The sequence below is a fragment of the Xyrauchen texanus genome, chromosome 1 (genome assembly GCF_025860055.1).
Source record: "Xyrauchen texanus isolate HMW12.3.18 chromosome 1, RBS_HiC_50CHRs, whole genome shotgun sequence".
Classification (NCBI taxonomy): Eukaryota; Metazoa; Chordata; class Actinopteri; order Cypriniformes; family Catostomidae; genus Xyrauchen; species Xyrauchen texanus.
In genome coordinates, this window is record NC_068276.1 from 26842311 (window position 1) to 26964206 (window position 121896).

General features: G+C 40.8%; 3 protein-coding genes and 1 long non-coding RNA gene across 7 annotated transcripts; 2 read left to right on the forward strand and 2 right to left on the reverse strand.

The window, feature by feature from the left end:
• Positions 1-9241: 9241 nt before the first annotated feature.
• LOC127644804 (uncharacterized) lies at positions 9242-13699 on the forward strand. 3 transcript variants are annotated; one of them, XR_007970730.1, is made up of 6 exons: positions 9242-9422; positions 9834-9924; positions 12152-12241; positions 12331-12437; positions 13040-13173; positions 13492-13699. It is a non-coding gene; the product is annotated as an uncharacterized LOC127644804 (long non-coding RNA). The 3 variants fall into 3 exon arrangements; XR_007970723.1 differs by lacking the exon at positions 9242-9422 and adding an exon at positions 9454-9680; XR_007970738.1 differs by lacking the exon at positions 9242-9422 and adding an exon at positions 9455-9680 and having other exon boundaries at positions 13040-13117.
• Positions 13700-61166: 47467 nt separating this feature from the next.
• Positions 61167-91768, forward strand: LOC127644406 (proline-serine-threonine phosphatase-interacting protein 1-like). 2 transcript variants are annotated; one of them, XM_052127664.1, is made up of 15 exons: positions 61167-61249; positions 66728-66828; positions 66895-66969; positions 67222-67256; positions 67359-67465; positions 68013-68075; positions 69896-70000; positions 78894-78939; positions 79032-79111; positions 89279-89377; positions 89502-89598; positions 89738-89807; positions 89939-89976; positions 90150-90256; positions 90921-91768. In XM_052127664.1, the coding sequence occupies exons 2-15, from the start codon at positions 66794-66796 to the stop codon at positions 91116-91118; spliced, it is 1155 nt and encodes a 384-aa protein (XP_051983624.1). In that variant the 5' UTR covers positions 61167-61249; positions 66728-66793; the 3' UTR covers positions 91119-91768. The 2 variants fall into 2 exon arrangements, with proteins under 2 accessions (XP_051983624.1, XP_051983556.1); XM_052127596.1 differs by lacking the exon at positions 61167-61249 and adding an exon at positions 63127-63304.
• A 13386-nt stretch (positions 91769-105154) lies between these two features.
• On the reverse strand, positions 105155-106812 carry LOC127645246 (C-type mannose receptor 2-like). Its single transcript, XM_052128805.1, has one exon. It carries the CDS (start codon positions 106810-106812, stop codon positions 106084-106086), a length of 729 nt encoding a protein of 242 aa, XP_051984765.1. The 3' UTR covers positions 105155-106083.
• Positions 106813-115839: 9027 nt separating this feature from the next.
• On the reverse strand, positions 115840-120056 carry tspan3b (tetraspanin 3b). The gene is made up of 7 exons (XM_052127983.1): positions 119916-120056; positions 119232-119423; positions 119061-119135; positions 118865-118966; positions 118589-118741; positions 118423-118506; positions 115840-117315 (listed from the first exon to the last, which is right to left on the reverse strand). The coding sequence occupies exons 1-7, from the start codon at positions 119976-119978 to the stop codon at positions 117223-117225; spliced, it is 762 nt and encodes a 253-aa protein (XP_051983943.1). The 5' UTR covers positions 119979-120056; the 3' UTR covers positions 115840-117222.
• Positions 120057-121896: the final 1840 nt, after the last annotated feature.

The following is a 121896-nucleotide window of genomic DNA, read 5'->3' on the forward strand; positions in this document are numbered from 1 at the left end:
CTGTCACTTAACTTCTGCTGCTTGAGTAAGGATAATTATGAAATTTATATTAGCCACAGAAGAGGTGCAGATTTTGCAATCAATACTGGCCCAAAGACTATAGGAAGAGACAAATACATCCATCCACACATGAAAATTGGACAACTATTCTCGAACCTTGCAGGTAGTCTACGCCAGTCTTTACTGGGTGTTTTTATGGTATATTTGTATTTATTCACATGCGATTGCAGTGTTTCCCATGGGATTTTGTGAGACTATGGTGGGTGGACCTCCGACCCTATAGGGGGGTTTCGGGGGCATGCTCCACAAGAAAATGTTGTACATTTTAAAGCTAAATACTCCCATCTTGACTCGGTACAGGTTTTATCCAATGATTGCCAGACCTACTTACCTGCTACTAAAATGTAATGTCCCTGACTATGTACGTTAAAAGTGAACGGCATCATATCGAAATGCTTTGCTACTTAAAAGTAATGTAGTTGGGCTGACTCATGCGCTTTGAAATTTGGAACATTGATAAAGCCCCAAGTGCTTGAAGATCCCCATAGATTGAAATGTGTTCTGAACAAAGATGAGTGAATGATTTATGAAGACATACCATACAAGTTTCTGCACTTTAATGATCCCTGAATGAGTAATAAAATGTAAATATGCTGGGAAATAAGAATTACTCCCTGTATGACCTTATCATATGGCGATATGCATTACGCTGGTAATTAAATTATCTGATAAATGAGGGGATGTGGTGCGGAGCCTGCCGCTAAGTGTCAGAGGCGTGCCACACCAGTGGAAATAAATGTATTTCACCAAGGACCCTTGACCCTAGTGAGTAGGGCAAAGGGATGATAAACTGAATTGGAAAGCATCCACTACGTGATTAGAGCGAAAGGGTAAAAAGTACTATTTGTTTTCTTTGGAAATGTAATTAAGTAAAAGTACAAGTATTACATTTAAATTGCACTCGAGTTAAATACAAATCCCAAAAAATAATACTTAAGTATAATACTTAAGTATTTTTACTTTACACCCCTGATTAGCATTCAAGACCAATTTGTTAATAGCACACAGTTTTGTACAGTTCCTGAGATGAACTCTCCATGTGTTACGGTCCAGTCACCTTGTCAGGGTGAAGTTCTACCTGATGGGACTGTGGCAGTATCGGCCTGATTTTGTGTGTTGTGTTCCAGCTTTGTGTGAGCGCTTGGGTCCGGTTGTTTGGGACCGCCATACGCGTGTCTGCCGTGCACTCTCTGGTGATGTCATGGTTCTGTCAACTGGTCAGGTTGGGTTTTGTTTGATGAGGACTATGATATCATCATTCCCTGTCGGTCTTGTGTTTTGCGTTCATGTTTTGTGTGGGTGTATGGGTCTGGTGTAGGTTTATTGCTGTGCACGATATGCTGCTGTGCTATCACAGTGATATCACATTCATAACACCTGGCCAGGTTATATGTTCGCCTGTGGAGGACCATGGCATCATCATCCCTTGTCTGTTTTGTTAAAGCGTGTTTACATTTTGCCCTTATGTGTTTCAGGTGTCACTGGCATGCTGAATCAGTGTTTCCATGGGAACCCTGATTGTTTCCATGGGAACGCTGATCATTACAACCTTCAGCTGCGAGCGGCACCTGCGCCTTGTTTGTTCCTCTTATTTGTATACAGTGTGTGTCATGTCCGTGGTCGGATCATTGTGGTGCTACAGTCTAATGTCAAGGTATGGTTTGCTGTCTTTAGAGGTGAGGATTCCCTCTGGATAGCCTTCGCCTGTAATTGGGTGCCCAGTACAGTTAAGGACGATTCCTCGATATATGCCTGTGTCTCCAAGCAAGCAAAGCCCAGACGAATATCTTGAGTTTTTGAAAAGGAACTGTTTGAGTTGCTAATAAATTCAAATTGAACCTTCCCTCTGCTTTTGGGTCCTGTCTTCTCCGCACCGTGACACCATGTGGTTGACATAATGACAGGGATATGTTTTAGGTCCTCAGATTCATCTGGACATTTTTACCAAATTTACTCTTAGATTCAATGTAGCATCTGAAAGGTTAGAAGTCTACATTGAATTCAGAATATTCTGCCATCTCCCTTAATTGAATCACCATTCCCCATTTCGTTATGCAATTTAATATGCAAACCAGATGCAAATCAGTTTGCATGCACTAAACATATTGAATAAATGGACTATAGGGAAAGGTCTTGAATGTTACAAATAGAAGTGCATTTTCCTAATTAGGGAACATAGATTTTATTTGTAGCCGTCACCATCCTCTAAATTGCGGAGTCATGCCTGGTCCGATGAGAACATCCATTATATTGTAATGCATTTCCAAAAGACCAGGCAAGAAGACACATGCTACACATGCTTGAACACACAGGCCAGTGGCATACTGTAATTGGTAGTGCTAAAGTTGTGGAGCATGATCAGCAGTGTGGGTAAGGCACTCAAAAATGTAATCCATTACATATTATTAATTACTTCTCTTAAAATTGCTTTACTGATTAATAATATCAAGATTTCTTCCTTGTTCATTGTTGCACATACTATACTCAGCACCACACATTTCCCTTTCAATGACTGATTTGTCAAAGAAATGCAAATTTTCATATACTTTTATGAACATAATTAATGCTTCAAATGTTTTTACATAAATAATATAATTTTTGAAATATGTGCAACTCTAGTAATGTACTTTAATTAATGAAATTAATTGAATGTCAGTAATTATTATCTGATATAATTCATTTAAAAGGTAATGTGCTACACTACTTTTCTATACTAAAACATAATTAGGTTACAGTAACTCGTTACTTTGTAATCGGAATAAAGCCAACCCTGATGATCAGTGGTTGACAATGCATACACACACACGTGAAATTCTAAGGTAATTATTTTATATTCTGTATGTGTGGATGTTGTGCTGTACTACTGTGGCACAAGCATCTGTTTGACGTACTACGTCTAGTAATGATGCTACAGCAACTCAGTTCCCAATGTCTTCATAAATCAGGCACTAAAGTCCAAATGTTATGACAGAACATCTTGAATGACCAAACATACAAAAATGACCAGAATGTTCCATTTGCCTTTAAAAGATTCGTATTAGTGTTTAGTTCAGTGTCTGGCTATGCCTCCTTTAGCAAAACACTCTTCAGCCAGTGCAGTCTCATGACAAAGACTTCACCATAGCAAAGTTTTCATTTTTATTTGTATAATGCTTTTCACAACAGACATACAGTGGTTTCAAAGCAGATTTACCGAAAATCGTGCTGTAACAGAGAATGAAGCTGTAATATCTGTCATCATTGTGCAGTTTGATAAAAAATATAATTATAAATGATGTCTTAAAATAGATAGTTAGATAAATATGTAAATAACTTTAGCCAAGTGGAGACATTTCATGTAATTTAACTATAGTCATAAATTGGACATGGCCCCATTAAGAACTGGAGTTTTGCGAAACCTGCTTTACACTCTATCCTGTTAGAGATGTGAGAACCAGAATTGCACAAGAGAGCTCCCGGTTTTGTTCACTGGTTGACCTTGTACTCTCCCTCTTAAAGGGTGCAGCCTAAGAAGAGTTCAGATTACGGATGGGGAATTAAACAAAACTACCATGTGACCTCTTTGTGTACCTGAGAGAATCTTTTCGAGAAAAGCACTGAGTGTGTCTCAGTTATTAAAAACATTCTATAGCCATAACAATTGGAAGGGAGGATGTTCATACTTACTCTCATGCTTTGTCTCAAATTCTGAGTTCTATCCTAAATCAATCATCAAATGCAACATCAAATGTGAATTTGGCAATCCGAGATCAATTAATTTAGGGAATTAGGGACACAGGCTTTAGAAGGGAGCTAAACTTGTGAGAGACAAGCCACAGTCAACACTAATAAAAGTGCAAGATGAGCCCTTATATGGTCTCTAGAAGATCCCAAATCTTGTGTCACAAAATTATTCATCAACAGAAGTGTTGTGTCTGAGCTAGCAGAAGCCTGAGAAAAACAATGCTAGCTTTTGAAGAAGTTTAAAAAATTTAGCAGATCAAGGAATAGCTATAGGAGAGCTAACACAAGCTGTCAAGAAACTCACTTTGCAGTGCACTAAGTCAGATCCCATAGCTCATTGTAAACCCAAGATACAGCCAAGGTTTACAGATGATAGCCAGCCTATATATTTCTGGCATAATGGTGTAGGACATATAGCAAAGAGGTGGGTGAAGAAAAACAACTGTCACAGAGAATGCTAAATTGTCAGTGTGAGGGCAGTCCAATGGCTCAGCCAATATCAATACTTGTTGTGACCTGGGGCGTCGGACTGGGGGGGTAAAGGGTACCGAGTACCCAGGGCCAAGGCAGGGGGGGCCCCTTAGAAGTCAGTTTTCTATACATACATATGTGGTACGGGGGCCCAGCAAGATGGTTTGTACCCAGGGCCCAAAATTTGGTGCTACGCCCCTGGTTGTGACCGACTAAAGCGTGCTGTGGTAAAATGTCCTGTTGCTAATCTAAAGATTAGTGAAGGAATGGCCTCATGTTTAATTGATACAAGAAGCGAAGACAGTAATATTTCTGAGAGTTTCTTCATCTTTTGAGGATGAAGATATGCTGTCCACAGCAGGTTGGCTGAAGATAACAGCTGCCAGTGGTTTAGACATAACTTAGCTAGGTTATCTTCAGTTGTAAATTGAAACCATGGGTATAGCTTTTGTCACAAAACTCTTCTGCTGTACCAGCCCTCATTAGCATGAACATCACTAGCAGATGTAGACAACTGATTAATGCAGAGTTTGATACTACCTTAGATGGAGAGTTGTAGTCTGATTGGAGGGAGGCATTTCAGCAGATGCAGAGTTCCAGCAGTCTAGAGAAGTGAAGCATAGTCAGAGGAGCTGGAAAAGACATGGTAAACATACCTGCTTCTTTAATTACAATGGTAATGGTCAAGGGAGGAAAGAGTATGTTAAATGATGGTTCACAGGAATTCCTGTTAGAACCAGTGAACACACCCTTACCAGGCAGTCTGATTGTTGTTGCCTCTCTTGTGTCTTCAGAGAAACTGTTGTTTCCTGTACAGGCTGTGAACCTTTCTCCAGAAGATATCTGGTTACAGGCCAGAACCAGATTTGGTACTCTGTCTTGTGTCAAGTGTGTGAAGCCCAATGAGACGTGTGAGGTGAGATTTCAGAGAATTTCTGCTGATAAAAAACCAGTGTAAACACAAAAGACAGCCAGTTATTGGAGAAGAGCTCTAAAGAGTTTCTCAACAAGATACACATTGGTGGTACTCCTGAAGAGCAGGCAAAGCTGAGTGATTTATTGATGACGTACTCTGATGTTTTTGCTCTTGAGGATGAAGACCTTGATTTTACAGACAAAGTACAACATGAAATTCACGTGGTGGATGATGTACCGTCGGCCCAGCCTTATAGGCGTATCCCACATACTCATTATAAGGAAGTCAGAGAACATATCACCACACTCCTTAAGGAAGGAGTGATCCAAGAAAGCATTAGTGCTTATGCTTCACCTATCATGTTAGTGAGGAAAACTGATGGCAGTCTCAGGCTTTGTGTCGAATATCCTTGAGTAATCATGCTAAATTGCTAATTTGGTACTAGAAATCACTTGCCATTATATTAAATACTGCGGAAAGCTGCATTTGGTTCATTAAATTAAGCTTAACATTGTTTTGTGTTTGTTTTTGAGTTGCCACAGTATGCAATAGACTGGCATGTCTTCAGGTAAATATTTGGTAAAAAATGGCAAAAAAGAAACTGCTTTCTCTAAAAACTCGTTAGTCAAACATTGTTTTGAGGAATGAAGGCTATACAATGCTTGAAATTGCCAAAAAACTGAAGATTTCATACAAAGGTGTTCACTACAGTCTTCAAAGATAAAGCACAACTGGCTCTAACAAGGACAGAAAGAGATGTATAAGGCCAGATGTACAACTAAACAAGAGGATAAGTACATCAGAGTCTCTAGTTTGAGAAATAGACGCCTCACATGTCCTCAGCTGACAGCTTCATTGAATTCTACCCGCTCAACACCAGTTTCATGTACAACACTAAAGAGGAGACTCAGGGGTGCAGGCCTTATTGGAAGAATGATAAAGAAAAAGCCACTTTTGAAACAGAAAATCAAAAAGAAAAGGTTAGAGTGAGCAAAGAAACACAGACATTAGACAACAGATAATTGGAAAAGAGTGATCTTATGCCCATTGAGCTTTTGAGGGATCAGACTGTAAGGTGCATGAGAAGTGCCAGACAAGACAGCCACATCTAAGATAAGTGCTACAGGAAGTGTGGGGTGAAATGTCACCTGAGTATCTGGACAAACTGACAGCTAGAATGCCAAGGATCTGCAAAGCTGTCATTGCTGCACGTGGAGAATTTCTTTGAAGTAGTTTAAATTCTGAAAATATTTTTTCAAATTGTAATAGTAATTTTTAACATTATTATTGTCCTAACTATACATTGTGATCAGTTGAATGCCACAAAGTACCAATTTCTTTCCATAAGAGCAAAATCTGTACATTATTCCAAAAGGTTGTCCACCAATTTACATTTGCGTCACAGAACTTTGGGTAGCAACAAAATACAGGATTCATGGGATTCCATTGTGTACAGATTCACAGATGTGCAGGGTCCCACACATACTATTCAGCTCCTTGTGAGTGGACCTATAAAGAGAGTCCATAGAATTGACTTGTGCCCTTGTGTTAACTCTGTTCCTGAGCCAGAGGTTACTGAAACCTGTTCTCTCACAACACCACAGCACAGAATCTGTTTCTGAGCAGGTTGAGGTTGTGTATTCTGATCCTGATTTTGTTTTGTTAGAAGAGGTCACATATCCTTGTCTGCAAAAGACAGAGAATGTGAACCCTGAAAACCCTGTGTCAGCCATTGAAGCCCTTATAGGTGAACCTGTTCTGATTTCAGGGAACATTGAACAACAAGGTTCGGTACCAGAGAGAGCTGAGTCTAGCATGACACTGCTCCTAGAGTGTCTAGTCCAGAGAGAGTTGAGCCTGACACTGGCACAGCTCCTAGGGTATTTGAACCAGAGATGAAATAGCCTGTACCAGCACCAAGAAGTATTAAATGAGCCAAATCTGGGTATACACTCAAACCCATTTAATAAGCCAAAATCAGCATTATTAATGCTGAGTTTCACTCAGTCAAGAGGTCTTCTCTCAAGTGCTAACAAGCCTGGGTGCTGTGTTCTTTAGTGAAGCTGTTATAGAAGTGAATAATATGTATTAAGTCATTGGGGACAATGACATTTAGCAGGGGAGAATGTAGCCAAGTGGAGAAAGTTCATTTAATTTAACTCTAGTCATAAATTGGATGTGGCCCCTTTGTGAAAATTTAGTTTTTCGACATCTGCTTTCCAGCACTCTCTTGTCTTAGAGATGTGAGAACTTATATTGTGATTTTGTTTTTGCATCTGGTCCTCATTCAAAGCCATATAATGGCATTGGAAGGTCCGGAAAACAAAGCACAATTAGAGTGGATTATTTTTAACAATCATTTTCATGGTACTTTTCTCATTTTCTAAACTGCAAGTCATACATTTTGAAAACTCACTTTGTGTCCAACAGCAAACAAAACAATGAACTAAAAAGTAATATATAAATAATGCAACGAGTAAATGATAATATTCATTTCATTTAAAAATGTTGCCTAAAGTACTGAAATCTCCAAAATGGGTTGATAAGACTAGTGACACATAAAATACGAACAAAGGGGGACGTTTTGGTGACGCATGCAACAAGGATGACATTTTTTTTTTTGTGGCACAGTCAAATTCTGCTATCATTATATACGGACATATTGTTATGAGAGTGTGTTGTTCAAGCATGCTGTTGAGAAGCCATTCTGTTTAGCCTTTTTGAGTATCACAGGTCAAAAGAAAAGAAAAATTCTGCATTAGATGGAAGCATGCCTCTCTTTAAAGACATCGGTTAAATTAATATGTACTACATTCTCCCACTGCTGTTCTGCAGTCTATCACAGGAGAACAACAAGAATGCAGTCTCTTTACATCCTAAGTAGAAAACATATTTAGCATCTATATACCTCCATAATCTTAACCGTGGCCTCAAACAAAGAGCAGTTTGGATTTTTTTTTCTTCTTTTTTTTACGGAATCTCTCTCTCTGCTGCAGACTGCAGTACCTAAGATAAGAGACCATCTTGTTTTCAGATGAAAGCTAAACTCTCCTCCCAGAAACCAGATAATTAGCTCTAATAAACTCATTAAGTATTTAGTCTCTGCCATTAAAACCCTAAACCTGTCAATGTAGTTTTAGGCAGGCACTGATTAGAGAAGCCAGTCAAGATCATGGCCAATATGCAGTGCTTTAATACTAGTCTTTGATTTTAGTTGTGAGCAAGCTTCCACTGCTAATACCCACTTCCTCCTCTAAATGCCATAGGTATGTGTTACCTAGCCGAGTGCAGCATCCTGAGGAAAGGACCTAAGTGTTGATACTGTGACAAACGGGATGCTGGGAGAGCTTGCTGGTCACACTTCATGCTTTGCTGGGCTCGCTGAGACTGGTATTAGATAACGTGTCACTGCCAAGTACCCGTCGGTACTGCATGGCTAACTGAGGACAGAGTGCTCTTTATATAAAGATTACAAATGCTACACTGTAAAAAATTTCAGTGAAAACTACAGTAAAAACCTGTAAAATAGCAACAGTAACAGACTGTTTAAACCAAAATAATGTATCACCGTATTTCATACAATAAATTACTGTGATTTAAGAAATGGTACATGACTTTAATTTTTACTCTCCTAATATGTAAAAAACACGCATTCTTACTGTGAAAATAGATTTGTTTTTGTAAAATTAATGGGAAAATACCTTAAATTCACAAGCAAGTAATTACCCTAAAATCAAAGGTATTATTCTGCGTAAATTACACATTTTGTTGATGTGTCCTATAAAATTTACAATATATAACCTTTCAAAATTCAACAAACACATACCCTAAATTCTACAGTAATTAGAAGTTAAAAAAATGCTATGTGTTTGTTAAATAAGTCAATTTTAAGGTAAAACATGTTTAAATAGACTGTAATTTACTTTACTTTTGTGTAATGTTCTTTTGTGAAAAGATGTGCAACAACCAGGGGCGCCTGGCAACAGGCAAAAAATAAATAAAAGAAAAAAAGAAAGAAAAGAAAAGGCTTAGGCCTATCATGTATCTTGCACGTTAATTGCGAAATTTTGTGTGGTTAATTATTAATAAATAGTTTGCTAGTAGTAAGCGGCATTGAGACATTTGTCAAAAGCATGAAAAACCAAGAAGACCATCAACTGGCAAAGCGCCAAACACGCACACGGAGAGGAGTACCTTCCCGCTTTTGAGGTCACGTGAACTGCGCTGCTTCGGCTTGATCTGCATGCAAGTGGTGAGTGCAACACTAATAAATTTACTCTTCTTTATAAAATTTAGATACAGGGTAACTTTCAAATTGTGAGTGTGAGGAGAAAGAGATAATCGTTCACTTCTAACAGAGTGTACTGATGCCATTTTATCTTTATCCCATTTTAACTTGCATTTATCCTGTTTTTATGATTATTTTAAAATTTCTTAAGAGTATGCTACAAAATAATTAATGTAGAAGGTGCTGGAAAAGAGAAGCGATAACACTGCGTGCTAACGCGAGGTATAACGTTACGTATTTAATTTTTTTTCTATGCTTATTTTCAAAACATTACAGAATAACGGACACAGCAACTCGCTAATTTAGAAAGAGGGAGCAATAAGACTCGTGCACTGCTCAAGCAACGTTAACTGTCGATGTTGTTTTATATTTCAGTCAGCGCCATTTTAGCACGCATACAATCTGTGGGAATAACGTTACATGGTGGCACAACACGACTTCTGGGGACTCAACATTTATTTTTAAGGTAAGCCTGACAAAATGGATACAGACTGATTAAAAAAAAAAACGTTTAGCCCTACTCCTGTTGTAGTTATTTTACCAAGATTGGCTATGTTTAGTTGCAGTTTCTGTGGCAAGTCAGTCAAATCATTAAGGGGGTATGTACTTCATTGCAAACTTCATCGAAATGAACCACGTTGTTTATTTAAGTGCATTGCAGCCGACTGCAAACTAGGGCTGTCAAAATTGCTCAAAAATGACATTCGAATATTCCCTCTAAAAAAAACACATATATTCGAACTATTCGAATATCTGGTTGCGCATTTGGTCAATGACGCGCATTACGTCAATAACAGGACAAATTAATACAAAGAGACATAACTATTTGTATAGGTAGTTTATTTAAGTTTAAACATATTTGACAACGTATTACCTACACAAAAACAAGTAAATCAACTAATGGCCAAGACCTCACTCTCGCTCGCACGCGCAGGCACTCTTTCTCTCTCTCTCGCCCTCACGCTCTCTGCGCATAACGGTTTAAAAGAACAACAACAATAAACAAATGTTGAGTGCTGATCAAGAGTTTTGTGCAAGCAATATAAGGTCGCGACTCTTGTCCCAAATATAGCAGGCTTCATTCAGTGATTAAAACAAATTATTAACATTAATTGAAGTTTTACAGTATATAGAACCGACACTGAACGCTCCGAGCGAGCTGTGCTGTGGTAAACATGGAACTTTTCCTTGACATGAAACGGTAAATAATCAAACCAGTGGAAGTCTGCAGTGCATGAAACTGCTGTATCTAACCTACCTTATTCATGCAACATCTATTCAGTCAGTACAGTAGCCTTACATTTTAGTCATGTTTCTGTTTAACGTTAAATAAAATGAGGCACACAATTCCGAGAAATGTGACAACAAAGACCCCTCAGGCAGCACGCCCACTCGCAAAGCAGACAGCCGCACATCTGCTACCGCGGGCGCGTTTTTTTTTCCACATTCGAATATTAATTTTCACCTTCGAATTTCTGTTTTTTAAAACTATTCGAATATATATTCGAATTTAGAATATTCGTTGACAGCCCTACTGCAAACAGAGTTTCTGTACATATGCATCGTTCAAGGCTCATTTTTACCGAAAACATAATGTAAATGAGCCTGTTAACGTTACTGTCGGGACGGTTTTTACCGTTGTTAAATGTGCAGTGGCGTTGTGTGACCGTCAGTGCCAAGATGCTAAAGCTCTAATATCACATTTGAAAGACCATATTGTGGAAGGACGTGCCGTGAGTTGTCCAGTGAGGGGATGCACAGATGTTTTTAAGGTTAAATCTTCATTTACCTCCCACATGTCACGGAAACACAGAGATTTTACAGAAAGCAGTATCAGTGACTTGTATAGAGACTCGCCTCATGCATCATCTGCTCCAACTGAAATACATGACTCTGGCCCTGAATTTGTTGCAGCAGGTACAGATGAAGGTGGTATGGACACATCAGATGATTTCAATGATCTTTTTCTTCGAAATGTTTGTTTATTTTACTTAAAACTGCAGGGGCAGTTCTTACTACCTGCTTCGACCACACAGAATATTGTTGAGGAGATTCAAAATATCCATGAGTTGGGTCAGACATATACTTTAAGTAAACTTACTTCGCTGCTAAAAAATGAAACATCCTTATCAGATGATGACATCTCCAAAGTTTGTCAGTCTGTCAGGGAATCTGATCTGTTCTCTGCATGTCATACAGGGCCAATGAGGACTGTACACTCAAGAGCTCAGTGTTTCAAAAAAATGTTCAACTACGTGGAGCCTAAGAAAGTGTTTTTAGGAAGAGATGAGAACAGAATAGATAGGTCTGCCTATTATGTGCCTGTCAGAGAGACTTTAAAATGCTTTTTACAATCTGATATGTGGCAGAAATGTTTGTCAGAGGAGCACTCTGCAGAGCCTCCATCAGATGTTTTATCTGATATTAGTGATGGTCAGATTTTCAAATCCAATGACTTTTTTGTCCAAAATCCATCAGGTTTGAAGCTAGTACTATACCAGGATGCCTTTGAAGTCGTAAACCCTTTAGGCTCTGCAAAGACGAGACATAAAGTGTTAGCCGTTTATTTATCTGTTGCTAATTTTCACTTCATGTACGGTCTGACACAAACCACATGCCACTTGTTTTATTGTGCAGAGAGAAAGATTTCAAAGCATTTGGGCATGCTAAGTTGTTCTCTGATTTACTTGCAGACTTAAAGGAATTGGAGGAGAATGGGATTGCGGTATCAGATGAAACCGTAGTCAAAGGAACCTTGTATTGCATTGCTGGAGATAATCTAGGTTTGCATTGCATTGGTGGCTTCACTGAAAATTTCAGCCGCACAGAACATTTCTGTAGATACTGTCTAATAACCCGATCTGAATTTCAGGGTGACGATCCTAATCTATGTGGACCAGCCCGCACCATTGAGAGCTACAATTCAGCTGTAGATCGCATCCAGACTGAAGATACACAAGTGGAAGGAGTAAAATTCAAGTCAGTATTCAATTCCTTGAAATACTTTATTGTGTGTCAGCCAGGTTTGCCACCTTGTCTAGGACATGACATCTTTGAGGGTGTTTTGTCTTATGATGTTGCACTTTATATTAAGTATTAAGAACTGCCTTGCATCAATAATTGTCATATCATACGTGTTAAGTTTTGGTCACTTGCTCATCTATTTTAACTCTATTGTCATTGATATGGACAAAATTGCAGTACTACAATTTTCAGTCTTTCATTCACAATCTTTTCATAATCTTTCCTTGTAAAACATTTCCAAATGTCTCAAATTTCTTAAGACAGAGGTCCATATGCTTGATCTCAACTGTTTAATAGTTTAATGTTTATGTTAACAATCTTGGTGTACTTTCTGATCAGATTCTTAACTTTTAACATCATATTACTAAAGTTGTCTTGCACTTGGACGAATATCAGTTTGGCAATATTGCTAGACATACCGTCAACCTGCAGATCACCAATCATGTTAAAAATCATAGATGGCGCCGTGAATAATGCCTTTTAACAGCATATACAAACAAAAATCAAATTTTCTTCAATGCAAAATATATATATATCTTGTGTTTTTCTGCTTGCAGAGACGATCATGTCAAAACACAATGAACACAACAACACCTGCTAAACATTCTTCAAAAACTATGTCCCACCTCTCTTCAGTAAGTCTGGAGCCAATAATTCAGACACCAGTCTTAAGGATAATTGGGAAGTAATGGTATAGTTCAGTGAATTTTCACCACCTTTATGTATTTGGCTGGTAACTGGTCTCATTTGATGATTTGTAACAAATATGATGATTGTCGGATTGCTTAAGTGGATGCAACTGTGTATTTAGGCTGCAACCTGACAGATGTGAAACAAATGCTTGTGATATGTGCTGAGATTTCTTTCAAGCTTTTGCCCTGATACTCTTATTGATTATCAGAGTGGCGTTAATTGGAATTCAGTTCAGCAAAAGAAGACTTCTCTCTTTGTAGCCATAATGCTCATGGGCTGTATCTAACTAACTTCTATTTGTGTCTGTTTCCTGCAGAGAGATTATACCAGTCCACAGTGACTACGTGTGAGTCCTCAGGTAGTACCCGTGACGATGCAAGCTTTACGTTTCCAGTTTTTCGAACCGACACAGTCCCATATCTTCAGTCAAGCGTGGACTCATTACTATTGTTCAGCCAGAGCAAGTGTTGCTGATTGATGTTTATTCCACCATTGGTTATCCTTCATTTATTATGGACACATGCATTTTTCCAGGATCAACACATCTTTGTGAGTATACTGAACAAGTTGATCAGCTCTAACTATTATAACACAGTGCCTGTATGAAGAAGGAAAAAAAAACAGGTTCTTTAAAGTCTATTAATGATAGTCTGTGCCTTGATTTACAATGGGTAGTATGATTTACAATGGGTGGTATTTAATAGTTAATTTAGTAATTTACAATGTCCTCTGACTGTTGACTTTAAAATCTATGGCAACTAACTGTAATAACTTATGTGTTGTACTGTATTTTTTCGGTGAAATTCTGGTAACCACAGCTGCCGGTAAATTTCTGTAAAACTGACCTTTACAATAAAATACTATAATATGTCATACAGTTGTATTGTATTTATTACGGAGATAGACCGTACGTAGGTTTAAAGTATACTTGTTATTTGTTAAAGTAGTTTACCGTAAAACAAGTTTACATTTACAGCTGCTATTTTTAAAGTAAATTACTGTAAACAGGTTTACATTATATCTGTTTTATTTCAGAGTAATTTACCGTAAATAACAAACAATTCTCAACTGTAAAATTTACAGTTGCCAAAAAGCATTCCGTAAAGTGTTATGCATTGTCCCCATATATTTTACGGTGAAGTTCTGGCAACCACAGCTGCCGGTATTTTACCGTATTTTACACACATTTTTTTTTACAGTGTAGGTTTGCCTCCTGAAACATAAAGATTTTACTTTTAGCAAGGACCTCAGCTCAATACAATGGATCTAGCACTTACAGTGAGTGAAGCCCTTTTTTTTATTTAATTTTTTTAGCATTTTTTATTTTATTAAGCTGTGCCCAGTGGACGATGAAACATCTTTACAAGATAAAATCAAAGGAATAGTTCACCCAAAAATGAAAATTCACTCATAATTTACTCACTCATGCTATCTCAGATATGTATGACTTTCTTTCTTCTGCAGTACACAGACAAAGATTTTTAGAAGAATATATCTGTTCTGTAGGTCCATACAATACAAATAAATAGTTACCAAAATTGAAACAGTGAGTATTCATACGTTCATGGACTGGCCCCTTTAATTTAATTTGTAAGAGCCTTACTGTAATCACTTGTTGTTGTTTTTTTAATAATCTAGAGATGAGACAAAATAATTTTTTGTGGTAATAAACATTATATCATAAATGCTGCTGATTGAGCTTAACTGGTATTGAACCTGGAACATTCCTTTAAATAATTCTATTCATTGAAAGATTAAATAAATAAGGGAATTCTGGAATAATTACAGCCTCTATATTTAAAGACAGCTTGACAGTTCTAGAAAATAAAGCATGAAAAGTAATTTGGCAGATAAAAATGTCAACAAGAAGTTGAGTGTTCTCCTCATCGATGAAGGACAGGCAGCCACTAACATGCAGCTGAACTACATGACATCACTACTACAACATACAGCAGCTGCAGTCGATACACCCGGAAACCACTTAACACACTTGCAATACAACTAATGCTCCTCAAACTTGGAGGGATTGAAAATCTTTTATATAAACATCATGCAAAGTCTGCACACACCTTCCATGACACAGAAGGCAATTTGTACAATGACACTTCCTAAATACCTTCTGATCATTGTCACTTTATAAATTCACACTATATTTGAAATCTTAGATTCTTATGGCAAGAAGTGACCTCTGAAACCTTTACAGAGGAATCCATGGGAATTGTCACCACTATAGAGGAGTTGATATTTGATAGCTTTCCTTTCAGCATAAGCCAACTGCACTAGTGCATCATGGGAGCAACAGTTAATTTGTCTTTGAATGACAGGTCAAGGGATCTCGTTCTCTCTTTGACCACGTTGTAACAAATCACAGCTAATTGGGTTATTAGTGAGTCGGTGACTCTCCCAGGGTCAGGCAGCGATTGGCGGCAAGTCCCTTATCAAGCACAGGTACGCTGTATCTCAGAACATTCATTCACCGTCCTGCATTTACAGCTGAGAAAGAACAGAAAGGGAATAAAGTGCAGGAAAGCGAAAGAGGCTAATAGGAACAACCTCATTAGTTGTCAAAATTATTTATCACAAAACATTGATTGATGTCATACTACTGCTACTACTATTAGGTAACCAAGTGAGAACATGTCAGAAATGCCCTGGTCATATTTTATAATATGAAATTATACATTTCAGATAAAGAAAATGAACCCTAGATTTTGGTAACACTTTAAAACAAGGTTTGCATGGTTAACATTAATAAATGTGTGTAAGGGCGTTCCATGCAAGGAGGACACAGGGAACGAAGCTTTTAAACCCACAGGTAAGGTTTTAATGACTATTGCACTTGTAACAACAAAACTTTCCCCATATAAACTGTTAATGGTTTCTCGGAACACTGGGTTCCCATCTGCCAGTCTCTTTCCCTCCTACTGGAGTTTCCGTGGCTGCTTTAATGCCGCTCTTCCCATGCTCACTGAAATTAGAGACAGGTGTTAGACATAATTTAGCTCAGGTGCAAGCGCCCTTACCGCTTTCTCTCCCGGACAGGTGCTTGACCACGCCCCCGCTGCCACATACCCCCACGGCCCAACTCAGGCCGAGGCGCCATCCGGCCTGCCAACCACTCCCCCCCATTTCTGGAGAGGAAGTCAGCGACAGCCATCCGCACCCCCGGTCTGTGGACCACCTTGAACTTAAAGGACTGGAGGGCCAGATACCAACGGGTGATCTGGGCGTTAGTATCCTTTATGCGGTGGAGCCATTGAAGTGGGGCGTGATCCGAGCAGAGGGTGAAGGCCCGCCCCAGCAGGTAGTACCGGAGCATGAGGTCCGCCCACTTAATGGCCAGGCACTCCTTCTCCACGGTATTGTATTTTGTTTCCCTCAAGGAGAGGGAAACAAGAGTTCCTCCCCCTCTACCACAGCCCTCTGTCTGAAGCGTCCATCTGCAATAAGAAAGGGAGAGAGAAGTTAGATGCATGCAAAAGCAGCCCCCCACAGAGTGCAGCTTTAATCTGTGTAAACGCCTGTTGGCACTGCTCCGACCATTGGACTGGGTCTGGAGCCCCCTTTTTTAGTGAGGTCAGTCAGCGACTGGTGACATCTGAATAATTAGGCACAAACCTCCTATAATAGCCAGCCAGCCCCAGGAACTGCCTCACCCCCTTTTTGGTCTTAGGTCTTGGGCAAGTCGCAATCGCCACGGTCTTGTCAATTTTGGCCATGACCCAAGTGGAACCCCAGATACCGTACCTCCACACACCCAATCGCGCACTTCCTGGGGTTTGCCGTGAGCCCCGCCCACCGCAGCGACCTCAGGACGGCCCTCAGATGTTGCATGTGCCGCTGCCAATCATTACTATAAATAATGATATCGTCTAGATAGGCAGCGGTGTAAGCGGTGTGTGGTCTGTGGATCTGATCCATGAGGCGCTGAAACGTGGCTGGGGCCCCAAACAAACCGAATGGAAGTGTCACGAATTGGTGTAATCCAAACGGCGTAGAGAAAGCTGTTTTCTCACGGGAAATTGGTGTCAAGGGGATCTGCCAATAACCGATCTTGCTCGATCAGTTGCAGTACCCAACCGATCGAGCAACTCATCAACACGGGGCATTGGGTACGCATCAAATTTAGACACCGCATTGACTTTTCTATAACCCACACAGAACCAGACAGACCCATCACTCTTGGGAACAAGAACAACCGGGCTGGACCAATCACTGTGGGATTCCTCTATTACGCCCATATCAAGCATCGCATCCAATTCCTCCCGAACTATTTTCTTTTTGTGTTCGGGCAGGCGATAAGGGCGGCTACGTACCACCACTCCCGGCTCTGTCTCGATGTGGTGCTGGATGATTTTCGTACAATCCGGTAGAGGGGAAAACACATCTGCAAACTCCTTTTGCAATTCGGAAACCTCTGAGAGTTGACGCGGTGAGAGGTGATCTCCACAAACAACCGGGGTGTTAAGATTGTGGTTTTTGTTTACCTCCGTTAGCTCCACCCTCTCTGGAACTACCGTGGCCAACGTCACAGAGACCGCCTCCTCCCTCCACAGTTTTAGGAGGTTGAGGTGATATATCTGACGTGCGCCCCCTCTATCGGTTCGTTTAACCTCATAATCAAGATCCCCCACTCGTAGTGTGACCTCAAAGGGTCCTTGCCACTTGGCGAGTAATTTAGAGCTCGATGTTGGGAGCAATACAAGTACCTTATCTCCCGGTGCAAATTCATACAGCCATACAGCCGGTGTTGGCATTCTTGAGCCTGGAGCAAATTATGCTGTGTTAATTGCCCCAGTGTGTGGAGTTTTGCTCGAAAATCAAGAACTTACTGAATTTCATTTTTACTATTCAAAGGTCCCTCCTCCCAAGCTTCGCGGATGACGTCAAGCACTCCGCGCGGGTGCCGCCCATAGAGCAGCTCAAACGGGGAAAATCCCGTGGAGGCTTGCGGTACCTCTCGTACTGCGAATAACAGGAGGTCAAGCCATCTATCCCAATTCCTAGCGTCTTCGTGTATGAACATAAGAATCATACTTTTGAGCGTTTTATTAAGTCGTTCCACTAGGCCATCCGTCTGCGGATGGTACACGCTAGTGCGAATCGACTTAATGCCCAACAATTCGTAAAGTTTGCGAAGTGTCCGTGACATAAAAGTCATGCCTTGATCGGTGAGGATTTCTTTCGGAATCCCCACCCGGGAGATTATCTTGAAGAGTGCCCCTGCAACACTACGTGCTGAGATGTTGCTCAGAGGCACTGCTTCCGGATATTGCGTTGCATAATCCACCAGGACTAATACAAAGCAAAGTCTGCGTGCTGTCCGTTCTAATGGCCCGACGAGGTCCATCCAAATTCTTTCGAAGGGGACCTCGATCAGTGGAAGGGGGCGCAATGGCGCTTTTGGGTGGCCGGTGGGTTTACCAGCTGACATTCGCGGCACGCCGCACACAACCTGCGGACATCGCCACCAATGCCCGGCCAATAGAAATGGGCTATTAGACGGAGTAGTGTCTTCTTTTCTCCTAGGTGACCTGCCATGGGACTATAGTGAGCCGTGGAATCAACAACTGTGAAACATCCTCCTTTGTTTGAGCGTCCTGCGTCACTATGTATAACCGATCCCTTATAATGGCAAAATAAGGGTATGAAATGGTGATGCCCGGCCGGAGTTGTTGACCATCGATTACTCTCACTTGGTCAAAGGCGTGCTTAAGGGTTTCATCCCGTGGCTGCTCCAAAGGGAAGTCCCCCTCAGGGAATTCCCTGAGAGGACGGGCAGTAGCCTCGTCCCTTCCCTCGTCATTCCGATTTGAAGCAGCTGAGGAAGGCCCCGGCTCCGCCTCCCCTGCCAAAGCATCGCACATCTCCTCATTTTCATGCAGGACCCATCCGTGCAAATTCCCTCTAACACATTCCTAAAACCCGGCCAATCGGTTCCCAAAATCAGTGAGTGAGTGAGGTGGGAACTAACCGCTGCCTCCACACTATGTTTTCCCCCTCGGAATTTGATCACCAAGGTCACCATAGAATACTTCTGAACATCCCCATGCACACACCTCACCCTCACCAGTTTAGCTGTGCCCAAAGCCCTGGGTTGAACCAAGCATTGGTGGATGGTGGTCTGATTACACCCTGTATCCAGCAATGCTTGGTAAGTACCCCCCTTGATCCTTACTGGAATCCGGGGTGCTCCAGCCCGATCGGGGGCAGCAAGCAGAGACCCGCACCACCGTCCCCACCTCCATCAGCGGACACTGATCCCGGAAGTGGCCTGGGTCTCTGCATCTCCAACAGGCCGGCCCAGACACTACGCCCGTACCTGCGTCGGTGGGCGCCCCCACCTGAGGGGGAGAGTGGCTGAAGTACGGGGAAGGGGAATGTGTGTTCTCCCACGGCCGGGAAGCTGGTCTCTGGAATACTCCTCGCCTGCGCGGGGCAGGAACTGGCCCTGGGGAGAGAGTAGAACGAGAGAGCAAAGGGGAGGGGGAGGGAACAGGGGAAGACACAGGGGAAGGGAGAGAGAGAGAGAGAGAGGGCTCCTCCGCCCTCGGGATCACCACCATGTGCCTCCAGCGAAGCCGGGCAGTGGTACTGGACCCACTCTGCCGTTCTCCTAGGTAAGCGTTGGACGAACTGCTCCAGCACCACCTGGTCGATGAATCCCTCAATGTCGCAGTCCCCCACTAGCAGCCACCTCCGGCAGGCGTCCCGGAGCCGTTGGGCGAAGGCAAATGGCCGGTCGGACTTCTCCAGCCTCATGCTCCGGAAGAGCTGGCGGTTCTCCTCTGGGCTTCGACCAACCTGTCGCAGGATGGCTCTTTTCAGGTCTGCATGGGCCAGGAGGTTCGTTGCCGGCAATTGTTGAGCCACGAGCTGGGCTTCCCCGGACAAAAGAGGGACAAGGCGAGCTGCCCATTGATCGTGCGGCCAGCCCCAAATCTCTGCGGTACGCTCGAAGAGGTCCAGGAATGCTTCTGGAATGTCTGCCACTCCCATCTTCTGTAACGTGGGTGGGGGCAGCGAGGCGCGGGGGTCCGGGGTCGCGGCTGTGGCCGGAGCAGCCTCATGGCTCAAGAGACTCCGGATCGCATGCTGGTCTTCTGCTTGAGCCCGCATGATCTCGAAAAATCGGCGATCCTGCTCTTGCCGGAGCTCAAGCAGGGATTGTTGGTGGCTCTGATGCATTGTAGCGAGGGTTTGGAGGACCTCCGCCAACTGGGAGGACTCTACGGGGCGATGACCTTCCATCAAATATGAATCCCGGCTTTCGGCACCAGTGTAAGGGCGTTCCATGCAAGGAGGACACAGGGAATGAAGCTTTCAAACCCACAGGTAAGGTTTTAATGACTATTGCTCTTGTAACAACAAAACTTTCCACATATAAACTGTTAATGGTTTCTCGGAACACTGGGTTCCCATCTGCCAGTCTCTCTCCCTCATACTGAAGGTTCCGTGGCTGCTTTTATGCCGCTCTCCCCATGCTCACTGAAATTAAAGACAGGTGTTAGACATAACTTAGCTCAGGTGCAAGCGCCATTACCGCTTTCTCTCCCGGACAGGCGCTTCACCACGCCCCCGCTGCCACAACGTGTTACTGTAGGTATTTTGTTATAAAGGTTTATAAAGATTTATAAAGATGCAAATGTTAATTGTTAGTTCATGTTTCTAATGCATTTACTAATGTTAACATGTGCAACCTTTTCAAATGTATATATTCTGATCAGCCACAACATTAAAACCACTTGCCTAATATTGTGTAGGTCCCCCTTGTGCTGCCAAAACAGTGTCAACCCGCTTCTCTGAATAGCATACTGAGATTATATTCTTCTGAACACAATTGTACAGAGTGGATATCTGAGTTAACATAGACTTTGTCAGTTTGAACCAGTCTGGCCAATCTCTGTCAACCTCTATCATCAACAAATGTTTCCATCTGCAGAACTGATGCTTACTGGGTGTTTTTTGTTTTTGGCCCCATTTGGAGTAAAGAGTCTAAAGTCTAGAGACTGTTGTGTGTGAAATCCCAGGAGATCAGCAGTTACAGAAATACTCAAAGTAAGGAATAATTGACGACGGGCCGTTGAATTATTAGAAAAATAATGCACACCCGGGGTGGTAATGCGGTCACGACGCGAAGCGGAGTGGCCGTTACACCTCGGGTGTGAATTATTTTTCTAATAATTCAACGGCCCGGAGTCAATTATTCCGCTTATACTACAGTTACCACACCTCGAAACATTGTTCAGATGATGTGATTCTAGACGTTTGTCAAGTTTTTGTCATTAAAACGCTCTTGTATGTAGGACTAATTTCTTACGCATCTAATCCCATGCCTCCGTTGCTAATTCCAAAACGTCATTTTAGAGTTAGTAACAGAGGTTTGAGCCACTGACAGCAGACTAATGCAGTTATTAGTGTAGTTATTAGAGAGACAGAGGTTGCAATAATGAGACAAAAAATCATGTGCGTCATATTATTTAATTTATTTATTAATTCATTGTTATAATTCATTCGTTAATTCGAATGAATTTATTTATTAAAATTAAACTGCACGTTAAACACATTGACAGCCCAAGCTGTTGTTTTTTGGTGTTTTCTTCATGTTTTTCAGCCTCGAAGTCGGTCTAGCTGTTCTTCGCTGATGGTTTTATGTCTTTTGTTGTTGCCGGCTGCCTTTGATGTCCTCTTCCGCTTATTTGTTTTTTCATCTGAGCTATCCAATACTGCGGTCGCCCAGTTGTTAAAATGTTTATGTTCACCATAAATATTAAAATTTACTCCGGAAAATCAAAATAGTCTGTTATTTTTTTCCTCTTGAAGTTGAAGTGGATTTGTCGCTGTCACTTCTTGTTATGAATTGTATCCTATTTTCCGTTATTACAGTTGACTACGCGAAGTGATATGGAACTGTAATGCGGTCAAGACCTGCCTGGAACTACTTTAGCCGTGCGTTTCCCTGAAAATAATTGCACACCTTAGAACGTTCTCAACCAATCAGAATCAAGCATTCAACAGCCCTGTAGTATAATACTCAATAATCCATGCGATTATCTAATCAGCCAATCATGTGGCAACAGTGCAGTGCATAAAATCATGCAGATATGGGTCAGGAGCTTCAGTTAATTTTCACATTAACCATCAGAATGTGGGAAAATGGGCTGTCAGCGATTTGGACTGGGGGATGATTGTTGGTTACTTTATGCTGGTAACAATGGCGATCTGTAATCTATTTGCCTGCTAGCTAAGATATAATAGTTTCCATGGTTTGACTTTCTGATATGACAAGCAGTCATTATGTCTATTGTCATCATTGTGTTACTTTTGTTACTTTTTTTAAAAAACAATTGCTTTCAACAAGTCAAAACAACAGAGGAAGATACGCTTACCTGCTAATAAGACATATTATTTGAAAATCTTTTATGTCTTTTTCTTCCTTTCATTATTTATTTATTTAATTTTTTGAGGGGAGGGGTTTAGTTTTGTTGTTGTTATTCATATTTGCCCTGATAAGTTGATGATTACATTGGTACTCCTCAAACCATTCAGATTCATCCACTCAGAAGAGCAGAGCCAAAGCCCGAATGACGTAATTACCAAAACAGTGTTCCTCCGCAAGTGACTTGCAGTTCTATGCTTCAACCACTAGATGGCCAAAAATTACATAGTGTAACTTTAATTTCAGGACAAATGTGCAGTAAATATTATAGCAGACATTGATTAGTCTATCTATACATTTACTCACAGCTAGAGGGCGCCTGCGCCTCTGCATGTCATTAACCAGTTCATAGAAGAAGCCACAAAGATCAGTGAGATGAAGCGGCATCAATGTAAACAATGTAGGAGCATTTCTCTATAAATTAAAATTAATCTTGTCTGCACACTCTATAATAGTGTGTTAAAGTACAACATGAATCTCCTTGATTCATCCCAACCTAACATTATGTCAGTGATCACCAGGAAAGCACAAATGTACAGCTGACATCTCACCATCAACAGAGAAGCTGTAGCCTATGTTATGTTCTGTGTTTATTCAGCATGCTATTATATTACTTATAATAAGTCCAAATATCCGAAATATCCCACGATCCACAAGTTTTAATGAACTATATATATATATATATATATATATATATATATATATATATATATATATATATATATATATATATACACAAATTATAGCTATATCTTAAGTATCTTAACATTGAAGTTACTACTAACAGTATTCATTAACAGTAATTAAACAATTCCTAAATTCGAACTAAACATATATTTAAATACACTGAACTAAGAATATTTTAAGAGGAAAATACCAATACTTGCATTCCTTAAACCTACACTATTTAACTATTTTTTGTTAAAAAACAAAATGTTATAAATTAGATCCATCTTCCAAACCATGTCTTTACCCCAATACACTTAAAATAAACCTTTAATAATGGTTTATATTTTAGAGCTGTTGGGACATATTCCACACATAATTCGGCTGTGTGTGTTGACATCATATCCATACGCAGAGAAAATAAGCTCCGGCTACTGTAGCGCGTGTATGGTGTGGGAGTAGCGTGAAGCTGAAAGTATGTTGTTACAATGAATGACAACATTTGACCATGAATCATTCAAAACGGCAAACCTCCATGGATTGTAAAAGCAAAGAAAGCCCGAACAGAGCAGATTCTATAGGAAAAAAGGGCAAGGGACAGAGTCTGTAATAAAACTAGCACCGGCTTGAATTTTCAGTGGTGGTGACAACTCTGATATCTGAAAGGATTTAAAAGCTCAACAGGTAAGATATTTTATTGATCTGGTTTATGTAGAGTTGTGTAATCACACACACACAAACCCACACACGTCTGTGTGTATGTAGTGAAATACAATAATTATACTGTAATCGGTGCAGAACTTTTCACTTGCTAGCGCACGTGTGTGTAATTTTCAATATGCAAAATATAAATTACTTATTTGTTTATTTTTGTTTTGGAGTGAAATAGGAACAGAACGTTTTCTTATTACATCAGGAGAATCTTCCAAATATTGGTAGACACAAAGTATATATAAAACTCTTTGCAATAGATGCCATCTGCCACTCAGACACTGCAAACTAAGCACAACATTGCATAATATGGTACATTACTCCACAGTGTAATGGTGAACTCTTGGCACAGCTTACTTTTAAAGAGAGTTAAAGACAACAAAGTAAAAATGACACTGAAAAAATAGCCTTAAAATCAAACACAAAAACTCAATTAAAAACTTTTTCAAATCATTGAATTCCACCACAACATCTCCGATACACTAGTGAAGGTATCTGTTAAGCACATAGGTCATTAAAAAAAATGTGTACAGTACAGAGAACAAAGCTCTTACTAAGCTCTGACATTACAAGATAAAAACAACTTAAAAAATATGTTTGGCATTTCTCGTAGGTCTGAGGGTATAGATTCCATAAACATGAATATGGTGTAGACAGGGTTGAGTGACAAAATGGGAGTACAGGCTGATGATTGTAATGTGGCCAAACCCATCAAACACACAGCCTGTACCTCAACACTGTTTTTGGCCTGACATGTCAGAGCTTTGGGAAAGTGACAGGCCTCTCCTTCTCCTGTTACAGGTCAACTATGTGCAGTTGACTTGGTGCAGCTCCAAGACACGTGTACACACACACACACACACACACATGTTGTGTTTCCATGTTTTATGGGGACTTTCCATAGACATAATGGTTTTTATACTGTACAAACTTTATATTCTATCCCCTAAACCTAACCCTACCCCTAAACCTAACCCTCACAGAAAACTTTCTGCATTTTTACATTTTCAAAAAACACAATTTAGTATGATTTATAAGCTGTTTTCCTCATGGGGACCGACAAAATGTCCCCACAAGGTCAAAAATTTCGGGTTTTACTATCCTTATGGGGACATTTGGTCCCCACAAAGTGATAAATACACGCTCACACATACACACACACACACACACACACACACACACCTGAACAAAAAGACACATACACTCACACACTCTGCAACATTCCTTCAGGCTTGCTGTCAGAGTTCACATTTGATAGTGTTAGGCTCACTCAACTCTATCTTGGACTCTCTCTGTTCTGCACTGGGTGTAGTTCTTATGACTGGCTTACAACGACCATATTGTTCATCTTCCAGTAACTCTGCCTTATCTTGTAGTTGTGGGATTCAGTTTCAGAGTGGCTTCTTACTGAGAGGCTGGACACATTTGTGTGAAAAATACAGGCAGAGAGAGGAAGCCAGTGTATGAATGGATTTGTAAATGTATGAGATTAGTAAGAACTGCGAAATGTGAAGTGATAATTGGAAGCAATTATCATACAAGGTGCAACAACAGCCAATGAGGAAAATACACCCCTTTACCTATGCACATTGCACACATACAAGGAGGAACCTTTTCCTCACACAACAAATGTGACCCATTGAATACCATCATAAAAATGCTAATTCAGAGACATCATAACTAGGTGTAATAAAACTCAAATTAACAACTATGATTTTTATTACTTACAATAACATCTAGTCTACTTACACCTCTCCAGAAATCCCAAAGTTTCTTCACATTCAGATGTCCATTCAACATCTTGTTACATTACCAGCCACATTGTTTAATACCGGACCCTACACTATTTTGTTTTCATGATAAGGTTGTATAATTTGCATGTTAGATCCATTTGCATTTGTACATTTCTTTGTAATTTCTGTGCAAATAAGATCTATCTAAATTGCATTAAATATTAAAGTGGACCTGCTCTCTTACTATGACTGACACAAGAGTTTAAAGGAAGATACAAATGCAACACAGAGAAAGTCTCAAGTTAACATTTAGCAAACAAATTATTCTTAATGCTTGGAAAATGCATCTATGATCTTATCTCAGTTCAAACATTGTAATATTTTGTGATGACATGTTTTTGTTTCTGCTTCTTAGTGTGTGATTGTGCATGTGTGGAAGAAGGCGAGGAAGAGAGAGAGAGAGAGAGATGTAGATATAGACTGTATTGGCACCAATCCTCAATGTGTGTGTGTGTGTGTGTGTGTGTGTGTGTGTGTGTGTGTGTGTGTGTGTGTACAGGTTACACTATATTTGTTAGTGGCAAACCTTTTAAAATGTCCTTGCTAATATAGAGAAACTTGTTGAAAACCCATTAGTGAGGAAATTTTATGTGGTCCTCACTAGTAAAAAAGGCTCATATATCGTCCAAATCATGTTTAGCTTTAAATCTAGTGATGTGCACAGGTTTCTGTAAGGTTTAGGTTTAGGGGACGGGTTAGGGAATAGAAAATATAATTAGCCTGCAATGAAATCAATGGAAGTCTATAAGATGTCCTCACTTACAGTATATAGTGAAACAAACCTGCGTGTGTCTGTGTGTGTGTGTGTGTGTGTGGATGAGGGGTTACCTGTAGATGGTGTGCCCCCCTCAACCGAAAGTTAAGCTGACCTGCATTGTTCTGGGAGGGAAGAACAGGAGTTCCAGTCAAAAGCAGCCAAGCGGAGAAGGGGATCACATTGCCCCAACAGAGAGAAGAGATTTACCCCTGGAATCTCTCTTTCACTCATCACTGGCTTTCTAAGTCTTCCTCCTGCCATCTCTTACTCAGTGTTTTTTTACTTTGCAATACCTCATTCTCAGGGTTACAGTAAATAAAACCAAAAATTAAAAATGTGTTCACTTGTTATAAATATATGAGTGGTCCTACATTGACAATCAAAAATAGCATATAGAAAGAAAGATTTGCAAAACATATGTATTAATTTAACTGCCGGTCAGAGCATTTCTCATCAACATATGATAGAATGTTCATTAGCTGTCACACTTACACCAGAACAATCTTATATTAATATAATGCAAGGGGTCTGTCATGCAGTGAAGAAGGAATGAAAGAAAGAAAGAATGAAAAGCAAAGCTTGTTGACAGGCAGCATGATATAGGTTCCATACACTCTTTGTCATGGGCCAGTTGAACAAAATATTTCATCACAGATCGCTGATGGTCCAACTGTGAAGTACAAAGGAAGCATACTATAGCAACACTGACACATGAGGAGATGAATGGTGGTGCCAAAATATTAGAAGGTATTGAGTCAATAGGGAGTTGCTCATATCTCAAATATGCCTTTTGTTTGGTACTCCCTGTCTGTCTGTGTGTGTGCACTGATATCTGCCAAGACGAGAAGTTATGTCATTATTATCAGATGTGGACCACATTTTTTTGGGCTGATGCTGTGATGTATTATATAATTATGAATGAGAGCATGACATGGCTTTGATTAAAAAATACAGAAAACAGAGTGATAGAGCTGCATGGATGAGTTGTAAATGAGTATGTGTGTGTGTGTGCATGCATATGTGACATGTCCTTTACTTACTGTAATTTGACACAAAGTAGAGAGGAGATTCAACAGAAGGCATACAGCTAATCAATAACATACCAGAGTTTGTTAGTTTTGGTTTCTGTGTTCTATGGAAGTATTAGCAAGCCAATATGAGTTAAAACGATACAATAACAAGAAATTTGTTGCAATGAAGTTATGATCAGATAAAATCTTGTTGATTCGCTGCAAATATGCACTTTAATTTCACAGAATTAGCTAAACTGATTTTTCCCAGCTTCATCAATGTACAATGTTAATTATGTGAAAGCAAATTCCTGTAAACTTATGAAACAGATTTGTACCCTCGGCTCACAGTGCCGCTTCCACCTAGTGTAAACCAACGTTTTGTTAAAGCACTTTTTGGCAAGACTCCCTTGAGTCACGTGAAGCCATGCAAGGATCGGACGTGTGAACAGCGAGGTCTGCGCACTTTGTAAGTTTTAATACTTTTTATGACATAAACCGGTGAGATTCGATACACTCTGTTCCATAACTATAATAGGAGGACAATATCAAATAATTAAAAATCCTCGCGCTCTGGAGACATTAAAAGACACTTACATGCTCAAGCTGACACCCCACGAGCAGGCTGCAGGCCTGGGAGTCGATTTGGTCAGGGAGGTACGGGAAATGCAGAGGGAGATGCTGAACATGTCGGCAATGCTGACGAAGATCGTTGCTGACATAGAGAATCTTGCTGTGATAGTTTAATCGATCACTGCCATGGATTCAAAGTTCACTGATCTCGATTATCTGGAGTCATCGGAGAGGGAATTATCTGCTAATCCGCTAGCAACCAAGGTGGATTTGGAGCATGTCTGGGAGAAGTTGGAGGACTTGGAAAACAGTAGCCGGCGGAATAATGTCCGCATCGTCAGAGTCCCGGAGGGAGTAGAGGGACAGGATATGTTGAAATTCCTGGATGGGCTCTTTCCGAATCTGCTCGACATAGCAGGCCATAAGCTAGAAATCGAGCGAGCTCACAGGGTTCATGCTTGGTGATCAACAGAGGGAGACAGGTCCCGATCAATTCTAGCCAAATTTCTGAGATCATCTGATAAAGATCATGATACTTTGCAAACTCGACAAGAGAGAAACGTGATAGAGTCAAGAAATTTAAGAAGCTTTTGCACTGATATTCACGGCCAAATTGAGAATAGATGCAAAGGATGGCCATAAAACTTTCACATGCCCACAGCAAGCGATGTCCTTCATAAAGTTAATGGAGTGAGTGGGTCATCTTGTGGTTCTCACATTGTAGCCGAGTGGACTGGCTTGCTGAACATCCGCTTGACTGATTGGGGAATCTGCATGGTTTTTTTGTGCTGTTCCGCCTAGCGGCTAGAGTTTTTTTTGTAGAGTAACACACCTTCAGGACAGTTTTATGGATGAATTTACATGCTCTTTGTGCTGGTTCCACCTATCGGCTGGAGTTTATTTTGTAGAGTAACATACCTTCAAGACAGTTCAAGTCAAGTGGTTTTTATTGTCGTTCAACCATATACAGTTAGTACAGTACACAGTGAAATGAGAAAACGTTCCTCCAGGACCGTGGTGCTACATAAAACAAAATAGGACAAACACAGAACCACACAAGACTACACAGACTAAATAACATACTTATAAAAAGTGCATGTGCAAACGTGTGCAAAAAGTATGGGATTTAATCTATAAATTGCATAGGCCGATTGAAAAAGGTGGGCTAGGCCTACCCAAGGTTTAGTTTTATTATTATGCATTCAGTCTCAGACATTCGGTTCATTGATCACTTCCACCTGAGAGAGACCCTCCCTGGTTTTGTATTGAACAGGAAGTTCTTGCTCCTATATTGCCATTGCAAAGACTTTCTATCAAACTAACCGGAGAAGATAAGTTACACCAATAGCTGGGACAACAGTAGCTGGTAGTTGAATTTTGGAATACAATTCATTTTAATAACATTAACCTTCCCAATCATCGATAAATGTAACTCTAACTATATCACACAAATTTGCTGGGAATAAAATACCCAAATACTTAATGCCCTGCTTGGGCCACTGAAAAGACATTATCGTGCTATAAGCTGTCAGATGCAAAGCTTCAGATTTAGACCAATTAACTCCGAGAACTTAGAAAATGAATTAATAATTCTGTGGAGGCAAGGCATAGATCTAGTAGTGTCAGAGACGAAAAATGTAATATAATCTGCGTAAAGCAGAAGCTTATGTGCCACACCTCCTGCCATCACCCCTGGAAGATCATCCTCCTTTCTTATCGCAGCTGTTAATGCTTCCTGGACAAGACAGAATAATAATGGGTATAGATAGAGGATACTCCCCAATCCAGAGTAAAATAATAAAAAATTAACCCATTTGTTTGTACAGGTGTCTATATAGTAACTTAATACATCCAATAAAAGTATTCCCGAACCCATAGATTTCCAAAAGCTCCAAAATATAATCCATATCAAATGCCTTTTCGGCGTCAAGGGAGATGGCCGCGACCGGACTCTGATCATTCGCCACATAATATTGATGAAATGCCTAAAGTTATCAGAAGAGCTGCAGCCCTGAATAAACCCCACCTGATCTGTATAAGAGATGTCATAACTTTACTTAATCGGTTAGCCAGAATTTTTGACAATATTTTTACATCTAGCTGGATCAGGGAAATTGGACGGTAACTCTTACACTCACCTGGATCTTTGTCCTTTTTAAGAATCAGATTGATCCGGACTTGGGTCATGGTTGGCGGAAGAATTTTTTAATGATTCCGTATAAACTTCTAACAAAAGTGCTCCAGTTGCTATGCGGAACCAAAAAGAAAAAAAAAGGTGCCCAGCTTCCTCAGACAGTCAAGTGTATGTTTCGCGATTCAAGCTCACTTGGGGGCAACATGAGAAACACCAAATGGCTTACTCAACACATTGTCTCTATGAAATTTTGCTGTGATATTAGAGTTTCTTGCATTCCTTGAATCGGCACCTTGAATCGGGAATTGAATTTGCAAAGTCTGGGAACAAGAAAATGCTGTAGTTTTTCCAAGAGAGCTTTGCTTTACTCCTCGCCCCGCCTAACACAAGATCTTTATTGATCGGGGCCTGTCTCCCTATATGGATCTGCAAGCCGCGACTCTGTGAGCTCGCTCGATTTCCAGCTTATGGCCTGTTATGTCGAGCAGACTCGGGAAGAGCTTGTCTAGAAATTTCACTATATCTCGGCCTTCCTCATGCTCAGGAATTCCAACAATTCTGACATTGTTACGCCGATTACATTTCTCAAGATATTCCAGTTTTTTCCCAAATGCGTTGCAAGTCTGTCTTGGTCACTAGCAGGTTAGCATCCAATTCCCATTCCTATGACTTCAGAAAATCAATCCATTTCTCCATGTTCCCGATTCTTGTAATCAACCCAGAGATCTTCCAGTTCCGCTACAACTTTCGCGATCATTACAGAAATTTTCGCCAGTTGCCACTAAATTTCTCCTGCCGTACCCTGATCCCTGATCTGCGGCCCTGTCTGAGGTATCAGCTTGAGCACATAAGTGTCTTTTTGTATGGAAAAAGAAGTGTTCTGTTTTGAAAATAAAAAATTGTATCCCCTTTTCTCCCAATTTTGAGAGTTTACTTAGTAGGTCCTCATGGTGGTGCGGTTACTCGCCTCAATCCGGGTGGCAGAGGACAAGTCTCAGTTACCTCCGCTTCTGAGACCATCAATCCGTGCATCTTATCACGTTGCTCATTGTGCATGACACCACGGAGACTCCGCATGTGGAGGCTCATGCTACTCACTGCAATACAGGCACAACTTGCATCCTGCATCAGCAGTTCATGTAATACGGTTCATCTGTTGTGGCGTTTTTCTATAGGGACCCCTAGTGTTACTACATTGACACAACGTAGAGTGTGTGACAGAAGGGGAAAGTCATGGTTACTGTCGTAACCTCCATTCTCTGATGGAGGGAACAAGACGTTGTGTCCCTCTTGCCACAACATCATAGTCATAGTTCTCACATTTAGTGCCTTTTTGATGATTTTTGCTCAAAGCAAAATTGTTTTCCCCCAGAATAACCTTGTTTACATTTTTACACTACATTATTTTCTTTTTGAATGTGTATATGTGTGTATGCATGTGTAGTATATGATACCCTTCACCTCTGACCCTCTCCAACTGGATGACAGCTTGTGGTGCCTCAATATCCCCTTTTTTTTCTTCTCCTATTACATACATGTCCTTATGCTTGCGCTCTCTCATCTTTTTTCTTACTCCCCCATTTTAATTCTATTCCTGTGTTCCTAAATCACATGTGTGTTATCTTCACTCATTCGTACCTCTAATGCTCTGGCCACTTATTCTCTTCCCTCATCCCTGCATATCTCCAGTCTGCTTCCACATCTCTACAAATCTATCAGCACACCAAAGTTCTCTCGCACTTCCGCAGTGATTGATATGAATGCTTTCTATTAGGTCTGTTGATCTGTCTTATTTAATCTCAGATCAGTAAAATAGACAGTTTCCGCTCTCTTTATCTCATATTACTGCAGCCTAACGTGCTCTACTCCTCAGACGCTCTCTGACAGCCAGACCATAGCCCTATTACGAACAGCATCATCCAGAGCCAGAGCAGTGATTGATCAGTGTGTCTGCCTGTGTATGAAAGAAGGATAGAGAGAAAAGAAAGGAGATAGATGACTTGTCATCCACCCTCAGTGTCAGATTAAGGGGGACATAAGAGATAAGAGAGGAGGAAGGGTCAGCAGAGGTCAGGTGGGTTGTAGGAAAGGTCAAGCTGTGTTGGTCTGTTTATTTTACCCTGTCTCTGATTTCCTGCCTGCTAAGGATTCAGTTCATTCACATCTGTCCCCTAAGCAACCTGAAAATGGCCTTTGATATATCTGCCAAATACATCACAAGCTCATCACATATAAATACTGATCTATTTATACTTAGCACAACAGAGTTCCTGATAACCAAAAACTACTTTTGCATTCCTTTTTAAATCAACTTTACGCTTTTCTACTTTATTATACTGTTCTTTCCTACTGGTATGTGGGTTTCGCATGTGTTCCACACCCACTAAGACAAATCAGGCAAAACAACAACAACAACAAAAAAACAGAATTGTTTAAACTGTTCTTCGGACATTAATTTATATTGTTATATTCAGATGTGTTCTTTTGATCTGATCTAATGTGAAATAGATCTGCTTTTGGGGTACTGGCTGTAATGTAATATAATTTATATAAATAACTAAAAATAACAAACATACATGTACAGCAAAAACAATTTAGTACTTTTTTGTTTTATTTGCTGCCATAAAAGAATAGTTCACCCAAGAATGAACATTTTGTCATGAATTATTCCTCCTGATGTTGTTTGAAACCCATATTACTTTTTTATTAAAGTGTGATATGAATCGTTTTAAATGAAATCCTGGTACATCATTTCATTACAATGGCAATTGATACTTAAACTTAAAAAAGGACCCAAAAGTATCATAAAAGTAGTACATTTGGTTCGTACATCATAATCCAAGTATTCTTATGGTAAACAATGGGTTTTGCATATTCATGCGAGCACTTGCGTTATTCAGTCCTTATTTAAGCTGTAAAGTGAGACTCTATCAACTAAAAATATATGAATATTCTGAATATTCTTGAAAAAATGATCCGTTTTCTGTATTCTTTAAAAATGAACCACCAGAGGAATTAGACTAAACATATATATTAGAGGAAACACACCCTAATATTCCAAACAGTTCAACCGCACACTCACAGAGCCAAACAGCTGGGCTTCCTCAAGTCTCACTCACATATCAGCATTTCTCACACTGTCACAATGATGTGGGAGCAGATAGCATCTGTGTGTGTGTATATGTGCACGTGTTGAGTGTTTACAGAGCCTTGGCGCCAACATGGAGAACTGCTGCTCACATATAATAGCTTAGAGCATTCGATCACTCAAGCTGACAACAGTGGGCTAAATAAGAATAATAAAGCTGCTAAACAGTCTTTAAATCACTTATAGGGATAGATCACACAAAAATGAAAAATCTCTCATCATTTACTCACCCTCATGCCATCCCAGATGTGTATGACTTCCTTTTTTCTGTTGAGCACAAATAGAAAAATATCTTAGCTCTGTAGGTCCATACAATGCAAGTGAATGGGTGCCAAAGTTTTGAAGCTCGAGAAAGCACATAAAGGCAGCATGAAAGTAATCCATACGACTCCAGTGTTTTAAATAATAAGTGATATGATATTTATGGGATCAAAGTTTAAGTCATTTTTTGCTAGATATTATTCTCCCTGCCCAGTAGGGGGTGATATGCATGAAATTTTAATAAAATAAACTAACAAGGAGAATGTGAATGTGGAAGTTAAAGTGGAGGTTGACTGAGCAAGGAGGAGAATTTATAGTAAAAAATGACTTAAATATTGATCTTTATCTCACCCACACATATCATATAGCTTCAGAAGATATTATTTGAATCATTGGAGTCTTATAGATTACTTTTATGCTGTCTTATGTGATTTTTGGAGCTTCAAATTCAATTTTGACTCCCATTCACTTGCATTGTGTAGATGTGTCAGCTCAGGTATGGGGCTGCTGACACTGATGAATAGCTCTCTGCTCATAAGAGGCAGACAGATGTCAGGCGACACCACTGACTTGAGATCAGTCATTCAGTATCCTCCACCGATGATCACAGCTGAGACTGCATCACTGAAACATGACAGAGAGAGAGAGAGAAAGAGATTGAGTTTAGAAAATTAACAACCTACTTTGCATATGCATCTGATGTAGTAATATTTCTCTTCTGTACTCTTTTCAGGCATGCAGACAAAGAGAAGAGCCAGAGTACTTGCAAGTCCTGTCTGGGCTGCCCTAGAAAACTTGATGCTTGAGTGACTTTTTCAACAGTGAAATGGTGCAATGGTGATAGTCATAGAGTGTGATCCGTGTGTTGCAATTTTCTGATTTAAAGTATACCATGGCAAACCCACTAGGCATCCTGTCATAACAGAAAAAAAATATTAAAAGAAATTAAAATGATTGCAATATTTTAAGAATAAATAACGATTATATTTAATTTTTAAGAATCAATTATCCATGATAGTTCATTATCATGTCCTCTCCTGTCATATTTTGGTTGAGGCTATGGTTTCGGTGGGATGGTGACAACCAATTAGCTAATTATTATCAGAAAAGCTCTTGAAAGGTATGAGACAGATGGATTGATCGCAACCTTTCTGCTTCAATCACACAGAGTGGCTATGAATCAGACTCATCTGTAATTTTGTACAAATACACAACAACAATGCAATTTAACGTCTATAAGACGAATATATGTTCTGACACTAATGGCACAATACAATCCATTGATTTTTGAAGAGTCTTTTTTTCATTACAGTATGTGAAGAGATGATATAGACAGCTAAACTGAACATTGTTATATGGTGAAATAATCGCAATCATGGGGATACACAAACATGTTTTTTGTGGTTTTGCTCCCAAAACAAGGGGTTCTAAGTTCTAATTCGCCCTAAAAAACTCTTCAATAAACCAAGACAGCATCTGTACATTAGAGGATGCATATCATGAGAGGGGACACATATTATTGCCTTATGCTTTGTGATTTTAATGGACCAATAGAAAAGTGGATTAAGTAGTGGATTCAAGTAGTGGATACAAGTAATGGATCACTTGTATGAGAGAGCATTACCGCTGTCACTCGGTCCCACCCAGAGATGAGGCCTGTGATCTTAATAATTTTTCTCTCCCCTTCTCTCCCAATTTGTAATGTCCAATTCCCAATGCATTCTCGCCACAATCCGGGTGGCAGAGGACGAATCTCAGTTGCCTCCATGTCTGGGACCATCAATCTGCACATCTTATTATGTGGCTTGTTGATCGTGTTACTGCGGAGACATAGCGCGTGTGGAGGCCCATGCTATTCTCCGCGGCATCCACACACAACTCTCCATGAGCCCCACCAAGAGCGAGAAGCTCACATTATAGGAACACGGGGAGGTCTACCCTCCCTAGCAACCGGGACAATTTGGTTGCTTAGGAGACCTGGCTGGAGGCACACAGCACACCCTGGATTCGAACTCAAGACTCCAGTCAGCGTCAATACTTGCTGAGCTACCCAGGCCCCTATGATCTTAATCTTTGAAATGATTCAATTCATGCTAATAAATAAATTGCAGACACTTAGATATAGCCTGTGGTTTTCACATCCTCTACTTTTAAAAGATAAAGAGAGTTATCTTACAGTAAATGTAGACTATATGTGGGGTAACAAACATAACTCACCCCAAAGCCTCTGTCATTCACATCATCTGGTTTCCTGTACACAAATGAGCTGTTTCCCTTTTGTTTTATTTACATTTTTATTTTTATTTTAAGATTTTAGGGGCTCACAGGTCCAGAGGGGGCCCACAACAAATTCTAAACTTTATTTTTTTAATTGGAAAGTTGTCCTGAACAATATACAGTCAGGGGGGCCAGAATACTTTTCTACGGTCCTGCGTGTGACCATGGAATAATTTAGAAAATCAGAATCATCTGAAAATGGGCTCTTTTCTTTTTATTCACCCTTGATCCTATTTTGTAGATTTCATGATGACCTCTAAAGATGAGACCACTCAAGTACATGGCTATTGAACTCCAGACCGGCTTTGTGTGTGTGTGTGTGTGTGTGTGTGTGTGTGTGTGTGTGTGTGTGTGTGTGTGTGTGTGTGTGTGTGTTTAAAGGTTATGGTCATGAATACAAGCCAGTGACCCAATCAGATATATGCAGGGTGGGGGCAAGGCTTTTGAGCTGACTCTTGACCCCACTACCACTGCTTCTTAAGTATTCCCTTTCTCTGAGTTGAGCGTGTTACCATATAACAACAAATGATCCTGCCTGATGCTACTCTCTTTTAACCCAACTCAAATTAATTGTGGTACTCATCACACACACTAGTTATAAATTGGAAGTGGCGCCTTTAAGAACCAGAGTTTTGCGACACCTGCTTTTCGGCACTCTCACATGTTAGAAACATGAGAACATACATTGTGCAAGAGAGCTCCTGGTTTTATTCATCGGTTGAGAATTCTTTGGGTAAATATAACATTTTTCACAAAATGCTTATAAATTACATTAAATATGCGTTCAGAATAGTTTGTTAAAATTGAGCGTTTGTTATTGATAATTTTTTAAGGATGCATATGGATTGCATGTGTGGAGTTTGACCACGTTTTGGCACACATGTGAGGACTGGGTATGTCAATTTAGAATGAATCATATCTTATTTAATGATTTATAGCCCAGAGTGTTTTCCAGTTTAGTGAATACGTATAATATGTGCTATATTTGAAAATATGAGAATTGTATTGTTTTAAAGGGTTTTATGCATTTTTAATCAGGCTTTAAGGACATGCATGTCCTTAAAGCCTGGTTAAAAATGCATAAAAAGTTTTGAGCGATTTAAGCATGTGTTAAATCCATAAAATGCTGTGAATGTTTAAGCACGTATTAAGTATGTGTTGAAGCATATGGGTAGGTTATTTCCCTGTTTGTATTTTAATTTGACATTAGCTTTAGACTTTATTTTCTGTATATTTAATTGTACCATATTTTTTCTACTGAGTTTCATTGTGCTGAAATTAATTATTTTTGCTCTCATTTGGGACTCTTTTCTTTTTGAGTCACATATACAAATTGTCAGAACAACAGTTTATTTGTTTTTATTCCCTTTTTCAATATGGCCCCATAGACCGCTGTCCTTTTTATGAGACATATAACTGACTTTATGAGTCAGAATAGAACCCCAAAAGATATTTTTTTATCCTGTGTTGATTCTTTACAACCCACAGGCTACATTTTATACAGTTGATTTACATTAATTTAGACTAGGTATGGGTGAGAAACAGAGAAATATTTAAATCCTTTTTTACTATAAATTCTCCTCCCTGCCCAGTAGGTGGATAATGCATGAATAATGTGAATTGTGAAAATCAAAAGTAGAAGAATGTAAGAGTGAAAGAGAAAGTGTTTTACACAGTATTTATTGCTAAACTGGCAAGTTTAACTTTAGGTTAATGAGTTATACGAGTAATACAAGGGAAGAGGACAGCAAGTGCTTAATTTCATAAACCGTTGATTTTAATTTGTTTATGTGAAAAGGGTTAACATCAGAATAATAAAATTGTACCTTTCCCACTGTTCTTTGTTTTCCTTTAAAGAAAATGTACTTTCAATTGCATACTATGGATATCTAATCAGAATGTTAACACAAACTAGCCCTCAACCCCACTGACTCTTTCCGAAAAGGAGAATTTGAAGATAGTGTTTCCCCTAATTTGAGAAGCCCTGTGAGTCATGGTTGTTATTGAGATGGTCCTATAAACCAGTTACCCTGTTAGCTATGCCTACACTGCTAGACAGGGGTCAGACTTAGTGCCTGAATCACACTGATGGGAGTGCAGATGTACAGTAATTTACTTACATTCATAAAGAGAGTGTTCTTTATCAATCAATACATTTGTTGTTATTAAAGGAGGTGATTATGAGCCAACTGATCCCTGACTGCATCATAACAACCAAGACAGACCACAAGCATGACATGACTCATGTGTAAATGTAAAAAAAAAAATATCAGTAATTTTAACAGTAAAATACTGTCAAAATGCTACAGAAACAAAATGTTAATTGATTAACAAATATTAACTGTAAAATATACAGTAAAATGTTTTAATATATTTTAAAAGACAATACAGTAGTTTTTACAATAAAATTATTAATTATTATTATAAATGATTAATTATTATAATATTAAATGTAAAAAGTAAGATTTTCCTGTATAATTAATGGTAAAAAGAACAAGAGAGTATATGTACTTTTTTTACAGTAAAATATACAGGAAAATCTTACTTTATACATTTACGGATGTTGTGTCCTCCCGGCCACGTCGCTGAGCTGAGCCACTGTTGTAGCCGGACCATTTCCGGCTCCTCAGAAAAATCCTGAATGAAACAGACGCATTTCCCCGCCTTTATACCCATATGTCCGGGGGCAGGACATGCGAATTCTGTCTTTTTTCATAGATCAGAGGTATATTCGGCGCTCAAGAGAGACTCCTAGTGTCTCGTTCCCTCCATCAGGGAACTGAGGTTACATCCGCAACATAGACATTCGCCGTCTGTCACTCACTTCGACGTTGTGTCGAAGAAGCGACACTAGGGGTCCAATTTAAATCACGCCATGCGCTGAGCCGTGTACATGTACTGCTGACAAAGGAGCGGGCAGGTACTTGACGTGCCAAAACGACCAGCTGTATCAGACTGCACGTACCCTACCCCAATGCCCCATAAAGTCGTCGGAATCCTTATAGTTACCTAGACAGGGCCTCTTTTCTCTCTATGTTTCTCACATAGAGTCAACGGCTGGGGCCCTTCCGCACATCGGGGAAGGGGGTCTTACCCAGTTTCCTATTCTTTCAGGGGGAAAAGACCCTACGGAGACCACACCTGCCCAGAGAGGGGGAGGTAAGAGTGGTGACATACACCACATGGGCTTTTAGGTCACATGTGGGAAGTGGCACGGTGGTAGATCCCCCTCTTCGGAGGGAGGAGTTGCTACAGACACGGCGACCGGGGGACAGTGGGAACTGCCCAAAGGGGACCGTACCGCGGAAAATACACACAGGCTGCGTCGTCCTCAATCCCGAGAGCACTCTACCGCATCCAGGAACTACACAGGGGCGGAAAGGCATCTTTATAAAGATGCGTCCTGAAAAGGACGTTCAACGCCGGTATGTATTGCTCTTTTAGAGGAAAATACACTTTTAGAGAAAATCACTGTTTTAACAAAACACTCTTTTAGGTTTTGCGCTGTCGAAGCGCCCAGGGGCAAACTGAACTGCCGTGCAGAGAAGGCCACTGAAGTGCGCCGTAGATCCAACAGCAGTATCGCTCAGCGGTAGAGGAACAGGTGTGTTACTTGCAGCTCGCTGCATACACGACCATCGGCTCCGAAGAAAATATCTGAACGAAACAGACGCATTTCCCCGCCTTTATACCCGTATGTCCGGGGCGGGACATGCAAATTCTGTCTGCCAACTTCTCATTGGCCTTTTATCATAGATCAGAGGTATATTTGGAGCTCAAGAGAGACCCCTAGTGTCGCTTCTTCGACACAACATCGAAGTGAGCGACAGACGGGGAAAGTTATGTTTCATCATATTTTTTATATCAGTTACATACACTGGGGTGTTCTGTGCTATATTTGACGTCATTTAGTTAATGTTTACTGCATTATTTAAATCTCATATGTGTTACCATGATGGTGTTTAGTCATTTGTGTAAGTGACACTGAGCAGTGTCTCTATATGTTTATTGGTCATTGCTTCTAGTAGAGCCATTATTGGTGAACTTTATGTCATCATGTGCCCTTCTGTAGTTACTACAGTGATTAACAAATACCTTACAAAGTAAACAACAGATTTTTACAGATTCAGAAGCATGTTTATGAGTTTAACAGAATTGTATTCATTTTTAAACAGTGCCGGCGTGTAAATTACAACCATTTTAAACTAAAAGTACAGGTAGTTCTGTAAAATGTTTTACATTTTAACTGTATTTTTGACTAAATTAATCTGGCAACCACAGATGCCAGATTTGTTTTGTAAAAACAACCAGATTTTTTTTACAGTGATGGGGGTATGATGTCTAGACAGCAGAATTTGCTATGTACCAACCCCCCAACCCCCACCCCCCATGATTTTATTACATATTGAAAGAGATTAATCAACAGGACATTTCACAGGGAAATATGGTCAAAATGGGACACTTTCTTATCATCTGTTCTATTACTAAGATAACGTAATATTTTTGGCAAAAACTGTTCAGAGTCGTGACATACTGTAAGTGAGAAGGGAGGATGTGATATTGTTTTATATTTTTGTTATTTAAATGGGTTTGATTGGACTTTAATCAATTTCATATTTTGGTTCAAACCAGCTGTTCCCTGCTTATTTATGATCACTCGTGTGTGAACAAGATGGGTCACTACCTCTAAGTTATACTTAGGCAGGTACTGTAAATGGCCAGGATAAGTTTGCTTTTGTTGTTGTTGTAGTTTATCTGTCTATTCTGTAATTTGTTACTATTGTTTATTAATTTTACCAAAAGAGAAAATCAGCCAACAAGGGATATTCTGCTTCTTTGTTTAAATCAATACACCATTATGTACCCAAACTCTAATCAGTGAACTCCTAAGCAAAACTAGACTTTTTTATTTACAATTATTACATTTCCAAAAACATTGAACTCTACTGCATATAGAAAAATGTTCTGTATTGGTTTACACCAATTAAACTACAAATCTAATTTATACTGCATTTTGGTGTATTATTACCGTATTTTGCAGACTACAGAAGTGAAACTGGAAATGGAAAGAGAAAGAGAGTGGTCGGCAGTGCAAAAGAGGATAAAGGAGTAAGAGAACTGTCTCTCTAAGAGACGCCAGATTATCTGCTTCACTGCTTGAGTGAAACACATTAGCAAACTGGATTATTCAGCTCAGTGCTTCAGAGAACAAGTGCTGAGATGAAAGTATGTGTGTGTGTGTGTGTGTGTGTGTGTGTGTGTGTGTGTGTGTGTGTGTGTGAGCGTGTATTTATCACTTTGTGGGGACCAAATGTCCCCATAAGGATAGTAAAACCCGAAATTTTTGACCTTGTGGGGACATTTTGTCGGTCCCCATGAGGAAAACAGCTTATAAATCATACTAAATTATGTTTTTTGAAAATGTAAAAATGCAGAACGTTTTCTGTGAGGGTTAGGTTTAGGGGTAGGGTTAGGTTTAGGGGATAGAATATAAAGTTTGTACAGTATAAAAACCATTATGTCTATGGAAAGTCCCCATAAAACATGGAAACCAAACATGTGTGTGTGTGTGTGTGTGTGTGTGTGTGTGTGTGTGTGTGTGTGTGTGTGTGTGTGTGTGTGTGTGTGTGTGTGTGTGTGTGTGTGGTAGTCCTACTCGTAACTGCCTTTTATTTTTCTGAGATATCTAGACTTTGATCTCCTCTTGATCAACTCAAATGCAGTTGATGTAATTACTTTTAAAAAAAATTTGCTGCTGTTTTGCCAGAGGAACAAGTGTTAAACCCCCTCTATAACCTTATGTATTTCCCTTCCCCATTGACCAGATGCAGAGCCATACGTCACAGCAGTTTCAGGCCGGAGGTTAGGGCGGATCTAATGACAACACTACAATCATGGTGGAGAACACAGTGAGATGTTGTCTTTATAGGCGATTTTGAAAATCCTTCACATGTGAAACAGAAACAGCATGCCACTTCAGCCAAAATGCCACCAGTGCAACAGTGCATATGCCAGTGGTCAGAGACACACCATCAACCGCCAGTGCAACAGTGCCCATGCCAGTGGTCAGAGACACACCATCAACCACCAGTGAAAGAGTGCTCATGCCAGTGGTCAGAGACACACAATCAACCACCAGTGCAACAGTGCCCACGACAGCGGTCAGAGATACACAATCAACCACCAGTGCAAGAGAGCCCACGCCAGTGGTCAGAGACACACCATCAACCACCAGTGAAACAATGCTCATGCCAGTGGTCAGAGATATACAATCAACCACCAGTGCAAGAGAGCCCATGCCAGTGGTCAGAAACACACCATCAACCACCAGTGAAACAATGCTCATGCCAGTGGTCAGAGACACACAATCAACCACCAGTGCAACAGTGCCCACGACAGCGGTCAGAGATACACAATCAACCACCAGTGCAAGAGAGCCCATGCCAGTGGTCAGAAACACACCATCAACCACCAGTGAAACAATGCTCATGCCAGTGGTCAGAGACACACAATCAACCACCAGTGCAACAGTGCCCACGACAGCGGTCAGAGATACACAATCAACCACCAGTGCAAGAGAGCCCATGCCAGTGGTCAGAGACACACCATCAACCACCAGTGAAACAATGCTCATGCCAGTGGTCAGAGACACACAATTAACCACCAGTGCAACAGTGCCCACGACAGCGGTCAGAGATACATCAACCACCAGTGCAAGAGAGCCCACGCCAGCAGTCAGAGACACACCATCAACCACTAGTGCCAACGCCATCTGTCAGAGACACACAATCAACCACCGGTGCAATAGCTCTGTAGCTCAACTTGTAGAGAATGGATCATCATGTTTAACCTGGCATATATTATACTGTATAAACATATTTGCATAGTACTATTAATGCAATTTGAACTGTTCTTGAAATAGTTTTTTTATTGCTGTTTTTCTGTATGTTCTGCATATTGTCTTAGGTGCACCCTTTGAGTTTACCTCTGTAAGTATAATTTATTACCACTTCAAGTAATTACATTTGACTTCATGCTGTTGTTGCAGTTGATATTTAAAAATCATCTTTTTTTCTATGTTTAATTGTGACCTTCCCATTGTAAGGAAATGGAGTACTCTCCAGAATTAGCTCTGAAATGTATCTCCCTGTTTCCCTCCATACTACTCTAATCACCCCCTGAACAACAATTCTACATCAACCAAAATTGTATGTGACAGGACAGAAGCCTTTGTTCAGGAGTCACTTCCAAAAGGATAACAAGGCACTCCCAGCAGCAATGAGACATGTGTCAAATATAGCAATAGGCATATAGATATATATGATGTAGAGTTTAACACACACACACACACACACACACACACACACACACACACACACACACACACACACACACACACACACACACACACACACACACACACACACACACACACACACACACACACACACACACACACACACACACACAGAAATATACTGTATATGTATATATATATATATGTGGCTCAGTTGGTTGAGCAGGTCGGCCACTAATCGCAGGGTTGGTGGTTTGAATCCTGGCCCACACGACTCCACATGCCGAAATGTCCTTGGGCAAGACACTGAACCCCAAGTTGCTCCCAATGGCAGGCTAGCACCTTACATAGCAGCTCTGCTGCCATTGGTGTATGAACGTGTGTGTGAATGGGAGAATGAGACGCAGTGTAAAGCACTTTGAAAACTGTTAAGCCTTAAAAAGGCGCTATATACGTGCAGACCATTTACCTATATATATATATATATATATATATATATATATATATATATATATATATATATATATATATATATATTGCAAATATTAAAGTCAATTATTACATTATTCTTTACTCTTCTCTAATGAAGGTGTTATCAATAATTAAAAACCTCAAACCAGTTGTGAAATGGCATGGAATAGGAATAAACAGCTTTTCAGGGGCTCAGTTGAAGAGCCATGTTTCTTACAGTTGGAAGAAGAGGACAAGGATGGCCATCTTTCCAGAGAGACCTTCACATTTCATTTTTATTTCAGGGATGACATGGAGATTTGTTTCCTGGAATTACATGATAAAATGGGCATAAGAGTAAATTGTTCTTTTGATAAGTTTTAAGTTGTCTATTTATGTTGAATAAGTTGTATAAAGTTTGAGTGTTTCTTTTAAAATGTTGCTGTTGTTTACAAGTTGTTTAAATTATTATTTTTGTTCCATTTTATCAATATTAACATTTATTGGTTTACTAATTGTTAAATTTTTTTGCTTGAAATTGAATGTATATTTTTAATTTGATATGACATTAAATGCCCATGCTTTGTTCCTTTAAGTACTATTTGTAACATCATGAACATGAAGGAAATCAAATGATCACATAGAGAATAGTCAGATGGGAAACACTTTAAAATAAGTTTCCATTTGTTAACATGAATAACAATGAGCAATACATTTTCACCATTTGTTAATCTTGGAAAATGTTGTTTTTAACATTTACTAATATATTTTTAAAATGAAAAGTTGTATATGTTAACATTAGTTCATGCACTATGAACAAAAAAATAACTTGTGTTTTTATCCATTTACATTACCAAGATTAATAAATAATGGTTATAAATATTGTTCATTGTTCGTTCATGGTAACTACTATCTAATGGTAACAAATGGAACTTATTAAAAAAGTGTCACCATTAAATGTTTAAGTAAGTCATCAAATTAAAATCGATGTGAAAACAACACATTTTATATCGAATAAAGCAAACAGAAATAAGAAATTATGCTTAAAAACTGTAGGTGTTGCAAGCATTGGTCCGGAAACTGCTGTGGCTCCATTAGCTACGCCCTAACTTCCGGCCTGAGACTGCTGGCTTGGCGCTGCTGTTCTGAAACTCCTCTGATGTATGGCTCTGTGGCTCTGCAGATGGATATATCTCCCAGGTTCAGCTGGACAAAGGGATTGTTTCACTACAAACTAGGAGCGATTAGCTTGGTGAGGAATAAATGATGACAATGTGGTTTTGGGAGGTGAAATATGAATTCCTGAGGCAGGGAGGAAGCGAGACATATTGTAGACCACAGGCTGACATATCATTAAGTGCTTCCAGTCAGCAGCATATTACCACTGTTCAGAAGAATCATTGAGTCTGCCAGGGTTATGTGACCCGTCACACAGACTTAACATCATGAACAGGAACATGTCACAGACCCCACCACACATCTAGAAAGAGAGAGAAATAGCATGAATGAGAGAGGAAACAAAAAGTAAGGGGTGCTTGCCAAAACTCACCACCACAGTCAACAATAAGGATGGCCTGCTGGCACAGGGCCAGTATGAAAGCATTTTAAGGCCAATTGAAGAGACTGTAATTTGCCCAGTTGGGCCTGTACTCTGCTGTCACTTCATCTGTCATTGGTTAACCTTTTCTTGAGTAGGGCCTAAATTTCCCTGCAGTGCCCCCTGGAGTGAATTATTTTTGCATGTGACACTACACTATTTTAGATTTCTTATCATAAAAACAATCTGCTTTACTGTTTTTGTTTTATTTATTTAGTTTTTAAAGCTATAAAAAATAAATGGACAAATAATATCAGCAATCCTTTTTTTTTTTTTTTTTTTACAAACAGTTTGCCTATGCACTGTTTGGCATCTCAGACATTGTGTGTGTGTGTGTGTGCGTGCATATGTGTGTGTGTGTGACAAGTGCTAATGTAAAGAGACTTGGATGCATGTATCACATCATCGTGCTCGATCAGCATGTTTTCACTGTGAGTTTGTAAGTTTCACTGTGGTGCTTTTGTGATAGATTGGCTGTCTGTTTCAGAAAACAAATGCATTATATGCCTGAAAAGACTGTTTGAGTTGCTATTTGTGTGAATGAAAACCACACCTGCACCTAATAAGCAGACGTGGCTGTGTGCATGGGAAGATTATGTTTAGATATGATGGCTGTGCACTTACAAGCTGTGAACTGTTATCGTGGTACTTTGGTGACAATTAGGCAGTTTGTAACATAAAATAAACATATTATGTGCTTGAAAAATGTCAAATGTCCACCGCTACTAATGTAAACAAATGGCAGCATGCATCGGATTAAGATCTTGTTTGATTTATTGGCTGTATGTATAAGATCTGTAAACCTTTTATCATGGTACTTTGGTAACGAGTTGGATGTTGTATATAAAATAAACATATTCTGTGGTTTAAAAGACTATATGAGTAACTGTTTGAGCGAATATAAATAACAGATGCTGTGTTGGTGTGAAAGCAGATTTGAATCTGGCAGCTTGTAACTTAACTGGCTGTTGTAGAAACACATGTGTGATGTTACTCTATGGGGCCCAGTTATTAACCGTGTGACGGCACGTATGAAAGGGTTAATCTTGTTGCAGTGTTTTTATGTCTTGTTTTCTGTGATGAATGATGTATTTAATATTGTTGTAGCAAATTCTGCATAATTAAACTCATCACAAAAGTTATCTAGCTTGATAATGTCAGGTTTCGTGCAGAGATAGGTTGAGGGCCCAAGCGCAGAGTAACAAAAATGGACTGATAAAGATGAACAAAAAAAACTAAAACAACCAAGAAGTGGGGAAGAAGAAGAAAATCACAGTCCACGGCAATAGTCTAGATGACGTGAGTGTGACTCCTCAAAGGCTATTTGGCTCTGTGCCACACAACAGGAACAAACTGAAAAACAGGAACAGGCCGACGTATAAACAGACAACCTAAAAAGGGAATAATCCACAATGAACTGTAACAGGACAGAAAACACAGGGAGGTTAAATAGGGAAGGAAATTATGACAAGGGAAGGCAGAATAAGTAAATTAACTAATAAAAAGGAAACAGTGTGGCGGGAGTTTTGAAAAGAGACAGGAGAGCACATGGCAAACAAACCTGATAGAAGAATGACCAAGGAAACCATCACTGACCATGTGTTCAAACAAAACATAAAAGACAAGAAAGAAGTGTGTATGGCAAAGAACCGATCCTAAAGCCATGTGCTCACAAAGACAAGACATGGAGCACAAGTATAGCAGCGGCGAATTCTCAGGGCCAGCAAAGCCTTCTCTGCTTCTCTAATTCATCTACTAATGAAAAGCAAAAAGAAAAAGGTTTATCCAATCAGAATTTATTCCTTGATGGCCGAAGCAGCACGAGTCTGTGCTCCACCCTGTTAGGCCTTCGGAATTTCTACAAAATCCCTCAACAGTGCTGTAAATAGGCATATTTAAATATATAAATTGTCAGTTTGTCAGGTTTATCAGCCAGTTATATTGATTTGTTTGTTCTTGGTGGGTGTGGACTTTAGGATATGTCCCAGTTGAGGCAGCATCCGGCCTGCCCCCCATTTCTGGAGAGGAAGTCAGGCACAACCATATGCACCCCCGGTCTGTGGACCACCTTGAATTTAAATGGCTGGAGAGCCAGATACCAACGGTATCAATAGGATCCTTCATGCGGTGGAGCCACTGCAGAGGATCGTGATCGGAACAGAGGGTGAAGGCCTGCCCCAGCAGGTAGTAGCGGAGGGTCAGATCAGCACACTTAATCGCAAGACACTCCTTCTCGATGGTACTATATTTTGTCTCCCTGAAGGAGAGCTTGCGACTAATAAATAGCACTGTTCCTCCCATCCCACCTCCTGTGAGAACACTACACCCAGGCCCCTGTCAGATGCATCAGTCTGCAAAATAAAGAAATCAGGTGCATGTAAAAGTGGCCACCCCACACAGTGTGGATTTTACCTTAAGGAAGGACCGTTGACACGACTTTGTCCACTGGACTGGATCGGGAGCACCCTTTTTAGTAAGGTCAATCAGCTGGCTGGTGACATAAGAGTAGCTAGGCACAAACCTTTGGTAGTAGCCAGCCAGCCCCAATAAATGTCTTACCCCCTTTTTGTTCTTGGGCACCGGGTAGGCGGCGATCGCCGTGGCTTTGTCAACCTGTGGACGCACCTGCCCGTGCCCCAAGTGGAACCCAGACACCAAACTTCCACCTGCACTATTGCGCAATTCTTTGGGTTGGCCGTGAGTCCCGTCTGTCTCAGCACTCTCAGGACAGCCCTCAGATGTTGCATATGCCTCTGCCAATCACTGCTGTAAATTATGATATCATCTAGGTATGCAGCGGCATATGCTGTGTGTGGTCTGAGGACCTTGTCCATAAGGCACTAAAATGTGGCCGGGCTCCACAGGTGGTGTGCGGCATTCTGAAAATGTCAGATGGTCAACCCACTGGGGAAATAAAAATGGGCTATTAGACGGTTCAGTGTTTTTCTTTCTCCTAAGTGACCTGCCATGGGATTATAATGAGCCGTCTGGAACACCATTTCCCGATGGCTCCATGGTATCAAGAGCTGGGTTGAATTTTCTTTTGTTTGAGCATCCTGCATCACTCTATACAACCGCTCATTTATAATTGCAAAATAGCTGTATGAAAGGGCGGTATCCGGCTGGAGGTCGAAGGCGTGCTTGAGGGTTTCTTCTCGTGACTGCTCCAAAGGGAAATCCCCCTCAGGGAGTTCCCTGAGAAGGGGAGGGGCTGTCGTGGAGCTGTTACGGACGGCTCCGGCTCCGCCTACCCTACCCTACCAGAGCATTGTATATTTCACATCTCCCTAATTTAGTGCAGGACCCATCCGCGCAAATTCCTTCAATACATTTCGAAAATCAGGACAATCAGTCCCCAAAATCAGCGGATGGGTGAGGCGGGAATTAACAGAGGCACTCTATGCTTTTTTCCCTGGAATTTAATCACAAGAGTCACCACAGCATACTTGTGAATATCCCTGTGCACACACTTCACCCTCCCCGTTTTAGCTGTGCCCAAAGCCTCAAGTTGAACCAAGCGTTGGTGGATGGTGGTTTGATTGCAACCTGTGTCCACCAATGCTTGGTGAGTACCACCCTTAACGCTCTGGCCCAGTCGGCCTGCAGGATGTCGGAGACCCGTACCACCATCCCCAGCTCCATCAAAAGGCACTGATCCCAGAAGTGGCCCAGGTCTCCGCACCTCCAGCATGCTGGCCAAGGCGCTATGCGCGCACATGCTTCAGCGGGCCCCCCCACCTGAGGGGGAGCAAGGCAGGGCAGGGAAAGGTGTCGCCTCACACGCCTGGGGAACTGGTCTCGTGGCTGAAATCCTCCTCGCCTGCGTAGGGCAGGAACTGGCAGAATGAACTGGCGGTCCCACGCCAGCAGGCATCCCGGAGACTTTGGGTGAAGGCAAACGGCCGGTCGGACTTCTCCAACTTAAGCTCCGGAAGAGTTGATGATTCTCTTCCAGACTCTGACCAACCGTGTCAAGATGGCCCTCTTGATGTTGACATAAGCAGACTCCAGGAGGCAAAGCCACCAGAACCAATACAAAGCGATGGCTGCATGCAGTCCGCTCTAATGGTCTGAGAAGAGGGTCGAAGGGGATCTCGATCAATGGCAACGGGCACAATGACGCTTTTGGGGTGGCCGATGGATTCACTAACTGACATTCACTGCACGCTGCACACCACTTGCGAACGTCCCTGCAAATGCCCAGCCAAAAGAAATGGGCCATTATGCGGTTCAAAGTTTTTTCATTAGTGGAGGGAGATGGGGGGTAGGAGAGACAAACAAGGGGAAGGGTCCTCTGGACCGAGGGTGAGGTTTGGGTGGGCACAGGGGGTGGAGAGAGAGAGAGAGAGAGAGAGAGAGAGAGAGAGAGAGAGCGAAGTCTCCTGGGAACGCCACAATGTAGTCCTCTGCCAGCTGGACGACTTCCTCCAACGATGCCGGGCGGTGGCACTGGACCCACTCGGACATGCCTCTGGGAAGTTGGGAGACGAACTGCTCCAGCACCACCAGATCAACAACTTCCACAGCACATCGGGTTCCCCCTGCCAGTAACCATCTCCGGCAGGCGTCATGGAGCTACTGGGCAAGCGCAAATGGGCGGCTGTCCTTCCCGAAGCTCAACGAGTGGAAGAGCTGCCGACTCTGCTCCGGGGTCTGACCAACCCATTGCTGGATGGCCTTCCTCAGCTGCTTATAATCCAGGAGGCTGGCTGCGGGGAGTTGTTGTGCAGCCAATTGCGCCTCCCCGGAGAGCAGGGGCAACAGGCTGGCCGCCCACTTATCAGGAGGCTACCTTAAAACATCTGCGTTTTTTTCAAAGATGTCGAGGAAGGCCTCCGGATCATCATTCGGCCCAATTTTGTTAAGGGCAACTGGTGGGACAGGCTCAGAGGAGGTCGCAGCACCAGCCCCCTCTCCGGCGTTCAGGCTCCGGAGCGCCTGCCGGTCCTCCGCTTGTGCCTGGACTTGGAAACGTTGTCCCATCGTATCTCCATGAGGGCCTGATGTTGGGACTGCTGGATACTGGCAAGGGTCTTGAAGACTTCGCCCAGTGGTGAAGACTCCATAACAGCATACTTTAGAGCATATACACTCTCTCTCCCACTGATGATGTTGCGTGGCTCTTAAATCTCCCTCCGCCATCACTATAACGAGAGACAGGTGTTAAAGATCATTGTTAACTAGGTGACGATCCTTACCACACTTTCTCTCCTGCAGACGACACATGCCGCAGATATGAATCGAACTGAAGGCCTAGACTTAAAATGCACGGCCCGCCACTGGCTGTGACGTAATGCCTGATGTCTTATTAATTGTGAAACTGTGTTATCTTAATGACATGATTCGCACTGAAGGCCTAGACTTCAAATGAATGGGCCGCCACTGGAGTATAGTGATGCTTGATCAGCCACCACTCGGCGGCATTACGGTGAGAAAAGACCACTGGTAGAAAGGCTGTTGTGGCCATGAACACACACTCACACACATAGTACCCCCAGTGGAGTCATTTATCCACTGAGCCTTACATCATATGATGGGAAACTCAAGCTAGAAACCCTTGTCTCAGTCTGCTTTTCCAATTCCATTCAGAGATGTCCAACTGACATACGCAACAACGCCCAACTCTGAATGATAAAAAGCTAACATGAAGATACCTGTGACTGCCAGTGTTTTTGGCAAAGAATAGTCCTATAAAGTGCTGGGTTTCAAAAATATTTAGAGGCTGAATAAGCAAGAACTAATTTGCTCTCAAAGAATTAACAGAAAGGCAAACAAAGGAGGCAAAAAAAAAAAAAAAACTTGTTGAGAGGTGAGGTAATTGTATGCCTTCTAACAGAGCGATCAATGATCACACAGCCCTCTGGATATCACTCAAACTGATCCATCTATCATCAACTGAATTATTCATACACAACCTGACATTGTCCGCATGAGTGTGTTTTTGTGAGAGTACTGAACAAAATCTCGGCACACTGCTGCTCCCAAACAATGCTTGAGTTCATTTTCACCACAAACAGATAAGAGAATTTTTGAGTGTGCATTGTTAATAGGATGGTTTTTTTTTATGTTTTGCAGTTTCTTTCATTTGTTTACATTTGCCACACATTTGTACCCTGCCAAAATGATATCACTGTTATATCACAGCAAGTCCCTAATCATTTAAAATGAATTCAGAAAGCAGTCTTTCTACATAAAACACACTAAGCACACAACATTCAGATAAATGCACAAATCAAACAAGATCACACACAGATCACAGCTTGCAATCATAGATCAGTTGAGTATAAGGGTCATCCTGATCAATATCTACTATATACTTCCTGTGGGATAGGTTTTCATATATAAGGTTATCAGCAGAGAATGAATGTCAACAAAGACTGTGTTTATACAAATTAACTTTAGCATCAAAAATGGACATAGCCACACACATCTTTTACTGTAATATTATTTATATACACTCACCGAGCACTTTATTACGAACATCTGTACAGTACACCTACTTATTCATGCGATTATCTAATCAGCCAATCATGTGGCATCAGTTCAATGCATAAAATCATGCAGATATGGGTCAGGCACTTTAGTTAATGTTCATATCAACCATCAGAATGGGGAAACATTTTGATCTCAGAGATTTCAATCGTGGCAAGATTGTTGGTGCCAGATGGGCTTGTTTGAGCATTTCTACTGCTGATCCCCGGGGATTTTCAAGCACAACAGTCTCTAAAGTTAACTCAGAATGGGGCCAAAAACAAAAAGCATCCAGTGAGCGGCAGTTCTGAGGACAGAAATGCCTTGTTGATGAGAGAGGTCAACGGAGAATTGCCAGACTGGTTCAAGGTAACAGAAAGGCTTATGTAACTCAGATAACCGCACTGTACAATTATATATATATATATATATATCATACATAATGATTTTTATACTATAGATTCTATCCCCTAAACCTAACCCTCACAAAAAACTTTAATTTTCAATAAAACATTGTTTAGAATGTTTTGTTTTAAGATATTTAAATTATGGGGACACTAGAAATGGCCTCATAAACCACATTTATAGCATAATAACCTTGTAATTGCCAGTTTGTAACCTAAAATAAAATTCCTCATAAACTTAAACCTGCACACACACACAGACACACACACACACACACACACACACACACACACACACACACATACACTTCTTCTTCTTCTTCGTAGATAGTCCATTGTGACCGATGATGACTTCTTTTACTGTTTGTGGGTTCTTTGATGACTGTGTAGTCCAATGTGGGATGCACATTGTCGTTTGCAGACAAGGCATGTTAAAACCTGTCCTGGGTGTCTTGGGGGAGCAGGCGCAGACATGGTCAGCTTCCTTCTTCTGCATTTTAGCCAGGCGATGTTCGGTTCTCAGTCCTCAGCCATTTGCACTCCAATTTGCCAAGCCATCTTAGTTGGTGAAGCAGTTATTTTTTGCAGGATCTCAGTATGTGGCATGTGGTCTTGCCAGGTCACTTTTAAGATGCAACGTAGGCACTTAATATGGAAATATTCCAACATCTTTAGGTGGCGAGTGTTGATGTTCCAGGTTTCACAGCCGCAGAGGATGGTGGAGATGCAGATTGCCTGATAGACAGCACTCTTGCTGTGAAGATTGATGTTACTGTTGCTGAATACCTTTCTCCTTAATTTTTCAAAGGATGATGAGGCATGGATGATCCTGTCTTGAATGTCTTTATCCATGCTAAATTGTTGGATAGGTAACTGCTGAGGTATCTGATGTGTAGTAGAACACTGAGAGGGGAGTCTGCAATGAAGAACACTGGTGGTTCTTTTAGGGGACAGAGAGGACTTCTGTTTTCGTAATGTTCACAATTAGTCCCATCCTGCTATAAGCTGTGACAGCAGTTGTGAGTGTGGATTGTAGGGCTTCTGGTGTGTAGGATACTTGGGCACATTCATCTGCATACTGAAGTTCCAGCACACAGACTAACTGGAGCTTGGTCGCTGACTGGAACCTCCTGATGTTAAAGAGGTTCCCATCCAATCTGTAGGCCATGGTCACCCCAATTTCTTCATTCTCATCCTTGTGCAGCAGTGTTGTAATACATAGGAAGATGTTAAATAGGACAGGTGTGAGAACACAGTCCTGCCTCACATCTGTGCCTACTGTGAAGGGACAGACTCCAGTCCACCTAGTGTCACTTTGGCCATAATCCCATGAAACTGCTGCAAGATTGTAGTGAATATTGTGGGACATCCAAACTGCAGGAGCACTTTCCATAAGAGGTCACGAGTGTCAAATGCCTTGGAAAGGCAATGAACAGATTCTTGAATTGTTCACAACATTTCTCCTGCAGCTAGAGTGAGGTGAATATCATGTCAAATGTGCTTCGACCTGCTCTGAATCTACATTGGGATTAAGGTAATACGTTCTCAATAATAGGACATACAGGATGTCCTATTACTAATACTAAAATAATGTTTGTAGTATAGTAGATCACACACACACACACACACACACTTGTTGTGTTTCCATGTTTTATGGGGACTTTCCATAGACATAATGGTTTTTATACTGTACAAACTTTATATTCTATCCCCTAAACCTAACCCTACCCCTAAACCTAACCCTCACAGAAAACTTTCTGCATTTTTACATTTTCAAAAAACATAATTTAGTATGATTTATAAGCTGTTTTCCTCATGGGGACCGACAAAATGTCCCCACAAGGTCAAAAATTTCGGGTTTTACTATCCTTATGGGGACATTTGGTCCCCACAAAGTGATAAATACATGCTCACACATACACACACACACACACACACACACACATCTATTATTGACAGTGCGGAACACACTCATCTGTCTCATTCACAAGTTGGGAGCTATTCTGGTCCACTTCCTGATGTGATTGAGGCATAAGATTTCTCAGTCTGCAGCACGGCACAGGCACACTGGCAGCAAAGGTCATAGCAAACCACTGTTTATCTCAATCATTTAGTGGTACACAACAAGCATTGTGAACATACCTCAAAACACCCAGGGCTTATAAATGTACTAGGACAGAGTAGCATTGATAAGTACAGCATATAAATTACATTTAATGGAAAGCCTCACTTCTTTCTACAATACGTTTAGGAATTGCAGGGAGTTTTTGGCTAACTACTGTAGCCATTCCTGTCTCTCCATCTTCATTATGGAGGCTTTCAAGGACATATGGCTTAGGTTGGTTATGTTAGTTTACTATAATTATGTGCTAGTTATCTTATAGTCATTGTAAAAACAGACTGACAAGAATAAACCCCTGGATGACACATAAAGATGCAACAGATGCAGATGTACTTAGCAAATGTCACTGATGGGGTCATGTCACATAATTTTAAGAACTCATTACCATGCCTAATATAAGAACCAGCTTAACAGGCATGCCTGTTTGCTGGTTTAGTCTGTTTTAGACCAGCTAATGCTGGTTTGGTACTGGTCTAGCTGGTGGACCAGCAAAGCCATGGTCTTTCTGATGAAGCTGGTTAAGCTAGTTTAAATGACTGGCGGGTCACCACCACACAAGCATCTCATGCTGGGGGACCAGCTCCCCAAACACAACATAAGCTTGTGACCAGCAATGCTATATAATCAAATTGTAGTTAAACTTTGAATGACACCAGATGTAATACCACTTTCAAAACAGCATGTTGTGCCCTACATGGTTGAGCCTGGCAAACTGCACAGCTGATATGAATATCAGACTGAAGGTTGTGTTCCTACTCTTTCTTATTGAACCATATGGCAAATAACAATACACCAAAGAAAGAGTAGTAAGTGTCCAAATATTGCTCCAAAACTCCATAACTGTATAATACTTGCAACATTTCGACCATTAGGTCTTCATAGGGAAAATGTGATGAAGACCTAATGGTTGAAACATTGCAAGTGTAAGCCAATAAAGTATATTTGGAGTAATAAATCAGTGTGCGGATACTTATAATTTCTTCTTTGTTGATTGCATTGTGTCCTGCACCTCTGCCCAACTCGGGTTGGATGTGAATTCCTTTTTCTTTTTTTCTTTTTCTTTAAACAACAATACACCCCTTTTAGACTCTCTGGTTAAATTAATCTACATGGAATTTATAAAAAAATGGCAAAACATTAATAATGCAAAAAATAAGGTGTAATAATTTAACAACAAAACAAGAACCATTAAATCTGACAAAAACATATAGCGTGGGAAGGGAAAAAGGAATCACCTGTTCATCTGTTTCATGAATGTGTGTGAGCATGTGTGTGTGCCACAAACTCTAACTGAGGTGGTCTCTACAGCTTGTGTAACATGATCCTTTCAACAGAAAATGCATAGGAGAAGAGGGGGGGCATGGCAGAGTGAGCGAGAGAGGGACAAAAGCCCCTAACAGCAGTGCTGTCCAGTAGGTAAAAGTGGAGTTCTCCCAACTGGCTCTGTTCGATTGGTGTGTAATGCATTCTGGGGGCTGGCGGTGGGAGTAGGACGGATGGCGCCACTGATACACTATCCCAGCAAACAGAGCCCGAGGGAAGCAGGCGCGTCAACACACACACACACACACACACACACACACACACACACACACACACACACACACACACACACACACACACACAGAGCACCTGTAGGTCAGCTGGAAACCCAAAAGCATCGGAGAAGGTTTTGATGGTTATCACTGCTAGAGAATGCATATGATTGTGACAGGATAGGATATAATGAGAGTGTGTGTATGCTTGTATTTGTTTGTATACTAGTGTTTTGGTGGTTGGCAGGTAACAGTTCTTCACCTCTGTGCTGGCCTGGTTCTCCTACTTTGAAGGTCATCCCTAATGCCATGGGAGTGAGGAAAGCCAGATCGATTATGAAATAAATACACATGAAAAGGACAAAGACACACCCAGATATAGATACACACTGGCAAACACAAACACTTCATCATCTTTAAGATTACTACTTTATAAAAAGAAAGCCTTGTAACATGTGATGTATTTGATGGCTGGGTATACATAATAGGGGCATTATGAGTGTGAATACGTGTAGCTACTATCTGACATGCTATTCCTGGATATTTCAAGATCAGTACCGGTACCAGGATGCAACGCTGATAGTGTCAATGTCAGTCAAGGTGGAGGCATCACAATTTTACCACTTTAGACCCAGTCATGGCGTAGATTAAAGTCAACGAAGAAGAAATCTTCACGTTAACATCACTTACATAAAATACTTTAGTACTGCTACCCCTAGAAAGACATTGGGGGTATTCACTAGGAATGAATTACCCCTGCTGATATCAACATTTGTTTCCATATGCTGTCTGTGTAGTTTTAGCACCCAACTCACAAAAGGAACTATAATAAGAAATAATTTAAGAATTTTAGCTTTTGAGACTAGCCCTTTCAAGGCAAGTCAGTCTACTCGTCGGCCATCTTTGGAAAGCTTCAGGGCAGCTAATTTCTATGGATAAGTGTATGGAAAAGTACAGCACCTATCTGCTTGAATCGGGAAAGATTGAAATATCCAAAACGTCAAGATTACGATCATTGAACATATTTCAAATATCAAAGAATTAATTTCAAATCAGCAGTAAAATCAGACTACAATAGTATAAAAAATTTAAAATAAAATGTTCAGGCTGGTCCAGCTAATGCACATGCATGTTCTCAAGTTAGCTGATCGGTGATGTCTGTATCTAAAATGTGATTGGCTCTTTTACCTGTAAGATGGGACTTCCTTTTCTACATCTGCCATATTGGGTGTTCCAATTTCTCCTATTCATTTACATGTGCTCTGTTTCTGTTTGAACTCTGATTTTTTCAATTGCAGAGGTGTTTTTGTGAATTGCATTTTAAAGGAATGTTCAGGGTTCAATACAAGTTAAGCTCAATGAGCATAATGTTGATTACCACAAATATTTATTTCGACTTATTCCTCCTTTTCTTTAAAAAAGCTAAAATCTGGGTTACACTGAAACACTAACAATGGAAGTGAATGGAGGCCAATTTTTGAACATTAAAATGCTCACTGTTTCAAAAGTATAGACACAAGACATAAAGGAGAGAGAGGATGAGAGTAAACACGTATACATATTTTAGTGTGATAAAATCACTCACTAACCTTTTCTGTGTAAAGTTATTGCCAATTTTACAACTTTGTTGCCATGATGACATAATGTCAACAAACCCTAAAATGACTGTAAATTGTCACGATCCCTTGATGTCTGTCCCATGTTTTCTGTTTCACTGATCACGTTCCATGTCACGTTTTCCTTGTTGTCTGCCCCATGTTTCACTTGTCTATTGTCATGCACTACATTTCCCATAGTTCCCTGCCTTCATCACTGCCCATGCACTTCATTGTTCTCACCTGTATGTCGTTTAGTCATTAGTGTGTCTGTGTATTTAAACCCTGTTTGTTTCTCCATTCCCCTGTCGGTCTTTGATGTATGTTTTCCCAACCTGTGTTGCCCTTCAATGTTCTTCCGTGTTTTGTTTCTTTTCCCATCGTGGACCTTTTCATTTGTTCCTGTGTTTATTATTATTATTATTATTATTTTATAAATAAAGCTGCATTTGGATCCACACCTCCCGTCTGCCTTCTCCTGACTTCCCTGCCATAACATAAATATTACAATTTAAACAACTTTACAGCTCAAAGTTTTAACAGAAGATTTAATGCAACTGCTTTTTTAAAATGATAAGCTTCACATTTGTGTTTAAGCTAGGGCTGTCGATTTAACACGTTAATTCAGTGCGATTAATTTGACAAAAAATAACGCGTTAAAAAAATTTACGCAATTAATCGTATTCCCATGGACCATCAGAAATGCAAGCTTGTAGTACCACCTGTTTACTCCAGAGGGCAGTAAGTGATATTTCAGCTGTATGAGCATCGCGCAGTTTATACAGTAAAGAAAACACTTCAGTAGGCAGAACAACACAAACATGCGTTACGTGCTGGCGTTCAAAACACTCGAAGGAGTGTTTAAAGATTGAGTATTAAACTATATTTAACTTGAAACAGTGACCTAAACATTTTATGTTTATGACGCAACACACCCGAGACGTCTGTCGCAGGTGTAGATTTACGGGTCATTAAACAAGCCCTCATAATAAATCTCCAACTGATTGACAAATTCACTTGTGTAATGGATATCTGTGAACTGTATGCCAATGATTGACTTATGATCAATAATATGGTAGTAAATAATACATTGAATTCTAAAGCTGCATTTTTGGATCGTCTTATCAATGATTAACTCTTCTGCTACAGGAATGTAAAGCATTTAAATTATCTGAATATTTAGTATTTTATATATATATATATATATATATATATATATATATATATATATATATATATATATATATATATATTTAAAGATAACTATGTATAATTATATATTGATATAAATATGTATAATCTTTATATATTGAGTTATTGTTATATGATGGGCTTTCTCAGCAAATATTTGTATATGTGATTAATAGCGATTAATTAATCGGGACACCATGTAATTAATTTGATAAAAAAATTTAATCGATTGACAGCCGTAGTTTAAACCCTCTAAAAATAGGTCACATTCACTTTAATTGTCCTAATTCAATTCCATTTTAAGTGCCTCACTGTAACCTTGACTTTTGCTTTTTTGTTTTTTAAAGAAAAGGAGGTACGAGATGAAATAAAACATTTGAAGTAATCAGCATTATGCTATAAATTCTATCAATTAATCTTAACTGCATTGAACCCAGAACATTCCTTTAAATGTATTTTTGAAAAACTTAATAGATCCAAACAAACAAAAATAGTGTATAATCATTGAGCCATATGATGAGTATTTCAGTTGTGCTCTTTGTGATTTGTACTATGCAAAAAGAGATCTTAGTTTGTTTAGCATTTAGTAGTTAGAGCACTCTCCATTTCAACGCTGCATGTATATATTTGTTTGCAACAAAAATAAATAAATAGATAAATCCTTGGCACTTCTTCTTTTCAAACAAGCGGGACAAGAGGACACACACTCACACACACTGAAACTACGTCAGTCTGTCTGCAGCATAACCACAATCCTCTTGCCTGCTTTGGCAACCGCAAGCAGTCAACAATGGCACACTCAGCATCATACTGCATAACAGAACAATCAATACACGCACACACACAAACCACCACCACACTGTTCATCACATCGATCAATAATTATGTACACCACCACATAGCTCTACAAAGCAGTTCTGTATACCTCACAAGATGTGTAAAATGGTATAACTACTTGAGTGTTGAGTGTTACAGTTACTGTATGTGTGTGCATTTGTATTTGTACAAATAGTGCTAATGATAATTGTGAAATTTTGATCTGTTTGCATTGGTGGTGTAGTTGTAAATATAGTTTAGGCTCTCTAATACCCTCCCTGTGTTGAAGTCCCCCCATCCCTAAATCTAAAATCGTCCAGCTGGTTTAAGTCAATAGCAGTGGCGCAAAGAATCAGAATGCTAATCTGTCAGCCAGTGAACAGGTTGAACGAATGAACTGTATCTCTACTGCAAACAGGTGCACACTACAACATACACTCACAAGCCAAGCATAAACATATGAACCTCCCATTTTTCCCAGGAGAGTCCTGTATTTCAACACTTTTTCTAGTGTCCCGACTTATTCTGAAACAATTGTGTTTTGTCTTATATTTCCCCTCTCCTAAAATATCGGTATTTGAAGTACATTAATTAATTAAACTATCCAATCACAATCCCCAATCAACAGATGTCCAGTTAGTGAACTGACTGAAGAGTCAGTTTGAAAGAGAACACAGATGAAATTGGGGCTGGAAAAATGTCAAGGAAGCATGCATGTACATTTAATGAGAATCTTCAAAAAGAGTTAAAATGTCTAAAAAAGGAGTTACAGACAGAGTCTAGTAAAGTGATGTGAGATTTGTGGAGTTCGCTTTTCCTTCGCCCATGGAGGCATTGAACTTGCTTTTGTGCTTTTGTGCAGCTGGACTATCAGAAATTACTGCAGCATGGCAACACATGCTTCCTCTCTCTTGGTCCAGCTCTTGAAAGAATACTACACATTTCAATGGTCTGAGTACATACTCTCTTTCTCAAAAAAAAAAATAGCCAAAGTCTCTAAGAGACTATTTCAGTGATTCTTGCGCTAAATTTTGGATTGGCTTCACACTTAAGCAAACAGCCACTTTAAACCATGCACAGGAGAACAAGACCACATATCAGTCACAGAAGTGCTTTGCAAATTCATGACCTGAGAAAAATCTTGCAGGAATCATTCATACCTTCTGACAATAAAAAGCAGTTGGATGCCCTGTTTGAAGCTGGTGACATGTGAGTGGATGATTTCTTTTGAGAAACTTTTATTCAGCATCGGTGGATTACCTCCAAAATTGGAGCCGCTCATTGGAGAACACAAAAAAACTTGAATAGGCCCTACTGAGAGACATCCCAGAGTGGAAAGACATTCAGAGCAGCCTCGAACACTTCTGTTCCAGAATCCCTGCTCTCAGTTTGATGAGGAAACCACACTCTTTGGTGAGTGGGCCTGCACGAAAAACATCGTCACTCGTCACATCACTGAGAGGATCATGAACAAGACGGCCGTGTCTGATGGACAGACGTTTATCGTGAACTGGAGAGCAAGACCATTAACTTTGGAGTCTTAGCCAAGGCCGTGGAGTTTGTTTTATGCCTGCCTGGGACATCTGCATCTGTGGAGCGTGTGTTCGCATTAATGAACGCAGCATGGACACCAGATAAATCTCGTGTAAAAGTCATGAAGGCAATGCTTTTCGTACGTCTTCATTTTGGACTGGACTGCTTTGCATTTTACGATAAACTCTTGAAAGACAACCGCACACTGAGACAAATTGCTGCCAGTGAAAAGTACAAGGTGACAACAGTTACAGATGCGGATGAACCCTCTACTTCGCATTGATCTGTGCCTAGGTAAGGATGCGTCAATTTCATTTTTGCTGGGAGGGGGCATCTGCATTGTCCCGTTTTCCACAAGTAGGAATCTGGTCACCCCATCTTACACACTTACACTCACAGCCAAAAGCAGACAAACATGCTTAAAAGTCTTAACAACATCTTTTGCACTGTACTTCTACAACAATGATTATGTGTTGGGGATGATTAAATGATGAGTCTTTGGTCAGATGCCTGACAGATTGAAAGAGAAGCAGGGACAAAAAATTTTCCACTGTTTGTACTTCCTCCACTACTGTTATCTGATGATTAATTTTCCATTTTTATACTATGACCCAATTTTAGTTAGCACATTATTGCTCTAGAACTCTGAGATCTGACGATTTATTAACAGATTTCAAAAGGCTGATTGAGTCCAACACTCATAACTCACTATTTGAACTAAAGTGTCATCAACAACCTCACCTTTGCACACACAGGGCCCTCCTCTTTGAAAAGATGGTGAACAGATTATCCATTAACATATGCTACTGAACTGATCCCAAACTGATATGCTTATCCAGTTACATTTGGTTGACCAATTTCTCTGTGTTGTGCAGCTCTTATTGACAAGAGGAATGTGAAATACTTTACAGTAGTACAGCCAAAGTATTTCTAGCAAGTCAGTCCACTGTCGGCCATCTTTGGAATGCTCTTCGGAGCAGTGTTGTATTACTTTCAAAAAGTAATCCAATACTGATTACTTCTCTGAAATTGTAATCTTATTACTTTAATGCTTAATTCATGGGGAAAGTAATCAGATTACTAATTACTTTAATTTTAAGTTACTTTCTAAAACCAATCAAACCTGTGAAAAATACAAACGTGACACTAATAGCTCTTTTAGTACTTCAATATTGAATGAACACAATAGACAAAGACAGCAACTTGGCTAAAGAGATCCAATGCATTTCTAAAAATGGAACTTAATTTTCTTATCTCAAATATGCTATAGTAGTATCTTCAGGTGTGTGTGTGTGTGTGTGTGTGTGTGTGTGTGTGTGTGTGTGTGTCCTCACTATCTACAACCTTAGATGTGTGTGGCACGCATGTGTACATTATGCTTCTTTACCTGCGTTCGTGTTGGTGTGAAAGACAGAAAAAGTATACTCATGAACTGTAAAAATATCTGAAAACACATTGGCAAACAGTTTTGATAGTAAAACCATTGTGTATTTGAATGCTTGTGGTTTATTTTGGGTGTGAATACACAGGTTTGCTTGTGTGTTGCATCATGCATGGGTATGTCCGTTTGTGTGTGTACATGTGCAGCATGTGTGTTTACATAACTTTACAGCGAGTGAATTATTTCTACCGCCCTGCTTGTGCTCGGACGAATTGACTATCCTTTTGACTATCCTTTATCAATCGCGCATCATAAAGAACATAAAAGAGCCGTTCGCTCGCGACGTCTGAGCAGTTTTATGTCTCCCTCTCTTGGCCAACGTGTACATTACACAGACACTGGACAGAGAAGAAGTGCAGTGTACATTGGTTAGACACGTTAGTGGGATTACAGAATGGTGCGCTTTAAGTGTAACATTTTATCTTCAGAGGTAAAATATGTAAAGGTGTTACTAAAATACATCCCGTAAACCTGACTTATCAGGCCCTTTTTAAAATTTCTAAATTAGTATTTAATAATAATAATAATAACAATAACGATAATAAATAATAGCCTAATAATAATTTAAATAGGTACAAATTGCGTAACGGAACGTTTAATCTTTCACGTCAACCTTTGTTTTTGTTCTCTCTCTTACAAAGAGCAAAAATGACGTCTGAGATCAAAGCTGACCAAAACTGAAAATAGCTGCTGACTTTCTTCCTCAATTCAAAGTCATTGTTGACTCACCTCTAAGCGTGTCTTTCTGTGTCACCTACTTTGACGGCTAACTTAATGTCTGTTTTTTCTTACGAGGCTAATCTCCTTTAGCGCGTTTTGGTAGGTCTGTAACGACAAGACCCTTGAGAAAGAAAACATTAACCGGTTTTGGGACCAAGATGGCTTTACACTTCTGCGATGCGTTTTGGGTAAGTTCTTGTTTATGAAACCGTTATGAATCTATATTTCATTTATTTTGTAAATCCATTGCCCACTGTAAGTGAACTCGTTTTGTTTACGCATAAACACACTGTGACTGGACGCACTTCGCCCATCAGACACGCGCCTTCATGAGAAGCGGAGCGACAATGCCAGTAACATTTGTTTGGGCCAGTTTTGATTTAACCACCATTTGGTAAAACTCGAAATGTGTATACTTAGCCTACGTATCATAAGGACTTACATGCGATATTTGTGTGATGATTTGTTCCCTAATTGGTTTTATTTTTTTGTTTTCGAGTTGATATGATTATTGAAATTTTCATTCTAGTACTTGCTCTTGAACAAAGCCAATGGGTGTTTCTCCTTAATGTCTCGGAGGTTTGATAGCAGTAACATTTACCCAAGTTAAATATAGAAACGGCAATCAACTAGATTCATTTCATTCAATCGCAATAAGTTTTGCGGTGCTTTGCATGATGTCAGGCCGGCCCATGCATGCTCTGTTGCGCAAAATCACTGAGGGTGCTTCTGAAAATAGTGGGGTGCTCTGTATGAAGTGAGATGTATCGCAATTACACATTTTTAAATAGATTAAATAATGTTTAAATGCTACTAAAACAACGTAAATAATAGGGATTCATGTACAAAGGGTTAAGGTTTATTGTCTGTTTTTTTTTCTCTCTCTCATGATCTGTCACTGAAAATGACAGCAAAATGCTGCTCATGCAGATTAGGACATACATAATAAAGGCTGAGTACAATTATTAATAGTTTATTTTACCATACTTCAATACAGTGGTAATTTAATATTCAATTTAACACTCTACATCAGGAGTCTGGTTTAATAGTAAAATAAAATATTCTGAAAATGATAGATTTTAAAAGCTTATTTTAATGTTTGTCGCAAAGTGGATGAAGTTGTTTTATTCTCAGAACATTTTCAACCTGTTTGCATGCTCATGGGTCATGAAGTGATGGTTTGTTTGGCATCCCATGCAGCACACAACTGAATAAAACAGACTGCATGACACTGATAAATGATTACTGCCCGAGTAACATACACATACAGGTGTGAGGGATATTTTACAAATAACACAAAGAACAAGCATTTTCCTCTTTCACTGGTTTTCCTTGCGTGTCCCCTCCATGTGATTTTAATCAATTTAATCTCTGAAAAGGTTTGCTCGCAGACTTGGCACTAAACAGCACACTCAGCCTCACTAATGGACACGGAGTGGCTGCATCACACTTTTCTTTTGCAGAGTATTGCTCTATTGAGCAATAAGATTCGTATTATTATTATTTTTTGAAGAGGAGAATGCATGCGTACACACTCGTATGCATGCCAGATTGCAAATTTATGATTGGGGTGTTGCATCTATTATCTGGCAACCCTGAGCATATTAAAAGCTTGTGGTTGCGCGGTAGGTCCCAAAGCCAGATAAATGAAAGATCTAATAAAAAACGTACATGATAAATCGACGGGGGGCAGCAGGTCTGCAATTGAGGGTGCTTAGCATGAATGCTTTAGACTACAGTCCTAATCATGGTCTCTTTGAAAAGAAGACACTAAGGACACTTTGGTGAAGTGAAAGCAAGCAGCAATATAACTGAAATTAAAATAACATTGTAGAAGCTATTTTAAAGAAAATACACTACACTTAACTTGCAATAAACTTAAATAAAACAAGCAAAAATGGCCCACAGTGTCCATGCCAGTTAAGAGGTTCTAAATAATCAGGGTTGGGAGGGTTACTTTTGAAATGTCCACTACAGATTACAGAATACATGCTGTAAAATGTAATTTGTTACATAATTCATTAGATTACTCAAGGTCAGTAACGTATTCTAAATACTTTGGATTACTTCTTCGGCACTGGTAGATTTTTTCACTTGTTTTGACTATAAAAACTCTGCCAGTACAGTAAGACAAAATACACATGTTAAAAATACATTCTCTGAAAAACCAAAATATCTTATGCAGTGTTGTTTCTAAAACAAGATTTAAAAAATGTATAAGATATTTTTACAGGAAAACAATACAACTGTTATTATCAAGAAAATGAGTTTTGCCCCAATATTAAAGGTTTTACAAGACAAGAAGAAATTATGATCTGACGTGAATTTTCTTGATAAATAAATATGATTGTGTCTCGTAACACTTGCATGTAAAATGGCTAGAAATAGCATTTTAGTTTAGCATAAAGCTGACAATTTATACAAGGTTTATTTCTATTTCTTCTGCTCCAAACTTACTTCAAACGTTCTTCTCTGTCTGCTAGTATGAATGTAACACATCATAAGAAAGTGTTTCACCGCTGTTCAAATGCACTTTGGATCGCATCATTTACATGTAGGCCTATAAATGTTTTCATCTGAAAGAACTAAATATTAAATTAAACAAATGACAATTAAATACATTTTGAATGCAATTGTATCCTAATGGAACAAAGTGGAATACAGTTAGGCCTACTTATATTTTGTATTTTAAATACATAATCCTGTTACATGTATTCCGTTACTCCCAACCCTGTAAATAAGCTATTTCAAAGTAGAACTTTGGCTGGCATGAACAGTCGTTACCTTTATATTGCTCTTTTTTCCTGCTCCTATTCTTCCTGCTGTGTGTACCTGATAATCTGGTTCTTTTTTCACTCATTTTGTCCATATATGACATGAATCCAATTAAAATATAATCGCATAGTGTTATTGCTCAATATATGTGTAGAGGGGCGCACAGTCGTCACAAGAGGGCGCACTTCCGAGAGAAAAAACCAAAAAACTGTTGTGCAGCGACTGTACGACATTTTGCGCCATAGAGAACCGCCTATGTCGCCTAGGCCACGGCCCCACAGGTCGGCCCTTATTAAGTGTTACATTCCCTCTCATAAGGTTGCATTTTCTTGCAATAGTTTGATTTCAAATCAAACTATTGTTACTCAGGCAGTAGTTTTGTGTTCCTTGCAACAGTTTGCATTCGTTCACAATAAGTTTTGTGTTCCCTCACAAAAATATGACATTCCCTCACACTAGTTTTGTGTTCCCCTGTAATTATTTTGGGCTTCATTGCAATACCTTTATAATCCATCCCTTTTTTACACTTTTTTTTTACTTAATGAACTACAGTAACCATGGTTGAACTTTGGTGTTTGTAGTAACCTAAAACCATAGTAACCACAACATTTATTTTTACCACAGTATCTATATGATGGAACTGTAAATGTATTGCGAGGGGACGCAAAACATAATGTGAAAGAACGCAAACTAATACAATGGATTGCAAAACTTTTTGTAAGGGAACGCAAAGCTGTTGTAAGGGAACTCAAACTATTTTAGAAAATAAATCCCCTCCCTGTTCTCTTAGAGAATCTACACTCATGCGTGTATTGAAATGTGTGCTGTCTTTTAAGGGTGTTCACTTTACCGACCAGTCAGGTTATGAGGCCATATTGCAGAGGTTACAGGATGGCAGACACATGTGCAAAGATGTAGAAGACCTATTAAAAATGAGGTATGGAACAGTCCTCTATATCTATGTGTCTCCATGAATGTGTGTGACTTGTCCTTTCACCCACAGGGCAATGGCGGAGGAGAAGCACGGCAGAGAGCTTGTGACGATTGCTCGAAAGGCTGAGGGTCAAACTGAGATTGGGTAAGTTGGTTTTGTGAACATATCATGAATATATAGATCTTAAGAAAACACACTCGCTCCAAACAACTCTAAATTTATGAAAGATGTTAGTTCAGTGGATGCTACTTACCCATAACCATCATGCAGAACTACTCCCATTAAGTGTAAAAACTGCTTCAAAAAAGAAAAATATCTACATTTGAATATCCCATTACTCATTTTATAGCTTCATATGTATATGTGTCATTATGTTATCTTTTTTTTTACACTCAGAACATTAAAGGCATCGTTTGACAAGATGAAAGCAGGTGTGTGAAATTATAATTTTTTCTTTTAATCCTTCTACCTCACATTGATACAAAAGAAGCTTGAATACTAGTGTCCTCAACATGAGTTGCATTGTTTTCTAGAGATTGAGAAGACAGGAAACCTGCATATCCAACTATCTGAAAGGATAAGGGAGGAAGTTAAAAAAATAGAAGCATTTCGAGAACACCAGAGGGAACAGAAAAAAAAGGTTGAAAACATTTGTCAAATCAAATGATCCAGGACATTAGAGCACTTCGGTTTCCATGGCAGTGGTTGTGGTTATTAATATGATCAGTGTGCAAGTGGAAGGAAACTGGCATTTGTCCAGGGCACAAATTGCAAAAGGGCACAAACATAAACAGTTAAAAGTAATTGTTGTATTTTGTAAGTTGTGGATGTCAATGAATGATCTTGAATACAATTATTAAAGGGATAGTTTACCCAAAAATGTCAATTTTGTCATAATTCACTCACCCTCATTTTGTTCCAATCCTATATTATTTTCTTCAGTGGAACACAAAGGAAGATATGAGGCAGAATGTTAGCCTCAATCACAAGCCTCAATTAGCCTCAAGACAATTCACTTGGATCAAAAAAGATGCAATGAAATAGTGACTGAGGCTAACATTCACCTCTGTGTTCCACTGAGGAAAGTCACACAGGATGAGCAAACAGCAAACAATGACAGAATTTTTATTTTTGGGTGAAAATTTTAAATGATGAACATGACAACTTTTTTCTTCCTCCCCAATTAGCTTGAAGAGATTATTGAAAAACTTCAGAAACCTAAAATGTTGTTACACAAGAAGACAGTTGAGGTAAGTAAAGGAGGTAAAATATATATATATATATAAATAATTCCCTAGTCCAAGTCCATATGAATTTACTTTCAGATATAGCTGGTTTTAGTTTTTTAGGGCCTATATGACACATCATTCTCAGGGTCCACCTAAAGTAAGTTTCAGCCAAAAGAGGAAGAGGGATAGAAACTAAAAGCAGAAACAGAAGCCAAGTCCCACAGTGACTGTATTTGAAGAATGCACTTGAATATGATCATACAGCCATGGCCAAAAGTATTGGCAGTGACATCAATTTTGTGTTTCACAAAGTTTTCTGCTTCAGTTGTTGTGGTGTTGATTCACATTGTTTCTAGATTATTGTGAAGTGATCAGATGCATTTTAAATTATTGCAAAAAGCTTCATTGGCCAAAAAAATGAACTATCACAAAAACCCAAATTTCACAGTTTTTTGGCCCTGGCACAAAATGACCAGCTAACATCAGTTCACTAATCATATCAGATTAGGATTATAATAGCAGATTGATTGCTATAAAAGGAGGGAAGAAGCGTTTCCGTTCATTGTGTTCTTGTTAGCAATGGTTACCTCTAAAGAAAGACATGCTGCCATCATCGCTTTGCACAAAATGGCCTCATGTTCAAGGAAATTACTGCAAAGAATATTGCACCTGAAAGAACCATTTACCGGATCATCAAGAACTTCAAGGCGAGAGGTTCAACTGCAGTGAAGAAGGCTTCAGGACGTCCCAGATTGTCCAGAAAATGCCAGGATTGTCTCCTCCTGAGGAGTCAGCTATGGAATGGTGTCACCACCAGTGCAGAGCTTCCTCAATATTGGCAGCAGGTTGGTGTGAGTGCATCTGCACGCACAGTGAGGCAAAGACTTTTGGACAATGGCCTGGTGTCAAGAAGGGCAGCAAAGAAGCCACTTCTCTCCAAGAAAAACATCAAGGAAAGACTGAAATTCTGCAGGAAGTACAAGGATTGGATAGCAGAAGACTGGTGCAAATATGAAGCCCCCTTCCGACTGTTTATGTCATCTAGAAAATTGATAGTCCAGAGAAGAAAAGGTGAACGCTACATGAGTCCTGTGTAGTGCCAAAAGTGAAGCATCCTGAGACCATCCATGTGTGGGGTTTCTTTTCATCCAAGGGAGTGGGCTCTCTCACAATTCTGCAACTCCCTGGATCATCCTGACTACATTAGTTTACACCAACAAAACTCATCTTTAAGTGGTAGATCAAGTATAAAGAGCTCCTTGAAAGGATGGTTCATCCAAAAGTTACAATTCTGTTTATAATAACTAATTAATTACCCTCATGTCATTCCAAACCTGTAAATCAGTCTTCTGTGTAACACAATAGGATTTATTTTAAAGAATGTTATGATTGCTGATTTCCATATAATTGCAGTTTATAGCGTTTTTAGATTAACTTTTCCATTAAGGTAACAAATGCAGGATGTCACTTTTTTCAGTGCACATGTTTAAGATGAATGTAGGGGTTGTTGTGTGGGCTTGTGGGGTTTAAAGACAGAATCTTACTCAAACATTTATTTAGACTACAAAGTTAGAATAAGTTGTACAATAAGAAGCGTGTAAAGATATAGAAAGTGTGAGAGATAGAGAGAAAAAAGAAACAGACAAAGTTTGGTTGGTTGTTAGATGTGCATGTTAATTATATAAATAGACCTGAACTTCCTGTGCTTTACAACCACAGAAACTCCAAAGATCATGAGATACTTTATGTAATAAACTCTGCTATCCTTTCCCCCTAATCGCTCATTTTTCTGTTTCACTCACTGTCAGTTTTACTCTGTTAATACTCTTTGTGTTCTTCAGTCAAAAAGGTTATATGAGCAGAGATGTAAGGAGGCTGATGAAGCTGAGCAAGCAGTGTTGAAGACGACAAATGTGACCATCTTCCCCCACAGGCAATCAGAAAAGGTGTGAGAGCCTAAACTTTAAAGCCTCTTAACATGTACTATAACATCAATGTATTACATATGTACCGTATATATCAAAATACTAAATAAGCACTAAAATAAATATCCAAATTAGGGTTGGAAATTTAGAGAAATGTCCTAATCGACAATCGTTAACATTAATGAATGAAAATCGATTAATCATTAACAGTAACAATAATAAACTGTAGTGGTGTACAACTTGAAACAAAAAAATAATCTTTACTTATTCAAAGTTTCATTTTTGACTGACCAGCCGTTCTAATGCAAACTTGAAAAAGTCAACGTCAAATAAATATTTCTTACTCTAGAAGGAAATGTGAAACCCATGCATGTGCAGAGAGGGTGGCTCTAGGGGCATGAGCCCCTGCTCTTTTGCATGAGGTGTCCCTCAAACGCTACCCAAAATGAAAGCTTACACACCCAAATTAAATTAGTTTTTTTTTTTTTGCCCTAAATGATTATATTTAGGGGTGTGAAAATGCATCAATATTATGCTGAAACATTGATGCATTGATTACAGAATGTAATTATCAATCAGTTAGAATTACTATAATAATACACAATATGTTACAGAGGCTGTCTCAAGATTACACGATTACCCTCACAAAAAAAGCAGGCGCTTGACTAAGAAACTTAATTAAAAAAGTTTAGTTTGGATTTCTGCCTAACTGTTCATAACTGCACTCATCTAATAAAGCTAAATATGTTAAAGGTATAGTTCACCCAAAAGTGAAAATTCTCGGATCATTTATTCACTGTGGAACGCTCTCGCTTCGAGAGAGGGAAAACACAGGAAACAGGGTTGCGATAACTCCACAGATAACAGGGTTTTTAATATTTATAACACTTTTATGTACAGCACTTTCAACTAAGTCTTTCTCAGGAACACAGGGTTCCCTTGTCACTATCTCCCCCTATGGAGGTTCTGTGGCTGCTTTTATGCTGCTCTCCCCATGCTCACTGGAATTAGAGACAGGTGTTAGACATGATTTAGCTCAGGTGCAAGCGCCCTTACCGCTTCCTCTCCCCGACGGGTGCTTGACCACGCTGCCACATTCACCCTTATGCTATCCCAGATTTGCCTGACTTTCTTTCTTCAGCAGAACACAAACAATGATTTTTAGAAGAAAATCTCAGCTCTTTAGGTCCATGCAATTCAAGTGGTTGGTGATCAGCACTTTAAAGTTCTAAAAAGCACATACAATTATTATAAAAATAATCCATGGTTAAAGTAGTCTTCTAAAGCAATCTAAGTGATCACTTTGGGTGAGAAACAGAAAACCTTTTCACTATAATTGTTTTTCTTCTGGTCCCTCTCCAATGCACATCACAGAGGGGAATCAGTTCACGCTGCCTCGCATGGGATGTAAGTGCATTGACATGTTCACGCAAGAACTGACGTGATACAACTGGAAGTGCAGCTTTGTTTATTTTCAAGAGAATGCTATTCACAAGCTTAATTTGTTTTGCTTTCATTTGAACATGCCAGCGCAATTATAGTATGTTCCTCATCACATTGTTGACAGTTCTCATTAATAACGTGGAAAAAATACAATTACAATTAGATTATTTTTTTTAAATGCTTAAACTACTTCAAAGAGTTCTCATAAAAAAATCTTCCATATTCAGCAATGACAGCTATGCAGATTCTTGTTATTCTAGCTGTCAGTTTGTCCAGATACTCAGGTGACATTTCACCCCACACTTCCTGTAGCACTTGCCATAGATGTGGCTGTCTTGTCGGGCACTTCTCATGCACCTTACAGTCAAGCTGATCCCTCAAAAGCTCAATGGGGATAATATCCATAACACTCTTTTCCAATTATCTGTTGTCCAATGTCTGTTTCTGTGCCCAATCTAACCTTTTTCTTTTTGTTTTTCTGTTTCAAAAGTGTTTTTTTCTTTGCAATTCTTCCCATAAGGCTGCACCCCTGAGTCTCCTCTTTACTGTTGTACATGAAACTGGTGTTGAGCGGGTAGAATTCAATGAAGCTGTCAGCTGAGGACATGTGAGGCATCTATTTCTCAAACTAGAGACTCTGATGTACTTATCCTCTTGTTTAGTTGTACATCTGGCCTTCCACATCTCTTTCTGTCCTTGTTAGAGCCAGTTGTGCTTTGTCTTTGAAGACTGTAGTGTACATGTTTGTATGAAATTTTCAGTTTATTGGCAATTTCAAGCATTGTATATTCTTCATCCACAAAGATTGACTGACGAGTTTCTAGAGAAAGCCATTTCAAGTTGCTGAAATGTTTCAATCTTAATTGTGGTGTAATGTAAGGTTAGATGAAACGACAGAAACGGTGAAGTTGCGGACTTTCTGTACTCATAGTTTATGATTCTGACAAAAAATTTATGCAGATACCACTCATTTGTGTAGTTTTCTATAAACTCAAATGCACAAATACGTTTTACAGCAAAAGAAGACCAACAACAGAATAAAAATTAACATTAAACATACCAATTATTTACTATACTGCCCTACAAAAAAAAATATGATATACAAACACTAAAGCATTTACACTGCATTATAATTTTTTTACTGAATATGAGCATATATTGAGCCAACACAGACTTTTACAAGACATGTAGATGACTCTAAGGCATTATAGATATTACAGTTTCATTTTCTGTTAATGCATGATTTTCTGTAAAGCTGCTTTTAAATGATGTGTTGTGAGAGGCTCTATACATATAAAAAATACTTGACTTGACTTGAGATAGAGACCCGATTATGGTAATAACTTAAAATTGACAAAAAATGTTACTGCTTTTTGCCTTTTAGGGGCATTAAAATGTATACAGTGTACTAAACCTAAATCAAAACATTGTTCCCTTTACAAAAAGCTTCACTAGGATGTTGTGCTGAGAAAAGTGCTTTGGGAACAATCCAACATTGTGACCAGCTGTGACTATGTATGTAACACGTCAATGAACATTTTTGAACAGAATTTATAGCCTCGGCTGGTGAGATCATTGGATGCACCTGTGGCCAGGCTATAAATAGATGCATCACCAGCGTGTCGTCAGATCTATTTTCTTCAAAACCATTCTGTGTGTGTGTGTGTCTCACAAGCCTGTCAAACTTCCCTCTGTTCGGAGTTAGAATTGGTTAGGCAGTGCGCAGTGAACCTTTTCTCCTTTCTCTTCTTTCTTAAAAAAAAAAAAAAGAGAATGACTGAAAGTCGGAGCAAACGATGAGTGTTCCTTTGTTTACGCTCTATGGCCGAGAGGCACATGCATCAGTTTTGCTTTGTTTGTTTGGGGGAAGAGTATGCTGCTCTCGCGATGGAGCGGGGCGGGTGCGAGCATTGTAATCTGCTTTCGGGCAAAATGCGTCGCGCTCGCCTCGCATGCTTCCGGGAGTCAGCGCCCACACTTTATTCATGGGGCTCTCTCATGGATCTGGTTGAGGAGTGAGAGACGGGTTCGTCCCTTTCCCTCGCTCTCTCACGCCTCGGTGCCTCTTCGGTTTACGAGGGGGACGCTGAAACTCTGTACGTGCCAGGCACAATAATAAAGCGGCTAACAACAGACAGTTGTTAAGAGTTTATATCCCTGGATGCCCGAATGTGGGAGCAGATTTACTGTCCAGACAGAAAGTACCGAAGGGGGAGTGGAAACTCCACCCCAAGGTAGTGGAACAAATCTGGGTGAGATTTTACAGGGCAGAAGAGGACCTCTTCGCCTCTATGAACAGCGCAATGTCTCCTCTACTTCTTCCTGAGTCACCCAGCCCCCCTGGGTCTGGACGCGATGGTGCATACATGGCCCTCATTGCGTCTGTATGCGTTTTTCCCCAGTTTCTCTGCTCCCGGGAGTCTTGGCCAGAGTTTGCCAACAAGGGTCTTGCCTCTTACTGATAGTGCCGAGCTGGCCGAACAGGGTATGGTTCTCAGGTTATTATCTCTCCTTGACGGCTCGCCTTGGGCGATTCCGAACAGGAAGGACCTTCTTTCTCAGGCACAGGGGACAATATTCATCCCCGGCCCGAACTGTGGAACCTTTCACGCTTGGCCCCTGCAGGGTACCAACTGAGGTACACAGGGCTTTCTCCTGAGGTTATCGAGACCATTTTAAGTGCTAGGGCTCCCTCCACTTGGAAAAAAATCTGGGTGAGATTTTACAGGGCAGAAGAGGACCTCTTCGCCTATATGAATAAGCGCAATGTCTCCTCTACTTCTCCCTGAGTCACCCAGCCACCCAGGACTGGGCGTGGTGGCACATACATGGCCCAGAATGTGCCTGTATGCGTTTCCCTCTACTAAAAGTTCATAATGCAGATCCAGTTAACTGCCAGTTTGCATCAGTTCTGGACTGTCAGCAGGCACATGCTCCGCCACTCTCAGGGTCTATGTGGCTGCCATTTCGGCTTGCCACGCCTTGATGGACGGGGTGCCCTTTGAGAGGCATCCCCTGCTAGGACCATGACCTCTTCATAGGACTTGGCAATAGTCCTTGAGGGTCTGGTTTAGACCCCTTTGAACCTCTAGTTTCAGCATCTGACAGACTTCTGACTCTCAAGATGTTTTTTCTTATGGTGATTACCTCTCTAAAGAGAATTGGGGACCTACAGGCTCTGTCTGTTTTGCCAGCCTGTTTAGAGGTTGCCCCAGGAATGTCCAAAGCAATTCTGCCTCCTCATCCTGACTACCTGCCTAAGGTGCCTTTCTCGACCCTACATCAGGTCACTCTCTAAGCCTTCTGCTCCCCGCAGTTTGCAACGCCGGAGCAGCAAAGACTTCACAGACTGTGTCAAGTCTGTGCCCTTTAGACTTATGTCCACCGCACTAGCCAGTGGCATAAGTCAGGACAACTATTCATTTGCCATGGGAGCCGCAACTGGGGGACGGCCACCTCCAAGTAGACTATGTTGCATGGGGTGAGGGACGCTACTGCCCTGGCCTACGAGGCGTGCGGTCAAGCTTCGCCAGTAAGTATCAGAGGGCTCACCTCCTCTAAAGCCTTGGCTAGAGGTGTCCCTCTGCAGCAAGTTTGTGATGCGGCAGGTTGGTCCTTTCCGCACACATTCATTAGATTCTATAGTTTAGATTTTCGTCCCACTCCGGGCTCCTATGCCCTCAATTCGACATCTCAAGCTCATGTCTGAGACCTCTCGCATTCTTGTGAGCACACTTCACAACCGTAGAGGTCTGGACAGCCTCAGTTCGGTGGCGTGGGTATTCTCATTCTCAAAGCGATTTTCTCAGCGCAGCATCCTAGTGAATCTTTTTGTAAAGGGAACGTCTGTTCCCTGAAAAAAGCTTCTTTGCCGCACTGGGATGTCCCAGGACTGCTCTTCAGAAAAAATATCTGACAACACGCTGGTGACGCATCTATTTATAGCCTGGCCACAGGTGCATCCAATGATCTCACCAGCCGAGGCTATATATTCCGGTCAATGTTCATTGACGTGTTACACACATATTCACAGCTGGTCACAATGTAGGATTGTTCCCAAATCGCTTTTCTCAGCACAGCATCCTAGTGAAGCTTTTTGTAAAGGGAACGTCTGTTCCCTGAAAAAAGCTTCTTTGCCGCACTGGGATGTCCCAGGACTGCTCTTCAGAAAAAATATCTGACAACACGCTGGTGGCGCATCTATTTATAGCCTGGCCACAGGTGCATCCAATGATCTCACCAGCTGAGACTATAAATTCCGGTCAATGTTCATTGACGTGTTACACACATATTCACAGCTGGTCACAATGTAGGATTGTTCCCAAATCGCTTTTCTCAGCACAGCATCTCGTTCCGCTTTTTTCAGGGAACAAGGGTTACATCACGTAACCCGAGACGTTTTCATTTATTAAAAAAAAGAATAATTTTCTTGACATTTGCCTTTCATTACCATTGCTTGTCTTTCTCAGACCATAACATATTTTTATATTGGGCAGAAATGCTGTGTAATTCTAGTTATGTCATTTATACTACAGATAGGAATAGCATGTTATACCATTTAGTATTTTATTGCCGATTGTGAATATTTCAAGTTGTTTCACATTAGTGTGGTTGTAATTTGAAATGACATAATTCAGAATACAAGACTTGTGATAATAACGACAATGCTAACAATATTAAATTGAATCTGTAAATACATACATATGATTGAAGAAATGTGTTATAATTATCAAAACTCAACCGCTAACGCTGAGAAATACGCCTTTTTACTGTTATTTCGTTATTCTGCGAGTTTAGCGATTGGCTGCTGTCTCTTTTTAGACGCAAATGAAAATGCCAGCAGCATGTTCCTCCTACTCTTCGGACAGACACTGCCCTGCTGTCAGCTGACATTTGTTTTTTCACTGAACACCCTCTCAAATAGAGTCTGGCAACGCCTATACTGTACATCAGGGGTCACCAACCCATGGATCGCGATCGACATGTCGATCTTTGAGATTTTCCTGTAGATCGTGAAAAAAATATTGAAACAGCTTCAGCCCCCCTAAACTTCTGCCTAGCCCCCCTAAAAATGTGTGATTACGTGTAGGCTACACAAATTCGTGTTCGCTTCAGTGTTGTTATAATCAGATTCAGCGCGTTCTTCATCTTCAATCCGCAGCGGCGCAGACGCTGCAGAGCGCGGGAGTTTTAGCCAAGCTACAGACAGCTAACATGGCTGAGGCTCCGCGAAAGAAGCTGCGAACCTATTATTTTCATCCAGAATGGGAAGAACAGTTTATTTTTACGTTAGTTAAAGACAAGTGTATATGTATGTTATGCCGGCAAACACAAGCACTGGCTAAAAGAGGAAATCTGGAGCGGCACCACAATGCTAACCATCCGACCTTTAGGGACAGCTATCCACCGAATAGCGCCATCCGTTCTAAAAAAGTGGCGGAGCTAAAGTTGGAGTTGAAAGCCCAGCAGTCGCTCTTCACTAAACCTGCTGTTCGACATAAGGCTGCTACAGAAGCATCATTTCGTGTTAGTCACCTTTTGGCCAAACATAAGAAGCCTTTTACAGACGGCGAGTTAATCAAGCAGGCTATGGCTATTATCGCTGACACAGTTTGCAAGGCCTTGGTTGGGAAAGTCGTGGACTTCGTCATGACACTGGTGGTCAAACTGATTAACTCGATTCGAGCAAAAGCTCTCCAACATCGTTTATTCAAGGCGTTATTGGATGAGCTCGATGCTGCTTACGGAGACCTGATTTTCCACGCTGATGTCCGGTGGCTGAGTCGCGGCAAAGTGCTACAGAGATTTGTTGACTTGCTGCCAGAGATAAAGACTTTTCTGTCAATGAGGAATGAGGAGCACAAAGAATTGTCAGATGATGCGTGGCTACTTGACCTGGGATTTCTGACGGACTTAACGGCAAAACTGAATGCACTCAACACTGAGATGCAGGGAAAAAACTGACCCCTGTCCCACATGATAAGCGCAGTGAATGCGTTCAAGGCCAAGCTCGGTTTTTGGACCACACATCTGAATGGCAGGAGACTAACACATTTTCCCAATCTGGAAAAAATGTCACAAACCATCAAAGACAAGGACGCGTTCCAACCGGATCAGTTCTGTGCTCACCTGGACAAAGTTGCGACGGAGTTCAGTCGGCGTTTTGGTGAGTTAGACGTCATGGAAGACATTGCTGCATTCGTCTCAAACCCATTTCAGCCCATTGATGTAGAACAGGTAGCAGCCAAATTCCATCAAGGATTAGCTTTGCAAAGTGGTGTTGACATGGAGATACTTGATTTGCAAAATGACATAGAACTGAAAGCATGATCAAGGGACAGTGACTTTTGGGGACTTGTGAGTAGAGAGAAGTTTCCTCTCCTCACTGCATGTGCACTAAAAATGAGTGCCTACTTTGGATCCACTTACCTCTGTGAAATGGCATTTTCACAAATGAAAATAATAAAATCAAATTATAGGAGCCGCCTTACTGACAGACACCTCACAGACTGCCTCAGACTGGCTGTCTGCAGCTATGAGCCAAACTACAAAGAACTCACAGACAGTATTCAATCACAGGCATCGCACTGACTTGAGTGAACATTACTGCAAACGTTTTGCCTGTTGGTATTGTGAAAGTGATGCTGCATAAAATGGACAAGACCTGCATTTAGTTTAATTTACTGGGGAAGTTATTGCCATTAATCTGCTTTCTTAAGTAAATAACAAACATACATGAAGCAATATCATAAGCTTCAAAATTAACTGTTATTAATGGCACTACATATGATCTGCTCATTACAAAATGTGTTGATTTTTTTCCCACTCTGAACAAAATAACCTTATCTACATAATTCATAAATGCCGTTCATTATTAGTTCATGATACCTAATGCATTCATTAATTTTAAAGTTCCCTCTTATCACCTAATTTTTCGAAGGCCCTACCTACATAATTCTATAAAGTAAATAGAAAATAGGCCACATTCCTTTCCTATTTGTATTCATATGAATTTAATGCAACTTAAAATTGATGTTGTGATGTAAAGTTCTTAAAGCAATAGCTACGACCTGTTTAATACACCAGTTACAATCTGCCTAAATAAAAGGCCTCAAGTTGGAAGTATTTTGGCTTTCTTTCTCTTGCTTCATTAGGTAGATCTTGCTTTTAATCAGGGCTGAGGTCAGGGATCTTGGGCTCAAAAAGGTTGGTGACCACTGCTGTACATCCTTTCCATTATGCTTTTGGAGCACATTTAGCCATTGGCTTATTGTTAAAAAAAAAAAAAAAACACAATACTGGGTATCTTGTCTCTCTTCTGCCGTGAGTACAATGCTTTAATTTAGTTCATGGACATATTTTGTTCGTGAGACTGCTTATGTTTACAATTAATGTTTCACTGCTGTCCAAATAAGTCAAGTCAGTTTAAATATTGAATATATCTAAGTATCTATGTTGTTCTATATTGTAGGTGCTGAACAGGGCCCGATTATGCAGGCAAGCAGCCAACCTGGCAGGTTTGTGCTAACAAACTCCTCTGTGTTTATTATCATATAGCACTAAAATATACCTAAAAATATAAAAATACTTTGTTTTCATTTTGGTTCAGAAAAGCAGTTCAGGTGGAATGTTGATCAGCTTGACATAACTCGCCAGGACTGGGAGAGTACATACAGGAGTGCATGTGAGGTACAAAAAAACACAAGCAACAAAACATGCATAAACAACCCCTAAAAAGAAACAAAAACACAGCAGATTAAGTGTATCAGAAATACAGAAGCTTCATGATTTTATTTAAAGGGATGACTAAATGAGAGTGGACACAATCTCATTGGTATGCGATTGTAATGTTGAGACCGGCTGATGACAGGAACGGACAAGAAGATGATGTGACAACCCAAGTGCAGTATTTATTTACAAAGTTAATAAACTGCCATAAACTAGAACAAAGAGACTTGACTTGAGTAGACTAGACTAAAGGGGGATTTCCCTGCTTCTGCTTTTGAATTCCCCCTTCTGGATGTTTATTTATTTTTTCTCTTTGGAGAGGATACTTTAATCCTTGTTTCTTGTCAGACTGAATGCATTTACCATATTCAACAGTAGTTGGTGCTATTAAGTAAAGCCCTATTAGTACGTGCTTGGTTTTCCAAACAAATGTCTGACTGTAGATTCATTATTACTGCAGATGTCTGGTTTAATTTAGATTCTCACAGGATAAGGGATGTTGGTAGAGATCCCAGAGATGGGTGCTTAAACTCAATGCATTTATGTGTTTACTGACGTGACACATAAATAACTTTAGGTTACTCACTGAAAATCGGACAAAAGTGTGAGGTGATGCCCAAATCATAGCTGCACAAATGTCCTGGACTGAAATGCCTTTAAACAGCACCCATGAGGTAGCCAAGCCTCTAGTAGAATGTCAGGAGACCTCTCAAGACCTCTGGAGGTCGCAGCCCTAGACTATTATAACTTAATATAATAGTCTCTACTACCCAATGATATGGGTCTGCCCTTACAACAATCAGCTCAAGAAACCAAAATCTGATCATCTTCCTCAATGCCTTTGTTCTCTCCACCTACAAATGTACAGTACGAACTGGACTCAAACAGTGAAGGCAGCGGGTGAAAAGTTAGCATATCCACCGTCTTACAGCTAAGCGTGGAGTCGCTCACCTTAAGCACAAAGGCTGGATTAATTTGAATAGACACTCTCGATAAATCCAACGCAAAGCACATACAAGAGTGATGAACTGACGAAGCATGTAGTTCACTAACCCACTTTGCAGTTGTTAAGGCCAATACTAAAGCTGCCTTTACCGAAAGGAGCTTTAATTCTATACTTTCAATTGGCTCAAAGGGAGGCTAAGAAAGCATGTTCAGGACAAAGGACAGAACCCACTACAGAATCAGTGGTTTTGACACACTGTTCAAATGCCGAGCACCACTCATACACCTGCAAACAAGGGGGTGTATTCTAGGCTATTCCCACATGACAAGCCGATATGGCAGCAAGATAAATCTTGAGGGTAGAAAAGGCCCTGCCTTTATCTAAAACTTCCTGCAGAAAACTCAAAATATCTGCCACTGAACATAAAAATGGAAAATGTGTCTGTGTGCACACCACTGCTCAAACAAAGCCCATTTCCAATCAGACATGGAGCACGTAGAAGCAGCTCTAATGCTCTGAATCGCTTCAGTCACCATGTTGGGTAAACCCATGACACTCAAATTTAGCCTCTCATGGGCCAGGCCCAAAGAGCTACTTGGTCTGGGCGGGGTGAAATATTTCCCCCCACACTTGTGACAGGAGATCCCTGTGCAGTGGGAGCTGCCTAGGCTGGGCGGTCAAAAGTTGAATCATCTCCATCAGCCACAGTTTCCCTGGCCAGTTTGGGATGATCATTTGGCCAAGGATGTGCTAGAGCAATGGTTCCCAACACTACATATTTTGATTATCTCCCACACCTGATTCAACTCATCAGCTCATTAGTGGAGACTCCAAGACCTGAATTGGCTGTGATAGAAAACGGAAAAATACAAAATGTGCAGTGTTGGGGGGCCTCCAGGAACGGGGTTGGGACCGTCTCTCACCAGAGAGAAGAATAGAGGGCAATAAGCATTTTTGTGCGATGTGAAGAGATCTACGGCAGCTCACCAGTATCTCTCCCATAGCTGACTCACCACCTGAGGGTGAAGTCTCCATTATATGTAAAGAGGATTCCCCCTGGACAGAATATCTGCCACAAATTAATTGCTCCTGGGACGTGCTTGGCCCGTAATGTAACTCCCATTAAATCGTTAGTGCATGAACCGTATAACACAAAAGTATGGTTTGATTCCCCTTCCGAGTCCTCTTGGCTGTAAGGGTGGAAAACAAACTCACTCCTTGATATATCCATATCCCGAACCAGAACACTGGTTAGGTCACCCGTCTCTTCTTGTTCCCCTGAGGGTTAGACGGACGATGTTTTGTCACCACTGCCACAAAAGAAGCCATGGTTCTCATCTGGAGCTGTTTCGGCTGTGCCCCTCCTGCCCTGACTGCTGGTGGCGGTGGGGGAGGCCTGGTCTGGGTTCTAAAACCAGATTTTCCTCCTCTAAAATGGGTTGTAAACCCGGAATGTAACGGACGTGGTGGGCGAGCAGTAGATTTTCAAGGATGGCAGGTCTCGAAGGCTTTCCAATCCTTTTCCCTCAAATCACACTGCTGCCGCATTGTGGACAACATAGCCATGAAAAGTGCTTCCGTGTCCACTGGAGCATCGAGGCAGTCTGTCTTCTCCCTCTCAGACAGGCCAAACAGACCGAGCCAAATGCTGCAGCAGCTCTGGATGGCCCCTCTTGAGATTCGCATGAATGCAGATCTCTTCTCACAATGCCTCATCCGGTGCCCCCGGATCAATTTGAAGAGCCCATCTTCTCCATCAACTCGGTCTGATATGCTATGAGGAGTGAAGTGGTGTTAAGAGCCCTTAAAGCTAGGGCTGGATATCATTTGATCTTTTGGTAAATGGAGGCCGGCAATCTCTCCATCCGTCATGCCAATGAAGTGGGAGCAGACAAAAAAACTGCCCAACGATCGAGGTGAAGGTGATTCGCCACCAACACCTTGACTGGAGGGGGCTGGACATCCCCAGATCCTCCATTTTGTGCACATCTAGCATAGAGTAACCTCTCCTTTCCCGAGGTCACCAGAACCGGCCGGATCCAGCTACATTCCTGCTTGGTGTCGGACTCTACTGCTACGTCTCTCTGAGTGATGATGACTAAATGCAGCCGGTGCCAGCAAGATATCACTTCAGTCTATTATGATGGACTTCAGAGGATGAACTGATGCCAACTCCAACCATAAGACATGGGATACATCACATACCATTGCCTGAACCTTGGACTTAGGATAGACATCACTGAAATTACCTGCCAGTTGATCTGCAAAGCACCTCACTGATCTCTGCCTGCATCACCTAGGTCTAATGATGGACTACGATCTTAAAATGGAATACATCGACTAACAATTAATTGCCAACAAATGCTTGCATCAGCTTACTAACAAAGGACTTCTGCAGTTAATCCAGGAAGAACCTCAAAGACATTAGTCATTAATCTTACAGTTTTTAGAAAATCTTTGTTTAAACACTGGCCCTTAACATGTAGTTTAATAATTTTAAACCATGACTTTCACTACACATAATAAGTAACATTGGCAATATATTCATTCTGTTAACCAGAGGGGAACTGGCCCCACAGTGAGTCTGGTTTCTCCCAAGATTATTTTACTCCATTAACCAACATCTTATGGAGTTTTGTGTTCTTTGCCACAGTTGCCTTCGGCTTGCTCACTGGGTTTCTAAATACAATTATTACTTATTTATTTTTATTTACAATAAACAATAGTATTTAATCAAAATACATGTAACGGTGGCTGTCCCAAATTAATTTGAAGAATTAATAACAGGTAAATTGGATCAAATTGTTCGGGCGCCAGACAAGTAAAAACTTTTCATCGGTTTCCCGGTAAATAGCTCATAAACCACCGATACACAAAATGAATGCTGTCCAATACCCACAATAGCACATAGAATATGGTCAAAAACAAAAAAACTTTATTTAAGAAAACATTGAAAGAGCAGTTCCCTTTACAAAAGGCTTCACTACGATGTTGCGCTGCTAAGAGCTACGGGGAACAGCTTTAGCTGTGAGCCGAGCTGAATAATGTGTGGAACACGTCAATGAACATTGACCGGAAGTTATTGCCTCGGCTGATGTAATCATTAGATGCACCTGAGGCCAGGCTATAAATGGATACGTCACAAGGTGTCGTCAGAAACTCTTTTTTCAGAGCGATTCTGTTTCTGTGTGTTTCACACACCCTGTCAAAACTTTCTTTCCTCTGTTAGGAGATAGATTCTGTTAGGCAGTGTGCAGTGAACGTTGTTCTATTTTTCTCTTCTGTTTAGAAAATATTATATATATATATTTCTAAAAAAAAAAAAAGAGAGAGAATGACTGAAAGCAAGCGGTGCGTGTTCCCTCTTCTCACTCTATAGCTGAAGACGGCACACATCAGTTTTTGCTGTTTGTTTGGGGGTAGAGCATGCTGCTCTTGCGTTGCAGCAGGGCGGTGCGAGCACTGCGATTTGCTTTAACAGGCAGAGTGCGTCGTGCTCGCCTCGCTTGCTTCGGAGTCAGCACTCACCGAAAAGATCGTTCGTGGGGCTCGTGCATGGATTTGGCTGAGGAGCGAGAGACGGGTTGATCCCTTCTCTCACTCTCTCCCCAAACCCAGCTGGTCCTTCACATGATCTCGGCTGCTCCGACGCTTCTTCGGATCATGAGGTGGATCGCTATTCTCTTCCGCCTCGAGCATTCCGTCTGCGATAAAAAATCTACGGAGGAATTGCTCGATGTTGTTACTCGTCGCGGTTGCCAGATTGGACTGGCCACGCAAAAGAGACCATCCAAACGCACCAATTAGGGGATAGATTTTATCTTCCAGTCTAAGAAAGGGAACGCCTCATGGGTCCCTTCCTTTCTTTGATAACCTCCATGAAGAGCTTTTTCGCTCATGGAGAACCCCTAAAAAAAAAAAAAAAAAATAATAAAAAAAAATATATATATAAAAAATATATAGATATATTTTCTTCCCGTGTTCACATACCCTCAACGTCATTATATTCGACTATCGTGGGTGCTGAGGCACGGGGTATTCAGTGATGCCGCCCGGTCGAAGAGACGCTATGGGCTATCTCTGCCGGGCTCGGCATCGTCACTTAAAGCCCTCTCTCCCTCAAAGCCTTGTAGGACAACCTCCACTTTAGTGGGAAGGGCTTATCAAGCAGCAGGTCAGGCTGGTGTTGCTCTGCACACTATGCTGTTTTTCAGGCGTACCAGGCTGACCTCCTGGACGACCTGAGTGTGGGTTCTGCGCTTGACGAGCAAGCCTCAGACCCACCTCAGTCCTGACTGAAGGGAGGCTCAAAAGCAAAGCGTGGCGAGTCGTGCTCCTCCTCCCAGGGATTGGGGACAGTCTCGCCGCCCTCAGCAGCCCCCGAAGCAAGACATCAGGACTATAAATTCTAGTAAGAGAAAAACCCTGACGGTCTTGTGCCTAGATTAGGGGGTAGCTCCCCTCGGGACGGGGCGCGTGCTTCACTTCACCCCTCCCGGTACCCCCTCGAAGCCCCTCCATTCCCGCCACCTCTTGGTGTTTCGGGTTGCAGAGGCGTCCGTCAAAATTGGGTGTTTTCGCTGTTCCTGCATTTTATTAAGGACGCGAAACACCCGACAACCCCTCAAAAGGAAGTGTTAAAATATAATACCCATCTCAGAGATCCTGGCAGCGTGGAAACTTCTGCCGGATATATTCTGTTCTGTGGGTCTTATAAGGGCGTCAGGATTTAATTCTCTCGCCGCTTTTCCGTGTTTCAACGGCGTGTTCTCACTACCGTAAACCGAAATTCTTTTTTTTGTAAAAACAAAAAAAACCAAAAAAACAAAACTCAATCTCCTGGTTAAAGGGGCCATGGAATGTGTTCCCCTTCCAGAGAGAGAGTTAGGTTATTACACTAAATACTTTCAGTTTCTCATGGAGGGTGAGGGGTGGCGTCTGGCTTAGATCTTAAAGCTTGAACTACCCGTGGGTGTTCAAGTCCAAGATGATGCCTGTCAAGACGGTCGTGTCTCAAGCCCTACAACTCGTTTGGCTGGTCACCATCGATCTTATGACGCACTTCTATACTTCATTTAGAAGTTCTGCCACAACATGGAAAGTTCCTGAGGTTCACTTCTGGGGGCGAAGTCTTCCAGGGTCAGGTTCTTTCACTCAGCCTAGCCCTTTTTACCCGCACATTCACAATGCATGATGTAGCGCTGGCTCCTTGCGACTCCGGGGCATCTGCATTCTGAATTACAAAGACGACTGGCTGATCCTAGCGCAGTTCCAGGAACTGGCAGTTCAGCACAGAGACATCGTCTTAGCTCATCTGTTTCTCTGGGGTTGAGGCTCAACGCCAAGAAAAGCGTCCTCTCTCCCACTCAGAACACTGTCTATCGGGGCATCGTATGGAGTTCAATCACAACGTGGGCACAACTGTCTTCCGCTAGGATTGAGTCCATTCAGATCACCCTGAGCAAAGTCAGGCTAGGTCAAGGTTGCACTGTTATCAGTATCAACGATTTCCAGGTCTCAGGGCGAACGCATCCACGGTGATCCCTCTGGACCTTCTGCTCATGAGACTGTTTTTGTTGTGGCCAAAAGCCAGGGGATTTCTTCCAAGGGCCAAAACCCCTGGGCTAAATAGGGTTACGCGCCTCAGGCTTCGTTCCCTTTCTATGTGGTTCAGACCCCGGTTTTCTGCCTTGGGTCCCACTCTAGGTGCGTCTTGTTGTCGTAGACTGCTAACGACAGACGCCTCCCTGACGGGCGGGGTAGCGGCCTTAAGTGGTCGTCCAGCTTAAGGGGATAGGAGGGTTGTCAGCTCGGTTGTCACAGTCACTGTCTCGGGTTGATGGCTGTATTTCTGGCTCTGAAATACCTCCTCCTGAGGCTGCCATGTCTTGGTGCGGGTGGACAATGCAGCGGTAGCCTCTTACATAAATCTTCAAGGAGACCCACGTTCTTGTCAGCTGTATTTCTGACACGTCGGATTCTCCTTAGGGCCCAGGGTAAGCTCCTGTCACTCAGGTCAGTTATATCCCTGGATGCCCGTGATCACGGGAGCAGATTCACGGTCCAGACAGGAAATACCAACGTGGGAGTTAAGAACTCCACCCTAAGGTAGTAGTTGCCCAGAGTTCAGCCAGCAAGGGTTTTTCCTCTTACTGATAGCACCAGCTGGCCGAACAGGGCTTGGTTCTCGGAGCTAATCTCTTCTCTCGACGACTAGCCTTGGGCGATTCGAAGAGGAAGGATCTTCTATCTCAGGCACAGGGCAATATTTCATCCCTGCCCGAATTGTGGAATCTTTCATGTTTGGCCCCTAAGGGTACCAACTGAGGGACACAGGGCTTTCTCCTGAGGTTATCGAGACCTTTTTAAATGCCAGGCTTTTTCCACTTGGAACAAGTTTGGGTGAGATCTTAGGGCAGAAGAGGACCTCTTTGCCTCTATGGATAGCGCAATGTCTCCTCTACTTCTCCCTGAAATCACCCAGCCCCTTGGGTCTGGACGTTAAGACACATACATGACCCAGAATGCGTCTGTATGTATTTCTTTCCCGGTTTCTCTGCTCCCGGAGTCTTGGCGATGTTCACCAGCAAGGGTCTTGCCTCTTATTAATGGCGCCGGCTGGCGGACAGGATATGTTTCTCGGAGCTAATTCCTCTCCTCGACGGCTCGCTTTGGGCGATTCCGGACAGGGAGGACCTTCTTGTCCTTGGCCCGAATTGTGAAACCTTTCATGTCTGGCCCCTAAGGGTACCAAATGAGGTTCACAGGGTTTTCTCTTGAGATTATCGAGACCATTTCAAGTGCTAGGGCTCCCTCCACTTGGAACTGATCTGGGTAGATTTTACAGGGCAGAAGAGGACCTCTTCAGCCTCTGTTGATAGCGCAATGTCTCCTCTACTTCTCCCCGAGTCGCCCAGTCCCCCCCCCTCCCCCTTGGGAGGGGCTGAACGTAGTAACGCAAATGCGCCTGCATGCGTTTCCTTCTACTAAAATTCTTATTACAGAACCAGCTAACTGCCAGTTTGTTTCAGTTCTGGATTTTCTGTAGAAAGAACTGTCAGCGGGCACTTGCCTCGCCACTGCCAGGTTCTATGTGGCCACTGCGGTTTGCCACGGCTTGGTGGGCGGGGTGCCCTCAAAGAGGCATCCTCATTATTGCCCGGGCCTACGAGGCACGAGGTCAAGCTTCGCCAGTAGGTTTCAGGGTGCACTCTACCAGAGGGCTCTCCTCCTCTAAAACCTTGGCTAGAGGTCTCCCTCTGCAGCAAGTTTGTGATGCGGCAGGTTGTCCTCTCTGCACACATTCATTGGATTTTTATAGTTTGGATGTTTTGCCACTCCGGGCTCTTATGCCCTTGAGTCGACATCTCAGCCCATGCCTAAACAAGTTTGTGATGCAGCAGGTTGTCCTCGCCACACACATTCATTGGACCTTTTTAGTTTGGATGTTTTGCACTCCGGGCTCTTATGCCCTTGAGTCAACATCTCAGCTCATGCCTGAACAAGTTTGTGATGCGGCAGGCTGGTCCTCTCCGCTCACATTCATCAGTTTTTATGACAAGTTTGTGTTGCGATAGGGTTCTCTTCGCACACATTCATCGAACTTTATGGGCTAGATGCTTTTCTACTCAGGGCTCTTATGCCCTTGAGTCGGCATCTCAGCCCATGCCTAAACAAGTGTGTGATGCGGCAGGTTGTCCTCTCCGCACACATTCATTGGACTTTTTTAGTTTGGACGTTCTGCACTCCGGGCTCTTATGCCCTTGAGTCGACATCTCAGCTCATACCTGAACAAGTTTGTGATGCGGCAGGCTGGTCCTCTCCGCTCACATTCATCAGTTTTTATGACAAGTTTGTGTTGCGACAGGGTTCTCTTCGCACACATTCATCGAACTTTATGGGTTAGATGCTTTGCTACTCCGGGCTCTTATGCCCTTGAGTCGACATCTCAGCTCATGCCTGAACAAGTTTGTGATGCGGCAGGATGGTCCTGTCCGCACACATTCATCAAAGTTGAATGGTTTAGATGTTTATGCTACTCCGGGTTCTTATGCCCTTGAGTCGACATCTGAAGCTCATGTCTGAGACCTCTCGCGTTTTTGTGAGTACACTGCACAACCGTAGGGGTCCGGACAGCCCCAAGTGCGGCGGCGTGGGTATTGCGTTCCCCGTAGCGCTTAGCAGCGCAACATCGTAGTGAAGCCTTTTGTAAAGGGAACGTCTCGGGTTACATGTGTAACCCTTGTTCCCTGAAAATTCCCCTAATTTAATAAAAAATATGGACAATCTGCTCACATTCTGTAATTTTTTATGCATTACCTGAAAATGTTCCAAAATGAGAGGCTGCAGTGTCCGAACAACATTTAAAAACACAACTTCTCCCCTTCACTCATGCTTGTGTAGCTACTAATTTCCCTAATCAAATATTTTTTTTTACTTGGATAAATAAACATTTAATTGCAATTAATGCTTGGGGGAAAAACATGTATCCGTCCATACGCAACAGCCAGCGTTATCTGAAGTTGTGAAGAGCGCCTTTTTTGGTATCTCTTCACATAACCAATGGAGAACTTGAGAAACAACAATAATTAAAGCCAAGGGCTCACAATAAAACAATCAGTTCACATTCACAAAATTTTTACCTTAACCTGGGATTATATTACCGGGCGTTTTATAGAAGGTAAAAAATGCTGATATCTTTATACTGGCGTGGCTGCACGGGAATGCGCAAGTACAGAAAAATTATTAACAGATGGCTGATGATCAGATTTGTTATTTATTAGATCTGTTAATAGTTTAACATAATTAACAGTTAATTAGAAAATTAATTGGCAATACAGTTCATTATTTTGATTAAACTAATTAATTTCTTTGGTTTTAGTCTACAGTTTAAGAATTCAAGGCTGATTGTCTTGAATTCCCCCCCCACACACACACACGCAATGACTATAAACCGTGATACAGTAGTCATGGAACTCTTTTACAGAACTGGAAAATTAGTGCTGATGTAGTACAAAGATTTAGATGAGTCATGAATATGTAATTCCTAGAAATAGATCAGACAAGGAAATTACTTTAAAATACCTCTTAATTTTCTGACCAAGTTTAAAAGGTGAGGACAAAAAAAAAATATATAACCAGGAATAAAATGTGTTTGAGTGCATTTTTGTCTCTTATTGCAGGTGTTTCAGCAGCAGGAATCGGAACGCATTAATATCTTGCGCTGTGTGTTATGGGATCACTGTAATCTGCTGTCTATGCAGTGTGTCAGGGATGATGAGGTTAATGTCTCCCTTTGTCCACCTGTACTGTATAATTCAAAGTCCAGCCAGATGTTGTTTACAATTTCTGTAGCAACTATACATTAAACTTATGTGTTTTTTTTTTCCCTCTTTTCTTTGGTAGCGTTATGAGGAAGTACGGAATATTTTAGAGCAGTGTGACATCATCACTGACAACAACTACTTCATTGAGAAGAAAAAGACTGCCCGTTGTCCACCAGGTCAATGGAATTTCATCATTATTATCATCATAATACAAGTGTTGCAGAAAAGTAACAATTATCTTTAAAGACCTGTCATAAGACCTTGTGATGCTTTGACAAATACTGAGTTGACAAGCACTCCTCCATGTATCCTCAGCTCCCATAGAGTTTCAGTGTTACTGTGACGTGGACACTAATGGAAGTGTTCAGGGGCCTGAAACGAAGAGGTAAATGTCTAATCCATCCAAACTTTAAATAATTACAAATGACTGTTTTTGTTTTTTTATATTATGTTTACTTCCTGTGAATAACAGAAACTGTTGTTGACTTCATACTGTATCTACTACACTCTCTGCAGATTATCAGTTGTGCTGCCAAGGATAGTGTCCTCTAGTGGTTAGTAATTTCTTGAACGTACTTTTATTGCTTGAATGCAATCAAAAGCATGCAAAGGACAACAAATAATTACAATTTCAACTAACTTTAGCAGTTTAGTATGTAGCTTGGAATTATCAGCATATGTTTTAACTTTGTACAGGCCTTTAAATATTACTATACTTACATCACAGGCAGCCCTGGAGCAGGCAGTAATTTGAGTGAACCATTTACTCCTGTTCAAGAAAGGGAAGGTGCCACTGAGGAGAAGTACATGGTTTTATATGATTTTAAAGCACAGGTAAATAAATATATTGTAACAATTATATTGAGGTATTCTTTATTATGTAGTTTTTTACTCCCGAAGTGGAACAGCAAAATGAATAGGTTAGGTTACAAATTTTGAATTTTTTCTTTACAGCTCTAAATGGCTTGTACCAGTGACATTTACTAACCCACTGTATGTCTGCTAGTATCACAATAGCACTGCAAAATTCACAGAGGACTTTTTTGTATTTATTCTGAACTTTGGAAATCACCACAGTGTTTTATTAGACAGTCACTCACAATCTGAATGTACACAAAATCAGTGATTGAACAGAGAAGAATTAAAGGGGATTTATTTTTTTGCTCAAAAATAACAGTTCTGTCATCATTCACTCTCATGTTCCAAACCCATATGGTTTTCTGGCAGTATGTTAGCCTCAGTTACCATTCACTTTAAATGTATGGAGAAAACCTTCAGTTAAAATGAATGGTGAGGCTAACTTTCTGCCAAACATCTCCTTTAGTGTTAGAAGAAATTTACACCTTTCTTATTTTACATTGAAGAAAGAAAATTATGTGGGGTTGGAACAACAAATGGGTGAGTAAATGATGACAGATTTTTTGTTTTGAGGTAAACTATCCCATTAAGATACAAATTTGGTTAGTATTAGTTCACTCCACTCACTGTCCTTTTTTAGGAAGCAGATGAGCTGTCTATAAGTAAAGGAGAAGTCGTTACAGTAACTGAGAAAGGCGAGGTTGGGTGGTGGACTGCATGGAGGAATGGCATATCTGGGCTCGTACCTGGAACGTATTTGACCAAAATCTCACTGCAGAGCTACAGCTCACATCTTGCTACTCCTCATCCTGAACATAACCCCATCAACTGGAATTAAGCAAATCTGGATAGGAATTTAAAATGAGCAGATTAGTTATTACACTAAGTCTAACTAAGATGATGCGTTAAGACTTATTGTCATTTTTAGAATTGTGAATTTATTCTTTTAAACATGTATGCGTATATATTTAGTTTTTATTTTTTCCTTCTTTTTTTTGGTGATATTAGGCTTTATTTATAAGATAGTAATGTATATGAACAGGAAAGTGTGGGAAAGAGAGGGGGAACAGCTCTTGTATTTCAGAAGTAAATGTGCTACATTCTGCGCCACAGCTCTAACCTGTTTAGTACTGTTAATGTCATGAAATTAATATGTTGTAATTTATAGTAGGCTTCTGTCTTTTTATATTTTCTATCTGTGACATACTAATGCATTTTACTAAGAAAGATGTGCCCTGTCTGTAAGAATGCTAGAACTAGCATGTATTTCTTTTTCAGTACAACAGCTGTCTGTCTAGTCCAGTTTGTGGATTAGGTGGTCTCCTTAATAGACAGTACCACATTAACCCCACATTAACATACTTTTTTTATACATTTTGTTTGTTGACAAATGGTCTGTGAAAGGAGGAAAGCCTTCAGATGTTAAATGTCAAGGAGGTCAACTTAATATTATATGAGCTGTTTACTTTTTCTTTATTTTTTGTTAGATTTTTGCAACTATGTTACTAAAATTTGGAAGTCTAAATACTGTTTAAAATCCAGATTTTTTTTGATGTTGTTATTTACTAACATAAAAATAAATAACACATTTTTATAAACATATAATCAAAATTAAATTGAAAATAATTTAAAAACAAAACCCATATGACACATCTTGAATGAATGAATGCAGTCAACACAATATCTGTAAAAGTAACATGTTGGTGTACAGTCTTTTTTTTTCATAATTAAGTTTGTTTTTGAGTTGCCACAGTATGCAATGGACTGGCATGTCTTAAGGTCAATATTAGGTCAAAAATGGCAAAAAAGAAACAGCTTTCTCTAGAAACTCATCAGTAGGGATGGGCGATACCACATATTTTCTTTTCGATCTGATACCAAGTACTTTTAGGCTAGTATTGCCGATATCGATACTAATACCATTACCACAAAAAAAATAATCTTTTTTATTCTTTGGATAAAATTAGTAACTTAAATTCCCCGTCTGTCACTCACTCGACTTTGTGTCGAATGAAGCGACACTAGGGGACTTTCTTGAAGGCCTCAGTTACCTCTGAACTTGAGAAAAGGCCAATGAGAATTTGGCAGACAAAATTTGCATGTCCCTCCCCAGGACATACGGGTATAAAAGCAGGGAATCATGCATCTGTTCATTCAGATTTCTTCTTCTGAGCCGAGCGGTTGTGCAATCAGTGAGCTGAGATCATTTCTGTTCCACTCACCTCTGTAGAGCATTTGCTGTTGGATCTACGGCGCGTCTCAGCGACTTTCTCCTTCTCTGCACGGCAGTGCAGCTTTGCCCCTGGTCACTTCGACAGCGCTTCTAAAAGAGAATATTTTTCTAAAAGAGTTCATTTCTCTAAAAGAGCACACACAACAGGCATTGAAGGTCCTTTTCAGCATGCTTCTTTTTAAAGATGTGCTTCTGCCCCTGTGTAGTTCCTGAATGTGGCCGATATCTCTCCGCTCCTGACGGTCATAGACGCTGCATTGTGTTTGGGCCACGATCATACTGAGGCGGCGTTTGTGGATGGTTCTTGTTCACACTGCGAGAACTTAACCATGGCAACGTTGCAGTCATGGCTTTCCTTCCTAAAAAGGAATGCAACTCAAGCCGCCAACCCTGTGGCCACGAAGGTCACAGCGCGGACACTCGGGCAGGCGATAGCCACCCTCGTAGTCCAGGAATGTCACCTTTGGCTGAACCTGGTCGAGATGAAGGAGTTAGACAAAGCCCGCTTTCTCAACATCCCCATCTACCAGCTCGGCCTATTTGGCGACACCGTAGACATCTTCGAGGACCCGGAAGGCTCCCAAGCACTCCTGAGACAGACGACCCAGGGAACGAGACGTTTGCTCCAGAGCTGGTAAACAGACCACTTCGTCCCCCGGTGGAGGGCCGGGAGGAGAATTCTTATTTGCAAAACATATTTCCTTTGCCGCACCCCCTTTGGGCTGCGGTACCCACATTCTCAATAAAATTGTGATTTCCTTATTCCTTGGGTCATCTGGCCCGCAAATTGCCATTCTCATAGCAACCGTGTGTCACACTCAAACACGAGACCTCCTCCTCAGTCACCCCCTGCCGGGTGCACGGAGCAAGTGTTTCAAGTCTTCTCTCAGCACCAAAGCCTCGGGACACGCTTTTGCCTCCCGACGTGACACTACCTGCTGTGCCCCGCTGCTCCGCCCTGCCAGGTACGTCAAAAACGATCGTCCCCCTAGTGCACCTCGCACGGAGCTTGGGTGTGTGATATTCACTTCCCAACCCATCACGCTGGCTGGCTGGCCAGGACCATCCGACTCGTCTACGCGATCCAGTTCACCAGGCCCCGGCCCTTTCAACAGCGTCTGCTTGACCTCGGTGCACACCCTTCGTGCGGAGATCCCGACCCTTTTACTTAAAGACGCGATAGAGCCTGTAACTCCAGCCAAGATGAAGAAAGGTTTCTACAGCCTTACTTCATCGTAGTGAAGAAAGGTGGTGGCTTACAACCGATCCTGGACTTACGAGTTTACAAAAAAAAACTCTTGTTCAAGATGCTAACGCAAAGACACATTCTAACATGCGTCCGGCATAAGGAGTGGTTCGCAGCGGTAGACCTGAGGATGCGTACTTCCATGTCTCTATCTTGCCTTGACACCGACCCTTCCTACAGTTCATTTTTGACGGCCAGGCTATCAGTATAAGGTCCTCCACTTCGGCCTGTCCCTGTCCCCTCACGCTTCACAAATTTCGTAGAGGCAGCCCTTGCCCCACTAAGGGAAGTGGGCATACGAATACACATGCTCAATTATCTCGACGAATGGCTCATCCTAGCCCACTCTCGAGAGTCACTGTGCACCCACAGGGACCAGGTGCTCAGGCACCTCGGCTGTCTAGGGCTTCAGGTCAACTGGGAAAAAAGCAAGCCCGCCCCAGTTCAGAGCATCTCTTTTTTCGGCATGGAGATAGGCTCACCTTACCTTATACAAGCCTGGCACAGCAGTTCCTCTAAAACAATTCCAGAGGCTCCTGGGGCATATGGCATCCTCCACAGCGGTTGCGCCGCTGGGGTTGATGCTTATGAGACCACTTCAGCACTAGATTCAGACTCGAGTCCTGAGATGGGCATTTTCAGAACTTACCAGGTAGTCCAACTTCCTCGCTCACTTTCCTCCAAGTGATGTCTTTTTACGTCCGGTCTCTGTACATGTATGATGTTGTGTCATACAATTCCGGGTGCCCACACAATGCTACAACAATTTTTTCATGAATTTTTGCTGATTTCTTCTGCTACTACATCAGTACGTCTGTGACATCCGCACAATCTCAATGCTGATAGGTTTTCGCGACAACACGTCATGCAGATTTTCCGCTCGAGTTGAAAAATGTACACTTGCGCAAATACACGAATGAAGCGATTTTGCGCGTTCGAGTCATGCGATTCACTTCATTCTTTCCACCCGGTGCAAATTCGCATCATTGCATTGACTTTGTATATAATCGCATCGCGTGAAACGCTAGCTTGGTGTTGTATGTGAACGCACCATTACACATTGTGAACACAACTCTGCAGGTTGCGTTATATATACAGGTATCTTTGTATTAAAGAAACAAACTAAATTGATCAAATCATAAAGTAATACAATGCACATTCACCTTGAACCTAAAATGTTGTTCTATGTTCTTTTCTTTAGGCAGCATTAACTGTATTACCAAAACGCAATACAAACACATTCTATAATAACACATATTGGCAGCATTTTTTTGGGAACATGTGGGAATTTATTAGGCTTATTTATTATGATGATTATTATAATTATCTTTACATTTATAATTGTCTTTAGTTCTTAATTTGCACCTGCTGCCCCATATTGATACTTGCGTGATGGCACATGGGTGTTGGAGATGGTAAATGTTTGGATTTGGGGAGGTGGTTATATATTAGATTTTTTTTAATCGCTTCGTTATTTTAATAGCTTTTTTGTTTTGTTTAAAGTGCAATTTGAATGTACAAATGTTACGTTTTTCATGTTTCAATAAATACATTTTTAAAGCTAAATCAATAAAGCAAAATATTCACAGACCTTGGGGGTTGTCCATATAATCGGATATGGCATTATTTTAAATGCGATTATCATTAAAATATTTTTAACATATTGCCCAGCCCGTTACATTTTTCATGAACAATTGTAAAATTAAGTAATTTTATGTAGACCCGCACAAACACGTGTACTCAATTCCATATTGCAACGATATGTAACCCGCACACACACACACACAAGACGAGACAGTCACAATGTCGATGGGAAACTACTTTTATTCCAACAAGTGAGGCAGGCAAAAGTACAAACAAGGGCAAAACCAAATGAGAGTGTCGAGGGAAGCGTAGGGTCAAAAGCCGGGGAATCAAAGTAGAGCAAAGGGGCAAATCCGGGAGAGAGTGGTCAACGAGAGCGGGAGGTCGAAGCCGGGAAACAGGATCAGAATAACGGGCTATACTAAACACGGGAGCTAGGGGAATACTAGAGATGGCAAGCTAAGGGGTAACAATCACAAGGGAGTTAGGAACTAGAGGGGACTAGCGGGGGGTGGGGGCAAAGACATGGGAAACTAAATACAATAACCAACAGGCGTGAGACGAAAGGGTTGTGATATATAGGGGCGAGTGCAGGTGTAAACAATGATGGGTGATCAGACGAGTACAGGTGAAACTAATGTGGTGACTGAGAGCGGGCATGTGAGCCCGAGGAGGGAGACCTGCTAACGAGCATGAGAGCTCGTAGGAGCAAAACGAGCGTGCAAGCTCGAGGGAGCAAAACGAGCGTACGAGCTCGAGGGAGCAGAACGAGCGTGGAAGCTCGAGGGAGCAAAACGAGCGTGCAAGCTCGAGGGAGCAAAACGAGTGTGCGAGCTTGAGAGAGCAAAACGAGCATGGCAGCTCGAGGGAGCAAAACGAGCGTGCGAGCTCGAGGGAGCAAAACGAGCGTGCAAGCTCGAGGGGGCGGAACGAGCGTGGAAGCTCGAGGGGGCGGAGCGAGGGAGCGGGGTTCGTGACAGTACTCCCCCCTCTATAACGGACGGCTCCTGACGGCCGTGTTCGGTCAGTCCAAGGGCAGTCCAAGGGGCACAGAGGGAAATGAGACAGTCCATGGGGTCAATGGGCAGTTTCAAGGCAAGGTCAGGGGGAACATAGCGGACAGGTGGGTGGTCGGGAGATCAAGGGGGCAGCCATAGGACAGAGGCTGGGTCAGGGGGGTCTGGAAGGCAACTGGAGGACAGGGACTGGGTCCGGGGGTCTGGAAGGTGACCACCGGACAGGAATAGGGTCCGCAGGCCAGGGAAGAGGCCACAGGACAGGGAGAGGGTCAGGAATTCCGGGCTGAGCCATGAAAGGCGGCACCGTAGGCGGCTCTGGAGGCGGGGTTCTGGAAGGCTCTGGAGGTGGAGCCGAAGGAGGCTTTAGGGGCGAAGGCCTGGAAGGCTCTGGAGGTGGAGCCAAGGGAGGCGGCGCCGTGGGGGGTTTCCGAGGCCACGGCCTGGCAGGCTCTGTAGTCTCGGGGGGTAGAGCCATAGGAGGCTCAAGGGGCGGAGTTCTAGAAAGCTCTGGAGTCTCTGGGAGCAGAGCCGTGGGAGGCTCGGGAGGTGGAGCCGTAGGAGGCTCTGGAGGGGGAGCCGTAGGAGGCTCGGGAGGCAGAGCCCTAGAAAGCTCTGGAGTCTCGAGGGGGGGAGCCATGAAAGACTCGAGAGACGAAGCCCTGAGAGGCTTGAGAGGGGGAGGAGTCCTGAAAGACTCGAGGGACGGAGCCATGAAAGACTCGAGAGACGAAGCCCTGAGAGGCTTGAGAGGGGGAGGAGTCCTGAAAGACTCGAGGGACGGAGCCCTGAGAGGCTCGAGAGGAGGAGGAGCCCTGAGAGACTCGAGAGACGAAGCCCTGAGAGGCTTAAGGGGTGGAGCCATGAAAGACTCGAGGGACGGGGCCCTGAGAGGCTCGAGGGGGGGAGGAGCCCTGAAAGACTCGAGAGGAGAAGCCCTGAGAGGCTTGAGAGGGGGTGGAGCCCTGAGAGACTCGAGAGACGAAGCCCTGAGAGGCTTGAGGGGTGGAGCCATGAGAGGCTCGAGGGACGGAGCCCTGAGAGGCTCGAGGGGAGGAGGAGCCCTGAAAGACTCGAGAGGAGAAGCCCTGGGAGGCTTGAGAGGGGGAGGAGCCCTGAGAGACTTGAGAGACGAAGCCCTGAGAGGCTTGGGGGGAGGAGGAGCCCTGAAAGACTCGAGAGGAGAAGCCCTGAGAGGCTTGGAAGGAGGGGGAGCCCTGAAAGACTCGAGAGGAGGAGCCCTGGGAGGCTTGAGAGGCAGAGCCCGGGGGAGCTCGAGGGGTAGAGTTCTGGGAGGCTCGAGTGGAGGAGCCTTGGGAGGCTCGTGAGGCGGAGGCCGCGAGGGCTCTGAGGGGCGAGCAGAGGCTGGCAGAGCCGTGGAAGACCCGGAGAGCGGAGCAGAGGCTGGCAGAGTCGTGGAAGACTCTGAGGGCGGAGCAGAGCCGTGGAAGTGTCTGAGGGCGGAGCGGAGCTCGGCAGAGCCGTGGAAGAGTCTGAGGGCGGAGCAGAGCCCGGCAGAGCCGTGGAAGACTCTGAGGGCGGAGCAGAGCCCGGCAGAGCCGTGGAAGACTCTGAGGGCGGAGCAGAGCCCGGCAGAGCTGTGGAAGACTCTGAGGGCGGAGCAGAGGTCGGTAGAGCCGTGGAAGACTCTGTGGGCGGAGCAGAGCCCGGCAGAGCCGTGGAAGACTCTGAGGGAACCTCTGCGGTCTTGAGCACAAGACGAGACCTGGGAGAAGGGGCCCTCCTCCCTCTCTTACGTCCTCGGCCAACAGGGGACGTGGCCATGGGGGTGGTCAAGGCCACAAGCGCTGGCTCCGGGGCAGTCGAGGCCACAGGCGCCGGCTCGCTGACCGTGGCAGGCATGGGCGTTGACTCGCTGGCCATGCCAGGCTTCGAGACTGGGGCTGTGTCAGGTTTCGGGACTGGGGCCGAGTCAGGCTTCGGGACTGGGGCCGTGTCAGGCTTCGGGACTGGGGCCGTGACAGGCTTCGGGACTGGGGCTGTGACAGGCCTCCCCTGGCGCAAAACCAAGAGTCGGGCCGCTGGCTCCATAATGTCAAGGACGGGGTTATGAGTTACACAACCACTGCCTTGCACGAAAAACCCTTGGTTAGCGTCCGAAGAGCCATAAAACCTCTCCGGGGATGGAATGCATACGGCGCTCGCGGATGCCTGGAGAGCATCTACGGGCTCAGGGGCAGACACAGGTGAAACAGGGTGAAATATTTCAGACACAGTACATACCTGTTGCCCCTGGGCCGCGAGCGCTTGGTCATGTCTCCAAATCGTAGCTCCTCGCGCCGAATGCGACATGCACATCCGCTGTAGTGAGCTGCGTGAATCCTCCGCGTGATGCATTGTGACTGTCTTCGGTGAGGTTGGTTATTCTGTAACCCGCACACACACACACACAAGACGAGACAGTCACAATGTCGATGGGAAACTACTTTTATTCCAACAAGTGAGGCAGGCAAAAGTACAAACAAGGGCAAAACCAAATGAGAGTGTCGAGGGAAGCGTAGGGTCAAAAGCCGGGGAATCAAAGTAGAGCAAAGGGGCAAATCTGGGAGAGAGTGGTCAACGAGAGCGGGAGGTCGAAGCCGGGAAACAGGATCAGAATAAAGAGCTATACTAAACACGGGAGCTAGGGGAATACTAGAGCTGGCAAGCTAAGGGGTAACAATCACAAGGTAGTTCGGAACTAGACGGGACTAGCGGGGGGGGGGGCAAAGACACGGGAAACTAAATACAATAACCAACAGGCGTGAGACGAAAGGGTTGTGATATATATAGGGGCAAGTGCAGGTGTAAACAATGATGGGTGATCAGACGAGTACAGGTGAAATTAATGTGGTGACTGAGAGCGGGCATGCGAGCCCGAGGAGGGAGACCTGCTAACGAGCATGAGAGCTCGAGGGAGCAGAACGAGCGTGGAAGCTCGAGGGAGCAAAACGAGCATGCGAGCTCGAGGGAGCAAAACGAGCGTGCGAGCTCGAGGGATTTTATTGAAAAACTTTGTTTTTGAAAATAGTAAATTATTAGTTTTTTAGTATGGCTCTTTCGAAAAAATGCATCAACCAAAAATGTATAAATTGGCTCCTTAGTGAAAAAAGGTTCCCGACCCCTGAGCTAGACTGTAAGGTGCGTGAGAAATGCCCAGCCACATCTATGGCAAGTGCTACAGGAAGTATCTGGACAGCTAGAATGCCAAGAATCTGCAAAGCTGTCATTGCTGCATGTGGAGGATTTTTTTTTCAAAGAGAAATCTTTGAAGTAGTTTAAGAAGTACTGAGATTTTTTTTACTATACATTTTTTTTTTTCAAATTGTAATAGAAATTTTTCATGTTATTAATGTCCTGACTATACATTGTGTTTGTCACGTAATTCCTGTGTTTTTGTTCATGTCTTTTATTTTGAAAAATAAGTTCCTTGTTCCTGCTATGTTTTATGTGTTTTGTTGTCATTGATTCCTTGTCATTACTGTCATGTGACCCTCTTGTCCCACTATGTTTATTAGTCCTGTCTCTTCATTGGTCTATTTTTAATAGTTATTGGTCTATAATTGGTCTTGTTATCAGTTCTGTTTTATCATTGGTTCTTGTTTCATTGCCTTGTTTTCATGTTCATTAGTTTAGTCTTGTCATTGGTTGTCTCTGTCTTGTAGTCCCCCATGTTCATGTATTTAAGCCCTCATGTTTGCCATTGGATAGCTGGATTGTGACTGGAGCGCTGATGGTAGGAAGTAGCGTAGACTCCCGAAGCTATCCGGAAATGGAGGATGAAATGGTGGATGCGGATAAAGAAGGAAATGCATGTAATGAATGAATGAATGGAACCGACAGTGAAAAGGGTAATCATCTGGCAAGAAGGAGGAAAGAGGAATTTAATGTATTGATGAAGTTTATTACAGAGTCTGTAAATATCATCAACCCTTTGAAATTAACAAAAGCACTGAAAGAAATAATAGGGACGATTGAAAGTGTTAAGACCATAAGGGATGGTAAAAACAGCCTCTCAATGGTATTAAACTTTGATGAGAATAAGTTACCTGAGAGGGTATACGTAGGATTTGTGAGCTATATGGTTAGAACATATGTTACACCAGCATTAAGGTATTATATTCGGACATGTAGCAGCTGTGTGCAGAGGCAAACAGAGATGTGCGAGATGTGGAGGTGAGCATGAATATGGTAAATGTGAGCAAGGTACAAACCCTAAGTGCTGTAATTGCGGAGGTGATCACAGGATCACATATGGAGGTTGTTTGAGGAAAAATGCAGTAAAAATTCGAAATGTCAGAGTAGAAGAAGGAATATCATACGCTGAAGCTCTCAAGAAGGTAAAATGGACAACCAAAGTAATAGAAGCTAAGGCAACAATTGCACAACAAAAAGTTAAGTTGCAAGAACAAAATAAAGAGAAAGAAGTGATTGTAGATAAAGTTGAATTCATAGCATTCATGGCAGAAGTGGTAAATTGTTCTGCCCAAACCGAAAGTTGGACAGAAAGAATTAAAATCATTATCAGAGCTGCTGAAAAGTACTTGGAATTAGAGGATGTTAATGTAGATATCGTCACCTTCCTAAAATAATTGCCTAAGTCATTTTTTCACTTTTCTCAGAAAACACAAAACACTGAACCAATAATTGAATATATGATATTTATTGATAATGTCACTCAAAAAGGTAGAATTGCGTGATCTGTTCAACTGAGGATGTGGGCGATTTTACCAAAGGTGGCCAGCATCATGAGGAGATGACTTATGCAAAAAAATCATTTTTGTCAAAAAATGACTTAGGCAATTATTTTAGGAAGGTGACGATATGATAAACGAAAGGGTTAAGATGCAAACAGTGTGCGGTGTGGTGGTTCATAATGGTGATTACAATCTTGCAATGGAACGCAAGAAGTTTAATTGCAAAAGGGCAATAATTCAAGAAATTCATAACTAAGAAAATGATCCTGACATTATTTGTGTGCAAGAAACATGGCTAAAACCACAATTAAATGTTTTAATGCATGGATACAATACAATTAGAAGAAATATACATAAAGGAGATGGTGGTGGTGTAGCAACATTTATTAAACAAGGTATTGGGTATAGAATAGTTGAGGTAAATGGGAACAAGAGGTAGTGATGGTGGAAATTTGGGAAGGATCACGGAGTATTACAATAATAAATTTTTATTATCCGAGTTGACAGGTTAAGTAAGGATACATTAGAAAATATTGGAGGGAATGGAAATTATAAAGTAGTGTGTTGTGGTGACTTTAATGCATACAATACATTATGGGGTAGTAGAATAACAGATCATAACGGACAGATAATAGAAGACATGCTAGAATGGAGCGGGTTAGTATGCATTAATGATGGAAGCTATACAAGAATTTCTTTGGCACAAGGAAAATATTCAATGTTAGACTTGACACTTGTTTCTGAAAATTTTGCAGGAAAATGTGATTGGAAAGTTTTAAATCAAAGTACAATAGGTAGTGATCGGTGTGGACATAGCTCAAACAGTGGTGGAAAGATTACCAAGGTGGAAATTTAAAACAGCTGACTGGGGTAAATATAAGAATTATGTCAAAATAAAATGGCAGAAATTAGTAATTCTATAGTGGATGTAGAAGCTTTTAATTATAAGGTAAGTGAAGTTCTTCAGAGTACAGCTGAAGAAGTAATTGGTAAGAAGAGGACAGGAAGCAGGAGAAAAGCTGTCCCATGGTGGAATGAGGAATGTAATGAGGCAATTAAAAAAAGAAATAAAGCACTTAAGAGAGTAAGAAGCTCATTCAATTATAATGATTTTATTAATTATAAAAGAGCATAGGCTATAGTGAGAAGAGTAATACGGACATCTAAGTAAAGATATTGGAGGGAATTTTGTAATAATATTGGAGAATAAATGTAAATTAATGAAGTATGGAGTATAATAAGAAAGATGGGAGGGAAACAAAGAAACAGTAACCTTCCTGTCTTAGTATATAACAATAGATCAGTAATATCAGACAGTGAAAAAGCAGAGATGTTAGCAGAAACATTTGCTAATGTGCATAGTAATTCAAATATAACTGAAGAAATGAGGAGCTTTAGGGATCTGAGCTTGAGTAAGGACCCTCAAATTCTGGAGGAAAAAGGACCATCAGGATGTACATTATATTTAGACTTTACCCTGTTTGAACTGAAGAAAGCTCTTTCTGGGGTAAAACAAACTTCTCCAGGTAGAGATGACATCTGTTGAGATGATAAAACACCTATCAGAAACATCTCTAAATATTATTTTGAGTCTTTTTAATAAGGTGTGGGAATCAGGGAAATTACCAGATGACTGGAAGCATGGGATCATAGTGCCAATAGCAAAGCCATGGAAGGATCATTCGCAGCCCACTAACTACAGGCCCATAGCATTAACGTCAAATTTATGCAAACTAATGGAGCGTATGGTCATAAACAGATTAATTGATATATGTTATTGAAAAGAAAAACCTTTTCTCTGCATTCCAAAGTGGTTTCAGAAAAGGGAGAAGCACAATGGATTCTCTTTTATGCCTGGAAGCTGAAATTAGAAACGCCCAAGTAAACAAGGAAGTGTTAGTAGGATTATGTTTTGACGTTGAAAAAGCTTACGATATGATGTGGAAAGAGGGACTTTTAATAAAACTGGATAGAATGGAAGTAAATGGTAAAATGTATAACTGGATTATGAATTTTTAGTTTAAAAGAACAATACAAGTGAGAGTGGGTTCTGCTTTTTCTCAGGTAGAGACACCACAAGGAAGAGTTTGCAGTCCAATTCTGTTCAACATAATGATCAGTAACGTTTTTTCACAGATAGATTCAGGGATAGGGAGATCTTTATATGCAGATGTTGTAAGAAAGGTAGAGAATTGGGCTTTTGAATGGGGTTTTCGTTTTTCAGTGGCAGAAACTCAGAAAGTGATCTGTTTTACAAAAAGAAAAATGAACCCAACAATAAATATTAATATGTATGGACAACAATTGGAGAAAACGTCAGTAGTTAGATTCCTGGGAATGTGGATGGATTCAAAATTTAATTTTAAAGTGCATATTCAGAAAATTATAGACAAATGTAAAAAAGCAAGGTGTTTGGCAGGAATTGAATGGGGAGCATGAATATAAACAGTCATTCGGATAGTCATCCAGTTAAGAAAGTCTTGAAAGATTGCTGGGAATACGAGTATAAAAAATCAACAAGCTTTGGATTGACAGCCAATAAGGAGGCACAAAACATAGGAATAAGTGATATCAACATTGCCCCTTCGGTGGCTATGTCAGCAATACCTCCTTGGCTTTTCCCTATGCATCTAGTGGACATACAGTTGTAACAAGGAAAGAAATGGGTTGGAAAGTTTAACAGAACAACAATACATGGATCAAATATATTATAATGCAGTGCAAATTTATACAGATGGATCAAAGGATCCAGATTCTGGATTTACAGCAGCAGCAGCTTACATACCTCTTTTTAAAGTTAAAATTTCAAAGAGAATCTCTGAACATATTTCTGTATTTACTTCAGAATTAATATCAATATTCCTAGCACTTCAATGGCTAGAAGAAATACAACCTACAAGGTCAGTGATATGCACAGATTCACTTTCAGCTATCAATAGCTTGTCAAGTGGACTATCGGTAGCAAGACAAGATTTGATATATGAAGTGATGCAGAGTCTATTTAGAATAAGACAATCTTGACTTATTGTAAACTTTTTGTGGGTTCCATCACATGTGGGTGTAAAAGGAAATGAGGAGGCAGATCATCTAGCTAAACAGGCTTTGAAACCTTCACAAACTTACATAAAAGTGTCATTAAGTAAAACAGAAGTTAAAGGATTTAAAGCGAGTGAAATAAGAAAGATATGGCAGAAAGAGTGGAACAGTGGAATTAAAGGTAGACACTTGCATCACATTCAAGAAATAGTTGGTCTAGAAAGAAGAAAATTTGGAAACAGCAAAGAGGATGTTCTCAATTCTAGAATGCGTATTGGACATTGTGCATTAAATAAGTGTTTGTACAGAATAGGGAAAAATGAGAATGGTAAATGTGATAAATGTGGTCAAGAAGAATCAGTAGAACATGTAATTATAAAATGTGATGAAAGAGCAAGATTCCATCTATCTCGAACTTTAAGATCTCTGGGAGTAAATTATGTCACTTCAGGTTTTGTTTGGAAATGACCCAAAGTAATCAAGAATATATCAAGAATTATTTAATTTCTTAAAAGATACAAGATTGATCGATAGAATATAAGATAATATTATTTTTCTTTTTTTTTTTTAACTTTCCAACCATTTAGCACTCCACACCCCAATCTAGTAGGTGGCGGGAATGCACCATTTAAGTTGGATTGCCAACCGCCATAAAACAACAGAAGAAGAATAAGAACTGTCATTTGTAAAGTGTTATTGTAAGGTTATGTGTCAAGTCATTTGTGTGTTTTGGAGTTCACTCATGTAAATACTGCACTTAGGTTCTCACACTTCGTCTGCTCTTGTGTCTTCAGCCTGACTCCACCTTACAGTGATCAGCTGAATGCCTCTTTGGTGAATAAAAGTACCAATTTCTTCCCATAAGAGCAAAATCTGTACATTATTCCAAACTTTTGGCTGGCAGTGTATATGGAGGAGAGCTCTGGATGTTGGTCTCCATTTCCATGAGATCCACACCTTTTAATTCCATTCTTGGAATAATCATAGACATGGGAAAAATTGACAAATCCTGATAACGTTGATTATTTCAGACAGTTATTTTATTCTGTATAATGTGTAAAACTTGGTAGCAAGTGACCTCAGAAAATAGTTAAATACAGCAGTCAAACAAAGAGAATTCATATTACACAAATAGGGAATTCTGTAAACATTAATCTTACAAATTTCTAAGAAATTACAACTGGCTTTTTGATAAAGCTCATATAGATGAAAAGATGTCATTTCTGCCAAGCCAATAGACCCAATGTGAACCTACATAGGTGCCTTTAAAATAAAGGAGCAACTACAGACATATCTAGGCTGAGATCGAATTGAAAACATTAAACATTTAATGCTCATAAGCCTTTAGGGCAGCAGGAGGAATAAACAGTGACAATGACTACTGTATATTAAGAGGGTGATATTTTATTTTTAAAGTGGGGAGAATATTTATTATTCTATACTTTTCTGTGTTGTGTTTCTAAAATGACATATCCAACAGTGATTGTGATGAAGCAAAAAGTTGAATGTCCATATTTATATTTAGGACAAAAATTATTCTACAGAAAATATACCTAGTTCACAATAAAATCTACAAAGCTGCACAGTACACTATGTATGAAAATATATAGCTTTGATTTTTTTTTCTCCCTCCAAAGACAGGATATTAACAAGACAAAAACTAGACCTTATAAGAACATTTGATTTGATTCACCATCTGATTCACCTAATCCACTCTCCTCTGTCTCACTATTGCTGCATCTAAATATCCATACTTCATTACTATATAGAATTGCAAAAACAATATGCCAATGAAATAATAAGTCAGAATCCTCAGTATTCACCAAACCGTAAATATCCACATCCCCGAATGAAGTATATCCAGAATCTATTCATACTACTCGCATGCATTCCTAAAGAACCAACTATTTTACCAGCCGAGAAGTGTATCCTTCATCAATACAGGAGACTGCATAATCTGACAGTACACCCTTTTGGACACAGGGCCTGTCTTATTGTTTTTCTTTGCAGAGAAAGTAGAGTTTCTCCTCACAGTCTTTGTTTTCCCAGAGATCAATTGCAGGGTTTCGGGCTCCACAGCGATAGGGTTCAACAGGACATTTAGACAATGAGGTCACATCTTCCAAAAGCTCCCCAGTCACCCAGAACCACGAACCAGCCAGGAACCGCAAACCTGTCCACACACTGGTTGTGGTATAGTTTTTGGCATAAAGTAAGCTGCGTGGTGTAGTAAGACTAGCAAGATCAGAGTAGTAGGTCCTGCAGAATTTCAGAGCATTCTCCCAGCTCATTTGCCTCGGTACCAGAGTCACACCAGAAATCCATTTATAGCAGTAAAACTGTTTTTGTTGAGAACAGTCATTCTGTTCCCACTGGCCGTTATGCAACTTCACACAGTTATTTGTGTTTTTGTTGTCTGGTTGTCCATTTTTCCACATGTTAATTGTCCCATTATACTGGCTTCCATCAGACCAATTCCATTCATTTCCATATCTGCTCAGGCCAATCCAGCTATCCTCATTACTACTGCCTTTATCAATCAGAAATATGTCATACTCAGTTTGACTGTTGATGGTGGAAAGATCTGCATAATTAGATCTGCAGTATATCTGAGCTTGGTTCCATGGCAATTGCAAAGAAATATAAAAATGTTGTCTGACTAGAGCTGTGGTCAGCTCATTAAGAGCTGTGAGGAACAGAGCAAAGGATATGGTCTTCATCTCTGAACTTGTGATCTGCAGTGCAGGTACTTAAGTCCAAACCAGCCAAGCAGACAAATTCATGCAAAAACTTTTACATGAGTTGGAAAATTCACAAGGACAACACATATGCAAATCTTTTAAGTTCATAAACATTTCCATTTCACGGACAAATGTTTCATCCTGTATCATATACACTGATAATCTAATCTAAATCACATGAAATTACATGGGTCAATTAAACAGGGTGGTCCAAGATAATAACAAATATAAACCCAGGGTGCCATACAAGCTATTTTTTTTTTTGTTTTAATTTTGTTTTTTAATTATCCTAAATTAATGTTTATTGCATTTTGGGGTTCCTTTAATATTTAAATATGTGTATGAGCTGAGATATAATATTTTATTGTGACAGAATCTTAACTAAAATTTCAAAGGGTATATCCCTTTCCTAAAAATATTTTAAATGTCATAAATATCTTTGTACTGTTTTGTTAATCTGTTCGGATTTCATTGGTTTCTACACTTTGTGTTCCAACTACATGTCACAATATTTTAATGAACAGCAGCAAATGACAAATAATGTACATTTTTTATATAGTAGTATTATAGAACCTGCAATGCACATACTTTTTCACACAACAAGCTTCCAAAAAGACTTGAAGCATTCTTCTTTGTACTGTAAACCTGTACACTGAACATTTAAAGGGTCCCTTGATTCACTTTAACAGACACATTGTGTAGTGTTTCAAAAATTATTTAATAGTAATAAATCACAATATTTTCTTGAGATGCACATTTATGTATAGTTGAGTAAGGGGAAAAATGATGTTCCTTATGCAGCCACCAGCTAGACATTTTATACAAATCAAACAGCATATTGCATTACAATTACCATTTATTAGATTGAATTAAGGCACTGAAAATCCTCCCCAAAAGGTCTTATTATGCTATTATGTGTAACAATTGAAAGATGTACCATCTAGCACTCTGGACATCTCTCCTTAAATGATCTCAGATTTTGTGACATGAATTAGTGGTGTCTCTGGGCAGCAAACCTGAGCAGACAAATTCATGCAAATGAGGACAAATAAGAAAATTTGAGAGTTAAAGTTAGATAAATGTCAGTTTCAAGGGATTGTTTATGCTTATTTGTTGTTTAAACCTTGATTATTTGACAGTCTTTTTTTTCTAAAAACTCTGTACATTTTATATCTAAAATGTTAATGGTTATTCAAACGTACAGGCACCTATCATATTAACGTGCTCTCAAAAAGTTGGTGTGCATAGATTGCTTTTTGATTTATTGCAGCTAAGGTTAGTGCAAAATAAATCTGTTAAATGTTACAATAAACAATTGGTTCCACAAGTTCATAAACATAAAATCTCAGTTAGCAATGACAAATGCTAAAGGACCAGAATGCATATATGCTGTCAAGACTTTGTAATTGTAGTTTATTTAATTTAATCTTTGGTCTGACAGGCACTTGACACCAAAGCTGTCTTGCAATGTAAATAAACATCTGACAAAAGCTCAACAATTAACAGCATGGATATTAGCAATACAAGTTTTTTTTTTTTTAAGAGAATCAGAAAATCCGTATTCATATGCCTACTGTATATGAGTTCACATAACAAAGTAAGGGTTTTGTTACCCCAGTAAATGTGTAAAGGCCACATCTGAAAAGGATGGATGTGTGTGTGTGTGTGTGTGTGTGTGTGTGTGTGTGTGTGTGTGTGTGTGTGTGTGTGTGTGTGTGTGTGTGTGTGTGAGCGTGTATTTATCACTTTGTGGGGACCAAATGTCCCCATAAGGATAGTAAAACCCGAAATTTTTGACCTTGTGGGGACATTTTGTCGGTCCCCATGAGGAAAACAGCTTATAAATCATACTAAATTATGTTTTTTGAAAATGTAAAAATGCAGAAAGTTTTCTGTGAGGGTTAGGTTTAGGGGTAGGGTTAGGTTTAGGGGATAGAATATAAAGTTTGTACAGTATAAAAACCATTATGTCTATGGAAAGTCCCCATAAAACATGGAAACACAACATGTGTGTGTGTGTGTGTGTGTGTGTGTGTGTGTGTGTGTGTGTGTGTGTGTGTGTGTGTGTGTGTGTGTGTCACACTGAAGGTCAGCTTTCTCAATAGAAAAATAGCATCCAAGAGGGGTTATTTCTCCCTATATCACGTTAGCCGGTGCACAAGAGTTGTTCACTATAGAAACCGCAATGTCCACCGCCATTTTAAACAGCACCCATTGTGTTATTATTCAGTCTGTTGTGTCTCTCAGCTCTGATGAGCCGTAATGCTGAAGTTGTTCATTTAAAGCCATTTAAAGCTATTTCCTATTTAAAAAGCATTGTCTTACTCTTAATTAATTTTTATTTATTTATTAAAAGAAAAACAGCAACCCCTACTTCCCGCAGCCAGGGCCTGTCTTATTGTTTTTCTTTGCAGAGAAAGTAGAGTTTCTCCTCACAGTCTTTGTTTTCCCAGAGATCAATTGCAGGGTTTCGGGCTCCACAGCGATAGGGTTCAACAGGACATTTAGACAATGAGGTCACATCTTCCAAAAGCTCCCCAGTCACCCAGAACCACGAACCAGCCAGGAACCGCAAACCTGTCCACACACTGGTTGTGGTATAGTTTTTGGCATAAAGTAAGCTGTGTGGTGTAGTAAGACTAGAAAGATCATACTTGGTACTTAAGTCCAAACCAGCCAAGCAGACAAATTCATGCAAAAACTTTTACATGAGTTGGAAAATTCACAAGGACAACACATATGCAAATCTTTTAAGTTCATAAACATTTCCATTTCACGGACAAATGTTTCATCCTGTATCATATACACTGATAATCTAATCTAAATCACATGAAATTACATGGGTCAATTAAACAGGGTGGTCCAAGATAATAACAAATATAAACCCAGGGTGCCATACAAGCTATTTTTTTTTTTGTTTTAATTTTGTTTTTTAATTATCCTAAATTAATGTTTATTGCATTTTGGGGTTCCTTTAATATTTAAATATGTGTATGAGCTGAGATATAATATTTTATTGTGACAGAATCTTAACTAAAATTTCAAAGGGTATATCCCTTTCCTAAAAATATTTTAAATGTCATAAATATCTTTGTACTGTTTTGTTAATCTGTTCGGATTTCATTGGTTTCTACACTTTGTGTTCCAACTACATGTCACAATATTTTAATGAACAGCAGCAAATGACAAATAATGTACATTTTTTATATAGTAGTATTATAGAACCTGCAATGCACATACTTTTTCACACAACAAGCTTCCAAAAAGACTTGAAGCATTCTTCTTTGTACTGTAAACCTGTACACTGAACATTTAAAGGGTCCCTTGATTCACTTTAACAGACACATTGTGTAGTGTTTCAAAAATTATTTAATAGTAATAAATCACAATATTTTCTTGAGATGCACATTTATGTATAGTTGAGTAAGGGGGAAAAATGATGTTCCTTATGCAGCCACCAGCTAGACATTTTATACAAATCAAACAGCATATTGCATTACAATTACCATTTATTAGATTGAATTAAGGCACTGAAAATCCTCCCCAAAAAGGTCTTATTATGCTATTATGTGTAACAATTGAAAGATGTACCATCTAGCACTCTGGACATCTCTCCTTAAATGATCTCAGATTTTGTGACATGAATTAGTGGTGTCTCTGGGCAGCAAACCTGAGCAGACAAATTCATGCAAATGAGGACAAATAAGAAAATTTGAGAGTTAAAGTTAGATAAATGTCAGTTTCAAGTGATTGTTTATGCTTATTTGTTGTTTAAACCTTGATTATTTGACAGTCTTTTTTTTCTAAAAACTCTGTACATTTTATATCTAAAATGTTAATGGTTATTCAAACTTACAGGCACCTATCATATTAACGTGCTCTCGTAGAAAAGACGAGAGCAAAACCAATGATGTTCATCTTCGAGCTTGTAATCTGCTCAACGGGTGCCTCTAAAACACCCAGGCAGACAAATCATGCAAAAATATTAAACAATCCGGAAAAAGCTCATTAGGACAATACATATGGAAACTTTTCCAAATTTGAGAGGGAAAAATCACACAAATGTTTGTCCCACAGCCATTTCTAGATTTTTTTAAAAGATTAAATCAGCTGGAAAGCAAAGACACTAGGGGTGATTATTTATGTTACTTTATGTTCATTGAATATACACAGAACCTGATTTGTAGGCTTTTTCACAAGTAAATTGCTGGTCACTAAAGTTACAAATTAGCTACCACAATACTGTATGTGCACCTCAAAGTCAATTTCATTAATCACTGTTTTTATGAACATACCCTTCCCACTGCTTCTAGTTGGAACTGAAAGTGAATTCAGTTGCCACTCAAGGCAACACATGTATGAACATGATACTATCATTTAAATTCCGAAAACAATGCACAATTATGATGAAAAATTCAAATGAAGATGAAAATGAAGATAAAAATAATAACAACAAACACTTAGTGTTGAAAGACAGACATTGTTTGCCTAACGTAACACATACCCTTAAAACACACACACCCACCTACCTTTCCGCACCCACAAGTATAAAGCTGTTCACTGTGGAAACACATTAAGGCATGAACTTCTATAAATCTGTTTGGAAACGATGTGTATTGAATTGTGTTGTGAAAAGCGCTATACAAACAAAAATCCTATGTAAATAGTTTATAATTTGCTTTTAAAGTAAAAAACTAAACAAAAAAGGTGTACAAAGGAATGTGAAGATAGGTTTTACTCTGCAATTTAACTCCAATTATACTAGAAGGCTAAAGTCCAACTTTTTCGAAAATGTTCTTCTTCTGCTTTCTATTTGGACAAAAGCAGTAAAAATTATATTTTATGCTTTGCATAAAACGTCTATGTTACGGATGTAAGTGTCAGAGAAGCGACACTAGTGGTCTCTCTCTTGAGCACCGAATATAACTCTGATCTATGAAAAAAGTCCACTGAGAAGTTGGCAGCTAGTATTTGCATACTCCGCCCCCGGACATACAGGTATAAAGGCGAGGAAATACTAGAGTTCATTCAGGATTTTTCTGAGGAGCCGGAAATGGTCCGGCCACTACAGCGGCTCGGCTCAGCGATGTGGCCGGGAAGACACAACGTCTCGTTCCCTCCATCAGAGAACGGAGGTTGCATCCTTAACCTAGACATTCCCCGTCTGTCGCTCTCTTCAACGTTGTGTCGGAGAAGCGACACTAGGGGTCCAATTTAAATCACACCATGCGTTGAGCCGTGTACGTGTTCTGCTGACACAGGATCGGGCAGGTGACTTACGTGCCAAGACGACCAGCTGTGTCAGACTGCACGTACCCTTCCCCAATGCCCCAAAAAAGTCATCAGAGTCTTTCTGGTTACCCTAGACAGGGGAACAAGGCGACGCTTGCCAACCTGGGAACGGCCAAGCCTGGCTGGGCCTCTTTTCTCTCTATGTTTCTCGCATAGAGCGTTTCCTTTCTGCTGTCCCCCAAAGCATACAAAGAGCTGCTCAGAATGTCTAAAGCTCTGCATGCAGTCCAGATAGGTACACCAAGCACGTACCGGACACAGAAATGAAGGGGCTGGGTCTGTCTCCTCCTGGGGTTCACTACCTGGTCTCTAAAGGGCGTGGTAGGAACCTTGGGCACGTAGCCCGGTCGCGGTCTTAGGATCACATGTGTTTCTGCCGGACCGAACTCCAGGCAAGTGTCGCTGACAGAGAATGCAGGTCCCCGACCCTCTTGATGGAAGCGAGTGTGATCAGCAGGGCAGTTTTAAGAGAGAGGGCCCTGAGTCCAACTGATTCTAGCGGCTCGAAGGGAGGTCTCTGGAGGCCCGAGAGGTCCCAGGAGGGGAACAGGCTTGGCTGGGAGGGATTTATCCTCCGGGCGCCTCTTAGGAACCTGATCTAGCTACACTCGACGGCGGAGCGCACCACGGATACACGGCAATTCCCCAGGTGGATAGGGTGGTTGTGCTCCACCTATGCTCCGGAAACACTACCACCTGGTGGGGCCGCCCTGTACTCCCCTCCAGGCCCTGTAGGACAACATCCTCGCTGACAGCGAATGCCTACAGCGCCACTGGACGCGCCGCTTCCGCCCTGCACGCCATGGCCCTCCTGCAAGTCCACCAGGCCAAGGCGCTCAGAAACATGCACGGGGGTGGCCCTGCCTGGTGGCCCTCCCCTTCAGATATCAGGTAGTGAACCTGCAAGCGCTGCCCCGGGAGGAGGCAGACCCAGCCCTTTCGTTGCTGTGTCCAGTATGTGCTTTGCGTATCTATTTGGACCACATGCAGAGCTCTGCTTCGGGGGTCAGCAGAAAGGGAATGCTGAAACAGAGGCTCGCCCACTGGTTTGTCGACGCCATTTCATTGGCTTATCACATGAAGGCCGTGCCCCCCCCCTTGCGGGATCGAGCGCACTCAACCAGAAGTGTTGCGTCCTCGTGGGCACTGGCCAGGGGCACCTCCCTAGCAGACATCTGTAGAGCAGCAGGGTGGGCAACACCTAATACCGAGATTTCAAAATCTCCGGTTTGATTCGGTATCATATCGTGTTCTCTCAGGTCCGAGCCCGTAGAACTCGGTAACACGCTGACGAACTGGCCAGGTGAATCGCTTGCGCCTACCGCTCTTTCCCGCAGCCGAGGTAAAATAGTGCGCCTTTTTTCCCAGGAGATTCCATCTCTCGGATCCCTGGTTGATTCCTCCCTAGTCCTCATGGGTCCGCAGTTCAGCGGAGGAACTCGCCGACCCAATCCACTACGGGTACTTAATCTACCCTGTACTGGAATAGGTGTTCCACAGGTTAAAGCCTCCTACGCGGACTGCACCTGTGTGTAATCTCCGCGGTACTGTCCCCTCACGAGTGGACTCCCGTGTATCCCATTAGGCAGTTCCAGCTGCCTCGGTCGCCATGCTGTAGCCACCCTCTACGAGGCTGGATCTAGCACCAAGCCAACTTTCCCACATAGGACCTAAGCGGCCATGTGATGTATTCGCCACCTTTACCTCACCTGCAGGGTAGGTGTGGTCTTCTCAGGGTCTTCTCCCCCTGAAAGAATAGGAAACTGGGTAAGACCCCCTTCCCTTAATGCATGTAAGGGCCCCGGCCGCGATTGCTCTATGCGAGAAACATAGAGAGAAAAGAGGCCCAGCCAGTCTTGGCCCGTTCCCAGGTTGGCAAGCATCACCTTGTTCCCCTCACTAGTGTAACCAGAAGGATTCTGATGACTTTAATGGGATATTGGGGAAGGGTACGTGGAGCCTGATACAGCTGGTCGCGTTTGCATGTAAGAATACATGCCCGCTTCTGTATCAGCAGTTCACGTACACGGCCCAGCGCATGACATGATTAAAGTGGACCTCTAGTGTCGCTTCTCCGACACAACGTTGAGAGAGCGACAGAAGGGGAACGTCTAGGTTACGTATGTAACCTCCGCTCCCCGCCATGTCTCTGAGCCGAGCCACTGTTGTGGCCGGACCATTTCTGGCTCCTCAGAAAAATCCTGAATGAACTCCTGTATTTGCCCGCTTAAATACCTGTATGTCCGGGGGCGGGGTATGCAAATACTGTCTGCCAACTTCTCATTGGCCTTTTCATAAGTCAGAGGCATATTTCGGCACACAAGAGAGACCCCTAGTGTCGCTTCTCTGACATGTCTCGTTCCCTCCATCGGGGAACGTAGGTTACATACGTAACCTAGACGTTTTCTGCAGAGTTCTGCATGTGCAGATTCCTCCTGGGTTACCGGTCTCTTACTTTGTTCTGGCCTCTTCTCTCCTCTGGAATGCATGAAGTTGCTCTCTTGACTCTAACTGGCAAAATTTGGTTCAGAATGAAACAATGATTGAATGTTCATTTTATTTTTTTTATTAAAATGTTTAATGGATGCCCTTTCCTTGTTTTTATCGTATGCAGTATTTTTATTGATATTTAACAAACCAGAATTCCCTTTTAGTCTTTTTCAGTCAGAGTGTACTGATACGCAATAACAATATTATGCACTATACTAAAATAAATTTACTAAAATAGTTCATTTAAAGCCATTTAAAGCCATTACTTAGCTTTAGTAGTGTAGTGTAGCAGATTCACTTCACATCACCAACTGGCTCATATTACACACAAAAATTTACTTTTGCCACCACCTGCTGGCTAACTTATGTAATGTAAAAAAAAAAAAAAAAGACAAACCATAGCTCTTGATCTGCACTGCTCTTACAAGTTTAGTTTATAATAGCACGAACACAAGCGGAGTGATACACACACAGTGAAGCTTCGGAGTGCTGATGGTGTGAGACCATCAGTGCTCATGGAACGTCTCTCGTCCAATCAGATTCAAGGACATAACTGTTGTGAGTATATATATATATATAACTTCTAACAAGAGATTATGGGAGAAATATATATATATATATATATATATATACTGGTGGCCAAAAATTTGGAAGAAGGCACAAATTTTGCTGTCCTTAGCTGACATCTTCATTGAATTCTACCTGCTCAAAACCAGTTTCATGTACAACAGTAAAGAGAAGACTCAGGGGTGCAGGCCTTATGGGAACAATTGCAAAGAAAAAGCCACTTTTGAAACAGAAAACAAAAAGAAAAGGTTAGAGTGGGCAAAGAAACAGACATTGGACAACAGATAATTGGAAAATTGTGTATGTGTGTGGGGGGTGGGGGTGCACAAACTTTGACTGTGGATTGCTTGTACACTGCTTGCACGTGCTCATTGCCAACATGGATACGAAAAATTTATATTCTAATAAAGAGCGTAAAAAAGTAATTAAAAAGAGGATTATTATTTTTTATGTATACGTTTATGTACTGCAATATTATTTAAGTTCGGATGTGGTCGAAATCTGTCTCTTCTACAACTAAAATTACTTGTTGATTTGTTTTTAAAATTCAGAGGTCCATTTTTGTGTTTTGTTGTAAAGATATGAAAGATATTCAATAAAACAGTGAATAATATGAAGAATAAAAAACAATAACTTAATGCATTGTTTTAAATTCAGCAATTTATTTAATTAACCATGCTATTTGATCAGCATGTCAGGTGCTTTGCAATAGTCATTGTTAAACATCTTCTGGGACTGGGAGGAATGAAAAGCATGAATTATAACATACTGTATGTATGCATGTCCTGATGATCTATTAGACTCTTCTTGCTACAGTGAACATTGGGAACAAATTGTGAGCATTAATATCAGTGGCCTTTTACAAGACTTTAATCCTTTTGTTAGTGACATTATGCTGTGAATTGCATGCTACAAAGAGTCAATCTTTTTTATTATTTATCAAGGGAAAAAAGGCATATACACTATGTTCCCATCACTGTAGTGATGTACATTTGCCAGTTTTAGTCAGATGTATAATAGTCTGCTGTCCCAAGGCATTGTACAGCCTTTGAAGTACACAAGTATATACAATATAAAAGAAAGAGGCAGTTACCTTTATTATTACCGGTATTAAAGAAATACCGTTTTAGGCGTTTGTGAATAAATTATAGAAATCGTTGATCAAAAATACATCCATTCTGGTCACCAGATTAAAATTACAGAAATAGATCTGAAAAAAAAAATCCAGAAATTTCCTAGATATCTTTTTTTTTTTATTCAAAAAGCTCAAATATGACTTTTTAAAGACACTAAATAATTTACATAGAGTATGCATTTGTTTTTTGATTGTTTTACTGTCAAGTATTTTGACTGCACTTGCAGATTTGCAAAGATATTTGATAATTCTTTGTTGCAAGTTTAATGCTGCTGCTTGTGTTTAGCAAAGCATTAAAATTATACTTTAAAGAAATTAGTAATTGTAGAGAGGGGAAAGCCTTAGTGCCATAGTAATAAGCTAAGGACTGGAACACAGAATGCAAAATCTGAGAGAGAAAAGTTGTCTAAAAAGAAATGTAAATGAAGTTTATAACACAATCTTTCTGGTTGATTATCGCTAAAAGGGAGCACTTCTACAACACAAGGAAAAATATCTGAACTATGTCAACCAGTATCCAGTATAATTCTTCTTTGGCCTAAAATACCACACATTAAAAAACATTATATAACATAACCATGACACATGGAATCAATTAGTGTTAAATGTACAATGTAATAAATAACCAAATAATGATTAAAAACAGATTTGCTGCTCACCAGACTCTGGAGAATGTCAGTATTGCCTTAGATCAAAGAAAAATCTTCAGCTTCTTAGTTTTATCACCATAATGTTTAGAATTAAACCACAGTAAGGCTATTTAGGCTGTCAAAGCTTTACATTTTTCCTAACAAAAGTCTGAAACTGGGTTTAATACTAGTGTAGAAAATTGTAAGCCTGCTTCGGATAAGACACGTATACTGGCTGGGAGGACCAGCCATTCCCATGATGCCATGTAGTACCACTCAGGCATCTATACCCGTGCTGACAAGCAGCTCATAGGCAGGGTCATGACCTCTGTGGCAAAGGACCACATATGCACACAGCAGCCCAAGCATCTGCGCAGAGAAACAAAGATGATAGTCAAGACAATCACATTAAGAAAGATTCTGAGAATGTGCTTCAGATACACTTTATGCATATAAAAGAATAGACAAAATAATGTAAACAATTATTAACAAGCAGTATACAGACATCAAGAAGCAATCTTTTCGAAATGCTGTCATACAAGGTCTGAACTGTGTGTATACTGCACCATTCTTCAAAAAGAAAAGCCTCAGATTTTTGAGGAATAGAGGTGGAAATTAATTGATATCTGTGTACATTCAATGAACATAACATAAATAATCACCCCTAGTATCTTCGCTTTCCTGCTGATTTAAACTTTTAAAAAAATCTAGAAATGACTGTGGGACGTTAATTGATTTCTAGGACCAATGCACCTGCAATTCAGGCACAAACTCTAGAAATCATTTTGCAAACATGATATTTTGAATGCAAAACATTTTATAGGAATACTATACAGTAACTGTCTGGCCACCCTTATGGCAGACAAATAATGCTAACTCTATTCAATGTGACCTCATTGAAACTGTATGATATATTTAATTTGACGTAAAACATTTTCATTTGTTTCCATTATTTTTTTCACTCCCAGTATTTACTGTTCATACAATCATGCACTACATGGCCAAAAGTATTTGGACACATACGGTAAACACCACAACCAAACAAGTGTGTGCTTGTTGACCATTTAATTTAAAAAACTATGGCCATTAATATGAAACTGGTCATCCCTTTGCCACTATAACAGCTTCCACACTTCTGGGTAGGCTTTACATTAGATGACATGGCTGTGGGCATTTGCGCCCATTCAGACACAAGAGCCTCAGTGATGTCAGGCACTGTCGAGTGATGGGGCCTGTTTCACAGCTGATGTTCCAATACATCCCAAAGATGTATAGAACCTTGCTTTATGCACAGGAGCAAAAAATGTATGCTCCATTCAACAACAACAAAAAAAAGTGTGTCTGAGAAGATTGTATTGCTATGTGTTTGGTTTTATTCATTTGTTTAGAATGAGATGCACACATGCCATGTAGAGTTTAATAAATCATTGGGTAATCAATGAAAACAAAATTGTGTTGCATGACATGTGTTTTTACCTGTATGGCAGCAAATGTTAATGCAGCGAGTATGACATACAGCATAATGTCCTTGAGTTTCTTTACTACAAGTACTTCACAACCCTGTAAGAGGACATTAAGATACATCAAATTTGTTATCATATACAGCTGAATGGCATATCTACAGAATGTGCTAGGATATTACCTCTTGGTAGAGGTCTCTGGGTCGTAATAATGCCCCAGTGCAATTGCTGAAGTTGGGCTTGCAGCAGCTTACTGGAACACTGTTGTTTTTTGACTCGGTAAACCACTGAGTGTTCATCCAGTCAGAGTAGTTGTGAATGCCACAACAATGGAGCTAAAAATGAAGAGATTTCAAGGTTTACGAATACGAATACGAATACGAAGAAGAAGAAGAAGAAGAAGAAGAAGAAGAAGAAGAAGAAGAAGAACTATTAAGAAAAAAACTGAGAAAATGAACCTGTCTTTGCACATAGTCGATTGCCCTGCTGGGAGCATCTGTGTTGGGGCCTTTATATTCATCATATACTTTCTGAATAGAGTGATTCACCACAGCCTCCACCTTTAAGAGAAAAATAGATGTGTTTAATGTTTCAACAGTGACACATTGACACAAACTACAAGCTCATTGTCATTTACAGTACAGTATATTCAACCTTGGCTCTGTAAATATAGCCCAGGACCACTACAACTACTTCTGTGGCAAACACAAGCAGCAGCACTGCTGAGAACTGCAGAAAAAACAGATAAGGATAATCAGGAAACGATTTAGACTCAGAATCAAAATTCAGCAGAACTATAGAGAAAGTGGGAGCTGTCAGACTTACCGTAGCCAGGCCACAACGACTTTCTCGAATGGTGGCACAACACCCAATGAAACCAATTACAAAGAGAAGGGTCCCCACAGCAGTTATCACCATGGCAGGGATGAGAGTGTAGATATCCTCAAAGAAATGGTCATAATCATCGTATGTGATGAAGACATACGCCCCAATGTAGCACAGTATACCTGCAGCTGCCTGCGAGGATGCAAAATGGCAATAATATATCCTTCTAAATGAAGATTTTAAAAAAGATGTTACTATCTAGACAAAAAAGACAGTGTCTTATCTTGCCTCGTGATTAGCTACAGAAGATGTATGATGGAACAACAAACATATTATAGCCAACTGAAGGCTACAGTTAAAGCCATCATTACATAATTTATTATCTGTTTGAGATTCGTTAACAAAATGTTTATTTGCTTATCGCTCAGATGTGATAATGTGCCTCGTACAGTATATACAGGACCACATATCTCAACGTGCATGTCGCATCTCACTGGCGCAGTAGCCAATAATGATGCTTTCAAACCGAGTCATAATAGATTTCTGTCTATTATAGTACAAAAATATCGATTATAATACGTAAACAACATCTTATTCACTTCGGCTCGTGCATCCCTGCAGAGCTGTCATAGTGCCCTTGAACCACTGCATCCGAACCACACCAAACCATCATAGACTACCTACCCAAAAAATAAGATTGAGGAAGACTAAAACCGTCTTCGAAGAAATAACACCACATTGTCCCATAGTCACGGCGAGGCTAGATCTTTTTTTTTTCCAGGAGAGATATTCACGGATGCATAACGTGCGATTGTCTAGCTCCGACAGTCAACAGAGCATCCAAATGGACAGCGCCAGTCACGTGTCACACTGACCTCAATATTTCGAACTGCGCCGTTTATTCTCTGATCGTCGGACAATAAACGCGACAGTGTCGTTGCATTCTAGAGCGAACAGATTTAGCCATCATGGAACTCTTTTCACAAGATTCTTCGTCTGTATTCAAATTAATAAAATAGGCCAGTAGCTATCGTCATCGTCATTTTGATTTTGAGTTTTGATGAAACTCACCAAGAAATCATGAAAAATAATGACAAATATATTTTTTTAATTAAACCAAATTTTTATCCAGCAATAAGGACACTCTGTTTCTATGGTCTGATGACGAGTGAACCAAGTGGTATGATTTGAAAGGAAATTGACGTAGAAACACGCAAAACGGGTTGAGATCAAATCATTGGTGACCATTATTAATGTTGGGACCATCCATTTAATAATGGTGGAATAATCCTGTGTCATCTTATGACGTTTGTGTAGAATAAAATGTGTTTAATTCAAGGTTGAAGTACTTTATATTACCTGGCTTATAAGCCTGTATTATTTCATATTTATTGTGACATTGACATGTGATGAAACATTTTGGGAGTTTACTCCCATGTTAATTAATGAATTAACTATCAAACATGTAGGCTGCTAACATGTAATTAAGGTGGCCTTTATTTATGCATGAATCTAAATGACTTCAGTCATAGTTGGCTCTTCATTTGTTGTTGAATAGTCCATGCTTTAACTCATCATTCATTTTGCTGAAGTTTATTAATTCAGGTATTAATACATGATTATTCATGCACCCTCGTTATAATGTTACCAATAAAAGAGATCTCAATTTCAGTTCTTGACTTTAAAAGCAAATTTGAATCTAATATAGGGTATTACATAGTCTTGGTCTATGTTCTAGGGCATAACATTTCAAGGGCATAAGGCAACTGCTCATACTGACATTTATTTTCTCACGGTGTGATTATTCTTATTTTATGTTGATTTACTGGTTGTGGTTGGTTTGTTTTGTGGTTCACACCCATGTCTCTGCAATCTATTAATTCTCTTCTGATGTTATCTGTGTACCAATAAGTTATAATGTATAAATTGTCCTTGATTGTGGTTGGTGTATGGTGACTGAATGAAGACTCGCTCCCCAACTTTAGTTAGAGAACAATATAAATTATTGTATACAGCATGTGTCCTTTATTTAGGTCATTTCAGAATGCAAACATCCCAACCATCTAACATGTTTCAATCAAAGAGGTAAAGAGACCTCATTTTTGATGTAATGTTGTGCTTGAGTTGTGTAAAAGGAGAATCGATGATAATTGTAAGTAATAGTGTAATTACAATGCATAACCTGCCGTTTTGAAAATTTAGAACATTTATAATTTATTTCAGTGCATGCACTGGAGAATTGGATGTTTCAGCACTTGATGCTTTATCAAAATGATTGTAGATGTGTTTAAGATGTTGAAAAACTTATGAGATATGAAATCATATCAAAGGTATTCACCACTCATTGCTTTGGCCATATATCTGCTGTTATGTGTTTGGTGATTGTACAAATTTATAGGCATGTATTAAAGGCATAACAGCACATGCCGAAACATTTCTTTCCTCAAGGTGTGATTATTATGTATTCTCTTGTTGATCACGTTTCAGTTGTAGTTTAGTTTGTGTTGTGTATAGTGTATATTAGGAAAGGCAAGGCAAGTTTATTTATAACACATTTCATACACAATGGCAATTCAAAGCTTTACATATGCATTTTAAAGAAAATACAAGATACATACAAAAATAAAACCAATTAAGAACATGAACAAGTATAAAAAGTAATACA

Coding starts and splice junctions, on each gene's coding strand:
- LOC127644406 (XM_052127596.1), top strand. CDS start 63,275: ATGGCTTTACACTTCTGCGATGCGTTTTGG. Junction 66,829..66,894: donor GAAGACCTATTAAAAATGAG/GTATGGAACAGT, acceptor TTTCACCCACAG/GGCAATGGCGGAGGAGAAGC. Junction 89,977..90,149: donor AAGGATAGTGTCCTCTAGTG/GTTAGTAATTTC, acceptor CTTACATCACAG/GCAGCCCTGGAGCAGGCAGT.
- LOC127645246 (XM_052128805.1), bottom strand. CDS start 106,812: ATGAAGACCATATCCTTTGCTCTGTTCCTCACAGCTCTTAATGAGCTG.
- tspan3b (XM_052127983.1), bottom strand. CDS start 119,978: ATGGGACAATGTGGTGTTATTTCTTCGAAGACGGTTTTAGTCTTCCTC. Junction 119,136..119,231: donor GTCGTTGTGGCCTGGCTACG/GTAAGTCTGACA, acceptor TTTTTTCTGCAG/TTCTCAGCAGTGCTGCTGCT. Junction 117,316..118,422: donor TAACATTTGCTGCCATACAG/GTAAAAACACAT, acceptor TTCTCTGCGCAG/ATGCTTGGGCTGCTGTGTGC.